The following is a 123,963-nucleotide window of genomic DNA, read 5'->3' on the forward strand; positions in this document are numbered from 1 at the left end:
CGTCAGGCCGTGGTTGACAACGTGGTCAACCAGTGTTGCGCGGATCTCATTTGTCAGATTCGGTCCTCTTTTAGCACCTTCTTGTCTTCCTCTTCCTCTTCCTCTTCCTCTACCTCTACCTTTACCTCTACCTCTACCTCTACCTCTACCTCCAGCATGGCCTCCATCTCTTCCTCTTCCTCTGTTGATTCCTCCTCTGTTGATTCCTCTTCCTCCCCTTCCTCCTCCTCCTTGTCCTCCTCCTTGTCCTCCTCCTTGTTCTCCTCCTCGTCTTACTCTTTCACTGACTCTTTCCATTGTGCTTGAAGACCGATGAACTCACCTGTTGCTTTTTATAGTGCTTATACACCTGATTGGTGTGTCTACAATTAAGCAAACAAGTGTTTGCTCCTGATGACTGTGTTGAACCAATTGGTTGGACGGTGCTGTAATTTGACAGTCAGTGCTTTGGTATTGCAAGGATGTGACTTCATGATAGATTTTTGTGTGTAATGTATGTTACAGTTTTTTTCAATTGTTTACACGCAATTTTGAAAACCGGGTTCTTTTTTTCAAAACAGAATCACAATTATCCAAACACCACACTCAATTTGCATAATTCCTAGATTGTTTGCAAAATGACACACTTCAGTCAAAACATTCACACTTCAGTCAAAACATATACACATATTTGTGAAAATGCTATTAGTTTTCATTTAACCAACACAGTCCTCAATGATCAGACACTATTGCAGCCAGTTACACACAGCTGTGATAAATATAAAACACATTTGTAAAAAAACAAGTTTTAGGAAATAGCATGTGCTAGATTTTTGGCCAGACATTGTTATGTAAGGGATAATTTAGATGACAAAAAAAAAAAAAAATAGTGACATACCCACAACATTCTTCATGATTAGTTTGAGATATAGGGAGAATGTACACAAATAGGCTATAAACTATACAAAGCACTGCACAACACTGATGCTGCAGACTGAATATTTCAAGTATTTATTTCAATACTTACACAGTATTTCTTACCATAATCAGTTACAGTAATCAACCAACAATGAAATCAATGAAACAAATAAAATCTGTAGACAAATAAAAATTACTGCATGAAGTACATACACTTTGACTCTGAAGAAAAACTACTGTAAAAGCAAGAATACTGTAACTATTCATCATCTCTCCGTCTGGCTGGATCAGGCCATAAGATTTCATCCACATCACAGGCTATGTCTTCAATGGCATAAGTCCTTCCCTACCTCTTCCTCTACCTAGGCCTCTTCCTCTACCTCCTTCTTCTCCTCTTCCTCTACCTAGGCCTCTTCCTCTATCTCCTTCTCCTCTTCCTCTACCTAGGCCTCTTCCTCTATCTCCTTCTTCTCCTCTTCCTCTATCTCCTTCTTCTCCTCTTCCTCTACCTGGGCCTCTTCCTCTACCTCCTTCTCCTCTTCCTCTACCTCCTTCATCTCCTCTTTGAGCTCCCCCTCTCATTCTCACTCTTCTTCTTTTTCTTCTAGCTCCTTCCATTTTTGTTGAAGACAGGTGAACTCACCTGCTGCCTTTTATAGCACACCTGAATGCTGCGTTTTCAAATTAGCACATGTGTGCTTCCACACCTGGTGGTTGTGTTTATCCAATTCGTTCATTAGTGTTGTCATTGGCAATCCGGGGCTTTGTAATGACAAGGAAGTAACCTCACAATCCTTAACTGTGTCTAAGGTGTGAAAATGTGTGTAGAGTTTTACAAATCACTGTGTGTAATGTTGTGCAAATCTGTGGAAGTGTTTTGCTCCTTGGAGTAGAATTTTGCAAATTGTGTGGAAATTTTTATTTTAGTGTGTAAACAATCGTAAAAAACTGTAAGTGTGTTTAGTGTTTTGCAAATCACTGTGTGTAGAGTTTTGCAACAAGTGTGAGGTTGACAATGTGCTTATAGTTGTGCAAATATGGGCTGATGTTTTGCTTCTTGAGTGTAAGGTTTTGCTAATAGTGTACTACTTTAAATTTTAGTGTGTAAGCAATCCAAAAAAAACTGTAAACGCCACAGCCTATACCTGCATATTGTTGCTGACCATGTCCATCCATTTACGACCACAGTGTACCATTTTCAGATGGCTTCTTCCAGCAGGATATCGCAGCATATTACAAAGCTCAAATCATCTCAAACTAGTTACTTGGACATGACAGTGAGTTCACTAAACTCAAACGGCCTCCACAGTCACCAGATCTCAATCCAATAGAGCAGCTTTGGGATGTGCTGGAACGGGAGATTCTCACCATGGATGTGCAGAAGACAAATCGTCTCGGTTACGTATGGTAACCCTCGTTCCCTGAGTCCAGGGAACGGAGACGCCTCGTCGGGGGAGTTCCCCTGACGAATTGGGATCACGCCAGGGATCCAACCACCTTCGAGAGAGTTAACAACGAGCCAATGAAAGAGAAACTGAATTGGCATGCGAAATTTGCATTCCGCATCCCGCCTACTAGCGCGGGTATAAAGGCGGAAGTAAACATCGCATCATTGCTTTTCGCTGAGGAGCCGAACAGAGTCCAGTCCTCCGCGAAGGTACAGCAGTATGGCGACGGGACGAGGCGTCTCCGTTCCCTGGACTCAGGGAACGAGGGTTACCATACGTAACCGAGACGTTCCCTTTCGTCAGCAGGGAACTCCGACGCCTCGTCGGGGGAGTTCCCCTGACGAATTGGGATCCCTACCAAAACGCCATAGTGCTGGCCCCTTCCAGCGCCCAGCTAAGCTACCCTGCAGCAGTTTCCAGAAAATTTTGCGGGAGCTAGCTAGGAAATCACACTGCTGTTCCGCAAGACCCAATCAGTGGATATTGGATAACACTGGGAAAGCGTGCCCATCCCCAAGGAAAAAATAATGGGGGGGGAACGCTGCGGAAGCTGAGGCAGCCTAGAGGAAGGCCCTCAAATACACACATGTACTAACCACGTAGGGTAGTGAAACATATGGCAGTCCTTGAAGGTAGTCCCAGTCCAGAGGAGTGAGGAGCGTACTCAACAGGGACGACAGAATGAGTCTGTCAAGGGGAAGACACGGCTGAACTGCACGTGGCAATCATGGGTCACCGCAGGGACCACTGGAAAAAGCACCCAGTCCACTAGCAACTCCTTACTGAAGGTAGCAGACCTGGTGCCGGGCGGTCCGCAACGCCTGGCACCGGAGGGGTGATGGAGGAACTCACGAGGTAAGCCGTTTGTTGGGTAACCAACGGAGCAAAAAGACGCACGTATCCGCTCACGGAATGGCGTCGCAAGCCGACACACCTATTCCCTCTAATTACTGGCCGTAGCGAGTACTCAGGAGGAAACCGGTTCCACACGTAGGCTATAAAACCTAGCGAACGTGTTCGGTGTCGCCCAGCCCGCAGCTCTACAAATGTCTGTTAGCGAGGCGCCTTGTGCCAGAGCCCAAGAAGCGGCAACACTCCTAGTGGAGTGAGCCCGCAACCTGGGTGGGCAGGGCTCACCCTGGGACTCATAAGCCCTGGTGATAGCATCCACTAGCCAGTGGGCTAACCTCTGCTTGGAGACAGCCTTCCCCTTCTGCTGGCCTCCATAACAAACAAAGAGCTGATCTGAGGTCCTAAAGCTTTGCGTTCTGTCTATATAAACCCGGAGGGCCCGGACGGGACAGAGAAAAGCTAGGGCTGGGTCTGCCTCCTCCTGGGGCAGCGCTTGCAGGTTCACTACCTGGTCCACAAAAGGAGTGGTAGGAACCTTGGGCACATATCCGAGCCGGGGTCTCAATATAACATGAGAAAGGCCAGGCCCGAACTCTAGGCACGATTCGTCGACCGAAAAAGCCTGCAGATCCCCTACCCTCTTGAAGGAAGCCAATGCTAACAGGAGCGCTGTCTTGATGGACAGGATATTAAGCTCCACTGTCGTCAAAGGCTCAAAAGGAGGACCTTGGAGTGCTCTAAGCACTAAAGCTAGGTCCCAAGAGGGTACAGGGTGCAAATTGCGAGGTGGATTTAGCCTCCTAGCACCCTTGAGGAATCTGATGACCAGGTCGTGCTTCCCCACGGACTTACCTTCAACTACATCGTGATGTGCGGCTATTGCGGCAACATACACTTTGAGGGTGGAGGGAGACAGCCTTCGCTCCAACCCGTCTTGTAGGAAGGAGAGCACGACTCTGATCGGGCAAGTTCGTGGGTTCTCCCCGTGGGAAGAACACCAGCCGACGAACAGGTTCCACTTCAGAGCATAGAGGCGCCTCGTAGAGGGGGCTCTAGCTGAAGAGATAGTATCTACCACTGCCTGTGGCAGGCCATCTAGAACCTCCGCGTCCCGTCGAGGGACCAGACATGGAGTTTCCAGAGGTCTGGGCGCGGGTGCCATAGAGTGCCCCGTCTCTGAGAAAGTAGATCGTTCCTCAGAGGAATGGGCCAAGGAGGGGCTGTCGCGAGGAGCATGAGTTCTGGGAACCAAGTCCGGGTTGGCCAATACGGGGCCACCAAAAGGACCTGCTCCTCGTCCTCCCTGACCTTGCACAGAGTCTGTGCAAGAAGGCTCACTGGGGGAAACGCATATTTGCGTAAGTCCCGGGGCCAGCTGTGTGCCAGAGCATCCGTACCGAGAGTTCCCTCGGTCAGGGAGTAATACCACTGGCAATGGGTCGTGTCCGGAGAGGCAAACAGGTCTACCTGTGCGGCTCCGAAGACTCGCCAAATCAGCTGGACCACCTGGGGATGGAGTCGCCATTCTCCCGGAAGGGGAGGCTGACGTGAAAGCTCGTCGGCCACATGATTGAACTCCCCAGGGACATGAACGGCACGAAGCGACCTCAGATGCTTCTGACTCCATAGGAGGAGGTGGGAGGCGAGTCGCGACATACGACGGGAGCACAGACCACCTTGTCGGTTGATGTACGCAACGGTCGCAGTGCTGTCCGTACGGACCAGTACGTGCTTGTGTTTGAGAAGGCCCTTGAGGCGACACAAGTCTAAGCGTACTGCTTGCAACTCTAGGCAGTTGATGTGCCAATGCAGCTGGGGCCCCGTCCACAGACCCGAGACTGCATGCCCTTTGTACGTGGCCCCCCAGCCCTTGGCAGAAGCATCTGTGAAAACCACAGCATGCCTGGAAACCTGGACTAGGGGCACTCCGGCCCGTAGAAACCCAGGATCCGACCAAGGGTTGAAGGTTTGGCGACAGTTCGGGGTGACTTTGACCCGGAACGTGCCGCTCTGCCACGCCCACCTCGGGACTCGATCGTGAAGCCAGTGCTGGAGCGGTCTCATATGCAACAGGCCGAGCGGCGTTACTGCGGCTGCGGCTGCCATATGCCCCAGGAGCCTCTGAAACTGTTTCAGTGGGACCGCTGTCCTGCCTCGAAAGGACTTGAGACAGGTGAGCACTGACTGGACGCGCTCCTCTGTGAGGCGCGCAGTCTGAGCGACCGAGTCCAGCTCCATACCGAGATAAGAGATCCTCTGCACGGGGCAGAGTTTGCTCTTCTCCCAGTTGACCTGAAGCCCCAACTGACTGAGGTGACGGAGCACCATGTCCCTGTGATCGCACAACACATCTCGCGAGTGAGCTAGAATGAGCCAGTCGTCGAGATAGTTGAGAATGCGAACGCCTTGCTCTCTCATGGGAACAATGGCCGCCTCCGCGACTTTCGTGAAGACACGGGGCGACAGGGCCAGCCCGAAGGGTAGGACCTTGTACTGATATGCTCGACCCTCGAAAGCAAACCGAAGAAATGGTCTGTGTCGGGGAAGAATCGAGACATGAAAGTACGCGTCCTTCAGGTCGATCGCTGCAAACCAATCCTGGGGACGGATGCATTCGAAAATGCGTTTCTGCGTGAGCATCTTGAACGGGAGCTTGTGCAGGGCCCGATTCAATACTCGCAGATCCAGGATTGGCCGTAACCCACCGCCTTTCTTGGGTACAATGAAGTAAGGGCTGTAAAACCCTGACCTCATATCGGCTGGAGGGACCGGCTCGATCGCGTCCTTCGCCAGCAGGACATCGATCTCTTTCCGCAAGACCGGAGCATCCACTGGACGCACATGGGTGAAGTGGATGCCCCTGAACTTGGGGGGCCGGCGTGCAAATTGAATTGCATAGCCGAGCCGGATGGTGCGGATGAGCCAGCGCGACGGACTCGGGAGCTCTAACCAGGCTCCGAGAAACCGGCGCAACGAGCCCACCCGCACGACCGGCGTACCCGCGGAGGGGCAGCGAGGTGGAGGGCAGGGACTCGACTCCGGAGGCCCTGAGGCGGCCGGAAGTGGAGTCTGGGCGTGGCATACGACACCAACCTGCTTCCACGAGGGGGCAATCGACAGGGAAGGCCCGGAGGCGTTCAGCTGTTCGTTGCCCGGAGGCGAAGGAGGGAGGGGAGACGAGGAACGACGCCCGTGGGGATCGAGTCCAAGTATCCGCACCTTCCTGGCCAGTGGGAGATGAGAGCGATGAGGCCGAGGCGGCATCACTGTCATCTGAGCACTGTGCCGGTCCAGCGACAGACAGGAGCGGCGTGACCGAGGTGGCGCCACTGCTATCTGAGAGCTGGGGAGAGGGGAACGAGAGCGGCGTGGCTCGGGGGCGGCGCGCACTGCCGTCCCACTCTCTAACGGACGAGACCGCTTGTTCAGTAGTCTCATCCGTGAATGACCCAGAGGAGGAAGAAACTGCTCTTTTATTGAAATTTTGGGTACCACCGACCGACTGGTCGGTGGCGGAACAGAAATAAAACGAAACAAAGGATTTTCCGCCCGGCCCTCCTCCGGGGGAAGGAGGGGAGCAGAGGCCCCCTCCCGTGGAGCAGCTCTTCGGTCCTCTGGGTCGCCTGTCTCAGGACCGCCTCTTCTGTTTAGCCTTCTTAGGGGTCGGAGGCGGCTGAGCAGGCGGGGGAGCCCGCCTACGACCGGAGCCCCGCCTCCTGGAGTTGGACTGCTGTCCAGAAGGAGGAGCAGAGGCGGCCGCAGGAGGGCGCCCTCGGCGACGAGCAGTCCGAGGTTCTTCGGCCGCAGGAGACGGAGCAGCAGCACTCCGCTTCCTGGGCAGGACATGCCGAAGCGCCTCAGACTGCTTTTGAGCGGTGGAGAACTCTTGGGCGAAGTCCCCCACCGAGTCGCCGAAAAGGCCCCCTCGGGATATGGGAGTATTCAGAAACTTGGCTTTCTCTGAATCCCGCATATCCGCGAGGGTAAGCCAGAGGTGGCGCTCCTGGACCACCAGAGTGGACATCGCCCGACCCAGAGAACGTGCGGTGACCTTCGTCGCCCGGAGGGCGAAGTCCGTCGCCACACGCAGCTCCTGCAGCACCCCTGGGTCGGGACCACCTTGCTGCATGTCATGAAGCGCCTTGGCCTGGTGGACCTGGAGCAACGCCATGGCATGCAGGGCGGAAGCGGCCTCTCCACACGCCGTGTAAGCCTTCTTGGTCAAACCAGAGGAGAACCTACAGGCGCGGGAGGGGAGTGAAGGGTCACCCACCCAAGTGGAAGCGGTCTTCGGACACAACTGCATCGCTACTGACCGCTCCACTGGGGGGATTCCCTCGTATCCCTTGGCCGCTCCACCATCCAAAGTGGTGAGGGAGGAGGGGTAAGACGATCTATGTCTGGCAGCCAGGGGTGCCATCCATGACCTCGTTACCTCTTCATGCACCTCCGGGAAGAAAGGGACCGGAGCGGGACGCTGAGAACCAGCGCGACCCGCTCCGATACACCAATCATCAAGCCGCGAAGGCTCGGGACACGGTGGAGGGTTCCACACGAGCCCGACATTCGCGGCCGCCCGGGCAAGCATAGCGGCCATCTCAGGATCCGGCTCGGCCGCAGCCACCACACCCGAAGGGGGTAGACCCGCCGAGTCGTCACCCGAGGATGACCGCTCTCCCTCCGATGCAGCGATAGACATCGCATCTTCAGGTGGCGCCCCGAAGGAAACAACCGGAACCGCACGGGGCGGGTCCAGTGGCTCCAACGGGGGCACTGATGGCAACGACGCTACAGAGGAGTGGGAGCCTCGTGAGGGTCTTACACCTGGCGAGGTACTCTGCACTGTGATCCTCATGCGCTCACCAACAGCCACAGCCGAAGTAGTCGCCTGCTGAACTGAACCAACAGACGAACTAGACCGGGTGTAGACTGAAGGGTCTATACTGAAGGGTCTAAAATACGCCTTCAGCAATTTTCTGCTGAAGGATTCTAAGTCTTGAGCGGAGCGTCGCCAGAGTCATGTTCCCACAATGAGAACATGACTCATTCACAAATGCTGCCTCAACGTGCGCTAAGCCCAAGCACGAGACGCAGTACTTGTGACCATCACCCTGAGACAGAAGTCTACCGCATCCAGAAACACACGGGCGAGATGCCATCTTTGTCACTTAGACAAAAATGCAGGTCACCCAAAGCTCTTTTAGGAAAGAGAGAGAACCTCTCTTTCAGTGCCGAAGCACTCAGGGACCCACCGCGGCCACACACGGGGAAACTGCAAGCCCGTGTGAGCACTCAAATACCAGCCGTGAAAACGGCTTTTTTTTTTTTTACAGCTGGTAGAAGCGGCGATCGCTGACGAGGCTGTCACACCGGCACCAGAGAGGACTCTTCCCAAAGAGAGACTCGTTGTTTTTCTTTTTTTTTTCTTTTTCTTCTCAGGCGGAAAACAGCAGCACAATGCAACCTGTTCGGCTCCGAGGCGATAAGCAATGATGCGATGTTTACTTCCGCCTTTATACCCGCGCTAGTAGGCGGGATGCGGAATGCAAATTTCGCATGCCAATTCAGTTTCTCTTTCATTGGCTCGTTGTTAACTCTCTCGAAGGTGGTTGGATCCCTGGCGTGATCCCAATTCGTCAGGGGAACTCCCCCGACGAGGCGTCGGAGTTCCCTGCTGACGAAAGGGAACTGTAGCAACTGCGTGATGATATTATGTCAATAGGACCAAAATCTTTGAAGAATGTTTCCAGCACCTTGTTGAATCTGTGCCGCGATGAATAAAGGCAAAAGGGTGTCCAAGTCAAGTCAAGTCACCTTCATTTATATAGCGCTTTTTACAATATAGATTGTTTCAAAGCAGCTTTACAGTGATAAAAACGCTATCGTTATCATCTCCGCGTAAACTTCAAAAACGTGAATCTGTGAAAACGCTGACTGTGTGCACATGCGTATTACGTGTTTAGTCTATAGGTATGCGCATTTAAATATATATGTGTGCATGCATGTAGTCTTTCTTTACAAATCGACCTCACCAAATTACTTCATAATACAGAATTTTTGTCACTTCCATGTGAACTGAAATCATTTTGACAACGTTTTATCTGTACAGAGGTAAAGGGAAGGGAAGGAGGCCTTCACAGGGGGGAGAGTTGACACTTCAGGACTGTGTTGTCGTCGTGTCCAGGCGCAGGTCCTTCATCAGATCTGGATCCGGCGGACTGCGGTAAACCTCGGGATAAACAGAAAGACTAATATTGGTGTAGACGCGAGAAGTCAGTGTGTTTTGTGTATGCTAGGTCAAAGAGATGTGTTTTTAGTCTAGATTTGAACTGACAGAGTGTGTCTCCTTCCTGGACAATGTTAGGAAGACTGTTCCAAAGTTTAGGTGCTAAATAGGAAAAGAATCTACCGCCAGCAGTTGATTTTGATATTGTAATCCACCAATATAGGCTATATGTCTTTTTTGTTTTGGGCAAAATCTTGCATTTAGCGATTTCACTTTATTTTGATGGTCCCTTTAACACATTCTGTTGACTATAAGTAATGTTGCACTTGTACTAAATCTCATTAGAGTGTTAGTAGAGTATTAGTAGACTGGCAAGGTTAGGGTTAGAATAAGTTGACATGTAGTTGCAATGTTACCTATAGTCAGTATAATGTCTGTTAGAGGACCATCATAATAAAGAGTTAGCAGATATTAAGCAGACAGTCTACTAATACTCTAATGAGAGCTAGGTGACATGTAGTTGCAAAGTTACTTATAGTTAACAGAATGTTCAAAAGGGACAATCAAACTAAAGTGTTACCAAATGCTTTGTGGACGGATAAGACAAAAATATAACTTTTTGGCTTAAATTAGAAATAAAAACACTACATTCCAGCATAAGTTGGAACAATGAATTCTGAATTATACCAGCGAATTCTAAAGAAAAACGTCAGGACATCTGACCGTAAACTGAATCTCAAGAGCAGTTGACAATACCTAGACTATCAAAATCGACCGCTGGTGGTATCCTTTTCCTATTTAGCACCAAAACTTTGGAGCACACTCTGTCAGTTCAAAGCTAGACTAAAAACACATCTCTTTGACCTAGCATACACATAACACATTATAGACTTCTATAATTCAATGTTAGGCTGCATAGATTAGGTCAGCCAGAACCGGGAACACTTCCCATAAATCCTGATGTACTCGTTACATCATAAGAAGAGTGGCGTCTACGCTAATATTAGTCTCTCTGTTTATCCCGAGGTTTACCGCAGTCCGTCGGATCCAGGCCATATCCAGATCTGATGAAGGACTTGCGCCTGGACGCGACGACAGCGCAGTCCTGAAGTGTCAACTAGGCTCTTCCCTGTGAAGGCCTCCTTCCCTTCCTTTACCTCTGTACAGATAAAGCGATGTCGGGATAGTTCCGGTTCGCGTGGCTACACGGAAGCGATACAAATTCTGTATTATAAATTTTAAGGCCAGACAAGTAGTTTGTTGAGGGTTGGTTTGTAGGGAAGGACTACACGCCTGCGCACACATATTCAAACACGCATACCTATAGACTGAACTCGTAATACGCATGTGCACGCCATCAGCGTTCTCACTGGTTCGCGTTTTTTTTGTGCAGAAAGAACTTAAGAGTTTTCTGTTAAATGGTGTCGTGTTAGCGGCTCCTAACTTAATAACTAATGATTGTTGCGACGGAAGTGAATCAATCAAACTAACTTTAGCTGGACAATAACTTTATTCTAGAGCTGATGTAAAGCCAAAACAATTTCAATGTATAAATGTTACATTTCAATGTTTCAATAGCCAAACCTATTATCAATGTAAAGCCGCTTTGGAACAATCTACATTGTTAAAAGCGCTATATAAATGAAGATGACTTGACTTGACTTGACAACGACCCCAAGCACACAAGTCATTCTACCAAAGAATGGTAGGATGAATCTGTTAACAGACTGTCTGCTTAATATCTGCTAACTATTATGATGGTCCTCCAACACACAAAGAATGGTTAATGAAGAGCAAAGCTAGTGTTTTGGAATGCTAAGGCAAAGTCCTGACCTTAATGCAACTGAAATGTTGTGGAAGGATCTGAAGTAATTCATGTGAGGAAACCCACTATGGGCTAGATGTGTCATTCTGCAGGTCAGATCAGCAGGATCATTTAGTTGCAGTTATTGCTGCATAAGGACCCGGGTCACACCAGATACTAGAAGAAAAGGTTTCACATACTTTTGCCACTCACACAAAAATTGCCAATCTTGGATAATTTTTCTCAGTAAATAAATGAGAAAATGTTTTTTTTCTTTTCTCATTTATTTGATTGGGTTCTCTATGTCTGTTTTGGGTCATATTTATGCAGAAATACAGAAACTTCTAAAGGGTTCACAAACTTCCAAGCCCAACTGTATATGCCATACATAGATATGGTTGCATATTGATGTGGATACTTTCAAACATTATAGAAAAATACAATTTGCAAATCAATGTTGGAATTCATGGCAGGCCTATCATTTGGAAATCATTTATGACAAAGATCCATGTCCATACAGTGCATTTAAAGAATATTAAGACCTCTTTATTTTTTTTTACTTCTTGTTATGTTGCCTTATGTCTAAATCCTTAAATAAATAAATAAATCTACACTTCATACACCAAAATGACAAAGATGTGTCTATATAAGGTCTAACAGCTGAAAATGCATACCAGAGCAAAAACCAAGTCATATGGTCAAAGGAACTGCATTCAGAGCTCAGAGACAAGATTGTGTCAAGGTACAAACTGGAGAAGGCTACAAAATATTCTGCTGTATTAAAGGTTCCCAAGAGCACTGTAGTCTCCATAATTCTGAAATGAAAGAAGTGTAATACAACCAAGACTCTTCCTTAGAGCTGGCTACCAGGCCAAACTGAGAAATCAGGAGTAAAGAGCCTTAGTGACGGCCAAGAACCCAATGGTCACTATGGTCGAGATCCTGAGATCATGTGTGGTTTTGTGTGAAGATTTTAGAGAAATGGAGCCATAGTTTCAAAAACTGTGTGTACGTTTATTATTATAAACCAATTATTATTGGTTAATTAGCTCATATGTAAGCTCATAAGTTAAATAATGCTTTGTTAACAACATATTAACTGTAAATAGTTCTCACTTTAGATTGGGTCAAGGAAAATTGCATAAATTAAGGGCTTTAAACTGACTGGACATTAATTCCATTATTATTCAGAGTTCATTTAAATGTTTACAAATACTTTAAGCCTATACCCAAAACTAAATATAACCACTTAAAAATACTAACTAACTAACTAACTAACTAACTAACTAAATCAATAAATCAATAAACAAACCTGTCAATTATTTATTTATTTACTTTACCATTATTTAACCAGGATAATCTCTCTGAGATTAAAAATCTCTTTCACAGGAGTGTCCTGGCCAAGACAGCAGTATAATCAGTTGCAACCACAGGTTAACAAAACAGAATAACAATAAAAATACTTAGAAACAATTGCACATCATAGAGTCATCTTCATATGGAAGCTTGTTTCTGCCACAAAATAAAACATTTAAAAAGTAATTATAAGTTATAAATCTCACAACTCTGACTTTTCATCTCAGAATTGCATGATAGTCACAATTGCTTGTTATAAAGTCAGGACTACAAGATACAAACTTGCAATTGCGAGAAAAAATGTTGCAATTGTATTTTAAAATATTTCATTCTGTGGCGGAAACAAGCTTCCATATCTTCGAGTGACCGACTAATAAATTAAATTTTTTTCCATAAACACCAAAGTTTGTAGTAAACTCCAGTCAGATGGAGCTGCATACATAAAAGCCTTTTTAAGCCCTTTTACCCAGTGCAGTTCGGATAAAAGGAACCGAAAGAGTATAACAATCTTGGGAACGGAGGGAATAACACTTTTCTGTTGAATGAGACAACAGAGGTATGGAGGCAGCAATCCCATAATAGTTTTATAAATCAGAGAGAAGAAGGAGCAAATTGATAAACTACATCACCGTAATCAAGTACAGGTAGAAAGGTAGCAGAAACTTTATCTTTCTTACATTAAACGTAAAACAAAATTTGTTTCTAAAATGAAACCCAAGCTTTATTTAAAATTTGTCCTAATTGAAGTGTGTGTGTGAGTGTGTGCGCGCGCGCGCTCTTAATGTATTTGTAAACTTTTAAGGAACACTGAATATGAATGCAATTATCAAGGTTGGTTTAAAGCACTAAATTAATGTAATTTTCCCATTTTCCATACTCTTAGTAATCTAAACTATTTACCGGTAATAAGTTTTTAACAAAGCATCATCTAACTCTTTACATATGATCTAATTAAACAATAATAATTTGTTAATTACAGTAACAATGAATGAAGAAATCACTATTTGTATATAGTCTATTAACTACAGTTGATTATTAATTAACTATAAACTAACAGTTTACAAATGATTTGTAAATACTTTATTACACTATTCTTATTACCAAAACATTCCATTTTAATTTCATGAAGATGTTTGATTTCCTCAAAGAACTGGATTCCATCAATTGAAGATATACAGTAAATAATCATTCCACGACACAGATCAGCTATTGTGTGACAGCAGGTTAAGGATCATTGATTCCGGGTTAATCCACAAGATTTAAGACTTGGGAGAGATTGTATTCTGTAGACTGGTTTTGTATCGACTGAGATTAGATCAGTTCTCCCAGCGCATCCATCTGTATTTCAAAAGATCCGCTTTTGTTTTCAAGGCTAAAACACTGTTCACTGGTTATTGCTGCCAGATTCTGAGTAATATCAAACTGATAAACAGCAAATACATTTTCAAGACATTTACTTTTTTTTTTTTATACATACAGTAATTATTTTGTGCCCTGTGTACGTGCCAACAGTGAACAGCATGTGTTGTGTGTTTTAGTTCTTGTATTTAGCTGATAGAGGGAGCTACTAGATAACAACTCGTTTCACTTGAACAGTTTTGGTTTTGTGAGAACAACCTGACAGCAATGCAAACAAACTTTAGCATTGAAAAATGTCTTAAAATATTTTAGAATTTTTCTACTTTAAAATTACTATAAAAATATAATATATACTTATACAAATGTGAACAAAATTCAGGACCATGTGAGCATAAAAGTGCAAGGATTTAAAAGTAGAGTGTGGTGTAAAATGTGTTTTTGTTAAGCACCAACCAAGAACTTCAACCAACTCCTTTGGAACAATAATGTATTGCTGTCATAAACAATTGACATAAGACTTGAGATTCATTTTTTTTTACTACAGGTTGTTATGTTTACAATAGTATGCAACCACCATGTAAGGTCAGCACCGCATTTCTGTGTGGGAGTGTGAACCTGTTCCACCAGTTTGTCAGACGGTGCACATGTACTTTAGAGGCGATATGAAAAATGTGACTCTGCCTAAATATCTGCATGCATGTATGCATTTCTTTGCGTTTTCCAGCTGAAAATTCCAAAAACTTTGAATTTTTAATTAAACAGTCTTCCTGTCATTTCCAGATAGTGTCTCAACTTTTGGAAATCATTTTGTATGCTAAGGCTTTAGCATACTCCTGATATAATTATCAGGATATTGAAATAATGCAAATTTAATGCAAAGTCTTTTGCTGGAAATGTTTGCCTGAAACTCAGTAGGTCAACTCTGTTATGGGAAATATCTTATACAGAAAAAATATAATTTTTGATAGAAAACACAAATAGCCTATACTGGTATAAGATATATACCAGTATAGGCCTATATATACTCAGACCTATATATATATATATATAAATTATATACCTATATACCAGTATAGGCTATTTGTGTTTTTTTGTTTATGATATATATATTGTTATAATTATATATCTTTGTTTATGATATATATATATAGTGGTGTTAATGTTAATGTTGGGGACATTAAATTTAATATATATATATAAATGAACTAAATTAATAACTTTTTTACTACAAAATGAAACATCACAGAACTTACTTAAGCTGGACTATGACGCTATTTTCTTCTAGAAACAAACTTTGCTGCATTATTTTCCGTTATCTCTGTAAAGCTGCTTTGAAACAATCTGCATTGTATAAAGCGCTATATAAATAAAGGACTTGACTTGACTGAATTATATTTGCTATATAATGGTTTGGTAGAAAATTTAAAAATAAGTTATTTTGTATGTATGTGTGTGTGTGTGTGTGTGTGTGTGTGTGTGTGTGTGTGTGTGTGTGTGTGTGTATGTGTTTATTTGCTTGCTTGCTTATTTATCTACTAACGTGATTTATTACAAGCCACATCGAAACTACCAGATACTACCAGGAATAAAGTATTTGATTTTGTTCAATTTTAAATGATTAATTCAATGACTTTCCCTTTGCAATATATCAAACTTGTCCATTGTTTCTCAGTGTTTGAATTTTATTTGAATTTAAACATTTTCAGTCCTCTGCACTGTTAGAAAAATCTGTAGAAATTACAGTATTACTGGCAGCTACTTGCCAGTAACTTACTGTAGATTTAAATTGATGTTATTTACTGGCAACAATTTGTTCAAAATTAAATGAACATTAAACATTAACAAGTCTTTATCTTTACAGAATAAAACTAAAATAACATCCTCATGCAAAGCATTCTGGGAACCAAAATCTGAAGGAAAAAAACAGAAAAAGGTTGATGAAGATTTCTGGTTCCCAGAATGCTTTGCATTAGATTGTTATTTTATAATTTTATTCTTTAAAGACAAAGACTTGTTAATGTTTAATGTTCATTTAACTTTGAACAAACTGTTGCCAGTAAATAACATAAATTTAAATCTACAGTAAGTTACTGGCAAACAGCTGCAAAACTACAGCAAATTTTTTACAGTGTGGTCTTAATTACATCACATATAACTTCTGAAAGTGAAGAAAATTCTCTCATTATCCTAGAAAAATCTGAGCTTTTATTTTCTGATGAGCTTTACCAGGATGTGTGGACCACTGTTCTGTGTCTGGTCTATTATGTTAATTGTTCAGAAACTCAGCCGTCTTTAATTATCTGGCTGGGTCGCATCAAGTGTTCTCAGTGTCCTGTGTTTTTGTTTGATCATTGGAAAGCACCGCTGAGTCACCCGCCTCTTCATTCTTCTAGATCGCTATCACAGGCTTGATCATCCATAGAAACTATGTCTACGCGTCTCATGAGCCCGGGGGTGAAACTCTCTGATGTCAGACAACCTCCCCCGTCACCTGGGAGGAAGAAACTATTAAAAGATTCATTAGTAATTACACAGGCGACTGTAAACAGAGTGTGGAGACAAATAACTCACTGCTGAAAGTCAAAGTAAAAACATTTCCCATTGTCACTGTGGAAATATTTGTTAATACTTACATAAATTACATTTATTTATGTTTGCTATATCTTATTGTTTGGTAACACTTTACAATAAAGTTTCATTTGTTAACTACATTATTTTATGAAAATTTTCTTCTCACATTACAAATCTCATAGTATGAGCTGCTCGTTCATTTTCCCATGTGTAATAAATTCATTTGCCTAACATCTAGACCAGCCAGTTCTCCGTGTTCTCAGTTCACAGTTCTCAGTGTTTGTTTATTTCAAGAGCCTCACTGATTTTGAGATTCTGTTCTTAAACATGTAGAAACTTCTAACTCACGTGTCCATACGGGACAAACCCAATTAAATTAGTGCCCTTGGATGTTTGAACAAATGAACACTAACCAAATGTGATTCGTTGTTACCTATTTACTAAATTACAGTCATGTGATTATAATGACATAATCTTTTAATACCAATTGAATAAATTCTGATGTCTGTATTGAAATGTTTGATACTACAGCCTCAAATAGGATTTCATAAAATTCAAAATAACTCATTTGAGAAGGTAAAATTTGGCAGACCATCTTTCCTCAATTCCTTAATTGCAGACATTCCTTACCTGTGAGGAACCGTATCCACTTTCTCCTTGCCAAGGGGATTTTAATGAGCTGCCATGTAAAATAGAGCCATTCTTGTCCTTCTGGCCACCAAACAGAGTGTTCTTTCATTCATGAAACAAACAGTATCTCTTACTCTGTCCCTCTTTTTCCCCCCTTCATTTTCTACACAGCAAACACCTGAGATTGATTTTCATCCCTTCACCATGTGCCTCTAATGTCTGTTCCCTGCAAACCCTTGGACAGCGAACACTTTTTCGCTCTTTTAACTATATAGTGCAGCAGTGGCTTTAGGAAAGATTCCACCTCTTTCTCTGGACATTGGAAACCAGGTCAGCATTCTACTGCTTTTTCCCTTGTTTCTTTCGAAAATCTACTATTTAGAACAAATATTAACTATGTAAAGAATGGAAGATTGTGGAGCTTCAAGTAGTGGCTGTTTTAATCTAATTTAAGCAACTGCTTTTTCCATTGAATGTCTTTTTGTGAGTTAAAAAAAAGTATGTGTAAGAGAAGTATTGGTGAGAGGGTGGCATGAAATACGCTTTGCTCGAGATGACTAATTTTATTAAACTCATTAAAACTGTCTGCATATAATGGTCACATAATTATCTCTAAGTAGAGATAAAATGTGTGGTATCTTTTGCATTATGGAAAATCATCCGTCTAAGCTAAAGCTTCAGCTACAATTAGTGAAGACAAAAGACGGTGAATGAAAATTAAGAGTCTTTTGGGTGTGTGTTTCAGAGGCTAAATCAATATTTTGTACAATTCGTGCTCTTTTAAAAGTTTAAACGTATGTTAATTATGTTACTTAATCTTTCAAAACCCTTCACGCGCCTTGGGTGTATTATATTTTTGTGTCTGCCTTGCTTCTTTAATCTTCATTTATGGTTTACTCCTATTGTTGAATCATGAATCATGTTATTTTCCACAAAAACTATGAATAACTAATGATTCATAAAATGCCCTAAAGAAATTCACCCTAATGCGAGCATGAGTTAAGACTCGCCCCTAGGATTTGCTTGATCGATGACAGCACAGGCCAGGGGGCGAATCATGGTGACGATGTGCCTGTGAGTGATTCCCTGCTGCCCCTCCTTGTTCCCCACACATAAAAGAGCCCGTTTTATTCCCATTTTCACTAAACTGGCTCTACAGACTGAAGCATACTTATTCTTTCACTCTCTTTGACTTCAACACTCAAGCAAAGAAGCATCTAGCATGGTATCAGCAGGGTTACAGATGCTGGGCATTGCCCTGGCTGTCATTGGCTGGATAGGGGTAATTGTGGTTTGCATTCTCCCTATGTGGCTCGTCACGGCTTTCATCGGACAGAATATCGTCACAGCGCAGATTACCTGGGAAGGAATCTGGATGAGCTGTGTGGTGCAGAGCACTGGGCAGATGCAGTGCAAAGTCTACGACTCAATGCTGGCTCTCAGCTCAGACCTACAGGCTGCCCGTGCCTTGTGTATTATCTCCATCCTGGTGGGCGTTGTTGGGATCCTGCTAGCGGCTGCTGGAGGGAAATGCACCAACTGCATTGAAGATGAGACAGCCAAGGCCAAAGTTGGCATTATTTCAGGAGCCATCTTCATCGTCTCTGGTATTCTGTGTTTGATTCCAGTCTGCTGGACTGCCAACACAATTGTAAGGGACTTCTACAACCCTTTAACCATCAGTGCACAAAAGAAAGAGTTGGGAGCTTCGTTGTTCATTGGGTGGGCTGCTTCGGCACTGCTGGTTATTGGCGGCTCACTGCTTTGTGCAAATTGCCCTCCCCGGGAACAGTACACCACAAAGTACACTGCTCGGCCTGGAGGAACCAAAGGGTATGTGTGAAGAGGAGCCAAAGAGCCCTGCTAATAGTGACATTCAGACTGCCCAATTTGTGAACATTGTACCTTGGTTGTACCAACATTGTACCAGCTTTTGACCTATGGTGTTACAATTGACCATGCATGCGAACGCTCTATCACTGACCAAATGGTTGAATTAGCCCTCAGCTCTCCAAGATATGACAGGAATGGTGAAATACTAAGAATGTATCAGTGTGAATGTGTCACGGTGCTGAACAGAAATCTACTGCCAAAGAAAACGGAGCGGGAACTGTAAATATCTCTTCTTAACTTTGCTGACATGCTTCACACTCTGAGGATGTGCTTAAACTGTTAAGGATTTATAGAAAATGTAAATGTATTCATATTGTGTTTTAAAATTGTGACAGATTTGAGCTAGAAAACATTTCAAGTATGTGGATTGCAACAAATAAATTCTTTACAAACACTCAAATTAGTGTCGTGTGCCTCATTACACACAGTTAAAAGTGGATTTTTGCATATATGTCAATTATTTATAAATAATAAAAATCTGAATCTAGCAAACCCATTTAAATTTTTACTATTTGTTTAGAAAGACGGTTCTGTTCTCAATAAATTATCTGATACATAATTGGGTAATATTTAAGCTATTTGTGAGGTTTCAAAACTACTAGGAAGTAAAATATTAAAACATAAAACACCACTATATTGTGTCTTTTGCCTTTTTAGTGTGCAGTGGAGTGTACAGGAGTTTGTCATAGCACTAACACATACATGCAAATGCACGAATACACTACATAGTCAAGTCAAGTCCCATTTATTTATATAGCGCTTTTTACAATACAGATTGTTTCAAAGCAGCTTTACAAAGATAACAGGATATTATGTAAAACATTTTTTTTAAACCAATGACAAGACACATGGCAGGATCACATGACAAACAAGGAATCACATGACAAGACACAGAAACATGACAATAGGCTTGTTCGACTTGAACCGGCGCTGCACAGACCGATCGGTGAATAACATCAAGGTACCACGAGAGCGATTAGAGAGCTGACGTGTCCGTATGCTTTTCAATCACTCTCGCGGTACTTTGATGTCATAAACCGATCGGACTGTGCATCGCCGGTTCAAGTCGAACAAGCCTATTGACAAGAACAAGAAACAAAACCCAAAATGTGACATACATATACATATATATTTACACTCTAAACAGAAATGCAAGGGGGTAAATATTTTCTTTCCTTCTCAAAACACTGAGTTTAAATTTATAAGTGAACAATTTATGTATAAGTGTTTTCACACATGATCACTGGGTGTAGGTAATTGGGAAATTATTGTACAATTTAAATGGCATTGTTTCCCAAATGAAACAAAAGAGATGTTAGTTTTGAATGAAGTGTCTAACGTAGAGAACTGTGTTTAGAGTTTTGCAAAAAGTTTGTTTTACAATTGCAACCTGAGTGTAAAGCACATAATGTGCTTGTAGTTTAAGGAGACTTTTAGTGTCTAAGCAATAAAAAAAAAACTGTATGACAAATAATAGTTGTATAATGTCTGATTAAATTTATGATGTATAAGTTTCAGCTTATAGAAGTGTTTTTACTGTAATGAAGTTTCAGAAGTTTTAAGAATGGTATCATTTTGTCTGGAAATTAACAAAATGGAAAAATGGAAATGTCATAATAGCGTTTTGTAGCTGTTAAGCTATTGAATGCCTACACAGAAAACTGACTTTCAAAAATAAACCTACCCTGGGAAGTAAATGTAGTAAAGGTTGTTGCAATTAACCCCAGTTTCCTGTGTCTAACCAGGAAAAAGAATAAAAATCTAAAAAATTGTTTCAACATATCCAAATAGTTATGGCATCCTCGGTGGGATATCCTCACTCTAAAAAATGCTGGGTCTTTTCAACCCATGTTTGGGTCAAACCCAAACCCAACCATTTACATTTTATTATAAAATTTTTAAACCCAATGGTTGGGTTTGTCCATATTTGGCCCAAACATGGTGTAACGAAGATTAGTTGTTATGGGAAGAAGATCCAGGCCTTGTCCTCTCTCGTCCTTCACTGTCGTCGCTCCTCCTTTTATGCTTCCGAAGCTCCTCCATGACCAGTGCGTCACGCAGGTGGTGCTCATCAGTAATCATCACGTCACCGGCCCGCCCTGCTTGCCACACATGGGTTGAAACAACCTTGCATTTTTAGAGTGCAGTTATTATCATGTACATAAATCATTTTAAAAAGTTTTTTTCCCTGTTACAGTCATGGTTAGGTTTAGGATTAGGGTAAGGGAATTTATGATTAGCGTGCAATTTCTTGCAATTTTGTTTGTTGTATCATCTACCTATGTCATAAAAATTATGAAGAAAACATTAAATATTTCTAACCATAATCCCCATGAACCATAATCTAAAGGCCATATCTTTTCACAGTAGCTTTTATGTCAGTGCAAGGTCATTTTGAAAAGTTATTTTTTAACTGACCTTGAAGGACCTCAAAGTGTTGCTGTGCTTTGTCAGTTCCTCTTGTTTCGTGTTTATAGTGTAAGCAGCCAAATGAGAAATGATAGGGGCTCTCCATAAATCATCAACTCAGGACAACCAAACTCCGCCTTTTCACACTTTTCCTATAAAGAGCAAACATGTCTGGTTTGCACACTTTTTGCTACTTTATCACTGTAAAGGCAGGCCTTTGATTTAAAAACATGGTCTCCCAAGGACTTCAGATTATGGGCATGGTCACAGCCATGCTGGGTTGGTTGGGGGTCATTATCGTGTGTGCTTTGCCCCAGTGGAGGGTGTCTGCATTTATTGGAGCCAACATTGTTACAGCACAGATCATCTGGGAGGGCATGTGGATGAACTGTGTGGTGCAGAGCACTGGACAAATGCAGTGTAAAATCTATGACTCCATGCTGGCACTCAGTTCTGACCTTCAAGCCGGCCGGGCCATGATCATCATCTCCATTTTGACCGGACTCTTTGGAATCATCATTTCTATGGCTGGTGGGAAGTGCACCAACTGTATTGAGGACCCAGGGTCTAAAGCAAAGGCGTGCATCATTGCAGGGATTTTCTTCATTGTCTCTGGACTTCTTTGTCTGATCCCAGTTTCATGGTCAGCAAGTACGATCATACAGAACTTCTATAATCCGTTGATGGTGGAGGCCCAGAGGAGAGAGTTGGGTGCAGCTCTGTATATCGGCTGGGGATCTGCTGGGTTGCTCTTACTAGGAGGAGGAATTCTTTGTTGGAGCTGCCCGCCAAAGCAAGAACGCATCTACAACCCTAAGTTCTCCGCTGTGAGGCCCAGTTCAACAAGAGAATTTGTCTGAGATGCAAGACCCATATGACTGGCCTTAAAATGCACTCTAGTAACTGCAGATCTAATTACTGTATGTCAACAATTCATTTGTAGAATTACTTGAGACATTTTTTACATTTAATAGTGTAACATTTTCTATCTCCCTAGCAATCAATATATTCTGAAAAGAGATAATTCTGTAAAATGATGTTCTTTTATATGTTGGTATTCCAGTAGCAGAAACAGCAGAGCAAAGCACAAGAAACATCATGGCTTTGATCATCTGGGAATGTTTGAACTGCTAAAATGTATACTTTAAATGCAATGCAAGTCCCTTTGGATAAAAGTGTTGGCCAAATGCTTAAATGTATGTATTACAGCTTTTATGGATGGGAATATAGGTTTATTTAAAATGCTTACAATAATACCTTTTGTATTGTTCGATAATTTGTCATGTGTATTATGCATTTTTGTCATAATGTACTAGCATCAATAAATAACATTGTATCCCAAGTCTTCAGACTGTGATGGTATTAATTAAAGCATATATCACTAGTTCATACAAGTTTCAAAACTCTTGGGCAACAACACACTTCCAATATACTTTAACAATGTTTTCTCTAAAAAAGTTTAAATCTGATGGCAAATTCTGAAGCCTAATCATCAAAACGTCAGAATATTTCTCTCTTGGCTCTGTGTAACTAGCATATGGATGTATGCACTGGACTCTTTAATATACAATATTATCATGTTTCACATTCATTGGAGTGTCATTGCTCTTTGAAACAGTTGTAACTGCATATTATTAGTGAGATTCTAATTTTCAGTGATGGAAAGCCAAGGCTTGGTATGAGTTAGGCCATTAGTCTATTAGTCCAAATTATAGACACTCTGTTAAGATCCTTTAGAAGGCACTTAAAATAAGTCTTGTGCTATAACTTCGTAACCCAAAATTAAGTGTAAACATTCCAAAAACTAGCGGTTACCTTGTCTGTAAAACACTGCTTTAGCTCAAGACTTTTTTTTTGTTCATTTAGTTCATTTATGCTACTGAATGTGAGATTGTAATAATATACAGTTTTTACAGCATTTCACCTCTTTCAAATATAAATTTAATTTCAAATCTTGTTTTAAACACTATTTGTTCATTTGTAATTAATTTCCACTCATCTGAGAGAATCTTCAAATCTTTGACTTATCTTTGACACAAGAGAGACAAGACTGATATGGTTTTGAAAGCATCTACTGTACCAACAGCAGATCTGAATGCGTCTTCACGGAATAGTCACATATTTTAAGAATCTTGCTTTGGAATCTTGTTCAGCAGGATGAAAACAAACAGCTCTGCAAAACTCCTCCCAAATGAGGATCTGTGTCAAACAGGCTATCACTTCCTGCTTGTTTCTCAGACGCTCATGGATTACGACCAGACCAACAGCTGCTTTTGATTGTGACAACACCATGGGAAGGATTGCTAAAGAAGTGTCTGGCCAGACCCTGTGCTTCATTGGTTTTGTTGGTATATGTGTCTGTTGTGGCATCCCATTGTGGCGTGTCACTTCGTACATTGGTGCCAACATTACCACGGCCCAGATTGTCTGGGACGGCTTGTGGATGAACTGTGTAATGCAGAGCACTGGACAGATGCAGTGTAGAATCCAAGACTCAATAATGAGTCTGACCCAGGACTTGCAAGCGGCACGTGCGCTGATCATCATCGCAATAGTGATCGGCGCCATTGGAATGATACTGACGTTTGTGGGTGGCCAGTGCAGTAGCTGTCTGAAGAAGGAGTCCTCCATGGCTAAAGTGCTGATCCTGGGTGGCATCCTCTGCATTGTAGCTGGAGTCGCCTGTCTTATACCGGTCTGCTGGTCGGCAGCTGTCACCATCTCAGATTTCCAGAATGTTCTCACAATCGCGACACAAAAGAGGGAGCTTGGGGCATCCATATACATTGGCTGGGGCGCCTCAGCATGTCTTCTGTTTGGAGGGATCATTCTGTGTACTTCCTGTCCACCGAGAGAAGATATGTATCCAAATTACCCAGGCATGTATCCCTACCAAGGACCTATGTATGGGCCTCCTGGAGCTTACATGCCTGCCAACACATATGCACCTAGTGTAGCATATACTGGAAGTTATGTTCCTAACAAACCTTATCCAGCCCCAGGTTACACAACTGTTCCGGGACAATATCTTTAGCTAATGGAACATTTCTTTGATTGACACCTTCTAAGACTGTGCTCCTCAACGTTTTTGAATGCAACTTGTACTTACTTTCAGTGTTTGATTGAATAAAATGTATATATCCAACAACAAATCTAATTAGCAACTTGTTTGCAATGTCACAAGGCTTGTTTGCAAGGCTTCTTTGCTAGCCTGTGAATGATGATTTGGAAAAACTTGTTTGTCCACTTTCTCCACTCATTCCAGTTGATCTAGAGGTAGAGATTTTGTAAAGCAATGTGTTTGCAATGAATACATGTATGTTTCCACACAGAAGGTAACATTTGTGAGTACTATTGTGTTGTTCACTTTCTGTAAATCAAGCATTTTCTGATGTTTTTTTTTTTTTTTTTAAGAGTCTATAAATCTGATTCCATCTCCAAGGGGAATATTTGTACAATAAATATAGCTTTGGATTTTTATAAATGATCTTGTCAATAAATGTATTTCTGAAATATTACAAATGATTTTCTATTGTCATTTCTACATGTATCCTTTGTTAGTTGATTAATTGAATCTTGAGCAATAAACCTTTTTCGCTCATCTGCCAACCAGTTAAAAATGAGAAAATATGATTAAAATTCCACATTTTTGGAAAAGCGTTGATGTAATTGTATTGTGAATTCTACTTGGAAAGTACCAGGGATTCTGCCACGAAACAGGAAATAAACGTATATGGACAGTGTAGCATTGGTTTACTTTTTAACAGTAGAGAGAAAAGAAAGCTAGCCAAAATATAATGTCAAAAAGCCTTTATTTCATCCGGTCATCAAAACACTTAGCTCTATTTTTAGCTTCATATTTTTTTGTTTTGAGTCTCAACAAGGCTTGGTTAATACCAATAATACCTACCCAATCCTTTCGGTTGATGTCTTGGCTCATTTGTATTCGTGACATGGCCATTGTTCAGTTCCTTGCCGATGCGCATCTCATCGAAACTAGCCACAGTATCAACATTCCCTTCTGAGGAATCTGGTCAAGCTTGAAAATTTACCTTAACCTGGTTTCAGGTCCATCCAACTTAGACTCCTCCCTTCGTCTGAGAAAATCTTAAAACTCTGAAGGGAGGAACAGAAGTCATTTCTACGATAAAGAGAGGAGCGAACACTTTCAAGCCAACGAAGCCAAGCAAACGAGAAAAAATGGTGTCTATGTGTCGACAGATCCTGGGCATGTCCCTAGCGATTATTGGTTTCATCGGAGCTATTGTGATTTGTGCCCTTCCTATGTGGAAGGTGACAGCATTCATTGGAGCCAATATTGTGACTGCACAGACCATCTGGGAAGGCTTGTGGATGAACTGTGTGGTACAAAGCACAGGACAAATGCAGTGCAAAATCTACGACTCCCTCTTGGCCTTACCTCAGGACTTGCAGGCTGCTCGGGCACTTGTGGTCATCGCCATCATTGTGTGCCTCTTTGGGATCATCCTGGGAATTGTTGGTGGAAAATGTACCAGCTTTATCGAGGATGAAAGCACAAAGGTGAAAGTGGCTATTGCTAGTGGTGTAATCTTCATCATCGCTGGAGTGCTGGTTCTGGTCCCCGTCTGTTGGTCAGCTAACACCATCATCAGGGATTTCTACAACCCCTTGCTCACAGATGCCCAAAGAAGGGAGATGGGAGCTTCTATCTATATTGGATGGGGTGCAGCTGCACTGCTGATCCTAGGAGGAGGTATACTGTGTAGCTCCTGCCCACCTAAAGAGGACAACTACGGCGTCAAGTACTCTCAGCCACGGTCCGTTGCCACCAGCAAAGCCTACGTCTGAAAGAGATCAAGCACACAAAGACTTTTTACTGGCAAAGACTCTTTTTCCCCGTAAAACCTCTTTATTCCCAGCTGTGGATATTTTTTTCCCAAGGAGAAACAGCAGAAGAACAGTGTCTGATGTGACATATTAGTTTATTTACTGAGGTTTTGTGCTGTGGTTATACAGATTACTGAAAGAGGAAATTGTGCATGTATAATGTGATGAGAGGAATCCAACTCAGGGAAGAAATGATCTGTTTTTCATAAACAAGCCATTCTTGCTATTTATGTTTAATATGACAATAGTAATAGTTTTAGTAATCAGAAAATTAAAGATATCTAACTGTTAATAAAATACAATGTCTATGGTTTTAAAAAATGTGTGTTAACCTTCTTATCTAAGCTTCTTAGTTTTTTTTTTTTTAGTTACATAAATTAGCATTTTTTTGCAAAAAGATGTCTTGATCATTAAATGTGTCTTATTATTTTGTTATTAAAATAAATGGTTCTGTAAAACAACTTATTGATACTGTATTGACATTATTTCATAATAATACTTTGACAATATATTCTCACGAAACATTACAGATTAGATCATGCCTCAGATAAAACTGCTGAGAAACTCAACAGAGATATTGGCAAAAATCTCCTGTAAAACAGTTTGAGCAATTTTGCTGTAAAAAAATCGTAATTTTGCTGTGAAAGAAAACAATAAACAACATGTTCAGTCTGTTTCCACTTTATTGGAAGAGATGAAGCAAAATGTATTGTTTCTTACATACTGTAACATGAACTCAATGACAAATCTGTTTTTATTGGGTGAATAGATATTATGATATTCTATCACTTTGTTGTGCACCAGGCATTTGCACCAGCAAATCAGCAATTGGTCTTAATAAGCTGTTGGAACAGTGCATTTATTAGAATTGTGTTTTGAAACATTATTATTTTATGGCAATAATAGAGCTATGTTAACACTTTAACATGATTAGGGTCTGAGCACAGAAGGTGAAGGGCATAGAGGCCTGAACCAGAGGCACTAAAGCCCTATAGTTTTTGTAATATTTTTTCACTATTATTATAATATATTTTTTGAGGCCTTTGCCATGCATGAAACTTTGCAGACACATCAGACCTTGGACTTTTGTGTGGTCGAGTGCAGGCTGTCGTCAGGATGAAGTTTGTCCAATGTGCACGAAATTTGGTATGGTTATTGATGACATCATATAGGACAATGTTCACTTGGTTTTATCTGACTCCACCCAACAGGAAGTCAGCCATCTTGAATGGAATGTGGGATTTTACATTTTCCCACACTGTTTTGATGATCTTACCATGGCTAAAATATCATGACAGTTAACAGATACATTTGCCTCAGCTCATCTTTTGTTTTGATACTGCAATTCAGGAGACCCATGCCTCATTGGCTCCACAGCAAAGTACACAGCAAAAACTCCAGTGTTAAATTAACACTCCTGGGAGTGTATATGAGTCCACACTCAAGAGTGTAAAGTGATAAAATATGAGTGTTAATTTAACACTAGAGTTTTTGCTGTGTACTTTGGGTTAAGGTAAAACGTTGAGTTGGAAAAAATTCAAATTTTGGTTTGACATTAAATCAAAATTTATGGTTTTAACTAAATCATAAATACAATTTGAGAAAAAAAAAAATTAGCTGTAACAAATTACATCAATTGTTTTAAGTTAATCCAAAGTATATTTTTTTTTCAGTGATAGAGGGCGTAACACTTTGAGGCAAAGTGAAAACAGAAGGTATAAACTGAAAATCACAATTTTCCATTGGACCAATGTAAATATATATTTTGAATGAATTGCACTGATGTTTCACTTTTTTCAGTGCACAGACATTAGCTCCGCCAAACAGGAAGTCAGACATTTTTTTGAATGGCATACTGTGGCGTTTTAAATACTCCTACTGGGGGATTCTTGTGACTGCCATCAGACATAGGTAAAATCATGCCAAGACATTGAAGACTCTAAATTGGAAAAGGATTTTTGATATCTTGAAAGCATGATGGGGAGAAGCAGGGAACGGGTGACTCCTGCCGACTGCCCGAACCACCAGGTGGCGGAGGAGTATCGAGCCGTCCCCCGAGGGCTATCCAGCGCCACCGCCAGGCAGCGCGGAGAAGATCACCCAACTGGTGGAGGACCAGAGGGCAGTGCGTTTTGGGAACCGTACCAATATTTTTTTTCTCTCTCTCCCCTCTCTCCACTCTCTCGCTCCTCATGCTTCCATATCCTTTTTTCTAGCCTCGTCTATCCATACCCCCAGGTGCTGCGGCCGCCGTGCCTGGTCCCCCGAAGGAGGTGGGGGTGGGGGGTAGAGCAAAGTCTCGGGAGTACCCCCCAGCCTGCCAGCACAGCTTCTGCTCTTCCACCAGAATAGTTTGCTTTCACAAATAACGAACTGTAGCCTGACACGAACCGGCCCCGACTTAAGAAACGAATGGTGATGTAACACTGCTATGTGTTGTTTACCTAATGTGTTCGTATAACCAGTTAAAAAATATACAGTGTGCATCCTGGTTAAAAAGAATGTGTGTCTCACATTTCCTGCTGTGGAATCTAGTCAGGTTTGACCTGGTTTTAGGTCCATTCAACTTGGACTCCTCCCTTTGGAGAAAATCTTAACGGTGGGAACATTCTGAAGGTTAGGAACATAAGTAATTTCTTGGATTAAGAGAGGAGCAAACACTTTCAAGCCAACAAAGCCAAGCAAACAAGAGAAAAATGGTGTCTATGTGTCGACAATGCCTTGGCATTTGCACAGACCATCTGGGAAGGCTTGTGGATGAACTGTGTGGTACAAAGCACAGGACAAATGCAGTGCAAAATCTACGACTCCCTCTTGGCCTTACCTCAGGACTTGCAGGCTGCTCGGGCACTTGTGGTCATCGCCATCATTGTGTGCCTCTTTGGGATCATCCTGGGAATTGCTGGTGGAGAATGTACCAGCTTTGTCAAGGGTGAAAGCACAAAGGTGAAAGTGACTATTGCTAGTGGTGTAATCTTAATCATTGCTGGAGTGCTGGTTCTGGTCCCCGTCTGTTGGTCAGCTAACAGCATCATCAGGGATTTCTACAACCCCTTGCTCACAGATGCCCAAAGAAGGGAGATGGGACCTTCTCTCTATTTTGGATGGGGTGCAGCTGCACTGCTGATCCTCGGAGGAGGTATACTGTGTGGCTCCTGCCCACCTAAGGAGGACAACTACGGCATCAAGTACTCTCAGCCACGGTCCGTTGCCACCAGCAAAGCCTACGTCTGAAAGAGATCAAGCACACAAAGACTTTTTACTTGCAAAGACTCTTTATCCCCGTAAAACCTCTTTATTCCCAGCTATATATATATATATATATATATATATATATATATATATATATATATATATATATATATATATATATATATATATATATTTTTTTTTTTTTTTTTTATTATTTTTTTTATTATTTTTATTTTTTTCAAGGAGAAACAGAGAAGAACAGTGTCTGATATGACATATCAGTTTATATACTGAGGTTTTGTGCTGTGGTTATACAGATTACTGAAAGAGGCATGTATAATGTGATGAGAGGAATCCAACTCAGGGAAGAAACGATCTGTTTTTCATAAACGAGCCATTCTGGCAATAGAAATAGTTTTATTAATCAGAAAATTAAAGATATCTTACTGTTAATAAAATACATTGTCTAAGGTTTTATAAAATGTGTATTAACCTTCTAATCAAGTTTTTTTTTAGTTACATAAATTAGCTTATATCTTGATCGTTAAATTAGTCTTATTATTTTGTTATTAAAATAAATGGTTCTGTAAAACAACTTATTGATACTGTATTGACATTATTTCATAATAATACTTTGACAATATATTCTCACGAAACATTACAGATTAGATCATGCCTCAGATAAAACTGCTGAGAAACTCAACAGAGATATTGGCAAAAATCTCCTGTAAAACAGTTTGAGCAATTTTGCTGTAAAAAAATCGTAATTTTGCTGTGAAAGAAAACAATAAACAACATGTTCAGTCTGTTTCCACTTTATTGGAAGAGATGAAGCAAAATGTATTGTTTCTTACATACTGTAACATGAACTCAATGACAAATCTGTTTTTATTGGGTGAATAGATATTATGATATTCTATCACTTTGTTGTGCATTTGCACCAGCAAATCAGCAAGAGGTCTTAATAAGCTGTTGGAACAGTGCATTTATTAGAATTGTGTTTTGAAACATTACAGTGCGTGCAGAATTATTAGGTGCGTTGATTTTCTGATCATTTTTTTTTCCAGGCACATTTTACCAATTCCAATTCACATTTTACCAACACCTAAGGCGTTTTTTTATTTTATTTCCAGCCTTCATGAACAATTATATATAACTTATAAATTATTAAATACAAAATTAATAGTAGTTATTACGATTAATGTAGTTTGGTGTTGGTAAAATGTGCCTGGAAAAAAAATATGATAAGAAAGTCAACATGCCTAATAATTCTGCACGCACTGTATTATTTTATGGAAAAATAGAGCTATGTTAACACTTTAACATGATTAGGGCCTGAGCACAGAAGGTGAAAGGTAAAGAGGCCTGAACCAGAGGCACTAAAGCCCTATAGTTTTTGGAATATTTTTTCACTATTATTATAATGTATTTTTTGAGGCCTTTGCCATGCATGAAACTTTGCAGACACATCAGACCTGCAAAAAAATGTAAAAGTTATGTAATGCTTGGACTTATGTAAGTGCAGGCTGTCGTCAGGATAAAGTTTCTCCAATGTGCACGAAATTTGGTATGGTTATTGATGACATCATATAGGACAATGTTCACTTGGTTTTATCTGACTCCGCCCAACAGGAAGTCAGCCATCTTGGATGGAATGTGGGATTTTTACATTTTCCCACACTGTTTTGATGATCTTACCATGGCTAAAATATCATGACAGTTAACAGATACATTTGTCTCAGGACATCTTTTGTTTTGATACTGCAATTCAGGAGACCCATGCCTCATTGGCTCCACAGCGCCCCCTAGTTCGAAATTGCATTTTGGTCCCTTTGGAATATGCAAGAATTAGTACTAAACTAAACAAAAATCTAGAGATCTCAGCAGATCTAGATGAAAGAAGTTTCATAGTCCAGCTTAAGTAACTTTAGTGATGGTTCATTTCTGTTATAAAAAAGTTATTAATTTAGTTAATTTATATATAGCCGCTCTGGAGAAAATAATGATGTCATCGTCCAACTCAGTTCAGTTCTCATATAACGGTATCAATGAAGGCAGATCAGTAATGTTGTTAAATATTAAGTGTCCCCAACTAAGCAAGCCAAAAGCCAAAGGCGACAGTGGCAAGGAACCAAAACTCCATCAGTGACAGAATGGAGAAAAAACCTTGGGAAAAAACCTCGCTCAGTTCTCCTCTAGCCAACGAACGAACAGTGTATGATTATGATTCAGGCAGCATTATAGGTCAGAAGTCAGATTGGATCAGAAATTGGATCAGATATCAGTTGGATACTATTATGCACGTCTCGTGTTTTGAAGAGCAAAAATGTTTGATCATCCCCTTATGCCTTTCACTGAGACGTCAACAAATGTTGTCAAATTGAACAGATAGTGAAACTAAAGCACTTCTCATGCGGGAGGATGAAGAAAATGGCGTGACGTATAAAGATCACTTCCGATGACTGACACCCCAGAATTTACCAGTATTTTGGAGCTTATGTGTGAATGGCCTCTTATCGGTAAAAAGCCAGAACACCATTGCTTGCGTGAGCAGCATATTTGTGTATTTACCGGTAAAGTCATTCTGGTAATTTAACGGTAATTTACCAGGATTGCTGTGTGAAAGGAGTTATTGTCCTCAACATTACAACTGGCAGAGGGAAGTAGGACATTTGCAACAATTTTTTTCAATTTCCCTTTTTCCTTTCACTAAATTGCTTCAGATGTTTGTATAATAATGGCAAAAAAACTATATATTTCAAATTCTAAAGGAATTTTTGATTTCTTAAATATTGTTAGCATGGCAACACATCAAACATTTGTATCCTTTTTATGTTTAGTAATTTTTTTTTAGGGTAGGCCTACTTGCCGTGCTTTAATTTTCATGATCTTTTGCACACTCGTCAAAGTCATCTCCTATTACGACTTAGCAAAGGTTCATTCATGCCCATGTAGAGGGGGCTCTATAGCGCCACCTAGAAATGGGCATGTTCAGGGAACTCTGTAGCAAATACCAGCTACGGTAAGTTTCGGTCACCAAGCTTTGCACATATATAGATCTCATCAAGCTGGACAACTTTCACACCACAGACATTAGCTCCGCCAAACAGGAAGTCAGCCATTTTTTTTTAACGGCTTAGGGTGCTTCTCAATATCCCTCCTTGTCTCCTCGCTCCTCCGTCCTCCATCCTATGACCCGGAAACCGATCGAGCACAGCCATCTTGAAGGACATCTCAACTCTCTAATTGCACCGCGAGGAGGCGAGGATCGAGGAGTGAGGAGGCTTCCTGAGGAGTCATGAGCGAGGATACACAGGTGTATCCTATACGGAAGAGTTTTATCGCCTAAAACGTGACGCACGTATAAATTCTCCTCCCCCTTCACATCGGTCACAATCATTTTGATTTATACTTTACCTTTGCAGTTTATATAAGCCACACATCTCACATATTTCAATTGGGTATCTTGCTTTATTATTATTTATTATGAATTTCTTAAATAACCAAACTTCAACAACATAAGGGCAGATCCTCTGAGCGCTGCTGATGACGCGGTGAAGTGACGCTCGAGTGATCAAGTATTCCAATGTATAAAAAAAGCTTTCATTCGATCCCTCCGTCCTCGCGTCTTTTCCTTGCAGCATCTCCTCGCATCCTACAGGGGGTGGAGCTGAGACGCGAGGAAAGGAAGCGAGGAAAGGAAACGAGGATGCACAAATAAGAATTGAGAAGCACCCATACTGTGGCGTTTTAAATACTCCTACTGGGGGATTCTTGTGACTGCCATCAAACTTAGGTAAAATCATGCCAAGACATTGAAGACTCTAAATTGGAATAGGATTTTTGATATCTTGAAAGCATGATGGGGAGGAGCAGGGAACGGGTGACTCCTGCCAACTGCCCGAACCCGGAGGTGCTGTCGCCGTCCACCAGGCGGTGAAGGAGTGTCGAGCTGTCCCCCGAGAGCTATCCAGCGCCACCGCCAGGCACCGCGGAGAAGATCACCCAACTGGTGGAGGACCAGAGGGCAGTGCGTTTTGGGAACCGGATCAAGATTTTTTTTCTTCTTTCCTCTCTCCCCTCTCTCCACTCTCTCGCTCCTCATGCTTCCATATCCTTTTCTCTCGCCTCGTCTATCCATACCCCCAGGTGCTGCCGTACCTGGTCCCCCAGAAGGAGATGGGGGTGGGGGGTAGAGCACAGTCCCGGGAGTACCCCCCAGCCTGCATGGGACGATGGGGGTATGTGGCTAGCAGGACGAGGCCGAGGGCCGTGAGAGAACGGCGCGAGGCCGGTGGCGTGATTGATAATGAGCGACACGTAACGCATCGGTCTCGAATCTCTCACGGAGGAGCTACGGGAGCATAAAGCGAGGAGCGACGACAGTGAAGGACGAGAGAGGTCAGGCCTGGATTTTATGTTGTGTTTTGTTGTATGTGACAGTAGTCGTCCGAGAGGGGCTGCTGTCTTTACTTTCATTTTTGTACTGGTTTATTTTATTATTAAAGTTGTTAAATATTCGCCGGTTCCCGCATCCTTCTTCCCATAACAGCAAACTTCATTACAATTACAAATTAAACAACCACACAAGCTTAATCTAAATTAAAAAAGATTCAGTCACCTATAACCCTTTTACATGTATGAGCACAGCTTCTGCTCTTCCACCAAAATGGTTTGCTTTCACGAATAACGAACTGAAGCCTGACACAAACCGGCCCCGACTTACGAAAAGACTGGTGATGTAACACTGCTATGTGTTGTTTACCTGAGTATGACCAGTTAATATACAGTGTGCATCCTGGTTAAAAAGCACTGATGCCAAGCCCCCTTTTTACCCAGTTGTACAGTTTGCCCTGGCTATTGATTGCCCTTTTCCCCCTGTGACAGGGGGGACCCCTTGCTGGTTTTGTTTTTGTGAGATTGAACTGACTGCCTAAAACTAAAATTATACTGCTCAGTGGAGAAAGAGCAAATACTGATGGATATAAATCATTTGATAATATTAGCCATGAAGCTAAATCTTGTTTATTACATTCACAGATTCACAATTTGCTTATTAAATAAAATGAGTGTAAAAGCACTAGATCACTAAATCACTATAAAGGCTTATGGTTGATATATGTGGTTGTTGGGTTATCCTCATTGATGCGTGTCTCATAGAAATGAACTGTGTCCCACATTTCCTGCTGTGGAATCTAGTCAGGTTTAACCTGGTTTTAGGTCCATTCAACTCCTCCCTTTGGAGAAAATATTAAAGGTTGGAACATTCTGAAGGTTAGGAACATAAGTAATTTCTTGGATTAAGAGAGGAGCAAACACTTTCAAGCCAACAAAGCCAAGCAAACAAGAGAAAAATGGTGTCTATGTGTCGACAAAGTCTGGGCATTTGCCTAGGCATGATTGGTTTCATCGGTGCTATTGTGATTTGTGCCCTTCCTATGTGGAAGGTGACAGCATTCATTGGAGCCAATATTGTGACTGCACAGGTTTTCTGGGAAGGCTTGTGGATGAACTGTGTGGTACAAAGCACAGGACAAATGCAGTGCAAAATCTACGACTCCCTCTTGGCCTTACCTCAGGACTTGCAGGCTGCTCGGGCACTTGTGATCGTCGCCATTATTGTGTGCATCTTTGGGATCATCCTGGGAATTGTTGGTGGAAAATGTACCAGCTTTATTGAGGATGAAAGAACAAAGGTGAAAGTGGCTATTGCTAGTGGTGTAATCTTCATCATCGCTGGAGTGCTGGTTCTGGTCCCCGTCTGTTGGTCAGCTAACACCATCATCAGGGATTTCTACAACCCCTCGCTCACAGATGCCCAAAGAAGGGAGATGGGAGCTTCTATCTATATTGGATGGGGTGCAGCTGCACTGCTGATCCTGGGAGGAGGTATACTGTGTAGCTCCTGCCCACCTAAGGAGGAGGAAAACTACGGCGTCAAGTACTCTCAGCCACGGTCCGTTGCCACCAGCAAAGCCTACGTCTGAAAGAGATCAAGCACACAAAGACTTTTTACTGGCAAAGACTCTCTTTTTTTCCTGTAAAACCTCTTTATCCCCAGCTGTGGATATTTTTTCCAAGGAGAAACAGCAGAAGAACAGTGTCTGATATGACATATAGTTTATATACTGTGGTTTTGTGCTGTGGTTATACAGATCACTGAAAGAGGAAATTGTGCATGTATAATGTGATGAGAGGAATCCAACTCAGGGAAGAAATGATCTGTTTTTCATAAACAAGCCATTCTTGCTATTTATGTTTAATATGACAAGAAGAATAGTTTTATTAATCAGAAAATTAAATATATCTAAATGTTAAAAAACAATGTCTATGGTTTTATAAAAATGTGCATTAATCTTCTTATCAAGTTTTATTTTTTGGGTTACATAGATTAACTTTTTTTGCACAATGATCATTAAATGTGTCTTATTATTTTGTTATTAAAATAAACGGTTCTGTAAAACAATTTATTGCATTGACCATTTCATAATAATAGTTTGACAATAATGAAAATTCTCACATCAAAGAAAACATTACAGATCAGATCATGCTGGCCTCTGACATGGTGACTAAACTGCTGAAAAAATCAACAGAGATGTTGGCAAAGATCTCCTGTAAAACAGTTTGTGCAATTTCGATGTAAAAAACATTTTACTGTAAAAGAAAACAATAAACAACTATCAGGCATGTTCAGTCTGTTTCTGCTTCATTTGTTTCTTACATAACATGAACTCGATGAAAAATATATTTTTTTTATTGGGTGAATAGATATGATATTCTATCACTTTGTTGTGCACCAGGCATTTGCACCAGCAAATCAGCAAGTGGTCTTAATAAACTGTTGGAACAGTGCATTTATTAGAATTGTGTTTTGAAACATTATTATTTTATAACAATAACTTTAATGTGATCCTTATAATATGTGATAATATGATCATTTTGTAATATTAGCCAGTAAGCTAAAAACACATTTTTTTTATTAAATAAAATGAGTGTAAAAGCACTAGATCAATAAATCCCTAAAAGGGCTTGTGGTTGATATCCAAAAGTTTTTTTGTATTTTTGTTTTTTTAGTTTTTTTGTTCATTTGTATTTGAACCAAGTCATCAACCGATAGCTCCTCGTTGATGCACATCTCACAGAAACTAGCTGTATCCACATTCCCTGCTGTGGAATCTGGTCAGGTTTAACCAGGTTTCAGATCCATCTGACTTGGACCGCTCCCTTCTGAGAAAAAACTTAGAACAGGTTAGTCATTTGTACAATTAACAGAGGAGCAAACACTTCCAAGAAAACAAAGCCAAACAAACAAACAGAATAAATAAATAAAAATGGTGTCTATATTTTGACTTATCCTAGCCATGTCCCTAGCCATTATTGGTGTCTGGGGAGCTATTATGATTTGTGCCCTTATATATGGAAGGCAACAGCAGTAATTGGAGCCAATATTGTGACTGTGACCATCTGGGAGGGCTTGTGGATGGACTGTGTGATACAAAGTGCAGGACAAATTCAATGTGTTCACTCTTGGACTTGCAGGCTGCTTGGGCACTTGTGTTGCTTGCATTTATGCTAGGACATGTAGGTTGTGGGGCGACACGTAAAATTTAAACTATTAGGTTACAAGAAAATGTAAGTTTTGAGTTGTTCCAGAGGGACCAAGTAATAGTTTTGCAAGTCACAAGTAAGTCTTGGTCAGTTAACACCATCAGGGATTTCTACAATCCCTTGCTCGCAGATACCCAAAGGCATGACACAGGCATGTTCAGTCTGTTTGCACGTCAATCAAAGAAATTTGGTCAAAATTAGACTTACTAAGCAAAAATCATTGTTTCTATCATAACATTAACTAAATGAAAAAAATATTTTAAATGGCTGAATCCCTTTGTTGTGCACCACGCTGTTAGACCTTACCAGGCTTTTTTACAGTTTCACGAGTTCACACTTACATATAATTAGATGAAGTAAAGCTTTATGTGTATTTGGCGTTGGCCCAAACCTCTTTTAACAGTTTATTACTGTTAAAATATATTTTGTGGATGTGCCATTTAATCTTGCACATTTAACCCTTTCAACCCTACAGGAACATACTGTAGTGTCCACAATACAAAGAGTAAAAGTCACACTGAAGTAGTGTTGCAGTGAGATAATTAAGTGAATATGTAAGGGATTGTTGAGCATTAGTGATGAACACCTGCTGTTAACAATCAGAATCACTGAAGGAAAGAGGAAGAAGAACAGAAAAAGAGACAAACAACTACAACTGACTTCCAGCCATTACACATTATTACACTTATTACTAACCAGTTTGACTTTATTTCTGTTATACATCTACAAAATCTCGTATTGAGAATTAACAGAGGTTTAGAAATTGATATTTTATTGAAAATGTTTGGTTTGGATTACCATTATGGTGATCAGTGTTTACTTAATTGGGCTCTAGACCCTTGACATTTTAAAACCATTTTTTTTTGTGCTGCTTGAACTGTTTTGCTAGCCACATTTATGGCAAAAAAAAAATGTGATGATGATCAGTGAATGCTGATTGTTATGCATTGATGATGACATACCCATCATTAAGTCTCTTGATTCACTGATCTCATCCAGTGTTCAATCCTTTATTAAAAGTGTTGCATTATAAAACAAAAAACAACAATTGTTTTGAAGGATTTTTTAAACCAAAACATAATAATTTAGACACACACAGAAATAAAAAAATCGGCATATAAAAAGACCATTAAGCGGCATAATTTGTTCAATTTTGTACTATTCTGGCACCCAGCATGCATTGCGACACAAAACATTTGATTGTCACCATTGTTGAGATTCATATGCTCATTGTTGATGTCTGTGTATTTCTAAGTTATGCAGGAGTTCAAAATGTGTTATGCTCTGTATGATTTTAAAAATAACTGATTACTGAACGAAAGCTATAGAATCACATAGCTACTATCATCCATAAATATAAAATTAAAAGAAAAGATAAAGGTCTGAGGCACTCAGGAAGATGAAGATTAAAAAGCCTTTATTAATCCATGGCTAGTCTCATAAAATGCCTATGCGTTTCAGCCAACAAGGCTTTCGTCAGGGCTTGAAGTGTTTGACAAAAAGTTCACTTCCTTGTTAAAACCAGTAATAAATAACAGCTGCTTAGGTTGAGCAGGTGGGAAGTCACATGATTAAATGACTAGTGTCACAAAAATTGCTTACAATAATAAATCCTGGTGAATTTAACTACAGAGAAAAAGCATATAGAAAGCCTTGTTGGCTGAAACGCGTAGGCATTTTATGAGACTAGCCATGGATTAATAAAGGCTTTTTAATCTTCATCCTCCTGAGCGCCTCAGACCTTTATCTTTAGTTATATGTGGATCCCTTCACTGAAGAGCACCGGAGGTATTTAAAACATTTTTTTACACCCAAGAAGCACTCCCAGCATTTTCCTGCTTTTTGTAATAAAATGAAAAGACACAGAACGGGATCCGACAAGTTCATGATGGTTGATTATGGCATCATCGCAACACAGCCAAAAACACCTGATCAAATTCCTCTTGGCTTTTTCTTGCCATGACATCCGTGCTTTTAAAACACACAGTTACAGCAGCCAAAAAAAGAAAAAAAAAATGTTAAAAAGTCAAGGGTAAAGAGCCCTTAATGGTGACTAAAAACTTTTTTATTTTCAATAAAACATCTAAACCTCTGTTAAATCACAACAATGACTTCTATACAAGTATGAAACAAACTGGTTTGTAATCTGGTTTCACACTCAGTGTGGCTGGAAGTCAGTGTAGTTCTCGTGTTTCTGCTTATGTCTTCTCTTTTTTTCTGTTCTTGTTTCTCTGTCCTTCAGTGATTCTGCTTGTTGGGTGTTTATCAGTGTCTGAATAAACTCACTTCTAAGTGGACTATATTAGTGAACTAATTTAGGGAATAGTGAATGAGGGTATAGGGTGTGATTTGGAACACTTTGAGGCTACTTTCTTGAAAATTTCAAATATTACCCAGAATGCACTGTTTTCTATGGTATATTACTTTATTAATTGAAACTAGTATGTTACTCTCAGAATTTTGCCATTTTTTACACCAAGGTTTTACAGTGCTGGCATTTGCGCCAGCAAATCAGCCGTTCACAGTACATTTATTACAATTGCAATAATACAGCTACTTTAACACTTTAGCATATGATTTTTATTTGTTTTTGTAAGATTGAATTGACTGCCAAAAATAAAATGATGCTGTTCAGTGGAGAAAGAGCACCCAGTGGTGGATGGAAATAATTTTAAAATTTTAGCCAGCAAACTTCTTACTAAATAAAATGAGTGTAAAATCACTAGATCTATTTTATTTTTTATCGGTAACCATCCCAAATACGTTCAATCCTCAATCGCGCCTTATAACTTAGCCTCGATTATCACCCCGCAAGAACAATTACAGTGCTTTACAACTATAGAACAAATAGAGTTAAATAAACTTATCACTTCCTCTAAAACAACAACATGTTTATTAGATCCCATACCAACTAAACTACTGAAAGAAGTGTTACCTATAGTGGAAGAGCCTCTCCTCAATATTATTAACTCGTCTTTATCTTTAGGTTATGTTCCAAGAACATTTAAACTGGCAGTTATAAAACCTCTCATTAAGAAACCACAATTAGATCCACATAATCTAGCAAATTATAGACCCATTTCAAATCTACCTTTTATGTCTAAAATACTAGAAAAAGTTGTGTCCGCCCTACTAGGCTCTTTCTTACAAGAAAATGACATCTATGAAAAGTTTCAGTCTGGATTCAGGCCGCACCATAGCACTGAAACTGCGCTTGTTAAAATCACAAATGATTTACTCTTAGCTTCTGACCAAGGCTGTATCTCAATACTAGTTTTACTTGATCTTAGTGCTGCGTTCGATACTATAGATCACACAATACTCTTAGATCGACTACAAAATTATACTGGTGTTCAAGGACAAGCATAAAGCTGGTTCAGATCATACTGTACCTATCTGACGGATACCATTTTGTCTATTTAAATGGAGAAAAATCTATCATAACTCCAGTAAACTATGGAGTGCCGCAAGGATCTGTGTTAGGCCCTCTATTATTCTCAATATATATGATGCAACTTGGAAATATTATAAGGAAACATGGAATTAGTTTCCATTGTTATGCTGATGACACTCAAATATATATTTCATCGCAGCCGGATGAAAACGCTAAATTATCCAAATTGACAGAGTGTGTTAAAGATATAAAAGATTGGATGACGCGCAATTTTCTTTTATTAAATCCAGACAAGACAGAGGTACTAATCATCGGTTCAAAAAACCGCCCACAAAACCTCTCACAATACAACTTTAACATAGTAGGATGTCCTGTTACTTCATCCTATACAGTAAAAGACCTGGGTGTTATATTAGACAGCAACCTGTCTTTTGAAAATCATATTTCATATGTTACAAAAACAGCCTTTTTCCACCTTAGAAACATTGCTAAGCTACGTAATATGCTATCTGTTTCTGATGCAGAAAAGTTAGTTCATGCGTTCATGACCTCGAGATTAGATTACTGTAATGCTTTATTAGCTGGTTGTCCTGCATCCTCAATAAACAAGCTACAGTTAGTCCAAAATGCAGCCGCTAGAGTTCTTACTAGATCAAGAAAATATGACCATATAACACCAATTTTATCATCACTACATTGGTTACCTATAAAGTCCCGTATTAACTACAAGGTATTGCTACTGACTTATAAAGCCCTAAACGGCTTAGCTCCAGTTTATTCAACGGATCTTCTATCGCCCTATAATCCATCGCGCTCTTTAAGATCAATAAATTCGAGGCTTTTGGTCATACCTAGGATATCCAGATCAACCAAAGGAGGGAGATCATTTTCACATTTAGCTCCAAAACTCTGGAATAGCCTTCCTGATACTGTTCGTTGCTCAGACTCGCTCTCCCAGTTTAAAACTAGATTAAAGACGCATCTCTTCAGCCAGGCATTCGTATAATATTTTTAATCTTGCAGTTAAATCCGGTCTCTAGTTCATAAACGCCAGAGGAGAACTGGCCCCCGACTGAGCCCGGGTTCTCCCAAGGTATTTTTTTTCTCCATTAGGTCACCTGATGGAGTTTTTTGGTTCCTTGCCACTGTTGCCTTTGGCTTGCTCAGTTGGGGATACTTAATTTAATTAATCAATCAACAATACTATTGATCAGCATTACCAAACGTGGACGTTTTACACTAGAAACAAACACTGATGTACTATTTTATTTAATACTGTGAAGCTGCTTTGATACAATCTGTATTGTGAAAAGCGCTATATAAATAAAGTTGACTTGACTTGACTTGAATACAAGTTGACTCAGCTCTTCTAGGCAAGGCAATGGCCATGTTTACATGCCGAACAATATTATGTTATTAATTTGGTCAAATTCTGATTATGGATCTAGGCCATAGTAGTATAAACAGGTTGCTATGGAAAATGTGTTGTTGATGGACCCTTTTGAGACCTCTGTGTCCAAGGCATGCTAACATCGTATCGCATCCCTGAGATTCATGTGCATAAATTTCAGTAAATTAGCTCATTTCAAGAAATGAGGTTTGGCACAGCAAGAAGTTGTTTTTCTGAAGCTTTGGTTTCAAGTCCTCCCAAACTGGTTTGACAACTAGCAATGGTATTTGTCAGAATATTAACAACATGATGTGGGTGATGTTACTTTTGGAAAATATTCTGTCTTAATATTAAGTACTAAATTTCAAATGGATTAATCGAACGGATAAAGAAAGCAACATTGAGTTCTGTAGCAAAGCTTTCTTAATTAACATGAGGCTTCTAAACATGTTTATTCAAACAAGATAATTATTCCTACCTTATAGGAAGTGAAAAAAGGAACGTAAACCAATCTCATATATTTAAAACCCTTTATTGTCACAACCTCACAAGCCAGCTATGTCCTCAGTTTGTGCGGATTCACATTTGGAATAGCATGTTTTTTTTCCCTCCCTGAACCCAGCGTGTTTACCTCCTCCATACTGGTCTAGTTTTTGGAAAGCAAATCCCCCAAAAAACCCAGAAGGTGATATTGAGAGGGCATGCAGTTACTGGGTCGCATCCTGGCCCTGTTTGATTGGATTGGAGTAATAATTCTGTGTGACCCATGTGTAGAGTTACAGACTTCATTGGTACCAACATAGTGACCTCTCAGATTGTCTGGGAGGGAATCTGGATGAGCTGTCAAGTCAAGTCACCTTTATTTATATAGCACTTTTTACAATACAGGTTGTTTCAAAGCAGCTTTACAGAGATAACAGGAAAATAATGCAACAGAGTTGGTTTTGGCTCTACAGCAGATCTAGAAGAAAATAGCGTCACAGTCCAGCTTAAGTAAGTTCAGTGTAATTTTTGTTTTAAAGATTTATTAATTTAGTTCATTTTTCTATACAGCTGCTCAGTAGAAAACCGTGATGTCATCGTCCAGCTCAGTTCAGTTCTCATATAACGGTGTCAATGCAGGGAGATCAATTATATTGTTGAATATTAAGTGTGCCCAATTAAGCAAGCCAAAAGCCGAAGGCGACAGTGGCAAGGAACCAAAACTCCATCAGTGACAGAATGGAGAAAAAAACCTTGGGAGAAACCAGACTCAGTCGCTCAGTTCTCCTCTGGCCAACGAATGAACAGTGTATGATTATGATTCAGGCTGCATTATAATCAGATTGGATCAGAACAATCAGAATATTATCCAGGTCCATCTGGTTGAAGATCGGAGTCATGCCGGTATGGAGACGAGTTTGTTGAGGATCAGTGCCGATGGCTGTCGTGGCGATGAGGGACTTATAGCAACTTACAATTGCTATATATGTCAGAGGTCGCACGCCTCTGGAGCAACTAGGGGTTAAGTGTCTTGCTCAGGGACACATTGGTGCCTCACAGTGGATTCGAACCCGGGTCTCTCATACCAAAGGCATGTGTCTTATCCATTGCGCCACACCACCCCATCTGCAGGCTGATTGTGTCCTGATGGGTCTTTTCCATCGTGGTTGGTGTCGCTGGGTTGAGATGAGGGCTTCATTCGACAACTCAGCATCTGTCGTATATAATCCTGTAAGGATGGTAAAGCCATCTAGTGGGTATGATGCTCTTCCCGGCCACACAGTGCCAGTCCCATGGTCTCCAACTCCTCCCAAGACCTACACACAGTTTCATTAGAAAGATATAGTTGTATATTTTATAGTGTATTTTGACACGACAAAATAGTGTAGGTGAAATTCTTGGAGCACTTTTAACTGTTGAATTCTCTAGTGCAAAATCAAATTTTTCACTAATTATGTGCAGTTTTATATGAAGTAAATATTGTTGGCTAAACGTTCTTGGCTTTTGTTCTCATTCTGTTTTTTGTACATGCCAGAAGAACATACTTTACACAACACTAGGAAAACCTGCTGTTCTGGAACACCCACTAGTTTCCACTAGTCAATTGAACATACCACATGTTCTCTGAGAACAAGATGATGCATAGCTATTGTTTTTGTTCTGCTTGACAAACTTTATTAATTATGAAAAGTTGATTTGTATTTCACTTGCATTGTGTGTTTCTTCATCTTCTGAGAGACTCTGAACAAAGAATTATAAATTTGAATGAGCAATTTGACTTGAGTGCTTTTTTCTATTTTTGACACATTTGAATTCAAGTTAATATAAACTGAGTTCAGGAGTTTCAGTTGAATAGAAAACCAGTTCTCCCACAACCTTTTATACAGGGCTCATATTGCATGGTTCTCAGGCTTACGTACACAAACATCCTGAGTTTCCTTACAAAGAGAACTTTTCACAGAGTCACTGTGTTATTTCAGATAACCACTACAGGGAAATGACAGGTTTTCTCTTACATAAAACCCATAGGTATTCTTTTATGTCCAAACACGTGCATTACGTTCCTAGAAATGTAAACAAGTGATGTCAAAGACAGAGATAAAAGTATGACAACCACCACTAAACCATGCAGCTCTCTGTTGAGAAATACATTTCTCGGTTAGTATCGGTTTCATTCAAACTCCAAACACAACTGTCTGAGTTGGGCAAATTCAGTACAGCGCCACTGATGCTCACCTGTGTTTTGAAATCTACTGCCCTCTAGTGAGAGAAAATCATTTATATGCTACTTTATTAGAGCTGCAACTAAATCACATCTGTTTCATTATTAAAATATTTATGTTACAGAAACACTGATAAAAGCAAGAATTAAAGGTTGTCTCTGTTTGTCTGTTTTATGTCGTCCCCAGCGCCCTCCATGGCTCTGCAGGTCTTAGGAATCACTCTTTCAATGATTGGCTTTGCAGGAACCATCATCATCTGTGCTCTGCCCATGTGGAAGGTAACCGCCTTTATCGGCACAAACATCGTGGTGGCGCAGGTCTTCTGGGAAGGATTATGGATGACGTGCGTGTACGAGCGCATTGGGCAGATGCAGTGTAAACTGTACGATGCCCTGCTGGATTTGGATCCTTCCCTACAGGCATCACGTGGGCTAATGGTGACCGCCATGGCTTTGGCCTGCTTGGCTTTCCTCATTTTTCTGGTTGGGGCTGATTGCACCAACTGCCTAAGTAACCCACGTGCCAAAGCGCGGATTGTGGTGGTATCTGGGATTACCTTTATGCTTTCTGGACTGACTACTGTGGTGCCTGTGTCCTGGACAGCCGACTCCATTATAAGAGACTTCCATAATCCCATAGTGCATGAAGCACTGAAGAGAGAGATGGGGGCAGCCCTGTATGTGGGCTGGGTGACAGCGGGCTTTCTGTTCGTTGGTGGAGCCGTTCTCTGCACCAGCTGCCCGCCAGACCGGGACAACTATTCACCTAGATACACCTTAACAAAATCTGACATCCACAGTGGCTACGCCATACAGAACTACGTCTGATATACAGCACATGCCACTGAGTAAAGCGGACACACTGGTCAAATGCAAAAGCAATACGTCATAATGTATAGGTGTTAAACAAAACACTTCATCAGATCCAAAAGAATAGCTAATTAAGAAAAGTGGGATATTTAAGTGATTAAACATCTCTCTCTCTCTCTCTCTCTCTCTCTCTCTCTCTCTCTCTCTCTCTCTCTCTCTCTCTCTCTCTCTCTCTCTCTCTCTCTCTCTCTCTCTCTCAACCTTTTTTGATGTTCATGTTTCTTCTTCTGTAAAAAAAGAGAAAAGTTACATTCAAAACATTAGATGACACATTTCAGCATGTGTGTTTGAATATTTTGTGAGTATGTGTGTTCAGGTTTTACCTATACTGTACATTACAAGGACAGCAAAAATCCAGAATAGTAGAATAGGAGTAAAACAATAGAAATCAGGAGAGTTCCCATGTAGATACACAAAGAAATGTGTTTCTTTGTGAGTGTGTGTGAAAGAGAGAGAGAGTGAGAGAAAAGACTACTGTGGTTAATCATATATTTTCTTTTTTGTAAGGACTGAAACAAATGTGCTAAAAATAACCCCTATCTTTCACACTGACCCATTGGGCTGTAACTTGTCTGTCATGCTCTATTTTTATCCATCAGTAAATAATTAATGAACAATAACAAAGGAGTAAATTTAATGAACAATAACCTATGAATTATTCTATTGAACTAAAGTGTATCTCAATAAAGTTTTCACTGTGAAATATTTTATTGTGTAATGTCCTATTTATCACAGTGCAATGACACTTTGCTTGTCACTTTCTGTTTTATTGCACATAATGCTTTTATTTTATTGAGTTGCATTGTATTGTATTATGTTGTATAGTGTATTGGCATCTGGAGGTTGCTTCACCAGAGTTCCATTGTACATGTACAGTCAGTGACAATAAAGATCTTAATAAAGATCTTAATCCAAACTTATAACCACTTTTAAACATTATCAACAAAATACAGGCAGAAAATTACAGACAATATTTTTACTTATTATATAGTATTATATACAGTAGATATTTCGAGCCACTAATCCCATGGCAACCACTAAACCTAACCCTAAACACACACACACACACACACACACACACACACACACACACACACACACACACACACACACACACAGAGAGAGAGAGAGAGAGAGAGAGAGCACAAAGAATTCTAAATTGTTCATAGAATTCTAAAATGTTTATTGATCTATTTAGTAATTTTTTTCTATATATAATTTGTTTTCATCTGTCTACATTCACTATAAACATTATAAATACTCTGCCAATACATTGCAATGTCATGCCGATAAAGCACATTTTAATTAAAATATAATTAAAGCAGTACAAAAGTGTTTTACAGTTTTTTTCAATTGTTTACACGCAATTTTGAAACAGAATCAGAATCACAATTATCCAAACACCACACTCAATTTGCATAATTCCTAGATTGTTTGCAAAATGACACACTTCAGTCAAAACATACACACTTCAGTCAAAACATATACACATATTTGTGAAAATGCTATTAGTTTTCATTTAACCAACACAGTCCTCAATGATCAGACACTATTGCAGCCAGTTACACACAACTGTGATAAATATAAAACACATTTGTAAAAAAGCTAATTTTAGGAAATAGCATTTGCTGGATTTTTGGCCAGACATTGTTATGTAAGGGATAATTTAGATGACAAAAAAAAAAAAAAAAAAAAAAAATAGTGACATACCCACAACATTCTTCATGATTAGTTTGAGATATAGGGAGAATGTACACAAATAGGCCTACTATAAACTTACCAAGCACTGCACAACACTGATGCTGCAGACTGAATATTTCAAGTACTTATTTCAATACTTACATAGTATTTCTTACCATAATCAGTTACAGTAATCAACCAACAATGAAATCAATGAAACAAATAAAATCTGTAGACAAATAAAAATTACTGCATGAAGTACATACACTTTGATTCTGAAGAAAAACTACTGTAAAAGCAACAAGAATACTGTAACTATTCATCATCTCTCCGTCTGGCTGGATCAGGCCATAAGATTTCATCCACATCACAGGCTATGTCTTCAATGGCATAAGTCCTTCCCTACCTCTTCCTCTACCTAGGCCTCTTCCTCTACCTCCTTCTTCTCCTCTTCCTCTACCTAGGCCTCTTCCTCTACCTCCTTCTCCTCTTCCTCTACCTAGGCCTCTTCCTCTATCTCCTTCTTCTCCTCTTCCTCTACCTAGGCCTCTTCCTCTATCTCCTTCTTCTCCTCTTCTTCTATCTCCTTCTTCTCCTCTTCCTCTACCTCCTTCTTCTTCTTTTACTTCTAGCTCCTTCCATCTTTGTTGAAGACAGGTGAACTCACCTGCTGCCTTTTATAGCACACCTGAGTGCTGCGTTTTCAAATTAGCACATGTGTGTTTCCACACCTGGTGGTTGTGTTTATCCAATTCGTTCATTAGTGTTGTCATTGGCAATCCGGGGCTTTGTAATGACAAGGAAGTAACCTCACAATCCTTAACTGTGTCTAAGGTGTGAAAATGTGTGTAGAGTTTTACAAATCACTGTGTGTAATGTTTTGCAAAAAGGGTGAAGCAGACATTGTGTGTAATGTTGTGCAAATCTGTGGAGGTGTTTTGCTCCTTGAAGTATAATTTTGCAAATTGTGTGGAAATTTTTATTTTAGTGTGTAAACAATCGTAAAAAACTGTAAATGATTTTGAAGTGCTCTATGGCAGTATATAGTTTGGTGAGACGCAAGGAGTAAAACTGTGAAGGCGTGCATATTTTATTTGTGATTAAATATTTATGAGGAAACACAGCCATTCCAAAATGATATAATCGCAGGACTGGAGACAATATCCCTTCGAAACAAAGCTCGAACACAACTATTATTATTCCTAATGGGGGAAAGAGAGAAACAGATTTCACAGGAGTAATCTACATTTTAAAATATATTAAACTAGAAAACAGTTATTTTAAATTGTAAAATAACTGATAGAATTACAAAACTTGGAAATGGCGGGCGGCGGCTTGGCAGGAGCCGCAGGTGTGCTCACCAAACTTTTATGTCTGTTTTCATCTGCACCGTCTAAAGTGGCTGAAAAATGCTATGATCGTAACCATACTACAAAAAACAAGTACTGGTATGTACCGAGGACTGAGGACTTAATACAGCGATCCGCCTTTTTGGTCTATATTATAGTGTTGCTGATCCTTTCTGTCCGCGGCTGTGGGATCAATCAGGTGATCTCACGAGACACCGCACTACCACCAACACAACCTGTTATACACAATGAATGGAGCCGATTCACCCTCTACACGGCAATATTACGGGATGGAAGAGCAACAGCGCCATGCGAGCAAACCAACACTGCGAGTGATAGATCTAAAGGTCTACGCTCTTACAGAAAGCTGCTCACGTACCTGTTCGCTACACTTCTCCTTGCTGGTGATGTCCAGCTGAACCCAGGACCCGTCACGGTGCAAGATCTACCCTGGGCGAGCACGCTCGTAACTCCAGGTAATGCCGACCAACAGAGACACTCACAAGGAAAACCCGGCGGTTACAAAACATTTCAACATCTGTCTCTTCCAAACTGTTCAGCACTCCAAAATTATTTGGGACCCATGCGCAAAGCCGAGGGGCCTCATCGGAGGTCACCTTAACATTCGTAGCGTAAGAGCAAAAACGGAACAACTAGAAAAACTTTTTACCGACTCAAATTTGGACTTTCTCTGTCTGTCTGAAACATGGTTATCCAAATCGTCACCCGTAGCCTCGTTCACAATGCCTGGCTACAAGGTTTTCAGAAAGGACAGAAACAAGGGAAGAGGCGGCGGACTACTTATGTATGTGAGAGATAACATTAGATGCGAACAAATTGATCTAACATGTGTAAGTGAACTTGAATATATTGCCATTACTATTACTCTCTCTCAGCAGATGTCATTTAATGTGATTGGCGTGTATAGACCACCGTCATATGATGTCACGTTTTATGAAAATTTTAAGAACCTGCTTAAATTATTGGATACAAAGAAAGAATGTATAGTTCTGGGCGATTTTAATTTAAATTGGGCTGAAAAAGCAACTAGAAAAAAGTTAAAAGCACTTACAGACAAGTTCGAACTGACTCAATTAATAGATGGACCCACACGAATAACAAACGTCTCAAAAACACAAATTGACCTTATTTTCAGTAACAAACCAGAGAGAATTATAAAATCTTATAATCTTCTCACTGGATTGTCCGATCATAACATGACTCTTATTGCAAGGAAATTAACAAAAAAACGGATTATTTACCAACGAGAGATAATCAAAAACTCCTATGGAATGGGGAAACATGAGATGAATGCATTTAAGGAAGAACTAAGTCAAACTGATTGGAGAGATGTTTTACTCACAGATGATATAGATGCTTCCTGTGAGTCCTTCATTGGTACAATAAATAGACTTAAAGAAAAATATACAAAAACTTTTAAAAATGGACGGCGTAAGTCAAGTCAAGTCATCTTCATTTATATAGCGCTTTTAACAATGTAGATTGTCTCAAAGCAGCTTTACAGAGATAAGCGTATAATTTAAGGTAACAGAGATTGTTTCGGCTTTACAGCAGAGTTAAGTTATTTCCATCTAAAGTTAGTTTTAATTGATTTGGTTCCGTCGCAATGATCATTTGTTATTAAATTAGGGGCCGCTAAGACGACACCATTCTCTCTACACAGACTTTAAACGCGAACCTGTGAGAAACGCTGATGGCGGTCACATGCGCATTTAGAATGGGTTCTATAGTTATGTGCGTTAGAATATACGCAGGTTTGGAATTCCCTACAAGCCAAGCCTAAACAAAATACTTGTCTTTCCTTATAAATTTTGATAAGGAATTTTATTTTATTTGTTGCTTTGGGGTAGGACCGCAAGACGAATTTTCCCGACAACGCCTTATCTGTAGAGTGGTAGTGGGATCCTCCATAGGGAGAGACTAGTTGGCACTTCAGCACTGCGTTGTCATCGGTCCAGGTGAAGGTCCTTCGTCAGATCTGGATACGGCCTGGATCCGGCAGGCTGCAGGAAAAACCTTGGGATAAACACAGACACTAAAATTAGCGTAGATGCCATTCTTCTCATGATGTAACGAGTACATCAGGATTTTTGGGAAGTGTTCCCGGTTCCGGCTGACCTAATCTATGCAGCATAACATTAAATTATAGAAGTCTATAATGTATTATGTGAAAGCTAGGTCAAAGAGATGTGTCTTTAATCTGGCTTTGAACTGACAGAGCGTGTCTGCTTCCCGGACAATGGTAGGAAGACTGTTCCAGAGTTTTGGTGCTAAATAGGAAAAGGATCTACCGCCAGCAGTGGATTTTGATATTCTAGGTATAATCAACTGGCCGGAATTTTGAGATCGTAATAGACGTGACGGACTATAATGCGTTAAGAGCTCGCTCAAGTACTGCGGAGCTAAACCATTCAGTGCTTTGTAAGTAATCAGCAATATTTTAAAATTTATGCGATGTTTAATAGGGAGCCAGTGCAGTTTTGACAGAACTGGGCTAATATGGTCATACTTCCTGGTTCTGGTAAGAACTCGAGCTGCTGCGTTTTGGACCAGCTGTAGTTTGTTTATTAAGCGTGCAGGGCAACCACCCAGTAGAGCATTACAATAATCTAGCCTTGAGGTCACGAACGCATGAACTAATTGTTCCGCATTTGTCAATGAGAGCATATGACGTAATTTAGATATATTTTTAAGATGGAAAAATGCAGTTTTACAGATACTAGACACGTGACTTTCAAATGAAAGATTGGTATCAAAGAGCACACCCAGGTTCCTAACCAACGACGAAGACTTAACAGAGCAGCCATCAAGTGTTAGACAGTATTCTAGATTATTACGTGAGGAAGTTTTTTGTCCAATAATTAGAAACTCTGTTTTTTCAGAATTTAGAAGTAGGAAATTACAAGTCATCCAATTTTTTATATCCGCTATGCATTCCGTTAATTTTGTGAATTGATAAGTTTCGTTAGGTTTTGAAGAAATATAGAGCTGAGTATCGTCAGCATAACAGTGAAAGCTAATTCCATGTTTCCTAATGATATCTCCTAATGGTAGCATGTACAGAGTGAACAGCAGCGGTCCTAATACTGAGCCTTGTGGTACGCCATACTTAACCTGTGATCGATGAGACATCTCATCATTTACTGCTACAAACTGATAACGGTCAGATAAGTATGATTTAAACCATGCTAGTGCATTTCCTGTAATGCCAACATAATGTTCTAATCTATTTAAAAGAACGTTGTGGTCGATGGTGTCAAACCAGCAACCTACCATGGTTTAATGAACATTTGTGGGACCTGATGAAAAAACGTGACTTTGCCTTGAAAGTAGCACTGAAGTCTAAATTAATTACTGACAGACAAATTTTTACAAACCTTCGTAATGAAGTAGTCAATGAACTAAGGAAAGCAAAGGCAAAGTTCTTTATAGATATTATTAAAGACGGAAAAGGAAATAGTAAATTGATATGGAGCAACATAAATAAACTAACAAAGAAAGGCAAGAAGCAAAATCAGAGAAACGGACATGAGCTGAAAATTAATGGAATTTTAAATAATGACCCCAGTGAAATAGCTTCTGTATTTAATACTTATTTTACCGCATCAGTGCAGAATTTATCTGACACTTTTGGTGCAAGAATTAAAAATATAGCAACACCAGATTATAAGAAGACCATTTTTAAGATAACTGAAGTTCCTGAAAATAAAATTTGTAAGACAATAAGCACTTTAAAGTTCTCAAAGGCAAAGGACACATTCAAGTGGGATTCAACAATTTTAAAGAACAATATTCACTCCCTCAGCACCCCCATTACACACCTAGTCAATTTATAGATAAAGCAATCAATTTTCCCAACTGCCTGGAAAAATGTGTTAGTTCCGATTTTCAAGGCAGGGGAACCTACTGATGTAGCTAACTATAGACCTATCAGCATTTTGCCGGTGGTATCAAAGATTGCAGAAAAAGTGGTAACTGAGCAGTTAACCGACTTTCTAAATTCTGGACAAATACTTCATCCAATGCAATTTGGTTTTAGGAAAAATTACTCGACCGAAATGGCTACTTGCTATTTTGTTGAAAAAATCAAATCAAAACTAGACAGTGGGAGTGCTGTAGGAGCAGTTTTTCTGGATTTCAAAAAAGCTTTCGATACAGTAAATCATAATGTTCTCCTTTCTAAGTTGTCAAACTTTAATTTTTCTGATGATGCTATGAAATGGATGGAGTCCTATCTCACCATGAGAAGACAAAGCACCAGAGTTGGGAATAAAATGTCATCATTCAGTAACTGTTCTGTTGGCATCCCGCAAGGCTCAGTCTTAGGCCCTTTTTTATTCAGTTTATATGTTAACGAACTACCACTAGCATGTCCTCAAGTTGACACCCAAATGTATGCAGATGACACGGTCATTCTGGCACATGGAAGAGACAGAAATGAAGTGGCAACCAAATTAACAGCAGCAATGGCAAAAATTGCCACCTGGCTCTCTGAGTCTTGCATGGCGCTAAACGTCAGTAAAACTGCGTGTATGTATTTTTATATAAGGAAAAATGAAAATCAGCCCGATGTTGTTGTAAATGGGGAAAAAATCCAGATTGTGTCACATTTGAAATATCTGGGAGTTACTCTTGATTCACAGTTGTCTTTTAAGAAACATATAAAGCAGGTTTGTAATACTGTTAAATTTAATTTAAGAAATTTTAGACACATTCGTAATCAGTTACCTTTAGATGCTGCCAAATTGTATATGCACTCAATGATTTTCTCACATTTTACATACTGTATCACAAGTTGGTCACAAACCGGAAAAACAATACTTGCTCCACTACAAACGCTATATAAACAAACTCTCAAAGTATTAGATAAAAAGCCATCAGGTTATCACTACTGCAATATCATCCAAAAGCACAAACTCTTGACTTTTGAAAATTTGATGTGCTTTGCTAATGTTTGTTTAGTTTACAGAGTAATTAATAATCTGGCTGCGCCCCCATTAAAGGAGTTCATATTATTGCTCTCAGATAGTCGGAGAACAACCAGGGCAACCAGTAGAGGTCACTGTGCCGTACAGCACAGACGTACTGAGTTCGGCAGATCAGCCTTCTCTATCAGAGCCTGTAAGTACTGGAACTCAGTCCCAAATGAGATTAGAGACATCAGTACATTTACTTGTTTTAAATATAAAATAAAATTATGGCTAAAATCGATACAATCATGCACCCATTTATCATAAATTCAAAAAACTCATTTTTTGTCGTATCCTAACATTGTATTGTTGTGTCTATTAATATTGCTCTATATATTTTGTTCTGTTGTTTTGTTTTATTGGGTTTTTAAGAATGTGAAACTTTGTTGTCTGAAAGGCTACTTGCATGATGACGTTTTATGGTATATTTATATGTGATTGTAAATCGTATGTTACCTCGTCCTGCCCAGGGACTACAGATGAAATTTAGCTTGTAGCTAATTCTGGTATGGCTGAGTGCCATACACTGTCCCTGTTAAATAAACAAATAAATAAATAAGTAATACAGTTTTTGCCCGTTGCTTGAATACATTTTGCAAAACTTCGCTCATTGTGCCAAAACTCTACACACAAGTAAACATGACACAACACTGGGAAATATACCATTCACATCTGTGTCAAATTGAAACTCTACTATCAAAACCTAAACTCTGCTATCAAAACCTAACATTCATTTGTCAAAATGTAACTCTGATGACAAAATGACACATACTTGCATCATATGCATACACTTTCAGAGCAGGGGGAACACACTAGTCTACTTTATATAAAACACTGCAGTCTTTGATTTTCACTGTTTATTCAGAAGGCATATTTTCAGGAGGCACATTTTCAAACAACCCAAACTTGTGCAAAAAAAAAAAAATTGTCCACATTTGCCCTTTGGCCAATTACATTACGACCCCTTCGTCTTGTTTTGCTCAGGTCGAATTCAGCTTCATCAATGAAAATGAATTCTTGAGGCTGTGCAGCTCCATCCATGGCCAAGATTCTCTGTAACAAAAAAAAAAAAAACATATTACTGTACTACAGTGCTACACATACAGAACCCTCACCCCATCACACAGGTACCCGTGGCGTGTAGCTCTCCGAATGGATCCATGTGGTACTGATGTGGTACATATTCAGCTGCTACTGGATTTCACCAATACTGTATTGTAAATGTAAAGGACAGTTACACTTACCCGTACATATTCAGCTCGAAGTCCTTTGACCCTGACACGGTTCCTCTCAAATGGGAACCTGTAGAGCTGCTTCATGGTGATGTTGTGTTTTCCCAAGATGCGTCTGATGGTGGTGATGCTCACATGGTTTATGTTGTTGAACACTTGCCTGTCTGCAAGTATTTTCTGTAGTAGCTGGTGGAGACGGATGGCATTGTCTGCCCTCACTATAGGTCCACAACGGCAAGTTCCTGCTGTTGTGTGAACAGGCGTTGGCGTCCTCCCCCAGAAGGTCTTTTAGTCATTCTAGAGAAATACAACCACAAATTGTCCTCGGTTTGCTTCTTTTTCTTACAGTACTTTACTGTATATACTGTATCATCCACTGTACTGAAACATCTCAATATAAGTAATCATGGTATGTTTCACAAAAACTACCACTTTGGCTGCAAAAGGAGCATTAGCACCCTGCAATACCCTGTTGTTTTACATGATGTGGTAATGTGATATACTGTAGTACAGTGCTGTAAATACCATCTGAGTAGAGTAGAAGGTAGAGAGGTGAAGACATAGTTTTCTAGTCAGAATGTTCTTACAGATGCCACTGTGAAGCGGCTTAGATGTGGGTGGACTCTCTGCCCAGCTTCCCTCATAGTCAGGCCATGGTTGATAACATGGTCCACCAAAGTTGCTCTTATATCATCAGAAATAGGTGGGTGCATGGCCTCTTTGACCTTGACCTTGTCCTCTTCGTCCTCCACGTCCTCCACGTCCTCCTCATCCTCCTCGCCCTCCTAAACCTCCTCGTCCTCCTCATCCTCCTCATCCTCCTCGTCCTTCTCATCCTCCTCATCATCCTCGTCCTCCTCATCCTCCTCATCCTCCTCATCCTCCTCGTCCTTCTCATCCTCCTCATCATCCTCGTCCTCCTCATCCTCCACATCTTCCTCTTCCTCTTGCTCTCCCTCCATCCATGCTTGCAAAGTTCTTGAAATGGCTAAACTGAGGGCTTTTTGTAGCTGGCTGATTGGTGTTCAGTTTTGCAAGTAAGTGTCTTCATGTGTGTATTTGAGTGGTTGCAATTACCCGATGTGTTTTGTATTTTGGATACATGTGTTTTCCAAATGGCACCCTGAGATTTCATTTTTGAACGAAGTGTCTTATGTATGAAATAGAGTGTAGTATGCAGGACCAAGTGTGTTGCATAAAGGAGTAAGTGTGTTGCAGAATTGCAACTAGAGTGCAAAGCAGCGCTTTTGTTTAAGGTATGGGTACATGTGTTTGAGGTATGGTAACAAAAGCTTCAAGTTGTGTTACTTTAGTCTAAGCATGGGTCTATAGTGTTCAAGCAACGGGCAAAAACTGTAATATTTCACAATATCAATGTTTTTACGGTATTTTTTATCAAATAAGTGCAGCCTTGGTGAGCAGAAGATACTTTATTAATTTATATATTTTAACTTTATTTGTTAATCCTTTAGCGTCATCCAGATTTGAGTGAATAAAATTGGCTTTCGGTGCCACTTATTTTACCCGTAAACTTTGTCAATTTGTACCAGAAGGGAATGTTGAAGATTGAATCATAATGTAACATAACATAATTTAATCATCAGTCAAGATGTCTAAACTTTTGAGTGATAGCGTTTAGGGCTCTCAGCTTCAGTCCTGGAGGGCAAGTGTATGAACAAGCTAATCCAGAAGTTCACAATTACTTGCAAATTACAGAAGGGTGGGTTAAATCATGGGATTGGTACTAAAGTCTACAGGACACTGGCCCTGATATTGAGTTGAAGAACCCTGGTGTATATCATAAATTGTTTGATCACAATTTATTTTAATGTTACCTTGTTGCAGTGTAATTACACAAGTTCTCAAGTAATATAATTATGAGTATATGAGTAATATTATTAACAACATGTTCTTACATGGGTTTAGGGTTAGGGTTAGTTACTTGTAATAATGCATAATTTGAAGATTCAACTATTAATGCACGCAACACATGTAACAAGGACACATTAAAATAAAGTAGGGCTGTCCGATGCTGCTCCTGGAGGGCCACAGTCCTGGAGAGTTTGTTTACTGTGCTTCTGAAACAATTGCAGGAATGTTATCTAACCAACAAGTTCTTCTATTTGACCTCTCAAGTTTTTTTCCCCTCCTTCCGGAATCTGTCATTTAGTGTGCCAAACAAAGACATCTTTCAAGACTGAATAATAACTGTTCTCTAAAGTTATGGACTTTGCTGGAACTGAACCACTAGAGGTCCCTAGCGGATCTGTTGATGCTTAAAAATAATATTGGTGATGCAGAGAGAGTGAAGATGAGAGTTCAAGTTCAAGTTTGAATAATAGGGGGTGACTGGGGATGGTTGTAACATTTTTGACATTTCTGTCTGTAATCTTGAAGTTCTTTTAAGCGAGTGCATTCAAAATGTGATTCAAACTAGTTACAAGTGCACTGTAAAATCCAACATTGGTTCTTACTAAAGCTTTTTTAGTTAACTTTACTTAATGTCTTAACTTAATTGTAAAAATCTAGTAATCTGTACTATTCACATACTATGTTTTATTTACTCAGAAAACCCAAGTTAAGATTAATTGATTGGTTTGAGTGTGGTTTTTGAGGCAGGGAAATTCTTAATGGACCTTTCACTCATTTCCTCCACTTCTGCAGTTATTTGTCTTTGTTTGCATTCACTCATTTCCCAAAGTAATCTTGAATGTTGAATTGTCAATACAACAGAAAAATTTGTGAGAACATAACATAAGTTGACTTCATAAATTGATTTTGATTTTCCTAAAATATTTATATTTATGGTGATTAGTGATCCCTTTGGTTGGGCACTTGGAACTATATTTTCTTTATTATGATTCTCTTTCTGTTGATGCAGTGATGCAACAATAAATCAGTTGTTTAGTGTCAAAGAAAGAGAAGGACACAGCAAAATCCCCAGTGTTAAATTAACACCGAAAAGTGTGAATTATATAAACTCTGAGCAGAGTGTTAAACGAACACTGAAGCAGTGTTAAAGTTAATGAGATAATTAAGTGATTAATTGAGTTATGATTGAGCATTATTGAAGACACCTGATGTTAACAAGCAGAATCACTGAAGGAGAAAATCACAAATTGTAAGTTACCATTGTGGTGATGGGTGTTTGCTTTAGTTGGGCTCTAGACCATTATATGTTTTCTTTAAATTTTGTTTGTCTGCTGTTATTGCTTTATAACAGTCAGATGAACAAAGAGACAATGTGATCTGATGGTATTGGTTATTTTTTAGACATAATCATGTTGTGATCTGAAAAATCAAACTTATTGAGAAATGTGGTTTAACTTGATAATTACAGCAGCTTTGTGATTCTTCAACCTATGATTTGCGGTATTTTTAATATAATCCAAAATATTTAATAAACAATGTTCTGATCCAAAGACTTTCAAATAAATTTATTTAGAAACACAGACATCAATAATCAGCCTGTGAATCTCAACAATGGTAACAATAACTTTTCCTCTGGCTGCCACCAATCACAACTCATTAATGGCTCCCATCATGCATTGCAGTATGAATAAATTATGAACTGAATTATTTTAGTAATTTCCTTTTCCTAATTGTATATTCTGCTCGTCACCATTGTTGAGATGCATATACTGAATCTTGATGTCTGTGTGTGCCTAAAAGAAAGATTTTTTTTTTTCAAACAGTAATCCTTTGTACTATATCTAAAATTCTAGATATGTAGAATCTCGGTTATGCTGTAATCAACAACATAAATCTAAGTCAGAAATAAGGGTCTCAATGAGTTCAGTGAAGCTAATCAAGTTCAAATGATGATTGCCATAACATAATCATCAGATCACTTTTTTTTTTTCTTTGTTCATCTGGCTGTTATAATTCACTAACAGCAGCCAAGCAAAATCTAAAGTAAACATGTAAGGGTCAAGAGCCCAACTAAAGCAAACACCCATCACCATAGTGGTAACTTACAATGTGTGATTTTCTCCTTCAGTGATTCTGTTTGTTAACATCAGGTGTCTTCAATAATGGTCAATCATAACTCAATTAATCACTTAATTAGCTCATTAAATTTAAATTTAACACTGCTTCAGTGTTCATTTAACACTCTGCTCAGAGTTTATATAATTCACACTTTTCAGTGTTAATTTAACACTGGGGATTTTGCTGTGTAATACTATACACACACTCATATATATATATATTTGTGTGTGAGAGAGAAAATATGAATGGTGTATAATGTAACTTGTGTCAATTAGTGATCTTTTATAATTTTGTTGCTACTATTTTGCCTCACCTTCTGAAACAGTTAATTGGGTTTATATAATCCCTCTATATTTGTGAAAATCTTGTAATTGATCATGCTTGACTCACACAGACTTCATCATTCAGCATGCAAAACACAACCATGGTGACAAATACATTTCATTTAAAGTAAATTATCAAGTACTCTCTACAGTTATTTTTTAGTTACTGGAACTCTTGTGTAAGTGAACTATACTAACTAAGCATTTGTCAGTACCACATACTATTCCTATTTCACTTTACTTGCTTTTTTTAGAGCAATCGGTTTCCTGATATTTTCCTAGTAATGTGAACTCTAATGAGAAGTTAACACAAATAATGATTTTGATTCAAGAGTGCTTGAGTATACTTGATTAACAAGTGTTCTATGTTATTATGTTGTGCCAACTAAACATTAATACACTACTTTACTTGGACATTTTAAGGCAATCGGTTTCCTCACTTTTTCTAAGTAAAGTCAACGTATTACATTTTACAGTGTGTCTGCTATTAAAGCTACAGTATAATATGTAAGATTTTTGTAATAAAATATCCAAAAATCACTTGCACAGTGTGATATATTTCCTGCAGTTGTGTACTTACAATATCCCAAAAGTTCCCAAAGATTTTTAATTTCACAGAAATTCCAATTTTAAATAATGGCTGGTCCCTGGTCATTGTCTCCTGTCAATGATGTAATATCCGCTTTATCCCTGGTTTCCGCTCGTTCTGCCATAGTAACCGTGGCGACAGACGTGGACAACTGCGTAACGTCTAGCGGCACGCTCACGCTGTTGTTGTTTCGTTTAAACATAATGGACCATGGCAAGCAGACTTCAAGGATCAATATCAGCGTGGCGTTTTCGAGACGCTGAGAACTAGCGTCCGCGACTACCTTCAACTTGACAAAGATGCCGCTCCTGCATGCACTTTATTAGACAGGTGAGCAAATGTACATAAAACTATGTTATATAGCTCAACATGATGAAATGTTATAATATATGATCAGTATGTATTCTAATGTTGATCTAGCTTACTGCTTGTCTCATTAAAGCAAACAAACTAACACATAGAATAACATTATAACTATCAACAAACTCAAATGCAGTTTAGTGTGATAGTGTAGACCTATTGTAGCTTTAAATGTAGCTGTTCTTTGCATCTTTGCAGCATAAAAAAAACAAAACAAAACATGGTTTAGTTTCAAACACAAGGAGTGAAATGTTACAATTCACCCCATAGTCCAGGATAGTTGTAACATAGGCCTACCCTAGGGTGAGATGTACTGTAACATCATGATATCCACCAGGGTAATAATGGATTATGACAGCTTTTTATTCCACACTGACTTTTCAACATAATGTGTGTGTGTGTGTGTGTGTGTGTGTGTGTGTGTGTGTGTGTGTGTGTGTGTGTGTGTGTGTGCGCGCATGCGTGTGTGTGTGTGTGTGTTAGTCATAGTAATTGGCCATAAAATTTAATTGTGAACACAAAAATGTCAGTATTTTCAATGTCCTTCTATTCCACCATTTCTTTCTTTTATACAGAATCTGTACAAGGATACATGGCAAATACCATACAATTTTGCCACAGATCTCATTGACTCTCCGTGGTATTTTACATTACTCTTTTTCTTCCAAGACCTAGGCATACTAAAATTCAAAGAAAACTTTTAAATACAACAAAAAAATGTGCTTGGGGTAAGTTGTAACATGTTTAATTGACGTTACAACTAAGCTACAGTCTTGTAGCCATGAACAAGCTAACACCTTACAGCTAACAGCCAAAACATTAGCACTAGCAACTTGCATTAAAAAATGTGATGTCATTACATTAATGCACCACTAGAGAGCACTCAAGCTTCTTGACTTAGATATATGTGCAAAGTGAGAGGAGAGAAGAGAGAGAATGCTGTGCATGTAGGGTGCTTCTCAAACAGAAGTCTGCATCCTACTGATGCTGTGTTCTTCCTTGTCCAGGGAATTTTGATATGTGCAAAGGATTGTGGGTGATTTAAGGCTGCGAAGGATACATCCGATGGATACATCCGACATACGTCCACATTAAGACAAAAATATCCACACAGACACAAAAAACAATATAACTTTGATGAGTTTTAAAGCAGACATTGTCATCACAAATATAAATGAAGCAAAAAAGTTACTTTCTTACCTCAAAATGAGTTTTTCCTCTCTAAAATCTACTGGCTGCATCCGAAATCGCATACTTCCCTACTATATAGCAGGCGAAAAACAGTTTGTGACAAAAGAAGTATGTCCAAATTCACAGTACTCAAAAAAGATAAGTTGATCAGGTGAAGTGATATAGGTGATTTGTAACTTGTTCCTGATTGCAGTAATTGGAAGTGTTACCACTGACCTGTGTTAGAACCATCCCTGTTCTCCCCCTCTGCCATCCTATGCCTATGTTTTGTTAGCTACCGAACACCACAGACTTTTTCATGGACAATATTTTCCTAAAAAGGTTTTGACCAAAACTTTTGTTAGTAAGGTTCTGGGGTTGTTTTGCACTAGAGAACTAAACCATGCAGTATTGATGTGTAAGCATACAATCTCCATAGCTCCCTATTCATGTCTCATCATGAGAGGAAATAGAGGGATTTGTTATGAAACCATGGCAAAAACACAAAAGAATCCTCCACGTTTCAACCACAGAGTGTCTCTCCGCCCACAGCTGGAATGCAGTACAGCTGGTTTCCGTGATATGGAAAATAGTTCTGCTCCACGGTCCTGAATCAACACAGACATGGATATAAAAATTGAATTTGCTAGTTTCGGGCTGACTAGTGCAGGCTGGTTTTGCACTATCCTTACAAGATTTCTACCAATGTGGAAAGTAAGTGGAACGGTGGAGAACACCACAACAACACTTCCATTGTACTGGGATGGAGTGTGGTTAAACTGGCAACACCACACAACTGGCAGACTTCACTGCACCTTCTATCAGTCTCTGCTGTCTCTGACGGAACATTTTACCACCTGGAAAATCCTCGTCATCATATCTATAGGAATTGGATCTATTGCCATGGCAGTTTACGGTATTGGGTGGATACGTTATCCTAAGAATATATTGTTTAAAGCTGCCTCCGGGCCATCGTTTGTTGTAAGCGGGCTGCCTTTACTGGTGGTGATCTCCTGGACTACACATTTAACAGATTCGAATGCCAATGTCTTATTAACACTGGAAAGGGGAGCTGCGATCTTCACTGGCTGGATGGGAATAGTGTTGCTTGAGGTGGGTGGAGGAGTGCTAAGCATTATTTGCTGTAGAGCAGTCCAGAAGCAGAGACAGGATGAAAGACAAGCGCAAACTTCAGAGCCAGGGGTTCAGTATCCACTCCACACCATTCAAAGTACTACATTTATACAAAGCCCCCTTACCGGATGACTTTATTAACGGACTGAATAAGTATACTGTGTATCTAAGAACTTGTGAACACTTGTTGGTTTTATATTTAATGTTAGACAAAGACAACTCTGCTCTGGTTGATGATTCAGTGTTTGACAACTGACATTTTGAATTTTTCTTCTTCTTCTTTATGATCACCCTGTGATCAGATCTACACAAAATTGGTCGATTCATTCAAATTTTGGTAACACTTTATTTTACAGTGTCCTTGTTACACGTTACATGTACTTACCATAGTAATAACAGTAAATTATGCATAATTACATGCAACTAACCTTTAAACAAATCTTAATCCTACCCTAACCCCATAGTAAGTACATGTAGTTAATTAATATTACTCAGTACTTAAATATATAATTACACTGTAACAAAAGTGTAACCAATCTCTTTCTTTCATGTAAACATTCTTCTTCTTCTTCTGATATTTGCAGCAGTCTAGACTCATTAGTGGCGTATTGCTGCCCTCCTCAGTTCATCTGAGGAACTACACTTTATAGGTTATATCCTTATATAAAGTCCAATTCGATTATAACAACTTTGGTAACACTTTATTTTGATTGTCCCTTTTGACCTTCTGTTGACTATAAGTAACTCTGCAACTACATGTCAACTAACTCTCATTAGAGTATTAATAGACTGTCTGCTTAATATCTGCTATCACTTTATTGTGATGGTCCTCAACAGACACTCTACTGACTATAAGTAACTTTGCAACTACATGTCAACTTCTAACATGTCTTCTACATTCTAACCCTTACCCTAACAGTCTACTGATACTCTAATGAGAGTTAGTAGACATGAAGGTGCGACATTACTTATAGTCAACAGAATGTGTTAAAGGGACCATCAAAATAAAGTGAAATCACAACTTTTAGTGTCTCATAGTTCTTAGTACTAAGAATTGATTTGAATGAATAATTTGTCACTCCAGATTCCAATAATTCTGAATACATGAGATTTCTTTCTGTACGATGGATGACACATTCCATTTTGTGGCACACAGTTTCTGCTTCTCCACACATGCCACTGCCATCTGGAGGCTTTCCAACCATTGTCAGCCTATTATTAAATGCACAATGCCCCAATCTTGGTCTATTAGTAACCACTCTAGCCCTCCTTCCCAATCTTATATTTGTTTAATGGATGTACGATGGTTGTACGGACAGCTTTGGAGCTCCCATACTATCCTTTACATTTTTTCCCACGTGTGTCACTTCACTTTGGAGGTTCTTTTCCTAAAGTATTCTGATAAACTCTGTTCATGAACTCTGCATTTGAGACCACTGTTCACATATACCTTGAATATCATAGTCTATGTCAGTGTTAATATGGTGGAACATTTATCTATACATGTGTGCCATGTATTTTTAGAATTCGCACCAGAGTTGTCAAAGGCCATTTTGGGCTGTTTACTTCTACCTATCTCTGATCTCATCTATTTTCTTTGCAATCCTTTTCGCCTCTGCTGTTTCTGAAAGGTTGTATCGTCCATGTCATGTAGCCTGCTGTTTGAGCATGATTTATTCTTTTCATATATTTTCATATCAGTCTGGTGATTTACTCTTGCCTGTTCATGGCCGATGTTTATTTAAAAAAATGTAGAATGTTCGTTGAGGTCCACTTATAATTTCAGCAAGTTTTTGTTACATCAAATTAGACATGTAGAATTGTTTTGAAAACATCCGATGTTGAAAAATGGCAACCAGTGAAATTCAGCCATACATGTTTGAGCCAGAGTCTAATCCCATATCAGAAAACAACAAACCTACACCTAAAATACCAAGACTGAGCGTGACAGAAGGTCAGACCCAACAAGATGAGCACAGTAGGATTTTTCTGTCACTCCCCTGAAGATCTTCTCCTCTCCCTATCCTCGCTCCTCAAGCCTGCCACGAACCCAGAGCCACTGCCAAAGCCCACCAAGGACCCAGAGCCGAAGCCCACCAAGGACCCAGAGCCGAAGCCTGCCAAGTCTGGCCTTAAGAGGGAGTGCTGGTGGTTTGACATCGTGGAGCAGAGCTCCACTCATCCTCATGCCTTTTAAGTCTGTACCTCCTCATGTGATCTCTTTGATACCCTGATTCCCCTCTACATTCCAGCCATTGTCACCACTGTTTGTTTTCGTCCAGTCCCAAGTCGTCTTTGTTGACATTGGCGATGAGTCATCCAAGTCATCCAAGTCGTTGCTGGTCAAGTCCAGCTCCAAGTCGTTAACCAGCTCCTGGCTAAACCCAGTTCCAAGTCTCCATTGCCCAGCCCCAAGTCTCCTTTATCTTGGATGGTCCCGCTCGGCCTCCCTCTCCCTCCTACGCTGCCAGTTCTTCGGCCTCGCTGTCTCCCTTCAGCCCCTCACCTAGTCCAGTGGTTCCTCCATGCTACCCTTGGTGTGTGGATCCCTCAGCTCCACCTCTAGCCTCCGAGCCCAAGATTCCACCTCAACCATCGGACCCATAGACTCGACCTTGGCTCAATGTTCCCTCGGCTTCACCGTGGAGTAATGTCACAGACACCTTTTCCCATCATCCTCCCTGGTGCCTAACCACGCACATCTGGAACTTATCTAGCCCTCATGGTCTGACCTTGTCTGATGCTACAGGCTCCAAGTCCACTTACTTGCTGTATGTTCCTGACTATCTCAATATACTGCTGTAACCTGATCCAAGGCAATCTCCAGTCATCCAAGTCATCTTCCAGTCCTCACATCATCCAAGTCATCCGTTGCCTCAGCGTTGTTCCCTTGTGTGTGTGTGCTCAAACGATTCTGTAAGACAAAGACTCAAAGTTAACAATAAAAAATTCGATCTCATCTGCTAACAATCTCAAGTATCATCATCACTTACTTGTTTATGCATTGTGTCCCTGCCATATCTGCAAATAAACCTACCTGTTTGAGTTTTACCTCAGTTTTGGTCATTTTTTCCAAGCCAGAGGATAATCCAGTCTGCAACAGTAGGGTAATTAATCATTTTTATTTATATTTGATCATGTATTTTTGAGTAATTATAACATTATATTAGCGTTTAAACAAAGACACTACGGAAAGGTGTTTACCTTGCTACATAGATGAAACATTTGCCAATTGTGAAACATTTATGTGTATTATGCTTTATATGTCTCGGTTGTGACAAATACAATTTAAGTTAACAGTATCTCCCCTGTGAAGGCTTCATCGACACGACAGCCATCGGCACTGATCCTCAACAAACCCGTCTCCATACCGGCATGACTCCGATCTTCAACCAGATGGACCTGGATAATATTCTGATTGTTCCAATCCAATCTGACTATAATGCAGCTTGAATCATAATCATACACTATTCGTTCGTTGGCCAGAGGAGAACTGAGCGACTGAGTCTGGTTTCTCCCAAGGTTTATTTCTCCATTCTGTCACTGATGGAGTTTTGGTCCCTTGCCACTGTCGCCTTTGGCTTTTGGCTTGCTTAGTTGGGGACATTAAATTTAACATTTAATTTAATATTCAACAATAATATTGATCTGCTTGCATTGACACCATTATATGAGAACCGAACTGAGCTGGACGATGACATCACGGTTTACTCCGGAGTGGCTATATATATATAAAAAACTAAATTAATAACTTTTTTACAACAAAAATGAAACATCTCTGAACTTACTTGAGCTGGACTATGACGCTATTTTTTTCTGGAAATAAACTTTGTTGCATTATTTTCCCTGTTATCTCTGTAAAGCTGCTTTGAAACAATCTGTATTGTAAAAAGCGCAATATAAATAAATGTGACTTGACTTGACTTGACATAGTTGACAGGATAACTAATGCTTTTTTGTGTAACAACAAAACAACAACAAATTATGAATGAATGTACAGTAGGTCTGTGTAACTTCGGATCATTAGTTTTCTTGTTTTCTGTCAAGAAGACAAAAACGAGAAAACAAATTATCTAAAGGTACACGGACCTTCTGTAGAAACTGTTAATTTATCACATATTCAACCCTTTTCATGAACATAAATAAACAAATCTCGCATCGTTTTTTCAAAGTTTTATTTTTTTTTCATCACACTTTGTTCTAATCTGCCAAATGGAAACACAATAAACCAAAATTGATAAACAGCTTGAATATTCGATCTCTACATGCGCATGAATAAAACGCCCTTTTCTGCTGATTGGTCAACCAAAGATCAAGCCGTGCTGTCATCAGTTCTTACTCAGCTCCGCGCAACAGAAAAATAGTCATCTGATACAGTTGTACAAATTAGTTTATTGTAACTACATTTAGGGCCCTATCTTGCTCCCAGCGCAATTGAATTTGTACACTGCGACTTTGTACACATGTATCATTCCTATTTTGCACCCGACGCACAGCGGACTTTTCAATCCACAGACGCACTTCGGTAAATTAGGGAATGAACTTGCGCTCCCGGGGGCGATTCAACGAAAAGAGGAGGCGTGTTCTGCCGCAAACGTTCCATGGTGCTATTTTACAGTTTCAGAAAACAATTATGCCACAGACCAGGAAAAACCTAGTCTAAAGTCAGTGGCGCGCTTTCAATGGCACACTCAGAAGCTATTTTAAGGGTGCATGCTTGGCCATAATATACATAATGTCCATAATGTGCACAACGTGCATACACTTTGCTTCTCTCATCTACACAGACGCAGCAGTTCACATTTTTGCAAACCATACATAATTAATTACAAGGAAAAATATTACCACACAAGGGAAATCATTGTGGTGTCCATGAAAATGTGAAAAAATAGACACAAATAGTTTACACATTTACCCAAATTATTATACACCTGTTTAACAGAAGCTAATTTGGGTGGGTTTCTCCCATCCCCATACAATATCATTTCTCTGTCTTTTACGGCCCTGGCGAGAACGTCGCTCTCCTCGGCTGTGAACCGCTCCTGGCGTGCGCCTGGCAAATCCGCCGTTATAATAGCAATCCGCCATTGAACAAGCGCGCCTGCTCTTGAAGGGAATGTGAGATGACGCTCTGATTGGTTTATTTCACGATACGCCCAAACCACACCTATGAGTAATGTAACTACTTCAGACCAACCCATTTTAGATTTGCATCGGGCGCAAGAGTCATTTATCCTGCCAGTATAATAGCAACAGCGCCCGAGATCCGCCCACAAAAGTTACTTGCGTTTCGCGTTTGATACTTGCGTTTCAGATCGTTAAAATAGGGCCCTTAATCTCTTTCTCATCAAACAGCCAGACTAATAAATGGCTTGACACAAACTGTACGGGGGCAGAGCCTAGAAAGAGTTTTCTTCTGTGTACACATAAAAGTGTCTCAATTCATGACCCTTTTACAGTAAATGTTTTTATTTATTGTAATGTTTTTGTGATTTCACCAGGAGGCACTTTGCCTAAGGTTCACATCTGGTGATAAAATACATGTCACCTTTCATGCCATTTACAGTATTATGTATAATGCACGAGATGAAATACTTGTGTACATATATATCGTCCTTTTGTATACAGTTTTTCTCGATTGTTTACACACATTTTCTGAAAGCATGCCTCATATTCTCAGAACTCTACACACAAATCCAAAAAAACACACACAATGGGCAAAACCCCTCAATTCTCCTGCAAAATGAAACTTTACATTCAAAACAATGTTATTTCTTCTCAAAATGGTATTTTGTTTTCAAATGACACACACAAACCATCACATGAATAGACATTTATAAGAACCAGTTGAACACTGATATGCTCAATGTAAAACACTATGATGAATGGAAAACACTTCTTCTCCATCATCATAATGACTTATGAAAACAAAGAGATTTTTTGTTGTGAAAACAAGAGATTTTCTGCATGAAAATTGTGCCAAAAGCAGAGAATTGTGTGTAGTGTTTCGAAAAAGGTGTGTTTTAGATCTGCAATTTGAGTGTAAAGCAGGAATTGTGCTTGTAGTTTAGCAGAATTGGTTCAGGGGGTTGGTGAATGAGTTACATGTTGTGGTCATTGTGTCTCAAGTACCAGTATTTGTGTGTAAACAATTGAGAAAAACTGTAATATGTTTAATTGTATTTTACAGAGTTGTTTACAAGTTAGTTCTATTATTGATGTTATTGTTTTACCTTCTCCTCTAGTTTTAGGCCTACTAAAAAATAAATAAAAAATGAATCAACTGGTTTATATTTTCAGTAGACCAACAGATCAAAAGTTTGAATATATATATATATATATATATATATATATATATATATATAACAATGTTTTTGTTTTTTTTTTGGGCCAGGAAGCAACCATCTAGAAACCAGAAAACCCTAAACACACTGAAACACTCAGAACACCTTAGCAACCATGTGGAATTGCCTTGGCAACCACATACATCAGTATATAAATAATGTAATACAATGAGACAAAATAAAATGTCACACTACATTTGGTTGGTGAAAGATTTTGTATAGGACATTTATATAATGTATTTACAATGGTTGCCTCACAATAATCTGCTGTTGTCATCACAACCATGCACACACACACACTGGCACAATTTTCAAGCCATGGATAGCAAGGCTAGTGTTTGGGTGATAGGGTTTCTCTCCCACACAGACAGCCTCATGCAAGATTCAGAATCTAGCATTCACACTAGAGAATCAGATATCTCTTGTTAACAACATAGTGTTTTGGTATTCAATATTGTGTGTGTGAGTGAGTTTTACATTATGGGAATAAAATTATCCTACATTATGGGAATAAAATGTCCCCACAAAGATGTCAATATATACAAAATCCTTGTCCCTGTGGGAAAATGTTTTGGTCACCCATAAGGAAAACCACTTTATACTAAGTGAAGTGTTTTTTTGAAAATGTAAAAATGCAGAAAGTTATCTGTGATGGGTAGGTTAAGGGGATAGAGGTTAGGGGAGAGAATATACAGTTTGTAAAGTATAAAAACCATTATGTCTATGGAAAGTACCCATTAAACATGGAAACCCAACATTTACTTGTGTGCAAAAAAAGAAAAGAGAAATAAGTATAGCATTTCTTGTTTGTCAAATTTGGTCATTTTTCAAACTACCGTGTGCTGTCTTTGATTAAATTGTGATCACAGTAGTGTGAAGGGGAAAAAAAACATTAAAGCAGCAACAACTGCATACTGATCTTAGCCATTTTGTGCTTATGTATATTAGGGCAATTTTCTGTAATTTTCCCCATTGTATGTTCCTTTGCAACCTTTTATTTGATGTGTATTCGTTAGAATGAATTCTTTGTTAGACTCAAACACAGTATTCTTTATTTTTATGCTTGTGCTATAACTAAAGGGCAATATCTTTAACCTCTGTTTTATGCTGCTTTGCCAAATGCATATTCATTGGACCTCATAATGACACTGGATAATTGTGTATGAATAACACACAATTTCTTTAAGGGTGCTAATTACCGTTAATTAGCCATGGTTGAGGTTGGTTTCTATTGATCACCTCTTCCTCTCTTTTCAGACAAAAACAACATGTTTACGTCTATAATTTCTGTTGCTAAATATTTTTTTATTATATTTGTATTAATATTGGCAAGTCTCAACATGAAAAATTATTTCAATAGCAATAAATCCCAAATATACTTGAATGCAGACTTGGACCATATTAATTATAGGAAGTACTCCTGCCATGAAAGAAAGTGATAAATTATCTATCTTAGCACTGAGAACAAAATGAGTAAGAATGTATATGAAGAAGAGACACGTAAATAAATAAACTGAATGAATCAACATATTTAGGTGGTGACTGTTTTAGTTCTAATAAATGCATAACTACAGTGGTTGTTCTAAATGATACAGCCACAAAATATATATGCATAACACTACTGTAACCTTTAACAACAATGGGAAGACATCTTTTGACGTGACCAGTGAAAAGGATCATATACGACGACACCAGCATGTATGGAAAGCGAGAATATAAATATTAAGACCATCAAAATATTTTTTAGTTAAATGAACATTCAAATGGCAATTGTTACCTCTACTCTTCAGAAAGACGTAAAGGGGACATGTAATAAGGACATGCTTTTGGGTAACTTTTCCATCCTAGATTTGTTGCTACTTGTTGACTGACCTGATGAATATTTTAAGCTCCAAGGGAGGCGCATCAGTTACCTCTGAATCTATCGCAGATCTTCATCTCTGTCTGATGACAAATTAATTGCCTTTGTCCTCTTAGAGAAAGAAATTTAATCAGGATGTTCTTATAGCCAAGTGTTCTATGTCTATTTTGTTTATCTGTATGAGTATTTTTCCTCTGTGTGCACTATTACAGGCAGAGTCAACAACCGAAACTCAACACTCTGTCTGTGATTAATAAAACATTGTACCGAGGCCCAAAAGGCCAAACACCTGAACGCTTTCAGCTGTATAAGTGGTGAAAGGCGACATAATCTCCCCGGGACAAGATTTGGACTGAGATTGAAAGGCACTGTGGGAGAGGTCCAATATAAGGGAGTGGAAATAGGACTCTTTATTCTGCACTTGAATGGGCAGCCGCGGCAGGTGAGACGGATAGTCTGGAAGCATGGAGAGTGGACGGAGCTTGGTGAAGGTGATCTCAGAAATGCAGAATGAGATCAGAAAGCTAGAGAATGAAAACCAAACACTCCGTGGGCAGCTCGGCCGACCAACATCGGCTTCGGACTCAATGAAGCCATGTGCATTATCTACTCAGCAGAAGGACGGGTCACAGGAAAGCTTGACCCACGCCAACCTGAGACGGAACGTGTCTGCACCAGAACTTGAAGGACAGTTCAAAGGTAAATATCTGGTGTTACTCAAACTTTAATAAGCATGTGCCACATCTTAATTATAACGCATTCTAATTCCAATGCAAATAAGTAACTTGACTGTAAAAACGTAAAGCTGACTAAACATCATACTTTTGACCAACAATAAAATAGTTTTGAAATGAAACTAGTTAACTTAGATATTACCTTATTTTATATTTACACACATTGAACTATATATATTATGGCATGACGTTCAGGAAATGATTGTATTTATAATATGAAATTTGAGGATATGGAATATAACTGAATATATGGACTGGAACTCTGAATAAATGGAATGAAACTTGAATAAATGGAATGAAACTTAAATATATGGAATGAAACTTGAATATATGGAATGAAACTGGATATATGGAATGGAACTCTGAATATATGGAATGAAACTCTGAATATATGGAATGCAACTCTGAATACATGGAATGAAACTTGAATATATGGAATGAAACTAAATATATGGAATGAAACTAAATATATGAAATGAAACTTGAATATATGGAATGATAGTGTGAATATATGGAATGAAACGTATGGAATGAAACTTGAATATATATATATATATATATATATATATAGAGAGAGAGAGAGAGAGAGAGAGAGAGAGAGAATAGAAGTGTGAATATATGGGATGAAACTGATTATATGGAATGAAAGTGCAAATTTGTGAATGAATTAATGAATAATGTATAGCTAGATATATCCTTGTTATCAGAGTGATATTCCATGACTTCTGAATTCCATGACTTTAAAAATGTCATTCCCAGAAATGTTCCAAAACTTTTTTGAACTAGAAAACTTTTTTGAAATAGCTGGTCATACTCCAAACATCACAGACAGTTTGGAGTCTACATCCCGTCATCTTGAGGATCATATTTTCATTATTGCAACATTCATAATGATTATGAGTAATCGTGTTCATCAGAATGTTGCTGAAAACATTATGCATCATTATCGAAGAAATTTATGAATCTCTTAGGGAGATGTTGGCTGAAATAGCACTCCAGGTAGAAGCTGATATACAAGTGCATGTTATGCACATTTGGAGTGCACATTCTGCATCAGTTGTAGATAGGGGCTTCTGTGGGCGCTCCCTGTGAGGTGGAATGCATGTTTCTTTCTGTATTTATGTTTGCCTGATAAGCAGGAACTTCCAGGCCTGTGAGGTTCACGGCATTCAGTCTTCTGGGATGAAATAGTGAATGAATTTCTTCATTAGTAGAACTGTACTGAATAAAGTTACCAGTGTTTTTCCCAGTACATGCATTACTGTAGCTCATCATTACTTAGGATTGCTGCTACTTTGCCAGTTCCATTCTATATATTCAAGTTCCATTTCATATATTGAAGTTCATTCCATATATTCAGAGTTTTATTCCAAATATTCAACATTTCATTCCATATATTCAGAGTCCCATATTCCATATATTCAAACTTCATATTATAAATACAATAATTTCCTGAACGGCATGCCATAATGTGTATATACTGTATATGCACTGTGCATATTAAACCATAGTAGACCCTAAGGCAGGGGTGGGCTGCTCTGGCCTAGGGTGAATCTCATTCAGCTCCCTAGCTTGTGAATCAGTATATTGTGTACAAAAATTCAGACACTGGTATGGACCCTGACTCACTACACATTGGGACACTGATGGCTCTATTTCTGGCGACATGGCAACGTCCTCATTGTACAATGTCACTACTGCTATATTTATGAACAACTGCAGCACAACTGCAGTCTTTCTGACATTATTTGGTTTTTATTTAAAAGTACATTATGATAAATACTTTGATTCTACATATCCCTGCAACATTTAATTTGTAAATTAATAATAAATGTTTGCTAGATTTTGTTCATTACCTGTCTAGCTATGTATGTTTATGTTGAAACATAATTATACAACGGTTTGTTTTTTAAATTAAGTTCCAAACGTAGGTCTGGGAGGAGCCTAAAACATTCAGTCCCGTCAATCATCATTATGAGCGTACTATATAAGCAGCAGACATCGCGTCATCCCATTGACAAATACGAAGTACAGCTCTTTACCTATGACAAGCCCCATACTTCTACCAACAAACTTAGCCAAACAAATCCACACCTTCCTAGCACCCTCAGCTACCTCTGTTTACAACATTGCTCCCCCGAAACAGCCCCACCTGCCACCCACCTCAGATTTGCTCAGCCTCGCCCATAACTCGCCATTCCTTGTTCCTTCCAATTTCCCTCCTGCTTCCTTTCCAACCATCCCCGGAGTGGTCTCCAGCATGAAGTTTCCTTTGCAAACAGGAACCGCCTCATTCCTGGTTTCAAAAACACCACAAATCCATTCTAGTCAGATCAGGCATCCCAGCAAACCAATACTCCAGCCATTCTTTCCACATGCAACTTCAGAATCCCCAAACTCCAAATTAAAACTTTAGGCCGATGGTCTTCAAATGCTTTTCAATCATATATCAGAACAAACCTTTCCCACAGACAAGCCCATTAACTACCTATTCAATAATCTAGTCTTTGCGCACCTGTTCGATATTAATTAAAGGGGTCATATAATGGTACATGCACTTTTACAAGTTGATTGTACTGAAATGTGTGTTGGCAGTGCCTGTACACAATCATCATAAAATGATAAAAATCCATCCAGTGTTTTTTTTTAAATCTCCTTATATGTTTTCCCCTCTCTGAAATCAAGCCGTTGATTTGATCGCCCCTCCCACGATTGTTGATTGACAGCAGCGTTTCAACACAGACCCACCCTCATCTTGAGCGAGCTGTCAATCATCATAGTCCGCGTGTCATTGTTGATACGCTGGAGCACTGTCTATGAGCAGAATGGCGTCTAAGCGATTGTGGTGTTCTGTTTTTGGGTGTAATAAGGAACACAGCAGTCATTTTGATGTTCCTAAATCCGAACCGCTGAAGACGCAGTGGCTGAGTTTTGTTTTCGAAGGGAATATTCCCCACGATCAACGTCAATGCTTTCATGTTTGCGCGAATCATTTCACACACCAGACTGCTTTACAAACGAGGGTCAGTATAAAGCTGGTTTTGCTAAGAAGCTGCTCCTGAAAAAAGGATCGGTACCAACTATTCGTGTTCCTGCTGCACCTCCAGAAGAAGAATTCATAATCCATAATCATAATCCCACATTTACAATGAACAACAATTTCTGGTTATTGTGTTATTGTGCTACAAACGGTGTACGCACAGAACAGAGGGGCGGGGGTGAGCAAAGCTCATTATCATTTAAAGACACATGCACTTAAACGGCGTGCTGAAAACAGAGCTGTTTTTGACCAGGTAAAATGTGTGTTTTCTTACAATACTAATATGAATTTTTAATTAAAGTATATTACAAACTTTTAATTTAGACCGTAAAGAATCATATTAGCTTGTACAAAAATAGCATTATATGACCCCTTTAACAAACTCTACCCGCCCACCTAAAACTCATATTTTAGCAATTGTCAGCCGCAGCAGTGATGTCAGACACCTCTCTATCAGTTTCTTTTAATAAAAAAAAAAAAGTAAAAAAAAAAATAAATAAATAAAAATTGCTGGCCTAACACCAGCATTCTGAGTAAACTTCATTTTTCACTGCCGTAACAGTGATTTCGGCCACCTCTCTCACGCCAGCTTTTCAAGTTTCAAGTTTTACCCTACAATCCACCCTGTATTTTCCCAAAGCGGATTCAGCTAAATATTCGGTTACACTTTATTTCAATAGTCTACTTTAGACATTCTAAATTTCTTATATCTTTACTACCTATCTCACCAATCCATTCGCAGTTTACTGCCCAGCTTGCTGTCTCTGCAATAGCCTACTTTTTGGGGGTTTTAACTCGGAGCTCGAGCCGAGCCTTGGGTCCCAGCCTCCTCCAAGGACAGCAGGCAAAGTTAGTTTACTATTAACCTCGAGGAGGAGCCTAAAACATTCAGTCCCGTCAATCATCATTACAAGCATTATAAGCAGCAGACACCGCGTGATTCCATGGACAAATTGTTCCGCCAGCCCTCCTCCTCGTCTCCTCATCTAATTCTCTATCTCCTCCTATGCGCAGTTCCGTTATGGGGGGTTTAACTCGGAGCTCGAACCGAGCCTCAGGAAAAATCTTTTGCATGTCATGATGTGTTTTGTGTTGGCTCACATGATTATGTTTCGCACTTCAGAAGCTGAAGTTTAACCCTTTTGTTTAAAGGAGCATTTCACCTGTGGGAACATTAATCTTTATTGAAAGTGGGTCATATATGTAGTCGAAATGTAACATAAATTTCGAATTTGGTGCTGTCTTGACCGAGGAAAGAGTCAAGTCAAGTCAAGTCATCTTCATTTATATAGCACTTTTAACAATGTAGGTTGTTTCAAAGCAGCTTTACAGAGATAAGCGTATAATTTAAGGTATCAGAGATTGTTTTGGCTTTATAGCCGAGTTAAGTTATTTTCCATCTAAAGTTAGTTTTAATTGATTTGCTTCCGTCGCAACGATCATTTGTTATTAAATTAGGGGCCGCTAAGACGACACCATTCCCTCTACACAGACTTTAAACGCGAACCTGTGAGAAACGCTGATGGTGTTCACATGCACATTTAGAATGGGTTCTATAGTTATGTGCGTTAGAATATACACAGGTTTGGAATTCCCTACAAGCGAAGCCTAAACAAAGTACTTGTCTTTCCTTATAAATTTTGATAAATAATTTTATATTATTTTGTTGCTTTGGGGTAGGAACGCGAAACGAATTTTCCCGACAACGCCTTATCTGTATAGTGCTAGAGGGATCCTCCATAGGGAGAGACTAGTTGGCACTTCAGCACTGCGTTGTCATCGGTCCAGGCGAAGGTCCTTCGTCAGATCTGGATACGGCCTGGATCCGGCAGGCTGCAGGAAAACCTCGGGATAAACACAGACACTAAAATTAGCGTAGATGCCATTCTTCTCATGATGTAATGAGTACATCAGGATTTATGGGAAGTGTTCCCGGTTCCGGCTGACCTAATCTATGCAGCCTAACATTAAATTATAGAAGTCTATAATGTATTATGTGAAATTTAGGTCAAAGAGATGTGTTTTTAGTCTAGCTTTGAACTGACAGAGTGTGTCTGCTTCCCGGACAATGGTAGGAAGACTGTTCCAGAGTTTTGGTGCTAAATAGGAAAAGGATCTACCGCCAGCAGTCGATTTTGATATTCTAGGTATTAGTAACTGGCCGGAATTTTGAGATTGCAATAGACGTGACGGACTATAATGCATTAAGAGCTCGCTCAAGTACTGCGGAGCTAAACCATTTAGTGCTTTGTAAGTGATCAGCAATATTTTAAAATTTATGCGATGTTTAATAGGGAGCCAATGCAGTTTTGACAGAACCGGGCTAATATGGTCATACTTCCTGGTTCTGGTAAGAACTCGAGCTGTTGCGTTTTGAACCAGCTGTAGTTTGTTTATTAAGCATGCAGGGCAACCACCCAGTAGGGCATTACAATAATCTAGCCTTGAGGTCATGAACGCATGAACTAATTGTTCCTCATTTGTCAATGAGAGCATATGGCGTAATTTAGATATATTTTTAAGATGGAAAAATGCAGTTTTACAGATACTAGACACGTGACTTAGAAAGACAGAAGACAGAAAGTAACTTTAGGACGCATTTGTATGGAAGACAACAACTCCCACAATTTATTAAATACAGGCAATTGGTTGATAAAACATTGATCAAAATTAAGATACAATTTATACAAAACGAAAATCTTTTAAAAAGAGACTTTCTACAAAACAAAACTCAATGAAGTGGTCAAAAAGTGGTCATGGACCCACTCCATGTCTCCAAGATATATTGCGCATCTCAAAATGTATCATATTTTTCTCATGCTGCATGTCATTTTCATAATAAACATTGAATAAATTAAAAAAACATAATGACGTCACATATTTTCCAACCCAGCCCTCAGCCCTGTTGCAACTGTCGTTATTTAGGTACCTTAAACGCGCACGTACAGTCTCGGAGTCATCGCTGCAAACAGGAGATGAAGAGAGCTGAGATCCACATCACCACAGCACATCTTCGTCTCTGCCACCCCAGGATGATAGCGCGGCTAGTGCAGTTAGCGCGACCAGCGCCATTGCTAGGAGGGCGCCAGCGCCTCTGCCTCTCAGCGCCTCTGCCTCGCGAGTGGATGATAGCCCTGAAGACGCCTAGCAATCGTATACTTTTAGTGGTAGTATACCTTTAGTTAAGTTATACCTTAAGAGTCTTCGTAGCGTGCTAAGAGACAACGTTATCGGGAAACGCAGCCCAGGTATGATGCGTATGATGCGTAATGGAGATTCCAAAGCGCTCTTCTTTGGTCAGAACCATGGAGAGCGATCGCGGATAGGTCTGTCCTATGCACTGAAACTTTTTACAATGCAACAAAATATTTAAAGAGTATCAAGCTATATTATGTATACGCACAGATAATATAACAGTATATTAGTCAGTCATTTTTATTAGGTTAAACAGTGATTGGATAACGTTTTTAATTTAGCATTTTTAATGGCCCACCCACAATTGGCCTGGCCCATCCAAAACTGGAATCCTGGCGCAGTGCCTGGTTCGCGCTTAAGTAAATTTCAAATAAAATAAAAATGTCTGGCCAATCCAAGGCCCCTGCACACGTGGGGCCCCTAGGCTGCAGCCTATGCAAGGCTGTGCATTAATCCGCGTCAGCCCACAATGGACCACATTGCACAGCTCCGCAAGCAACTCCCACTAATCCAGTTCACAACACAAACGTCTGTGTCCTCGTCTGATTCAGAGTTTTTGTCCAGGAGAAATTGGCATCGTTGAAATTCTTTGCAGCAGACGGACTCAATCTCTGTGTCCGTAGGCACACAGTGAGAGCACAGGCACCACCAGTCCGCCCCAGCTCGAGCCAGTTCGGGCTCCTCGTCTGTGACAGGCTCGGCTGCAGAAGTCGCAGCAGCCGCCTCCTGTTCCTCTATCTATTGCTTTTAGTTTCTGCAAGTGAAGTCCCACCCAACTGATCTGTAAAAGGTCTGTAGTGTGAGTGGGTCCCACCCCCTAGAAAAATGAGGAACGAGTGTTTGTAGTCTCAACCCCTCTACAAAGATATGGGACTTCCTGCTTAGAATGACGCAAAATGATGATTTTAACATCATTATAAGCAGGAACTGCAACACTGAAATCCGTATTTCTCCCGTCTCAGGGGAAAATGAGGGAATAATGTACGACCATTCAATGCAAATGGGTGAAGTGTCCCTTTAAAAGGGAACGTCGACGCTCCCTGGTTTTCAAGGTGCATTGTGGGACTTTTTTAGGTAGTGAACGTTTCAGTCCACTGGAAGCATCTTGCAATTAAGACCTTAAAGTGACGACTCCCTGATCAGTCCCCTGAACCTAATCAAAAACACCAACATGTAATTTTAAAGTAATCCTGAAGACTTTTGAGGTGTGCTTGAACAGGGTTGGACAGTGGACCTCAAGGGCCAGAGCTATCATTCATGACTAATGTATTGATGAAAATGATACAGAGAATGATACAGAAGTGAATACATTATCTCTTTCCAAACAAGAAATGTATTTTTAGTCAAGTATTGGTTATAATTGATCAAAAATATCATGTACATGCTTTTCTGATTTCTTTCTATAGAAAACATTATTATGACTGTGCGGAGATACTCCATATCCTCAAATTTCATGAACGGCTCTCGAAAGAATGAGATTTTGCACAAGCCAAGGCTATATGAGGAGACTGTAAACAACAATAAATGGACAAAATTACATGATGGCTCACTTGGGCTTCCTTCTATTGCCTATTCAAAACCAGACATTGAGAAATTAACCAACAGGCATTCCCTTCAGGAGTTTGTCAACAAAAACAGGTGAGTTAGGCTTTAGTGAGTAGCTTTGTTTGAAATATTGATTTACTAATTTGTATGCTAATCATTTTACTTAACATTTTAGAGCCAAAGTCAAGACAGTAACTTTCCTGTTGCCTGTGGATGATATTTATACCAATCGACCTGTACTGGCCGAGCACCTGCCTGAAAGGAGCACCTGTGAACTCAAAACAATAGCTGAAACAGACTCGTGAGGTCCAAACTAATAGCAGGAAATACAGAAACGCCTGTGAAAGGAATGTTTGTGAATCTGACAAAGAGGAGGTTCAGTAATGTGGTCAAACTCTGTCCTAACTCATTTAAGACGTCGTAGGTGAGTCCTGTGGTGAATTAATACCTACACCTGACCTCAACACTTTGACTCCTGTTACAGATTTGGTTTCTCAAATGAATCGAGCTGAAGAAACTCAAGTCATCTCATGGTCTCGTCTGAAGACCTGGCAATCTCGCTGTGGCGTTTGGATCAGGTGTCTGTACACACAGTCTGATCGTGTGAAGTGCCACTGGAGACATGCACTTCCTGCCCACTACTACGAGTTTGCTGAAATTGTTAGTGCAGAGCGCTTTGAATGACGAACTTTACTTGTTTGAGTCATTTTGCTTTTATTTCTCCCTGAAATCTTAGCTTGTCTAATTGTAACATAACATAGTTTACTTCTGAACATGTTTCACTAAAAACTTGTGCATGCAATCTTCATACTAAAATATATTAAAGCTGTGACTCATTTGCTACATGAAAGAGAATGAAGCCAAAGGAAGGTTTACACTTTATTATTATTATTATTATTATTAGTGAGTTAATGGGGCTATATGTAAGAATGTTCATGTGTTAATAGCTTTTTTGTTGCCAATGTGTGAACTGCTTGTTACGAAACTTAAAAAAAAAAAATGACACTTTCCGCCGACTACCTATTGTCTATGAAAGCCTGTAGAATGATTTGTATGTGAAGGTGCCTGGACATTTTTGCTGGGAAAATCAAAAGGTTGTGCTCCCGAGAGCCTCTCTTCCATTCTATGACACATAAAATGAATGCTTATGTAATGTTCAGGATAATACAGAAAGAGCTTTCTGCACTGTAATGTCAATGTGTCATGCAAACAAAATTATTAATTCAAACTATAGTCTCCACAAAGTCGATCATCGACCTCCGGCCTAGGGTGTCCTGGTGCCATCATCCGACCTCCGGCCGTATGTCTTGGACACTCGGGCGAAGAGAGGGGCGGAGCTGTCAACTGATCACCACCTGGTGGTGAGTTGGATCCAATGGCGGGGGAGGAAGCTGGACAGACTCGGCAGACCCAAACGTACTGTGAGGGTCTGTTGGGAACGTTTGGCCGAATCTCCTGTCAGAGAGATCTTCAACTCCCACCTCCGGCAGAGCTTCGACCAGATCCCGAGGGAGTCTGGAGATATTGAGTCCGAGTGGACCATGTTCTCCACCTCCATTGTCAACGCGGCCACTCGGAGCTGTGGCCGTAAGGTCTCCGGTGCCTGTCGAGGCAGCAATCCCCGAACCCGGTGGTGGACACCGGAAGTAAGGGATGCCGTCAAGCTGAAGAAGGAGTCCTATCGGGCCTGGCTGGCTTGTGGGACTCCTGAGGCAGCTGATGGGTACCGGCAGGCCAAGCGGACTGCAGCCCGGGTGGTTGTGGAGGAAAAAACTCGGGCCTGGGAGGAGTTCGGTGAGGCCATGGAGAAGGACTATCGGTCGGCCTCGAAGAGATTCTGGCAAACCGTCCGGCGCCTCAGGAGGGGGAAGCAGTGCCCTACCAACGCTGTTTACAGTGGAGGTGGGCAGCTGTTGACCTCGACTGGGGATATCACCGGACGGTGGAAGGAATACTTCGAGGATCTCCTCAATCCCGCCGTCACGTCTTCCATTGAGGAAGCAGAGGCTGAGGGCTCGGAGGCGGACTCGTCCATCACCCAAGCTGAAGTCACCGAGGCAGTCAAGAAACTCCTCGGTGGCAAGGCACCGGGGGTGGATGAGATCCGCCCTGAGTACCTCAAGTCTCTGGATGTTGTGGGGCTGTCTTGGCTGACACGCCTCTGCAACATCGCGTGGCGGTTGGGGACAGTACCTTTGGACTGGCAGACCGGGGTGGTGGTCCCTCTTTTCAAGAAGGGGGATCGGAGGGTGTGCTCCAACTATAGGGGGATCACACTTCTCAGCCTCCCTGGGAAAGTCTATGCCAGGGTACTGGAGAGGAGAATCCGGCCGATAGTAGAACCTCGGATTCAGGAGGAACAGTGTGGTTTTCGTCCCGGTCGTGGAACACTGGACCAGCTCTATACCCTCTACAGGGTGCTGGAGGGCTCATGGGAGTTTGCCCAACCAATCTATATGTGCTTTGTGGATTTGGAGAAGGCATTCGACTGTGTCCCTCGCGGCGGCCTGTGGAGGGTGCTCCGGGAGTATGGGGTCCGGGGCCCTTTGCTAAGGGCTATCCGGTCCCTGTATGACCGGAGCAGGAGCTTGGTTCGTATTGCCAGCAGTAAGTCAGACTTGTTCCCGGTGCGTGTTGGACTCCGGCAGGGCTGCCCTTTGTCGCCGGTTCTGTTCATAATTTTTATGGACAGAATTTCTAGGCGCAGCCAGGGGCCGGAGGGGGTCGGGTTTGGGGACCACACGATTTCATCTCTGCTCTTTGCGGATGATGTTGTCGTGTTGGCCTCATCAGACCAGGACCTCCAGCATGCACTGGGACGGTTTGCAGCCGAGTGTGAAGCGGCTGGGATGAAAATCAGCACCTTCAAGTCCGAGGCCATGGTTCTCAGTCGGAAAAGGGTGGCTTGCTTGCTTCAGGTTGGTGGAGAGCTCCTGCCTCAAGTGGAGGAGTTCAAGTATCTTGGGGTCTTGTTCACTTGTTCAGATTGACAGGCGGATCGGTGCAGCTTCTGCAGTAATGCGGTCCCTGTACCGGTCTGTCGTGGTAAAGAAGGAGCTGAGCCGCAAGGCGAAGCTCTCGATTTACCAGTCAATCTACGTTCCTACTCTCACCTATGGTCATGAGCTGTGGGTCATGACCGAAAGGACAAGATCCCGGATACAAGCGGCCGAAATGAGCTTTCTCCGCAGGGTGGCTGGGCGATCCCTTAGAGATAGGGTGAGAAGCTCGGTCACTCGGGAGGAGCTCAGAGTAGAGCCGCTGCTCCTCCACATCGAGAGGGGTCAGTTGAGGTGGCTCGGGCATCTTTTCCGGATGCCTCCTGGACGCCTTCCCGGGAAGGTGTTCCGGGCATGTCCCACCGGGAGGAGACCCCGGGGAAGACCTAGGACACGCTGGAGAGACTATGTCTCCCGGCTGGCCTGGGAACGCCTCGGTGTCCCACCGGAAGAGCTGGAGGAAGTGTCTAGGGAGAGGGAAGTCTGGGCATCCCTGCTTAGACTGCTGCCCCCGCGACCCGGCCCCGGATAAGCGGTAGAAAATGGATGGATGGATGGATGGATGGACTATAGTCTCGTATAGCCAGATCTTTACAGTCTATTGTCTCTGTAACACTTTACTATAAGCTTCATTAGTTAACATTACCTACCTTAGTTAGCATGAACTAAGAATGAACAATACTTCTAAAGAATTTATTATTCTTAGTTAATTTTAATTTCAACCTTCACTAATACATTATTAAAATCAAAGGTTGTATTTGTTAACATTAGTTAATGCACTGTGAACTTACATGCACAAACAATGAACAGCTGTATTTTTATTAACTAACATTAACAACGATTAATAAATATTGTAACAAATGTATTGCTTATTGTTTGTTCATGTTAGTTAATACATTAATGTTAACTAAAGAACCTTATTGTAAAGTGTTACCATAGTCTCAAATATACTTTATAATCAAACAATCATAACAGTGTAATTTTAATTACATGAGGCTGGTAATTGCAGAGCTGGTGTAAAAATCGCTGTCATTTGTGCTGTGTGTTTATTTGGTTATTGCGTTAAAAGCATGCAGCACATATTTATATATTCATCTCGCCACTCTCAGCAGCGTGGAAAGCACCGGAATGTTCGTTAACAGTATATCATTGCAAAGGTATTCTAATTTCTTTTTAATTCTAAGCAAAGAACAAAAAAAAACTTCGTCAAAATGACTATATGGGGCTTTTGGGCATTGGATCTTGTTCAGTTTCTTGTGCGTTGTGTGTGCAAGAGTGCGAGCATAAGCTATAAGTTGCTGGCTGCAGTTCACTTAATGGCCACCGGTGTCACTAATAACAAGTGTTTCTGAATTCTGCTTATAGCCCCTTTAAGATCTGGCCCTTTAAAATCTGCATAAGATATCAGGGCCATTGACAGTCCAGAGGCTTTGAGGATGCAACGGGATGAGTATCTTTTTTCCAAAATCTTTTTGGGGTCACGCTCCTGATATCAAGTATTGCCTAGGGGACCCTCATTTGAGAAAATAGTAAAAAGGGAAAAAATTACATCTAAAGGCTAAACAAGTTGAAATGATTGTTTGCAGTGTAGACAATACTACAAATAATTTAGTACATGACTATTATCTTGTCTCAGACAGCCATTTTCCATATTACCATTACATTAAAATCTAAAGAGTAACATATAACAGAGTATAACATATTGGACACATCTGGGCTCATGAAACAGATCAGAATAACAAACAGAACCTAGTGTGAACATGTTTTCTCCGTTTATCAATTGAAGGTTTCTTATTGTCAGTCTTGTTGGGTGTGCTCTCCTTTGTCACCTCGTCCAATGAGCTTTTCTCACTGTAAAGACTCCCATAACTCTCAGAATCTCGTGGTTTACCTGTTAGTGAACATAACAGTCAATGATATAAGCAATGCCAGTGCACCCATTTGTTATAAATAAATGTAACTTAAAAAAAAAAAAATTGTTTTAATGTAAAGTGGACATTATCCCTTTATCTCTCAAAATTACATTTATCAAACTTCCCCATTTATTATAGTTTTATTTTCTGCTGTACTGTATGGTGATACCTGTTATACTGCTTTTCTGAGGGTCAATAAACTGTGCGGGAGGTTTGCTCTCTGTTGGACTATCTCCATATCTCATTGGTATCAATGGACAACTGTCTCCTTTCTGCAGTCTCTGGGTAGCTTTAACAGAGGAAGAGATAAAAATGAAGAAAACAGAAGACAATGACATATAGAAAACAGTAACATAATTGATGTTTTCTGCACATTAATTAATTCATAATTATTTATTATTAATAAAACTATAATTTTATATGGAATGGACCAATAAAATCTGTTTCTCTTTTTTTATTGCAAGCATATACAGTATTCACTGTAGAGTACAAAATAGGTCATAAAAATTTACCAATTTGTTTGTTTTTTCTTTTCTTTTTTCTTAAAAAAGGTCAGTGAAAAAGAATGCAATAAAAATAAATATTATATGCGCTGTTTAATTTTATGTTTATTTTATATTCACTATGCAATTTTTGCTAAATCATTTTGCAACTGATACCAAATCTTGGGGACAGGTGATGTGTTCCAAACTACTATTCATGCAAAAAAAATTTTAATGCAATTATAAATTGGCTAATAATATAAAAGTAATGTACAGTAATATATCTAATACAATATAAAACAGTTTATCTAACATATCTGTAGTTCTCCCGATAAAGAATGGGATTTTTGGCCTTATTGGGCCAACAATGATAAACAGATATTCAACAGACCTTTTAATGTCGCCCTATAGTGAGGAAGCTGTGAACCACAGTCTCTTCCAGAATGAGTCATCTTCCTGACTGAGTCAGTGTTGTGCACCAAAAGCCCCATGATCTCACTCTCTGTGACTTTTAGGTTCCTCTGTAGGAACCCAGCTAACAATTTAACGTTCTGGGAACGTTCTGGGAACGTTAGTTTTTGGTTCCCAGAACGTTCTGGGAACGTTCCTAAGAACGTTCCCTATTGGTTAGCCAGGAAAGTTTTCTTTACGTTAATAGAACGTTCCCTATAGGTTAGGGGAACGTTCCCGGAACGTTGCCGAAAGGTTCCCAGAACGTTCCCGAAAGGTTCCCGCAAGGTTCTCGTAACGTTCCCGGAAGGTTAGGGGAACGTTCCCGGAACGTTGCCGAAAGGTTCCCAGAACGTTCCCGGAACGTTCTCCTAACGTCTACACATCCTGATATGCCTGTACACAAATTATAGGTCTACAAACATATTCTACATTGTTTATTGTTCAAACACTTAAGAATCCTATGAATATATTATTACAATAAATTGAATTTACAGAAACTATCATTAATAAGTAAATCAATCAGTTTGTATTAAATAAATAAATCAGCACACAATCCATGTTTTTGTTGATTCATTGTTTAATTATCAACCTAAAATAAGTCATTAAAAACAGTGTTAGCAAAATGTATTCAGGAACAGTAATTTACATTTAATATTTCAAACATGAATATATTTCAATAAATAAAACTGCACAAACATTTTAATTAAAACTATCTTTTGCAAACTGTAGCCTATAACTTTGGCTAAAAAGTTGAAAAAAGTATTTATTTATATACAATATACATGAATGTGCCAACCTTCACACCGCTCAAAACATTTAAACTCCCAACACCATCTGCAAATTTAACAAGAAAATAAAAAGACAACGTGTTACATGGACACACAATCCCATGCCAAAATTCAAGCCCTGTAATGGCAGTAATATTCATCTGGAGCAAATGAAAAGAGTGAGGTGGGATTGTGTGTCACAAGCTGTAGGAGATATGAGAGCACGAGCGCTGCTGGTATCATGTATTTATTCAGATATTTCAGCATCAATGTGTATAGAAAAATGTATATATTTCAAAACACTACATTGCATTTATTTATATTGCACTATTTATTATTTCAGACTACAAATCAAAAAAGGAATGTTTTATATAGGGGTAAGGATACCCATTAAGCCTCTCTCTCTGAAGTCAAATAAAAAACAGAGAAAATATTTAAGTCTAGTGAACTCTGACCTGCGAATTCGCTCTACCTTTTATGTATAAGTCTCACCTCCAATGAAGAATTTGAAAACCTGTAACTGCTGTGTTGTTTATGAGAAAGAAAGTGAAAAAAAGTTTGAAACTGCTATCAATTTTTTTTTTAATCTGTGACTTTACACCTACAAATTCCACTGTCACAGGTGCTCAGTTTTGCTATAATGAAACCCTCACAGAACATGGTAATAATCAGCCATCCATGCAAAAGCAAAGGTCGGTGTAGTTTACAGGTACATCTGTCCAGGCCAACGTCTGATGCCTTGATGCCTTCCGCTGGAACCTGAAATAAAAAAAATAGTACAGTTCAAAATCTATCATACATACATCTCATCTGGTATCACAAATTATCATTCCAGGTTCACTTTAAGATATGCTCAATATTAGTGCTGCACGATATTGAAAAATTTAGAGTTTATTTAGAGATATCAGCCGTATGGTTTAGTGCATGCGCTAACGGCTCCAGGTTTGTATCTGGTAAATTAATAATGCCCAGAATGGTACCAAACTACTACAGTAGTACAAATAGGTTCTGTACTCATTAAACGAGGCATTGGAAAGTTTGTAAGTACATCAGGAGTTTATTTAAATAACACTTGCCTGACGGCGAATGCTACTGCTGATGTTGACGTCACTTTATGAGTACAGAACCTATTTGTACTACTCATTTTCCCCGACATAGAGCAGACCGGCACACAACAAAAACTGCTGTTCGGATGTTCCCTTTTCTGATATTTTAGCCTTCGTGACATTTTAATTAAAACAGAAGTAAGAATTTTAGTGTAATAAGCAAAAATTAACAGTAAACTCAGAGATCACCTACCGCTGCAGATGTGTACGGAAGTGAAAAGCGGAAATGCTTAGACCTATTTCCGGTTCAACCGCTGGGCGCTCCTCATAACCCCTATTGGGGGGATTTTGTAGAGGAGTGAACCTGCATAGAAAATTACAATAGATAACAAGCATAGATAAATACAATAGAAGAAAAACACAGTTGAAATAAGCAGTGCATTATGTTTTTGAGTTAAATCTAACTTATAAGGTACAGAAATTGATTTATCAAAATGTAAAATAAGTCTTCAGTGTAAAAATAAAATAACTATAAAATTAATGTATCTTTGCTAAAGCTACAAGTCATTTTCTCTTTTGATGTTTGATCACCATTGGCAACACAAACAGCTGCTGGTACGTTAGGCTGCTGTCCCTTTAAGACGAATGCGCAGAACTAATATAAATGACACGCATCCGTTTTCTTTCTGTTTAAAACACAAGACAAGAGGAAACTCGCCATTTTGACTTCATTTTGCGTGCACGTGTCTGTAAAAAAAAAGTGAAAGAGAACTGAATTCGGCTAAACTCACCTTCTTCATTTACTGACTGTGGATGGCATCAAGGTCTTGTCCTGAAGAATACAGGGCCAAACAATAGGGATTTTATCCCATCTGGTAACAAGAGCAAAGCCATAACTTTAAGAACTCTACTGATATATTTACCCCCTGATATTGCATTGGGGATATCAATTCAAACATTTTTAAAGGCTAAGAGTATGAGCCACAGCTGCCCAAGATATCAAGGGGTTGCAAATTAGTCATGGCTATAAACCTGTATGCATGGCATCTACTTTGTATTTTTTATAAAGCAATGTTCTATGCATTTGTCCCTGTCAAATAAACATTAAATAAATAAATCTGTGAAAAATAACTGCCTAAAGTTGTCGACCCCCTGAACCGCATTTAAAAGTACAAAGAATTTCAGTATTGATCAATAAAAAAAATACATAAATACCTTTGAGTTGGACAGTATGGTGTCAGTCTCATTGGCCAACATAATTCAAAACAGACCTAAAGAAATAAAATAAAATATAGTAATCATCAGGATATCATGTTATCATAATAGTTAAATGAATTATTATAACTATGACCATTATAATATTGTATTTGTCGCCTATTATTTAGCTGATTATTTAGCTTACAGGCTTCTCAAGGACAATCTCACTGAAAAAACTTGGGGTTAATGATTTTAAAACGTGAGACTTATTTCAAAAGCATAAATCTTACAGACCCCAAACCTTTGAACAGCAGTGCACTGCATGTTTGAGGTGGTTTTGCTTACTAGTCATATGGTTCATAGAGATTTTCTTGGACAGGGAGTGCAGCAGGCCATCACAGCATGATGATCTAGGAACATAACATGCTGTTTGTCACAGAGCCAAAAATATTACATGTGATAGGTTTATTACAAGGAACCAAGCTAGAACAGAGGTGAAATGCATAAAAGATAAATATATACAAATCTTAAGATAATATATTGTGAAATAAATGCATATGGAATTATCATCATGATTAAACAATAACTCACCCCTTGTTGTAGAGTTTTATTTTTTCTCTCGCTATTCTGAAATCACATTTTAGCAATATTGGTAAGTGACGTCACTGATTAAGTTAACAATACAGTGCATTCTTTTAGGTTAGCCTAAATAAATTAGCTTACTTCCCATTGACAAATTACCAGCAAAACTATCAAAAACTGTTATCTACACTAAATATGTGTTTAAAAACCCAAACTTTCATAAATAAGACCTCAACTTAACGTAACTTAGGCCTAACGTTGTCTTTTGAAAACGGTTAGCTAGCGTAGATGCTAACGGACTTTTTCAAAGACATAAAACCATTTTTTTAAAATAAATATTTAACAGAAGCGTGTCAATTACACGTAAGAAATGTGTCAGGGGCGTTTGTGTGTATTATTTGTGAGATTTTGTTGTCTAAACTTACCTGAAAGCAGTGTAACCAACAGCGAGAGACGGGAGTTTTGTTGTTTGTCAGTTGTCGATGACGTTTCCATCTGCTCTCGCGCAGCGCACGTGCTCCAGTGTTTGATCACGCGCATGCGCATTAAAACACTTCAAAGTCACGCAGCATTTAACATATAGAATTAAAATATATAACATAATTTAAAATATCATTAATAAAAAGTTATTGCGAATAGATCTGAACGTTGTTGGTTATCTTATAACCTTAGGGGACCGTACTGACGACGTTGTCAGTTGAATCTGCCTGTTAATAGTAAGTGATATTAAAATAATAACCTGCAGAGAACGTTCTCAGAACGTTCTCTTTAGGTTATAAAAATAAAACCTAAAACCTGCAAGGAAACGTTCTGGGAAGGTTCTCTTTAGGTTATAAAAATTAAACCTTAAGATAACCTACAGGGAACGTTCTGGGAAGGTTCTCTTTAGGTTATAAAAATTAAACCTAAAAATAACCTACAGGGAACGTTCTGGGAAGGTTCTCTTTAGGTTATAAAAAATAAACCTAAAAATAACCTACAGGGAACGTTCTGGGAAGGTTCTCTTTAGGTTATAAAAATTAAACCTAAAAATAACCTGCAGGGAACGTTCTGGGAAGGTTCTCTTTAGGTTATTAAATAACAACCTGCAGGGAACGTTCCCAGAACGTTCTCTTTAGGTTATAAATTTAGACCTAAAAATAACCTACAGGGAACGTTCTGGGAACGTTCCCTTAATGTTATAAACATAGATCCTAAAAATAACATACAGGGAACGTTCCCAGAACGTTCTTGTTTGGTTCCCAAAAAAATAACCAAATGGGAACCAAACGGGAACGTTAGGGGAACGTTCTGTGTTTGCTGGGAAGTAGGTTTGCATTCTTCCTTTACCTTTTACCTCTATCTCTCCACGCTCCTCCATCTGATAGCCTTTATTTCTTAGAGCACTGTTAACAAGAAATCAGCCAAATAAGTATTAATCTACATTAAGGTTTATATATATATATATATATACTGTATATTTACAGTGCCAAATAGAGATTATTTGAAGTAACTGTGAGACAGAGGACATATTTTCATGCTTCTCACTGATAAACACTGGGACTAATGTGGATTTTGTCAGGCAGGCCATGACTCTCCATTCGGGACGCCGTGTTAACTGTATCTCCAAATAAACAGTAGCGAGGCATCTTCTCACCAACCACCCCTGCCAACACTGGTCCACTGTGCAAGCCCACTCGAATCTGGGACACAAAACACCACTTTAATAGAAGTCAATTTAAAAACAGAGAGTATAAATAAGATATGAATAAGAGAAAATTATATTTTTTCACAAAAATCAATCCAAACTCTTTCCTAAACCCTCTGAAGATTTGTAATCTTTCTCATGGAAATGTGAATATTTGAAGCAGGTATGGCTTGACATTACAGACTGAAACACTGAATCTCAAGTCTAAAGTATTAATCAAAGATAACCCCCATCACCTGAATAGGGCAACCAGTCACAGGGTTAGTAACTTCTTTTGCAGCTATGATCATGCCTAGGGCGAAGTTGGCAACACGCTCAGTGTGACTTGACATCAGGATTGGCACACCACCAACAACCATGTAAGCATCTCCAATTGTCTCAACCTGTCGAACACATTTTGTAACATCAAATCAAAATTAATAAATGTAGTCTTACATTTAAAAAAAATCATCATGACTAAGGCTCACCTTGTAAACATTGTGTACAGAGGTAAGACGGTCAAACTTCAGGTACATAGAATTGAGCATGGAAACAATCTGGATGGGTTCACACTCAGAGCAGATATTTGTGAAGGTCACCACATCACTGAAGAGGATGGTGCACTCTTCAAACTCACCTAAAAGAAAAGCACTGTAGAGTCAAGATTTGACTATAGTCCTGGTAAGGCAAAAATGCAAATTATAATGAATGACGTAAGCTGCGTTCACACTACAAGCGACTTTGTTGCTGCATGTCGCCAGTGGCTGGCGGTGAGGTCGCTAGTGGGCGTTCCCACTACTGTTTGCCTAGTAATGTTTCTGAGTGATTTCTGACATTCACGGATGTTACTCCATGTTGTAGAACAAATCCGTTTTCTTTCCGCTGCAAACAAACATTTTGGAAGGAAAAGTCTAAATACAAATGAACAACAGCTCATAGGACTGTTTCCTGTTGATTTTTCCTGTTTATTGTTGAAGTCCTGTGCAGTTTTTCCTTGATGATTAGTTCTCTGATTGTGTTAAGGTGTGTCTTGTTAGTCTATTACCCTATATGTATATAAACTGGGGATGAGCATTTAGAAATAGAAATAAAAAAAAGATTATGTGCTAGCTAGAAAGTTTTACTCCAGTTGTGGATGTGCTGTTCCAGTAACAACACGCTGAAACAAGCCACGTCTACCTATAGGAATATGACACCTATCACTGTATTCATATATAAGCTCCTCCAGTATTATCAGCAGCTGTTGCGTTTCTCAGGAGCTAATTACCCTCCTCCATCCCCAGCTCCTCCTCTCGTGCAGTCAGGATTTGGCTATCTGAGTGCCCTTTTAATTTGAATAAATTATCAAATTATATTATACTTTAAAATCTTGAATGAATGAAATCTGCAATAAATTCACGTTAGTTCTGTTCTGTTTACCCAAAGGGGGGTTATTGCAGAACCAAAAGGCACTATCCAGAGTGATAAGGACAACAGAGAAGGACATCAAGACTTCTCTTCCCTGCATCACAGACATATACACTCAGCGATGCAGAACTAGGGCCAGGAAAATTATTGAAGACTTTCAGTGCTCCTATCAGGGAAGTGCTACCAGATCCAGAGAACCAACAAAGAGAGACTAAGGAGTATCTACACCAGCTGATGAATGAGGACAATTGAGAGAGCCCTACCTCACAGAACACATACACAAATTGCACCAGGTGAACTCTGTATACAGAGTCCAGTTCTGTATATTTTTCATAAAAATCTGTCAGTACATAAATAATTTTTATTTCTGTTTCTTGTTGCACAGTGGGACAAGGAACTAAGAACAATTCACAACAATACAAAACATATTGCTGTCATGTTTGCGATTTCCCCATTGGGTTGTTTAATTCTTTTATTCCTAGATTATCGTCCCATCTCAATAAAAGCTGTAAGTAGACCCATGCCTCAACTAAGTCAAGTCAAGTCAAGTCAACTTTATTTATATAGCACTTTTCACAATACAGATTGTATCAAAGCAGCTTCACAGTATTAAATAAAATAGTATATCAGTGTTTGTTTCTGGTGTAAAACATCCACGTTTGGTAATGCTGATCAATAGCACTGTTGAATCGATTAATCAAATTAAGTATCCCCAACTGAGCAAGCCAAAGGCAACAGTGGCAAGGAACCGAAAAACTCCATCAGGTGACCTAATGGAGAAAAAAAAAAACCTTGGGAGAACCCAGGCTCAGTCGGGGGCCAGTTCTCCTCTGGCGTTTATGAAGTAGAGACCGGATTAAACTGTAAGATTAAAATATTATATGAATGCCTGGCTGAAGAGATGCGTCTTTAATCTAGTTTTAAACTGGGAGAGCGAGTCTGAGCAACGAACAGTATCAGGAAGACTATTCCAGAGTTTAGGAGCTAAATGTGAAAATGCTCTCCCTCCTTTGGTGGATCTGGATATCCTAGGTATGACCAAAAGCCTCGAGTTTAGTGATCTTAAAGAGCGCGATGGATTATAGGGCGATAGAAGATCCGTTAAATAAACTGGAGCTAAGCCGTTTAGGGCTTTATAAGTCAGTAGCAATACCTTGTAATTAATACGGAACTTTATAGGTAACCAATGTAGTGATGATAAAATTGGTGTTATATGATCATATTTTCTTGATCTAGTAAGAACTCTAGCGGCGGCATTTTGGACTAACTGTAGCTTGTTTATTGAGGATGCAGGACAACCAGCTAATAAAGAATTACAGTAATCTAGTCTCGAGGTCATGAATGCATGAACTAACTTTTCTGCATCAGAAACTGATAGCATGTTACGTAACTTAGCAATATTTCTAAGGTGAAAAAAGGCTGTTTTTGTAACATATGAAATATGATTTTCAAAAGACAAGTTACAATCTAATATAACACCCAGGTCTTTTACTGTAGAGGATAAAGTAACAGGACACCCTACTATGTTAAAGTTGTATTGTAAGAGGTTTTGTGGGCGTTTTTTTGAACCGATAAGTATTACCTCTGTCTTATCTGGATTTAATAAAAGAAAATTGTGCGTCATCCAATCTTTTATATCTTTAACACACTCTGTCAATTTGGATAATTTAGCGTTTTCATCCGGCCGTGATGAAATATATAGTTGAGTGTCATCAGCATAACAATGGAAACTAATTCCATGTTTCCTTATAATATTTCCAAGTGGCAGCATATATATTGAGAATAATAGAGGGCCTAACACAGATCCTTGCGGCACTCCATAGTTTACTGGAGTTATGATCGATTTTTCTCCGTTTAAATAGACAAAATGGTAGCGGTCAGATAGGTATGATCTGAACCAGCTTAATGCTTGTCCTTGAACACCGGTATAGTTTTGTAGTCGATCTAAGAGTATTGTGTGATCTATAGTATCGAACGCAGCACTAAGATCAAGTAAAACTAGCATTGAGATACAGCCTTGGTCAGAAGCTAAGAGTAAATCATTTGTGATTTTAACAAGCGCAGTTTCAGTTGCGGCCTGAATCCAGACTGAAACTTTTCATAGGTGTCATTTTCTTGCAAGAAAGAGCCCAGTTGGGCAGACACAACTTTTTCTAATATTTTGAACATAAAAGGAAGATTTGAAATGGGTCTATAATTTGCTAGGTTATTTGGGTCTAATTGTGGTTTCTTAATGAGAGGTTTTATAACTGCCAATTTAAATGTTCTTGGAACATGACCCAAAGATAAAGACAAGTTAATAATATTGAGGAGAGGCTCTTCCACTATAGGTAACACTTCTTTCAATAGTTTAGTTGGTATGGGATCTAATAAACGTTGTTGTTTTAGAGGAAATGATAAGTTTATTTAACTCTTTTTGTTCTATAGTTGTAAAGCACTGTAATTGTTCTTGCGGGGTGATAATCGAGGCTGAATTATAAGGCACGATTGAAGATTGAACGTTTACAATTGTGGATCTGATGTTTTCTATTTTCTCAGTGAAAAAATTCATGAAATCATTACTACTAAACTGTAACGGGATATTTTGTTCAGGTGACGCTTGTTTATTTGTTAGTCTAGCCACGGTGTTAAATAAGAACCTAGGATTGTTTTGGTTATTTTCTATTAGTTTGCGGAGGTGCTCAGCCCTGGCCGCTTTTAGGGCCTTTTTATAGCGTGACGTACTGTCTTTCCAAGCGATTCTAAAAGCCTCTAAATTAGTTTGTTTCCATTTACGCTCTAAATTACGGGTTTCTCCCTTTAGAACACGAGTAGTATTGTTGTACCATGGTGCTTTAATATTCTCTCTGACCTTTTTTAGTCTCATAGGTGCAACAATATCCAATTTTCCAGAGAGAATGGTGCTCATAGTGCTGGTTAGTTCGTCTAGTTCATCTGTTTGTTTAGGTTCAGGCAGCAGCTGAGACAGATCCGATAAGCAATTTGAAAAATGATCTATGGTGGATGGAAGGATTGTTCTGCCTAATCGATAACGCGGCGCAGCATGATATATTACCGGGGTACGTAATATGCAAGTTACCATGTAATGGTCAGTTACATCATCACTTTGCGGAATGATATCTATATCGGTTGGATCGGTTCCATGTGATATAATTAAATCGAGTGTATGATTAAAACGATGAGTTGGTCCGGTAACGTTTTGCTTGACCCCAAAGGAGTTTAATAAGTCTATAAACGCAGCCCCTAACGTATCATTTTGATTATCTACGTGTATGTTAAAATCTCCAACAATTAATATTTTATCGACATTGACCAATAGATCTGAGAGAAAATTTGCAAATTCTTTTAGGAAATCAGCGTAAGGCCCTGATGGTCTATATACGGTAGCCAAGGCTAAAGATAATAGGGATGTTTTTCTATCATCTAAGAGCGTAACATTTAGTACAAGTACTTCAAATGAAATAAACTTATAACCCGTTTTCTGAGTAACATTGAGAATATCTCTATAGATAGTTGCAATACCGCCACCACGACCAATCAGACGGGGCTCGTGCTTATAGGAGTATCCTGATGGAGTAGACTCATTTAGACCGAAATAATCATTTGGTTTAAGCCAGGTTTCAGTAAGGCAAAGTACATCGATGCTATTATCTGTGACTATTTCATTTACAATAACTGCCTTAGGTGTGAGTGATCTAATGTTTAAAAGACCTAGCTTTAGAAATTGTTTTTGTTTACTAATAGCAACATTTTCTGTTTTAATAACAATTAGATTTTTCCTAGATCCTGCAGTAGATTTATTATTTGATCGCACTAAACGAGGAATAGACACAGTTTCTATGCAATGTTCTACACTAGTATTTATATCAGTTAATTTGGTGCAGCAGAGACTATGATTTGGACTTTTGGTTACTAGTCAAAAGGTATTTAACATTTTGGAGATGTTATCTGACAGAAGATCCGATCCGAATCTGTTTGGGTGTAAGCCATCAGCACGGTAAAGCCTAGGACGCTCCCAAAACAGATTCCAATTATTTACAAAGAGCAGTTTCTGCTCATTGCATCATGACGTTAACCATTCATTTAGCACGAATAATCTACTAAACTTGTCATGTCCTAGACGGTACGTGGGAAGCGGTCCTGACACAATGATCGTTATATCAGGCGATGTGCTGCGTACCGTATCGATCAGATTCCTGAAGTCTTTCTTCAGAACTTCCGTCTGGCGCAGCCTGATGTCGTTCACTCCCGCGTGCAATACCAAAGTTCCGACGCGCTCGTTATCGTTCAGAATATCGGGAACGCGAGCAGCGATTTCAGAAACACGAGCACCAGGAAAGCAGTGACTGTGCACCTTATTTTTACCTGATGTAGCATGGACGTGCCGAACAATGGAATCACCGATGATCACAGCATCGCGTTCTGTTTCGCGAAGAGCGGAGAAGCGGTTTTGTGTGGATAACTCGAAAACCGGGAGGGTCGGAGAGGGTCTTGGTCTAGACCTGACTCGCGTCTTCCGCTGCGGAAATATCCAGGCTTCGTGGTGGCGTGTTGGAGCCGGAGTGAACGAGACCATGGCTGATCGCGACCTTGGCGCTCGGGACCGATGCCGAGTAACGCACGGAGTAGACGAGGTCGGAGTCAGCGGGTTAGTAACATTAATCTCTGATTTGTGAGCATCGGCGCGTGATGTTTCAAGAGCCAAACGCCGGTCTCTCAGCTCGGCCTGTCTCACTAAAAGGTCGTGGATCTGTTTCTCAACAGCTTCCAGCTCAGACTGTACCGCGTGCAGCTCAAATGTGTCCTCACCTGCACCAAAAGGTAGACTACATACATCTGATATATTCGCCATTTTAACAGATGGACAGTAAGTTAGCAACGACACAACCAGTGATGCTATCAATTAATACTAATTTCTGTCAAACGTCTTAGATATAATCCGTCTTTTTAGTGGTACGGGTGTAGAGTAGACGCACGATAGGTGAAAAATGTTTGTAAGTGAGTGTTGAGAAGACGCGTTCAGCCGTGATCCCCGGGAGTAACCTATAAGAGTATCCAGCGTTGGATCACTAACAGGCTTGAGACACGTCTGCTCAACAGCCAGCGTTGTAACTATGAGGTTTGAGCAGTAGTGCTTCTCAGTGAGGCAAAGTAGAAAATGTTTGTTGTAAGTAAGTTTAAAGAGTAAAATCAAGAATTATAAATCAAATCGATAGAGCTCCAAAGACAACAACGCGTTCAGACGCGACGCATGCGCATTCGACAGTCACTTGGTAACAAATAAACTACTCACTCTAGACTGTACTGTGACACATAAGTGATCTCAGCAGACACCATAAGTAAGTTCATAGTGCCCCTGTAGATGGAGTTTCTGATCTCTGCATCCTGGTCCCCAACAGTAGAGTAATGATTATTTTATAACATGTCATAGACAGATATCTGAAGTCCTCCTGAGGCATTCTGTCCAACATGACCTGAATTAGTACCAGTAAAAGTATATAGTAGAATCAATCCTGATCCAAAGATGTCCTAGAGCAGTGACTGCCACCCAGGGGTGTGATTACCGTAAGGGGTAGTTAAATAAATATATGAGGGTACATTTAGATTTAGCTTTGTTAAACATATTAAACAGAAATTATGATGGTTGTCAATTTTTTTTTTTTTTTTATAACGTCATAATATTATTTTGCTGGTCAACAGTTTCTTGTCAACCGTGTTTAATTATACTGCTTTTTACTGGTAAAAAAAAAAAAAAAACACTAATTACAAATCTGCAATAATTAAATGTTATAACAATGTTACCAAAATTGTACAAACTTATTCTATCATATATAATAAAATCTCAATGAACAATAAGTTCATCTGACATATGGCACAGCAGCGCAACAAGTCACAGCTCGAGATCCTTTCCTGATCCTGTTCCCCTCTTTCTCTTGTCACCCAGTTGCACTTTCAGACACAGATGTTGAAACTCACTGTGCATTTGTACTTTTTACTCTGACAGTCTATGCAGGGAGTTAATTTTGGACAATTTGAGAGGTGGTTGTGTAATTACTGAATGGAATTTAAATTACTGAATGATAAATTAATGAATCAAATGAGAACCTAGCACTTTACAACTGAGAATTTAAATGGAATGACTGCCTAGCTTTAACTGAAAATACTAAAAAGGTACATTGTGGGACACACTTCTATTCTCTCACCACTTCTACTGAAACCTTACTCATTGCATTCTCTGCTTGCCTAACCATCCATCCCTCCATTTGATTCACCTGCCTCCACTCTCTTGCCCTCTTTCAGCTGGTTGGCAACATGTTTAGGCAGCATGGCATAGAGTAGATTTTCTGTCTTCTGCCTTTCTTCCTCAAGGTGTTTTGAGAGATGATGCAGCTCTTCCTTTTTCCGTTCTAGCTGGTTGGAGAGCTCCATCTCCGCTAGACGCTGCTGGTTAAGCAGGATCAAATCACGTGTAGCGTCATGTGGAGCAATATCAGAGAGGTGCATGCAGTGCTCCTCCAGCTCCTGCAAGCTGCGAAGTAAGGGCGAAGCTAGGTACAGCATGCAACGCAACAGAGGCATCCATATCATTTGTCCTGGGAGAAGGAAGTAAGAAAAATATTAGGAAAGAGGTATAGAGGCAAATGCATTAAGGGATGCAGAGAATGTTAAATATGGGGCTAGTTACAGTCTTAAGTTACAGATGATACACCACATTTTAGTGTGATTAAGTTACAAAACCACAGTCATTAGAGAGGTTAATTTGATATTCCCTAAAGGTACAAAAGGTTGTGAGGTGGACAGGAGATGAAAAGGGAAAATCTGAATGAATGCAGAAATTAATTCTAATAATTCTATTAATTAACATTTGTCAAAGTTATATAAGCCTGGAAAATAAATCTAAATATAAGATACAATAATCAAGTATACAGATTTGGTCAAAAATACATCTATGCTATTATTATAAGTTTCGAATAGGAACTTTGACACTGCGTCATGGCGTTGACATTATGGGATTGGTTCTGTGTGAGCCGGTCTCTGAAGCTGGTGTCTGAGTAGCATGTCACCGAGACTATGTATAGACCCCTTCAATGTTTGTAAACATCGAACGCCTAGGTTGGGTGCGCGCGCAGCATGGGGTCAGAAAAATGGTGCGGCTATTATAGACCGGCATATTATGCACTGTCTTTGCCATCACAGGAACGGGAGCAGAACCATAATAAACTTGTTTTAGCTAATGGCGATTGTCTGCCTGATTAGAGTCCTGCACGGGTTTGGACGGGTGACCCGCAAATTTTGCTCAAACAACTGTGTCGTGTCGGAAACGGGGGAAACACGGGTCTAAACACGGGTTTAAAACAATCACATGCAAACGTAAAAATACATTCATATTTTTAGGAACACGTCTACAAAATTATGCCTGTATTTGAAGTTGATAAAATTATTTAAAATCCACATCAGTTTATTTGCCCACGCGCCACGCCCTCCCAGGATCTTTCACTTTTAAAAATGCATCATAACCGCGCGCGCGATCTGCGTGCAGTCGTCGAGATGGATGCTGAGGAGTTGAAGAAAAGAATAGCTAGTGAAGATTGTAAAGTTGTTGACAGTCATCAAAAATCAAGTCCAGTGTGTGGGAGAAATTTGGAGTTATCTGAAGAAAATATTGTGAACGGCTTTGCTGCATTTTCGTGTTGGACAGCCGTAAATGTGGAACTTCATCGCCGAGGAACCACGCAGATAACTGTGGAAACAAACCAAGCAGCTCTTTCGAACAGTATTTTTTCAAATTTAACACTGTTAAGTATGTGTATTTTTTTTATATAATAAACGGGCAGACTGGGACAATGCTACGATTAAAGATGCTCGTGTTTGTAGTGTTATTGTGTTATGACAGTTATTGTGACAACAACGGTATAACGTTAGTTAAGCCCTGGTAAGTAAACAAATGTTTTCTGTAAACTGTAGACTGGTTTAATAGTTAGGTGAAGTTCGATATCTGGAATTAATTGTGACCTGTGTTATGCTACTTAGCAGATAGCAGTATCTATCTGAACCATAGACTGTAAAAAAAATAGATCTGAACAAATGTCGTCTATTTTTTTTTTAAAAACGGATGAGATCCTGCAGGAATCTTGAAAAACTTGACTCCACAACTGGTGTGATTTTCACAGTCCACGACGCAACAAGTAGGCATTTTTTCTTGACGAGAAATTCTCTGGTTAACACACAATTCAATGGGATGGAATGAACTTTCTGACCCCGACATGCGCACTGCGAACTTAGAATTTTCCTGTGACGTCGACCGTGAAGGGGTCTATAGATGCCTGAGAAACACGCCAAAAGCTTCTTTGTCTTGAGGAAGTCACTTCTCTTCCCTGAGGCGAGTTGGTCCACACCATGCCATCATGTGCCAAAAGAGAAAAAGAGTCAGTGCTACCTGTTGGATTGCTCCCTCCCAGCAGGCTGTTACAGGAAAGCGAACAGACCACATCTCTTCCGGTTATCGAAAAGATGATACCGCTTTTAGATCATTTGGCAGCGTGTTGACTTCTGCCGAATGTATCTCAATGGGTTCTCAAAAGAAAAGAGTTACAGGATCCAGTTTGCCTCATGTACACCTTGTTTTACTGGTGTCCAGCCCACTGTAGTGTACTCGGATCAAACAGATATTATGTCCTTGGAACTTCAGTCTCTCTTGGCCAAAGGGGCCATCGAACATCATACCTCTTCCCGACAGAGAATCAGGCTTTTACATTTGCTAATTCCTGGTTCCTAAGAAGAAGGGGGGTTGCGTCCCATTCTAGATCTGAGTTGCTTGATCCCTACTCCGTGGACATACAGGTTCAAGATGTTAACACTGAAACTTATCGTGTCACAAATTCTAACCAAGGATTGGTCTATGAAGATAGATTTGAAGGACACATATTCCACATTGAGATATTGCCAGAACACAGGAAGTTTCTCATGTTTGCCTTTCCTTCAATAGATCTGCTTCCGGGAGTTCTAGCAAGGGTTCAGTTTTGGATTAAGGGACCTTCTTTCGCAAGTGCAGGGGTCAATATATCTCCCCCCAACCAGAGATCTGGAAACTTTGGGTCTGGTCCCTGAGGGGTACCAGCTCATAGATTCTGGTCTTTCAATTGAGATTGTTGAGATTATTTTAAGTTCTAGAGCTCCCTCCATGAGGAAGCTGTATGCTATGAAGTGGAAGCTCTCGGCTATTCATATACCTATTGATGGAGCTTCTATTGGGAGACATCCCCTAGTCTCCAGCTTTTTAGCGCAGTGCGGCAGTCGGCTGAAGCCTATCTGCAGGCCGCAAGTCCCTTCCTGGGACATAATTTTTTTTACAGGACTGCGTTATAGATGAAATGAACTAATTTAATAATTGATGATATTTACAATGGAACTAAATCAACACTGAACTGGCTTCAGCTGAACAATAGAAGAAATGCATTATTTTCCTGTTATCACTGTAAAGCTGCTTTGAAACAATCTGTATTGTATAAAGCGCTATATAAATAAAGGTGACCTGACTTGACTTGGATTCATTTGAGCCCCTACAGTTAGCCTCAAAAGTTACTGACAAAAGTGTCTCTTTTGTTAATACTGACTTTGCTTAAAAGAGTAGGAGATTTTCAGGCACTGTCAGTAGCCTCCTCCTGTTTAGACTTTTCCCCTGGTTACACCCTGGATTACGTCCCAAAGGTGCCTTCTGCGACTGGCCAAGGGCCAGTCATCCTTCAGGCTTTCTTTCCTCCGCCGCATGAGTCGCTGGAGCAAGAAAGACTGCATTTTTTATGTCCAACCTGGGCCCTTAGGATTTACGTCCACTGCTTAGGCCAGTGGCATGAATCCACCCAACTCTTGGTTTGCTTTGGTGGGCGCAGTAAGGAGGCTGCATCCAGGACCTTCGCTATTAGCACTGGTGCTCCTGAGGGTTGCATCCTCTCCCCACTGCTCTTCACCCTGTACACAAATGACTGCACCTCCAAAGACCCATCTGTCAAGCTCCTGAAATTTGCAATGACACAACAGTCATCGGCCTCATCCAAAACGATGACGAGTCTGCTTATAGACTGGAGGTTGAACATCTGGCTGTCTGGTGCAACGTTGAGCTGAACATGCTGAGATGATAGTGGACTTCAGGAGAAATCCCCCTGAACTCCCCCAACTCACCATCATGAACAGCACTGTGGGAGTAGTGGAGTCATTCAGGTTCTTGGGCACCCCCATCTCCCAGGACCTGAAGTGGGACACTCACATGCAGAGGTTGTACTTCCTTCACCAGCTGAGGAAGTTCAACCTGCCACAGGAGCTGCTGAAACAGTTCTACTCGGCCATAAACGAGTCTGTCCTGTGCTCATTAATAACTGTCTGGTTTGGTTCAGCTACCAAATCAGACCCCAGGAGACTACAACGGACAGTCAGGACGGCTGAAAAGATTATTGGTTCCCCCCTTCCCACCCTCCAAGATCTTTACACCTGCAGAGTGGGAAAAAGGGCTAAGAAAATCCCTTTGGACCCCACACACCCATCCCAGTCTCTCTTTGAACTGTTGCCCTCTGGCCAGCGTTACAGAGCACCAAGCATCAGAACAGCCAGGCACAAGAACAGTTTTTTTTCCACAGGCTACATTCAGCCTGAACAATTAAAACTCTCATAACTGTACATGGTCTACCATAACTGTACATTTGTACATAACATCTACAATTTTACATCTGTAAATTACATCATAAACGATTCACTTAAATAACATATCTGTACATTCATTAATATATATTTATATATTTTTTCTTATTTTTTTTTCTTTCTACGGCTGTATATATCGCATTATTTAAATTTGTGTTTCTTATATTATTGTTATATTTTATTTCTACTATGTAATTCCTATGTATGTCTGCATCATGTCTGTACTTTTTTCTGCACTGGAAGCTCCTGTCACCAAGACAAATTCCTTGTGTGTGTAAACATACTTGGCAAATAATGCTCATTCTGATTCTGATTTCCCCTTGGTTTGTTGATGTTGGAATTGTTGTTCCCATAACGTCAACTCCATTAAGCAGATTCAAAGTTTCTATTCAAAAGGGAACATCTCAGGTTACATACTGTAGGTAACCTGGTTCCCTGAGAGGGAACGAGACGCTGCGTCGCCACACCTTGGGGCAAGCCTGAAAGTGCCTTCCTTCAGACAATAGAATCTGATGGAGTGTTTCTCAGGCACCTATTTGCCAATGCCATGAAGCAGTGTCTCGTTCCCTCTCAGGGAACCGGGTTACATAGGTAACCTGAGACTTTCTTAACTCTGTTCCTGGAGCTCTCCTAGCAGTGCACATTTAGTATGTCTCCTTAATTAAACACACTTGATTCAGGACATTATTGGTAGAGACTCCAAGACCTGAAATGGGTGTGTCAGACAAAGGAGACATTCATGGATGTCTTCAGGAACAGGTGAGAAAACCACAGACAAAGAGACACATAGTGTTCCCCACACCACTTTCATTTCAATTAATATACATACAGCTCATATTACAGATTAATGTTTTAATTTTTTTTGACAGAACAGCAGAAACAATCAGGAATAAATGTCTGAGAATTCTCACCTCTCAGTTCTAGCATGGGTCTCTCTTTCCAAGCCATAGACATTATTTCTCTTTTTGTCCGCAAAATAAAATGGCTATTAATGAACTTGCGGATGCTGCAGATGTTGAAAGTCACCTTTGGATTCTGGATGGTGAAATATTGATCCAGCTGGCCACACCTGGTCTGTAACTCTGGCACAATTCTCTGAATAGTCACCCCTGCCTGTCTAACCTGTAGCTGAATGGATGCATTGAGTAGAAGAAAATATCAATGACTTAATAAAATATTAGGCACTAAGCAATGCAGAAAATGTTAAACAGAATGCTTTCAAACTTTAGCCCTCACAGTCACTTTATCAACACATCTGTAACAACATGGCAACTTTCCACATTTAAGAAGGCTCAAAGAAAGAACACGGAACCACAGCAGTCGAAATTACAGACCAATCTCTTTCCTTTCACGGTCTAAAGCCCTTAAAAGAGTTCTGTCTAAAACTCTGCTGCGGACAAGAGTGAACTCCCACTGGACAGGTCTGCTGCCTATAAACCACCTGATGTATAAATGTTGCATAAGTACAAAATTAATATAGAAATTTGTGCACATACAAATTCACATGCATATAGTATATTAGGATAAATGCTAACTTGTGTAAAATATCTGCACACCGGAACACTTTTTTCCATGGCATTTCCCGGTGAAGATTGCTTAGCTCAAGTTAATTCTGCTTTTAATTCTGTTCTACATTCTGAAATAACATTCTGAGATTATTTTCAATTTCACACAAATAATGACCAACAATGTGCACTTAACTCTGACTAAGAAGATGACACAGCTTTACAACCACTGCCTCATGCAGTGAGCTGTTGCTGTCATGTGCAGTATTCTTTGCACAACACTGGCATCTTATATTTTTCCAGATCTTATATTATGCCACTGTTACTTGCTGGTGGAAGTTGTGATGCATCCGGTGACATCACATGACACTTAGCTGCTGGATTTCTGTGGCATGTTCAGTTGTGCATGACCTTTATATCCTTATGTCGGCTTTACAGTAGTGTTGACATTTAACAGATTAGCTTATAAATATTAGTGCGATTTTACTATAGGATGTTTGCTCATCACTCAACAAATGCTTTCAATGGGTAAAAATTAATACACAACCATAAACAAACTTCCTATAATGATAATATACTGTATATTTAAATGTTTTCCCACTATTTTCTGCCTTTGATTTCTGCATTTTATTTCTGCTCTAGCTTGTGTACAGTACTAATCTGATACACATTACCTTATTTGTAAGTTGCTTCAGATAAACTTGTCTATTAAATAAATAAATGTAAATCCTCAACCATCACTTACTTCTTCATCAAACACAATGTGGAAAGGGAAGGCATTGCAAAATGTCTTCAGATCGATGCAGAGACTATCTGGGTACACAGGCTCAAATCCACTTAAAGTTTTATCTGATGTGGAAAGAAAAATCAAATTAATACAATCACTCATAAATACAAAGTTTACTCTACAATTAATCTCAGGAAAACATGGTAATTTGTTTAGAAAATTTGTAATATAAGAATGTTGCTGATTACAAAGCATACAGACCATCATCAGAAAATCATTTTGTGATTGACTAAAAATGAGGCTCAGTTAAGAGGTATACATAACAGAATTAAAATAATACTTGTCAATTTTGTTGCATCTCATATACATCATGGTCTGCCTAGAACAAATAATTGTATTCTATCTTTACCCTTTTCTGGATGTATCAAGCTTCTGACTGTGCCCCAGTGGTTTTTCTGCACAGGATTTTGAGACTTCTTCAGGAGGGACCTTTTAGAAAAGTCCTGGAAAGAAAACAGTGAAGGTGTGTGTTACTGTATATGCCCAAGCAAAACCATAATCCCCAATAGTATACTGTACATAATGTTGTATATAACTGTGAAATAATGCAATATTATTAATATATGTTACAACATATATCTAGAACATCAAAAATAAATTGTGTAGAGTTGGTGAGAAAGCATTTTCAGTGCATACTTTGTCTAAGAACACTGGTGTGATGAGGAAAACAATATGCTCCTTTTTCCCCATCCTCTCAACTTCCTCTATCTGGTTCACTATTTCCATCTTTATTGTGCTGTTGAAGAAGTCTTTGGCCACAGCTCCAATGATACCTTCAGCATCAGAAATTGACCAGTCAACCAGAAAATTTCATTACTTCCTTACGCACATATAGCTTGCATAGATAGATAGATAGATAGATTGATAGATAGATAGATAGATAGATAGATAGATAGATAGATAGATAGATAGATAGATAGATAGATAGATAGATAGATAGATAGATAGATAGATAGATAGATAGATAGATAGATAGATAGATAGATAGTTTACCAGGGACAATATGACAAAGACCTCGTCGGTCCGAGTAGTAATGCAACAGCAAGGTGCCATCATTGTTTTTTTCTACACGGAATGATGGTGCGTTCATTTCCTAAAATAAAATAAAGATAACACAAATCTGCTATAGAAATTTTGCACATGAAAGATCACACCATATGTTTTTGTAGTTCTTATCACAAGAATAAATATTTATAAATGATTCTGAATGCATGAATAAATAAATCACTAACTCAGAAAAAGTAATATTGAGTGAGAATGAAAGGTCCTATTTTGGCACATCAAAAGTGGGCTATTAATTCTGGATTAACAAATAAATTATGAAACAGTGTCTTTGATCGAAATTCTCCTCAAGATGTTTATGGGAATAATAATGTCCTGCTCACTTTACCTTGTAGGAAAGAGAGAGATAGCTGTGCAGTGAATCCAGATTCTCCATAAACTCAAATAGATTTCCTCCAAGGGTGCGCAACATATGATCATATCCAGACCTTTTGCAGAATTCAAAGAAGTATTCTCCAAACTGCCTCAGCAACACACTTTGATCAAGGTCTTTGGATAAACACAGAATTGAGCAATAAGCCCAGCGAAGCCGTGGTGTACAGTGGATTTAGAACAGCTAAGGGGCGTTGTTAGCCTAAAACCCCCTTAGTAATACTAATGTAATGCGCAGTAATACTAATGTAATACAGTCACAGGTGTATGTTTGTTGAGTAATTTACAACGGCTTTGAACGTGGCTCAACCAATCAGAATCAAGTACTGGAACTATCCGTTTTATAAAGTGTGCATTAACGACAAAGAACAAACACGCTCTTTCTAATAAATACTGCTGGGTGCTCTGAAAATCAAACTCAGTCTTAAGAAAGAAGTGAAAGTGCTTTACCAAGCATCTTGCAGGCCTCTGTCACTAATTGCATGGTGATGTCATCTGTGTACACTTCATAAGTCATAAAGGTGTCTTGAACCCTTGCCTCATCCCTGCAAAAATCCAATCAAAATCAGTATTTTTCTGTGTAAAATCAAGTAATTTGTAGGAGCGTTATGGATGCTCACCTTAGTTTGTCCCATGTCTCTTCTCCAAATCTGTCAATCACTAGAGACTTCAAACATGTGTTGATGAATCCATACTGGACATGAGAGTTAAACACATAGCCATTTGACATGTTTTGTAGAGACAATACTGAAGATCAAATTCACTTAGTTTGTAATAATAATACACAGAGAAGACCAAGGCTAGTTACTAAAAGGTTTTACGTCAAACAATCTATTGCACTGCACAATGTTTGCTTTCTCTACAAGTGGATTTGTATGTTGGTTTCAAAAATGTAAAAAAAAAAATAAAAAACTCTCCTAAATTAGAATAATTCATCCTCCGAAACTAATCATATTCAGGCAAGAGTAAACTAATGAAGGTAGACTCAGGCTGGGGCAAGTATTTTATTTTTGTATGCAGGCATAAGTTTGCGTACCCTTGGCAGAATCTGCAATACAGGTATTTCTATAATTTTAAAAATAACATGGATCATATAAAAGAGCATTTTGTTTTGTTATTTAGTACTGCCCTGATTCACATTACAGATACTTACTGCTCCACATTACAAAATAATAACTGTATTTACAAATTATCATGTTCAAAGTATAGATCCCAGCTATGTTTTTAGTACGTAGCTTTGTCAGTGATCATAGACTGTTTATATGTTTTGTGATATTCCCTGTTTCGTCCTGAGTGAAGCTGCCCACCATTTTAAGAAAAATCCCACCGCACAACTTTCCAGCATTTTGAGCTCTTAATAGCTACAGTATATGACCATGCATTTAACATTTCTAAAATGGATGCAAACTTTTGTAGACAGCACCCTAAAAAAGGGATTTTCCTTCATATTTTGAATTACGCATTATATTGTGTTATTGTTTAAGGGTTAAAGGAAATGTCCGTAAACTTAACAGAAAATGTCCTGACAGACAATTACCAGTACCTTCTACGGATTTGTATTTTACAGTGAGGATGATCGGTGTTATTATTTTTAACGATTGTTATTTAACAGTAACGATTGTTATTATTTTATATAGCCCTATAATTTTATATTACATATAGCCCAACATTTGTTATGCAGTAATTCTGAAGGGTAATTAAACAATTAAATATCATATCTCTTATATTTGTACAAATTCTGCAAGAGATTTATAAACTGATAAAGGTATATTTATAAAGGTATTTATGCACTCAACTGCATATACTATACACACATCAATAAAAACGCAATAAAGCAAAATGTATAGCATATACAGAACATTTGCTGCAAGTAAAATAAAATTGCAATATCCTTACCATTTCTCTATCAGGTTGTTTTCCTTGGGCATATGAAAGCTTACAGTTGAATTACTCAATTTCTTTTATATTCCATGGATCAAACATCCACCTTCATGTCCATCAAGATTAAAAAAATAATACCAGGCTACAGTTCAATCCAGCAATAAATGAGAATTTTTCTTCATCAACTATTTACAAAATTATTTATCAGGAGTCCCAAACATGCACAACCTGAAATGTCCGCAGCAGGAGATCCAGCACGAGCCCACATGACAACATGAATGAGAAAGCATGACCCAAATGAGAGATTGAAGACCCTCTGATGTCTTGCCAGAGGCGCCTCCAGGACATGTTTAATGGGGTGGCCAGAGGGGGACAGTAAAACACCTAGGGTGGCACACTAAAATGTACCCTGAAAAAAAATCTTACCTTCATTTGTAATTTCAAGATCTATTCCTACTTTATATAACCCACAAAAATTACTTCTTCTTTATCTGACCCACAAAATTAAATGAATTTATTGGATGTAATTTGTCAAGTTGATATGCAGATCAAATTAAATGTTTTACTTGCATGAAACCTGTTAGTTTAGATGTTCTTACATAAAGCACATATATTCACTGTTTCTTGCGCTTGTAATTCCTGTGTAAATACATTTATACTATGCATCGAAGGGAAAATTCAGGATCCACTCTGCCAAAAACCCAAACCTAAAAGGAAATTAACATTTATTTAATAATCAATTAATTAATCAAATGTATTTAATAATCAAAACTCAAATAATACACAGTTGTACAAACATTTAAATTACACATAGTGCAGTTTCTATATTAACTTTTTAGTAATAGAATTACTCCAATTTGTTGGTGAAATATAACCATTTAAAAAAAACGCCTAACTTGTTTCCATGACAGATTTACTTAAACATAACCTATAATGAAGAAATCATTATGTCAAGTAAAAATATAATGAAAAGGTTAAGTAAAAAATAATGAATATGTAATTTCATACATGTCTTTATTTTTCTAGATAACTAAAGAGTTATGGTCATTGAATAGCTTTGCTGAGGTAAACTGACATTAGTGGATTGTTCATAAGCTGTTTTATTGATGTTTTTCTGCGTTTGAAACACTGATTGAGCAATTACATCAGATGATACATTTCAGTAATTTGTACTGTATCTTTCAACATATACCTTCTAATGTTTATTCATGTTTATTTCCTGCTATAACTTAAGAAAAAGATATGATATAGGTTCACGTGCCACTTGAATTAAGCGGCAGAAACATTTATTGTTTTAATTTCATGATACAATCAACAGAATTTGAAAGCTGAGACATTGTTTCATATTAAAAGAAAAAAAAATTGTTTATTGTGGTTTTTGGATGTCAAGCGCTACAAATAATGTTTAATGAAGATTTGGTCACGCATCAACTGAAAACGTCTCTTACTGAACGCAACTGAGAAGGGAACGAGACGTTGTATACAGCTTATGCAGACGCATTGGGTAAACACCTTTCTCCTCATTAGAATACTGAAGCCTGATTCGCTTAACGCCATTGCAATGGCCTATGACGCTCAAGCGTGTGATCATAACGCAGCGCAAATCGGCATTATCTAAGAATCTTTCGTCTGAATCGTTCCCTTCTCAGGGAACGTCTCGGTTACGGATGTAACCCTCGTTCCCTGAGTAGGGAACGGAGACGTTACGTCGGATGACGACGATTGGGGTTTCGCTTAGAAAGCCTCTCACCTTCGAGTGTATAAAACGAGCCAATGGCAATGAAATGCCATGGGTCTGCGGAATTTGCATAGCGTATCTCCGCCCACCGCAGGGGGTATATAAGGAAGTACGCTGCAATATGCAGATATGTCTTCGCTGAGGAGCCGAGACTGAACTCAGGCGTTTTTCAGCGATACAGCGGAAGTGGCAGGAAGACGTAACGTCTCCGTTCCCTACTCAGGGAACGAGGGTTACATCCGTAACCGAGACGTTCCCTTTCGTGGTCACTCCGAGTTACGTCGGATGACGACGATTGGGGTTCCAGTCTAATCACGCCACCTCGGCTGTCATCCAGTGCCCTGCGTAAGTCTGAGCTCCCTGTTGTGAGAATAGCACGAACGAAAGAGTCCTACTTAACACAGGAATACCAAGGTACACTGGGAAGCATATCTCAGGAGAAATATGCAATTATGCCCAACCATTAAGGGGGGGACTTGAGAGACACATATGACCCAGAGGGATGCATATGGGGTATCACTGAGGTGTCCAGCCGCAGGTGGAATATTTAAACCCCAGGGGTGGCAAGGTGGCTTGCCAAGGGAAAGACACACGCTCAAAAGAGACTTACAGTGGAATACACATGTGGGGGTCGCCCAAAGGGGGGACCATGCACATGGAGGCACCTAGTCAAGCGCAAGAGCTGTGTTATGGCAGATTGGCATAAATCAGGCGTTGACGTAACCAGTGCTGGAGGAACTCAGAGCTTATCAGACTCACCTGAGAAGATGATCGCACGTATCCCGTCCGTGGAGAGGAATGGCGAGCAAGCGAAGACACCTGAGCAGAATCTAGTACCGGCTGGTTGAAGCGAGTACATGAGAAGAAACTGGCTCTACTCGGAGATTATAGAATCTCTCGAATGTGTTGGGTGTCGCCCAGCCTGCAGCTCTACAAATGTCTGTTAGCGAGGTGCCATGCGCTAGAGCCCAAGAAGAAGCCACACTACGAGTGGAGTGGGCTTTCACACCAAGGGGGCATTGACGACCTTGCTGCTGGTATGCCAAAGCAATGGTATCCACTATCCAGTGAGATAACCTTTGCTTTGAGAGAGCCTTTCCCTTCAGCTTCCCACCATAACAGACAAAGAGCTGGTCTGAGGTCCTGAAACACCGCGTTCTGTCTACGTAAGCACGAAGGGCGCGTACTGGACAGAGCAGTGCCAAGGCTGGGTCTGCCTCCTCCAAGGGCAGCGCTTGCAGGTTCACTACCTGTTCTCGAAAGGGTGTGGTAGGAACCTTGGGCACGTATCCAAGCCGGGGTCTCAGGATCACGTGAGAGTTAGCCGGCCCGAATTCCAGGCACGCTTCGTCAACCGAAAATGCCTGCAGGTCCCCTACCCTCTTGCTGGAGGCCAATGCAACCAGGAGCGCTGTCTACATAGACAGGAACTTAAGCTCCACTGATTGCAAAGGCTCAAATGGAGCACTCTGCAGGGCAGTTAGAACCACTGAGAGGTCCCAAGAGGGTACGAGGGGAGGACGAGGAGGATTTAGTCTCCTCGCTCCCCTCAGGAACCTGACGATCAGATCGTGCTTCCCCAAAGACTTACCATCGACTGCTTCGTGATGTGCGGCAATGGCGGCAACATACACTTTCAGGGTGGAGGGAGACAGCCTTCGCTCCAACCCTTCTTGCAGGAAGGAAAGCACGACACTGATCGGGCATTTCGTGGGTTCTTGATGTTTAGAAGAACACCAGTTGACGAAGAGGTTCCACTTCAACGCATAGGCATGTCTCGTGGACGATGCTCTAGCGGAAGTGATGGTAGCCACCACCGCAGGTGGTAGGGTACTCAAACCTGCCTCGTCCCGTCCAGGAGCCACACGTGGAGGTTCCAAAGATCGGGACGAGGGTGCCATAAGGTGCCCCGTCCCTGAGAAAGGAGGTCCTTCCTCAGAGGAATTGGCCAGGGAGGTGCTGTCGCGAGGAGTACTAGTTCGGAGAACCAGGTCCGGTTGTGCCAATACGGGGCAACCAAAATGACCTGCTCCTCGTCCTCCCTGATCTTGCGCAAGGTCTGCGCAAGGAGGCTCACTGGGGGAAACGCATACTTGCGTAGGCCCCGCGGTCAGCTGTGCGCCAGTGCATCCGTGCCGAGCGTGCCCTCGGTCAGGGAATAAAACAGGTCGCAATGGGACGAGTCGTGGGAGGCAAACAGGTCTACCTGTGCGTCGCCGAACTGATCCCAAATCAGCTGGACCGTCTGGGGATGGAGCCGCCATTCTCCAGCGAGAGGCCGAACTCGAGACAGCTCGTCGGCCGCCTGGTTCAGGTGTCCCGGGATATAAATGGCTCGAAGCGACCTCAGATGCTTCTGACTCCATATGAGGAGGTGGCGAGCGAGTTGCGACATACGGCGGGAGCGTAGACCACCTTGTTGGTTGATGTACGCTACTGTTGCGGTATTGTCTGATCGGACTAGTACGTGCTGACCCCTGAGCAGCGCATGGAAGCGGTGCAGGGCGAGACGTACAGCCAGCAACTCGAGACAATTGACATGCCAAAGGCGCTGGGGTCCTGTCCAGGAGCCCGCGGCAGCATGACCATTGCACATGGCGCCCCAGCCCGTGGTGGAGGCATCTGTTGATACAACAACATGCCGGGAAACTCGCTCTAAGGGCACTCCGGCCCGTAGAAAATTGAGGTTCGTCCACGGGGTGAAGGTCTGACGGCAGGCTGGAGTCACTGGGACTTGGAGCGTGCCGTGTTGCCATGCCCACCTCAGGACTCGATCGCGAAGCCAAAGCTGAAGCGGTCTCATATGAAGCAATCCCAGCGGCGTTACTGCGGCTGCGGATGCCATATGCCCCAGGAGCCTCTGAAATAGTTTCAGTGGAACCGCACTCTTGCCCTCGAATTGGCGAAGACAAGTCAGCAGAGCACATGGCGACCGAGTCGATCTCCATACCGAGAAAAGAGATCCTCTGCACGGGGCAGAGTTTGCTCTTCTCCCAGTTGACCCGAAGGCCCAGACGAGCTAAGTGCCGGAGCACTAGGTCCCTGTGTTCGCAAACCTGGCCTCGAGAGTGAGCTAGGATTAGCCAGTCGTCGAGATAGTTCAGGATGCGAACCCCGTGTTCCCGGAGGGGAACAAGGGCTGCCTCGACGACCTTCGTAAAGACGCGAGGAGACAGGGCTAGCCCGAAAGGGAGAACCGCGTACTGGTATGCCTGCCCCTCGAAAGCAAACCGTAGAAACGGTCTGTGTCGAGGTAAAATGGAGACAAGGAAGTAGGCGTCCTTCAGGTCGATCGCTGCAAACCAATCCTGCGGCCGTACACACTGGAGGATGTGTTTGGCCGTTAACATCTTGAACGGCAGCCTGTGAAGGGAGCGGTTCAAGACGCGCAGGTCGAGGATTGGCCGTAACCCACCGGACTTCTTCGGTACAATGAAGTAGGGGCTGTAGAAGCCGGACTTCATCTCGGCTGGAGGGACAATCTCGATCGCACCCTTCGCCAGTAGGGTGGCGACCTCCGCTCTCATGACAGGGGCATTGCCCCCGACCATAGTGAAGCGGACTCCCCTGAAGCGGGGAGGAGATATCGCGAACTGAATCGCGTAGCCGAATCTAATGGTTCTCGCGACCCAGCGGGACAGTCTGGGAAGCTCTAACCAGGCCTCCAGAAAGTGCACCAGCGGGGTCATACGAACCACAGACGTACCGTCGGTGGGGCAGCGAGGCGGAATGACCGGCACCGGCGAGGGTGGCATAGCGGCCCTGTGCGGGGGCACGGTCATAAACCGCATCCTGCCAGAGGAGGCCAGGGGAGGGCGCGCGTCCCACGGGGGCGTGCTCTGGCAGGGGTCTGGCGACAGAGGGGGGATGAGAGGAGCGTGGCCCGTGGGCGGCGCGTGCTGTCATCCACTGCCTCTTAAAGCTCAGAGAAAGAGCATCAGTTCTTTAGAACAAGATTCTCCCCCAGCCCTCCACTGGGGGAAGGAGTGGTCCTGCTCCCAACTCCCCGAAGAACTGAGCCCTAACTCCAAGCTGCCCATCTCAGGAGTGCTGCTTAGCCAGGTGTTAGCCGGCTAAGGGGCAGAGACAGGCGGTGCCAGCCTCCAGCGACCTCCTCGTGCTCGGACCGGTGAAGGCTCGAGGGAAGGAGCCGCATGGAGGTAGCGTCGGCGGGAAGCGGACTAAGCAGACCACACCAACGGATGACCGTCAGTGCATAGCCTCAGTCCGCTTCTGGAGTGATCGAAGACTGTTGGGCGCAGTCCTCAACCACACCGCCGACCAGGCTGCCCGCCTCAAGGGTGCTGCTTAGACTGACGTGGCAGTCTAAGGGGCGGAGACGGGCAGCGCCACCCTCCTGCGACTTCCTCCTACTCAGAGCTGGTGAAGGCCCGAGGGGAGCAGCCGCATTGAGGGGGCCTTGGCGGGAAGAAGACTAAGGAGACCGCACGGATGGATGACCATCGGTACAGAACCTGAGTCTGCTTCAGGTGGCCGAAGCCACACCGCCAAAGAGCTCAGCCTGGGACATGGGGGAGCTGAGAAAATTAATTCTCAGACCCTACCACATCAACCTGGCTAAGCCCATGTCTGGACCACATAGTGGACATCACCTGACCCGGGATCACGCAGGTACCGATGTCGCCCGAGAGCGAGGTCAGTAGTGTGCGTGGCGGAACAACCAGGCCGGGCATGGGAGGCATAGCGTCCCAGCATAGGGGCGTGGTTAAAATTTTCCGCGTTCTGCCAGGGTTGGCCAGGGAAGGACTAGCGTTCCACTGCGGCCGGTTCGACAGAACTCCCGGGACAGCACTGCATCGAAGGCGCAGGCGACACACAGTACTGCATGACCGTGCCACGATAGTGACGGGGAACATACAGACCATGATCACCATGCGATCGAAAGCAGCGAAGGCAGAGGACACCCGCGAGCCGCGAAAGTCACGTGGAGTCTCGCGCAGCGCAGGCGTAAGGCTCGAATCCTCGAAGCGCAAGGCCTATAGCTAACGAAACAACATAGAGTTCAGGGGACAGGGAACCACAGAAGTTATAAAGCGAGCATTGAGCTCTGCGCTCAATAGAGAATAAACATTTACAGGCTCTATCCTCCCTGCAAACCGTGGTACAGATCATAGAACTGACTGAGACGGCACCATCAGTACAGTAAAGGACCTGAGAAGTTAGCGAAGAGACTTTAGAAGAGACAAATTATAGAATTTGGCAAAAGTGTTCTGTGAAGCCCATCCTGCTGCTGAACAAATATCCCCAATAGGTACACCCCTCGCACGTCTAAGAGGAAGCCATCCCCTCCTGGAGTTGGCTTGCACACTAATGGAGCAAGTTGCATTCTGTGAATCATAAGCAAGGGGATATCGCATCCACAACCCAATGGGATTGCCTCTGTTTTGACACCATTACACCTTTAATGCGACTGGCATAACATACAAAAAGCTATTCAGAGAGTCTGATTTGCTTGGTGCGTTCAACATTGATGTGTAGAGCGAGTACAGGACAAAACGGCTGCGGAGAGGGGTTTTCCGCGACCGTAGACCCGCTCTGAGTGTAAGGAGAGAGGGTTATCACATGATTTCTGAACGGCATTGAAAGCACTTTAAGCACATAACCCTTCCTTGGTTTCAGAACGACGTAACAGTCATTAAAACTAAAGCTTAAGCAGGATTAGTTGACTGACAAAGTGTGCATGTCACCTATTCGCTTAACAGAAGCGAGTGCAGTAAAAGCACTGTCTTGAGAGAGAGAGAGAACTTTGAGCGAAACAAATTGAAGTGGCTGGAAAGGGGAGCATGCCAGGGCACTTAAGACTAGAGATAGGTCCCAAGTGGGAATTGTGGTCAGGCAAGGAGGGTTCAACCGTCTTGCGCCGTGTAAAAACTTTAATACCAGATCACTCTTTCCCACTGACTATACATCAAAACCATTATGAAAAGCTGATATAGCAGCTACATATACTTTTAGCGTATCATGCAAGCGTTTTTGCAGAAAGGACAAAATGAATAAGATCGAGCAGTTGGACTGGGCCCTCACCTCAGAAATCGTTTTAATCACCTGCTGGGTCAATGAGACTGAAGCTGGCGAACTTCATTGAGTGGCCAGACATGCAAGTCCCACAACCTCAGCATGGGGTGCCAGACTGAACCGTTCGCTGAAGATAGGAGGTCCTTCCTCAGAGGAATGGGCCATGGGGGGTCCGACAGCATTTAGAGAAGGTCAAGTCAAGTCAAGTCAAGTCATCTTTATTTATATAGCGCTTTTTACAATACAGATTGTTTCAAAGCAGCTTTACAGTGATAACAAGAAAATAAAGCAACAAAGTTTGCTTCGGCTGTACAGCAGATCTAAAGGAAAGTAGCGTCATACTCCAGCATGAGTAAGTTCAGTGATGGGTTCATTTTTGTTGTAAAAAAAGTTATTAATTTAGTTCATTTATCTATACAGCAGCTCAGTTCAGTTCTCATATAATGGTGTCAATGTAGGCAAATCAGTAATATTGTTGAATATTAAATGTCCCCAACTAAGCAAGCCAAAAGCCAAAGGCAACAGTGGCAAGGAACCAAAACTCCATCAGTGACAGAATGGAGAAAAAAACCTTGGGAGAAACCAGGCTCAGTCGGGGGCCAGTTCTCCTCTGGCCAAAGAACGAACATGGTGTGATTATAATTCAGGCAGCATCATAAGTCAGAATTCAGATGGGGATTGGTAGCATTCAAATATTCATCCAGTTCCTTTTGGTTGAAGATCGATTCATCACGCCAGTATGGAAATGAAGCTGTCCGTAGGGGTCTGTCTGGAGGCCTGTCTGGTTCTTGTGGTCTTTGTTGAGGATCAGTGCCGTTGACTGTCGACAGAGTGTGTCTGCTTCCCAAACAAGGCTAGGAAGACTATTCCAGAATTTGGGCACTAAATAGGAAAACGATCTACTGCCTGCGATTGATTTTTGATGGATGATTATCAACTGGCCAGAATTTTGAGATCGCAATAGATGTGAAGGACTATAATGCATCAAGAGCTCGCTCAAGTTCTGAGGAGATAAACCATTTAGTGCTTTGTAAGTAATTAGCCAGATTTAAAAAATGTATGAATGGATAATTGTGGATGATTCTGCTTTATGTTATGTATAAATATGACCCTTCTTCCTTAATAAACTTGAGAATGTTATGGTTCTGCATTGTCACTGTGTCTGCTTGATCATTCTCCCGAGATCTCGTGCTGCTGCTGCCACACATCACAGGGGTTAAGGTGCCTGTTTCCAACTGATGACTGATAGCTTCGAAGCTACAGATAGTCTACCTGAAAATAGACTAGGGAGCCAATGCAGTGTTGACCGAACCGGGCTGATATGGTCATACTTTCTGGTTCTAGTAAGAACTCTGGCTGCTGCGTTTTGGACCAGCTGGAGTTCATTTATTAAGCGTGCAGGGCAACCACACATAAGAACATTACAATAATCTAGCCTTGAGGTCATGAACACGTGACATGACCTAAGATGGAAAAATGCAGTTTTACAGATGCTAGAAATATGGCTTTCAAATGAAAGAACACACCAAGGTTCCTAACTGACAACGAAGACTTGACAGAGCAGCCATCAAGACGTGTTAGGTTATTACGTGCAGAGGTTTTTGGTCTAATAATTAAAATATCAGTTTTTTCTGAATTATGTAGTAGGAAATTACAAGTCATCCCATTTTTATATTAACTATGCATTCTGTGAATTTTAGTGAATTGATCAGGGCGTGAAGAAATATACAGCTGAATATCATCAGCACACCAGTGAAAACAAATCCCATGCTTCAAAAATGATATCTCTCAAGGGTAGCATGTACAGGGTGAAAAGCAACGGTCCTATTACTGAGCCTTGCAGTATTCCATACTGAACTCGATATGACATCTCTTCGTTTACTACTACAAATTGATAGTGGCCAGATAAGTCTCTGTGTCTGCATCCAATTTAATCTGAATTGGATGCATACAATATCCGATCATTTTAAAATGCTTTGTGATAATCTAAATCTTTTTCAATTGGTAGACTCACCTACTAGGCCTAACTCGAAATCTCTGGAAAAATCTACTCTAATAGATCTTGTCATTACAAATGTCCCACATAAATCCTCTTCAGTTTCTGTATTCGCAAATTATATCAGTGTTGTGACAGTAGTTAAAAATATGACTACCTCAGCAAAATAAAAAAATGATTACTAGGCGTTTTATGAAATATTTTAATGAACAAGCATTCTTATACGATCTTGCTCAAATTGATTGGGATAAAATTATTTTAATACAACATCAAATTAATACGATCTTGATTGGGCATGGCAATACTTTTATGATGGTTTTATGTTAATTATCAATAAGCACGCACCCATGAGAAAATATAGGAGTTAAATGCCGTGATAATCCGTGGTTTTCGACCGCCTTATGTGATCTCCTTCAAGAGCGGGATGCTGCATGGGCTAAGGCTAGACAAACAAATCTAAATTCTGACAGGCTGCACTTTAGGCAACTTCGAAATAAATGCACTGTGGCAATCAGAAAGGCAACACACTTGGCACATTTGCCAATTCGGTTTTTAGTTTTCATGATATAACGACATTACATGTTTGTTTTTAACTCTACCATTTATTGGAAAGTTTGATGAATGGAGACAATCTCCTTTGTCAGCTGCCATATGGGTTTGATGCTGATGTTTAATTCCGGGTTAGATCGTGGATTTCTCAAATGGGTGGGCGCTTCCAGGGTCACGTATTTAAATATATGGAAAGTACCAAATGTAGTACCAAAAGGTTATTTTCCTTTTACAAATGTATTGTTTAAGAAAATATTTCAAAGAATATTTAATGATTGCATATTCAGCATTTGTCATTTTCTGTTACCACAGATGTCCAGTTCTTCTGTAATTAAGAGATGATTGTTTTTTTTGTTTTTGTTTTTCTCTCACACTATCTGGATACAGAGTTTAAACCAACTACAGTCCAGTTACTATTCTGGTGGGAATTTAGAGTATTTAAGCCAGACCTTCTCAGCCTTTGGGGAGGAAGGGGGTCAGTGAGTTAAGCTGAGGTTGTGTTTGTGCTGTTTAAAGCAAATTTACTTTGTTCTTTGTAAGAAAAAGTGTGCACTGAGTAAAGCGTTTTTAAATATAATTTTTTTCCCCTTTAATTGATTGTTTTTTTTTTTTTTTTCGTATTCACAGACTTGTAAGTTGTACCCCAATTTTTTATTAAAATTCACTCTCTTTGGATTATTCTGGTTTACACTTGTGGAAGAAATTGTATCTTTAAGATGTGTGTGACCATCATATGACAGTAAAAGAGCACACACAAAGCTTATTGTAATATGGAATTGTATTGGAATGGTAAAGAGTGTTGGTAGGTGACAGGAGGGCCTCCACTCAAGGATAAAATATGATGAACAAGTCTAAGAATGTTCCACATATGGTCGAAAATACCATCATTGGCCTAGAAAGATGACATTCTGGGAGTCAAGACTATAAAGGAGAAAGGATACCCTCCCTTCACTGTCACATTCTGCAGCCACTCTGTGTGACTGTACAAACAACTGCTGGCCTTTTCTTGCAAGAAAATAAACCTCATCAAAGACAATTGGAAATGTTTGTTTCTTATTCAGTGATATAATTTTGTTTGCCACCACACGCCTATGGCTTCCTATCACCTCCCTTGGTCCCTAACGGCATACGTTACAACATAGACCCATATCTAAACTTTGTATTCTCTCTAAACTTTTGGAAAAATTAGTTAGCAATTGACACGGTATTTAAATAGTCATAATATTTTGTCTATTAACCAATCTGGATTCTGTAAAGGGTACAGTACGTCTACAGCCGTTTTAAAAGTCTTGAATGACATAGTGGAGTCCTTAGATGACAAGAAACACTGTGCGTGTCTTTTTATTGATTTATCAAAGGCCTTTGACACTGTGGATCATGATATGTTATTAAAAAGGCTTCGATCAGTATGACTATCAGAAAATGTAATTTAATGGTTCACTGCTTATTTATAGGGAAGAACCCAATGTGTACAGGTGGAAGGTATTCAGTCAGATCCACTGGAGGTTGTTAAGGAAGTCCCTCAAGGATCTGTGTTGGGGCCACTATTATTCAGCACACACACACACACATATATATATATATATATATATATATATATATATAGATATAGATATAGATATAGATATAGATATATATAGATATATATACAGGGTGGGCCATTTATATGGATACACCGTAATAACATGGGAATGGTTGGTGATATTAAAGTCCTGTTTGTGGCACATTAGTATATGTGAGGGGGCAAACTCCTCAAGATGGGTGGTGACCATGACATATACTAATGTGCCACAAACAGGACTTTAATATCACCAACCATTCCCATGTTATTACGGTGTATCCATATAAATGGCCCACCCTATATATATATGTATACAGTAGATATAGATTGTCTGGATTTTAATATTGATAATACAAGGTTTCATTTTTATTCAGATGATACTATTATTTATTGTTCAGCTCCCTATAAGCAGCAATCTGTGGCTTTTTTACAATCTGCTTTCAATATCATCCAAAATAAGTTTTGCGCCTTGAAGCTGGTCTTAAATGATAAAAAAACTACATTTCAAACTCATAAATTTCTTCTGAAAATACAGTCTGTCTTTGGACTTCTCAGGGGAGTCTGATTACATCAGTATCAGAGTAAAAATACCTCAGTATTATTATCGATAATGAACATTACATTTACAATAACATCACGGTTTAGTTCACATATCAAATATTTGAGGCAAAAACTCAAGAAAAAATTTTATTTTAGAAACAAGTCATGCTTCTCATTTAATGCGAAGAAGAAACTAGTTTCTGCTACTTTTTACCAGTTTTTGACTATGGGGTGAAGTCTATCAGCACGCTCCCTCTTATCTACTTGTCTCTTTGGATGCTTTGTACCATGGTGCTCTGAGATTTATAACTGATTGTAAATTTTCAACACACCATTGTGATCTATAAAAAAGGGTTGGTTGGCCTTCTTTGAATATTCAAAGAAAAATGCACTGGTATTTGTTGATATATAAAGCTATATTGGGTTATCTGCCCTTTTTTTCTTTGTTGTTTTATTGAATGGAAACTGCCTGGCAATTACTCATTACGTTCTGAATCAAATTACAACCTGTGTGTGCCTTTTGCCAGAACCGAGCTTGGTAAAACCTTTTTTAAACATGCCGCAACCTCTGATTGAAATCTTCTCCAGACTGAGATGAAGCAAAAAATGTGGTGTCTTGTAGTCAATTTAAAATTGTATTAAGTAATCTTCAGAGTAAATTAAGGGTGTGTAAATGTTTTTTTAACCAGTTGCATGGTTTATGTTTATATGTAATGAGTTTTTTTTTTCTTTTGTTTTGTATGTCGTAACTTTGATGTATAACTGTATATGCAAACTCAGCTGCCTATCTTGGCCAGGACACTCCTGTAAAAGAGATTTTAATCTCAGTGAGTCTTCTTTCTTCTCCTCTCATGATTTGAACCATGCCAATGCAATTCCACTAATGCCAACATAATTTTCCGATAGTATCCAATGCAGCACTAAGATACAGTAACACTAATAGAGAGTTCGAGTTATAAGAGCAAATATTTTGCAACTCACTGAGCAGTCTCAGTACTATGTACTCAGTACTAAATCCTCCCCCTTTGCCTTCCAGATGAGGCTCACGTTTATGTTAGACTCATTTAAAGTAATGTAATCGTCTGGTTTTTAGCCAGGTTTCTGTCAAACACAGCACATCTTATTTTCTGACCTATAATGCTGCCTGGATCATAATCATACACTGTTCGTTCGTTGGCCAGAGGACAACTGCATGAGCCACTGACTGAGTCTGGTTTCTCCCAAGGTTTTTTTCTCCATTCTGTCACTGATGGAGTTTCTGCCACTGTCGCCATTGGCTTTTGGCTTGCTTAGTTGGGGACACTTAATTTGCAACAATATTATTGATCTGCCTGCATTGACACCATTATATGAGAACTGAACTGAGCTGGACGATGACATCAAGGTTTTCTCCAGGTAAAAATGAATACGCTATCTAATCAATAAAATTGTGGCAACAGATTACAAGCAATATTATTAATTAAATGTAACAAATTACAATTGAGTAATAATTAATCAAATTAATTCCTTAAAAGTTAACCATTTAAAATGAGTAAAATGTACAACAATTTTTTTTAAACAATTTTTTTTTTTGCCAACATTGAAGACACCTGGTGTTAACAAGCAGAATCACTGAAGGAGAAAACCGTGATTTTAAGTCACCATTATGGTGATCGGTGTTTGTTTTAGTTGGCCTCTTGACCCTTTAATCATTGACTTTAGATTTTGTTTGGCTGCTGTACCTGAGTTATAACAGCCAGATGAACAAAGAGAAAAGGTGATCTGATGGTGTTGGTTGTGTTTTAACATAATCATTATTTCACAATCATTTAAACCTGAATCACTGAACTCATATAGATCCCAATTTACTTGGGAACCTAATTTACCAATTTAGGTTTACTTTATTAATTATAGCAGCACTGTTCAATCTGTTGAATCTCAGACATTTTTCTTAACAAATAATAAATAATAAAGTTAAAGAAATATCTTTTACAATTGCTCACAGATTTTATCCTGTCAAGCATTTTGTTGCAGAAATGTAGAAGTTACATTGACACATCCTGCTCTTTTTGTGAGGTTTCATCTGAAACTGTAGGTCATCCAAAAAGTGTTTTGTGATTTTTCCTTATCTTATAGACATAACAATTTTGGGTTTTATATGAATGACAAGAATCTAATCAAAGCAGGTTTTTGTATAAACCTTCTTTTTATTGGGAAGTATTATAAATGCAAATACACAAAAAGTAACCCCCGCTTTAACATCTTCAAACAACAACTGAATTTGTATTTAAACACACAATCTCAGTGTCTAATAAGTGTATAAGCTATAAAAACATCTATAATTTGTGCCATGGTTAATATTATTTCTTAATATGCTTTCATCCTCATTTTGTGGCCTATTGTTCTTCTTTATCTTTCTTTTTTTCTCTCTCTTTCTTTTCTTTCTCTTTTCCATTTCTTAGAAAACATTTACAATATCTTAATTAGGCTACTTTTAAATAATTTCTCTATGCCATAACTTGTTTAACATTTGAAAGACTGTTTGTGTGTTATTGTTTGTATCTGTTGTTTGTTAAAATTGCAATAAAAAAATAGCAATAAAAAAGTACATTCTTTATACAATGTTAACTTTTATTAGTAGGCCTACCGGTACTTTAAGAGTGACGTAGGCTAAAATAATAAGAGCAGTATTTCTTAATTTGCGTAGCTGTGTGACAGCAGGAGTCAGGACGTGTACATTCACTAAACAACGGAAGCAGAACAAAAAAAAAATAAAAAATATAGGCCTACGCGCAGCACTTGACAAAGAAACTTGCATGCATGAGAAAATAAAGCGCAGGACGTGCTCAGACCTGAAGCGCGCGCGCACACGCCGTTCAGACAGCATACGATCGCGACTTCAGTTCTCTTTCGCGGATTATTAGGTTTGAATAGTCAAAATGATATGTAAAAATGCACGTCCTGGCGAGTACTCACGTAAACACAGTCGGCTATGTCTTTAGTGAACGTAAACCGTTTGTAAAAAGAAATCGTACATGTTCCAATGTAGCCTATTGGATACGTGCAGGTCTTAAAGGGCCGGACCGGCAGCGTAATATTCTGTGTGATTAATGTTAATCCAACAACAAAAGAAAATAGACAGTCACCCAATGCTTGACTGAATACATTTAATCTATTTATTAAGAATCAGTCTATAGCTAATTTATAGAGTGAAGACATTATTTTTTCAGCTACAGAAGGTCTATTTAGCTTTCAAAAAAGAAATTAAGCACTGTTTATTTTATTTGTCTCTTATAGTATTTGTCATATTGTTTATAATTTGCTTTTTTGCTTATTTTTAATAACAAAGATACAATTAAATTAAATATCTATATTATAATTATAAAATTACATTTTTAAAAATATTAAATGACTCGTATCATGAAATAAGATTTTGGTCATCCCAACCTGTTCAGAGTTGTGAAAGGTTTTAAATGTTAGCATGATTGATAATAATGTGATTGTTGCAAACATCTCGGTAAGGACGTTCACACTGACATGTAATTATTATTATTACTATTATTATTTTTAATAAAGGGGAGGGAATGGTCATAAAGCAGGGCAGGAACATGCTGGTCATTTGAGTGTTTAGCTTTTTAAAATTAATTTATAAAACAATGATTTGTAAGTTCTGTCATATTTTTCAATTACTTTTACTGTTTTAGTTTTTTTTTTGCCATGGTATCGATTCAGTATTGGTATCGA

General features: G+C 40.0%; 10 protein-coding genes across 10 annotated transcripts; 9 read left to right on the top strand and 1 right to left on the bottom strand.

The window, feature by feature from the left end:
• Positions 1–18,365: 18,365 nt before the first annotated feature.
• On the top strand, positions 18,366–18,986 carry cldna (claudin a; the record flags this gene model as incomplete). The annotated part of the gene is made up of 1 exon (XM_081371158.1): positions 18,366–18,986. One exon carries the CDS (start codon positions 18,366–18,368, stop codon positions 18,984–18,986), a length of 621 nt encoding a protein of 206 aa, XP_081227284.1.
• Positions 18,987–21,675: 2,689 nt separating this feature from the next.
• Positions 21,676–22,305, top strand: LOC308693963 (claudin-4-like; the record flags this gene model as incomplete). The annotated part of the gene is made up of 1 exon (XM_081371156.1): positions 21,676–22,305. One exon carries the CDS (start codon positions 21,676–21,678, stop codon positions 22,303–22,305), a length of 630 nt encoding a protein of 209 aa, XP_081227282.1.
• A 1,401-nt stretch (positions 22,306–23,706) lies between these two features.
• cldnf (claudin f) lies at positions 23,707–24,952 on the top strand. The gene has a single exon (XM_081371155.1). The coding sequence runs from the start codon at positions 23,736–23,738 to the stop codon at positions 24,477–24,479; it is 744 nt and encodes a 247-aa protein (XP_081227281.1). The 5' UTR covers positions 23,707–23,735; the 3' UTR covers positions 24,480–24,952.
• Positions 24,953–25,599: 647 nt separating this feature from the next.
• On the top strand, positions 25,600–26,952 carry cldne (claudin e). Its single transcript, XM_081371157.1, has one exon. It carries the CDS (start codon positions 25,646–25,648, stop codon positions 26,273–26,275), a length of 630 nt encoding a protein of 209 aa, XP_081227283.1. The 5' UTR covers positions 25,600–25,645; the 3' UTR covers positions 26,276–26,952.
• A 2,098-nt stretch (positions 26,953–29,050) lies between these two features.
• On the top strand, positions 29,051–29,548 carry LOC308693966 (claudin-4-like; the record flags this gene model as incomplete). The annotated part of the gene is made up of 1 exon (XM_081371159.1): positions 29,051–29,548. The coding sequence occupies exon 1, from the start codon at positions 29,072–29,074 to the stop codon at positions 29,546–29,548; it is 477 nt and encodes a 158-aa protein (XP_081227285.1). The 5' UTR covers positions 29,051–29,071.
• Positions 29,549–34,860: 5,312 nt separating this feature from the next.
• On the top strand, positions 34,861–35,852 carry LOC308693026 (claudin-4-like; the record flags this gene model as incomplete). Its single annotated transcript, XM_081369722.1, has 1 exon — positions 34,861–35,852. One exon carries the CDS (start codon positions 34,861–34,863, stop codon positions 35,491–35,493), a length of 633 nt encoding a protein of 210 aa, XP_081225848.1. The 3' UTR covers positions 35,494–35,852.
• Positions 35,853–44,797: 8,945 nt separating this feature from the next.
• cldnj (claudin j) lies at positions 44,798–45,430 on the top strand (the record flags this gene model as incomplete). Its single annotated transcript, XM_081369987.1, has 1 exon — positions 44,798–45,430. The coding sequence occupies one exon, from the start codon at positions 44,798–44,800 to the stop codon at positions 45,428–45,430; it is 633 nt and encodes a 210-aa protein (XP_081226113.1).
• A 16,317-nt stretch (positions 45,431–61,747) lies between these two features.
• LOC308693006 (claudin-4-like) lies at positions 61,748–65,301 on the top strand. Its single transcript, XM_081369688.1, has one exon. It carries the CDS (start codon positions 61,781–61,783, stop codon positions 62,420–62,422), a length of 642 nt encoding a protein of 213 aa, XP_081225814.1. The 5' UTR covers positions 61,748–61,780; the 3' UTR covers positions 62,423–65,301.
• Positions 65,302–70,959: 5,658 nt separating this feature from the next.
• Positions 70,960–79,314, top strand: LOC308693844 (putative coiled-coil domain-containing protein 195; the record flags this gene model as incomplete). The annotated part of the gene is made up of 3 exons (XM_081370936.1): positions 70,960–71,194; positions 78,871–79,102; positions 79,185–79,314. 3 exons carry the CDS (start codon positions 70,960–70,962, stop codon positions 79,312–79,314), a joined length of 597 nt encoding a protein of 198 aa, XP_081227062.1.
• A 4,352-nt stretch (positions 79,315–83,666) lies between these two features.
• LOC308693845 (guanylate cyclase soluble subunit beta-2-like) lies at positions 83,667–106,669 on the bottom strand (the record flags this gene model as incomplete). Its single annotated transcript, XM_081370937.1, has 17 exons — positions 83,667–83,678; positions 83,769–83,899; positions 84,091–84,210; positions 86,331–86,382; positions 89,719–89,833; positions 89,976–90,130; positions 90,372–90,518; positions 90,603–90,751; positions 97,794–98,114; positions 103,125–103,341; positions 104,464–104,567; positions 104,855–104,948; positions 105,142–105,278; positions 105,499–105,598; positions 105,896–106,056; positions 106,390–106,484; positions 106,560–106,669. 17 exons carry the CDS (start codon positions 106,667–106,669, stop codon positions 83,667–83,669), a joined length of 2,220 nt encoding a protein of 739 aa, XP_081227063.1.
• Positions 106,670–123,963: the final 17,294 nt, after the last annotated feature.

Source organism: Scardinius erythrophthalmus (genome assembly GCF_964197995.2).
Source record: "Scardinius erythrophthalmus genome assembly, chromosome: 7".
Taxonomy (NCBI): Eukaryota; Metazoa; Chordata; class Actinopteri; order Cypriniformes; family Leuciscidae; genus Scardinius; species Scardinius erythrophthalmus.

Coding starts and splice junctions, on each gene's coding strand:
- cldnf (XM_081371155.1), top strand. CDS start 23,736: ATGGGAAGGATTGCTAAAGAAGTGTCTGGCCAGACCCTGTGCTTCATT.
- cldne (XM_081371157.1), top strand. CDS start 25,646: ATGGTGTCTATGTGTCGACAGATCCTGGGCATGTCCCTAGCGATTATT.
- LOC308693006 (XM_081369688.1), top strand. CDS start 61,781: ATGGATATAAAAATTGAATTTGCTAGTTTCGGGCTGACTAGTGCAGGC.